General features: G+C 39.2%; 5 protein-coding genes across 6 annotated transcripts in view; 3 read left to right on the forward strand and 2 right to left on the reverse strand.

Annotated features, from left to right (window-relative positions):
- Positions 1–4,060: 4,060 nt before the first annotated feature.
- On the forward strand, positions 4,061–12,978 carry cln6a (CLN6 transmembrane ER protein a). Of its 2 annotated transcripts, none has more exons than XM_030723020.1 (7): positions 4,061–4,262; positions 5,663–5,783; positions 5,882–5,980; positions 7,337–7,525; positions 8,475–8,530; positions 10,240–10,362; positions 11,073–12,978. In XM_030723020.1, exons 1-7 carry the CDS (start codon positions 4,216–4,218, stop codon positions 11,341–11,343), a joined length of 906 nt encoding a protein of 301 aa, XP_030578880.1. In that variant the 5' UTR covers positions 4,061–4,215; the 3' UTR covers positions 11,344–12,978. The 2 variants fall into 2 exon arrangements, with proteins under 2 accessions (XP_030578880.1, XP_030578875.1); XM_030723015.1 differs by lacking the exon at positions 4,061–4,262 and adding an exon at positions 4,542–5,333.
- Positions 12,979–13,258: 280 nt separating this feature from the next.
- Positions 13,259–17,647, forward strand: calml4a (calmodulin-like 4a). Its single transcript, XM_030724454.1, has 5 exons — positions 13,259–13,343; positions 13,448–13,478; positions 13,698–13,838; positions 14,232–14,420; positions 16,754–17,647. The coding sequence occupies exons 1-5, from the start codon at positions 13,341–13,343 to the stop codon at positions 16,849–16,851; spliced, it is 462 nt and encodes a 153-aa protein (XP_030580314.1). The 5' UTR covers positions 13,259–13,340; the 3' UTR covers positions 16,852–17,647.
- A 2,207-nt stretch (positions 17,648–19,854) lies between these two features.
- Positions 19,855–91,176, reverse strand: adamts7 (a disintegrin-like and metallopeptidase (reprolysin type) with thrombospondin type 1 motif, 7). Its single transcript, XM_030726500.1, has 24 exons — positions 90,784–91,176; positions 87,151–87,518; positions 75,879–76,062; positions 72,600–72,805; positions 68,269–68,352; positions 67,355–67,479; positions 65,551–65,700; positions 63,982–64,125; positions 60,758–60,902; positions 55,546–55,638; positions 54,633–54,778; positions 52,841–53,010; positions 52,604–52,737; positions 51,636–51,756; positions 50,894–51,138; positions 50,333–50,474; positions 46,565–46,691; positions 43,820–44,033; positions 40,122–41,828; positions 39,680–39,832; positions 37,644–37,817; positions 36,459–36,605; positions 35,185–35,347; positions 19,855–23,275 (listed from the first exon to the last, which is right to left on the reverse strand). Exons 1-24 carry the CDS (start codon positions 90,908–90,910, stop codon positions 23,133–23,135), a joined length of 5,412 nt encoding a protein of 1,803 aa, XP_030582360.1. The 5' UTR covers positions 90,911–91,176; the 3' UTR covers positions 19,855–23,132.
- Positions 91,177–92,406: 1,230 nt separating this feature from the next.
- On the forward strand, positions 92,407–94,038 carry rxfp3.3a2 (relaxin family peptide receptor 3.3a2). The gene has a single exon (XM_030721587.1). The coding sequence runs from the start codon at positions 92,407–92,409 to the stop codon at positions 93,535–93,537; it is 1,131 nt and encodes a 376-aa protein (XP_030577447.1). The 3' UTR covers positions 93,538–94,038.
- Positions 94,039–99,576: 5,538 nt separating this feature from the next.
- The window catches only part of itga11a (integrin, alpha 11a), a 50,683-nt gene continuing 44,557 nt past the window's right edge, over positions 99,577–105,702 (reverse strand). The window contains exons 27-30 of the mRNA XM_030721571.1: positions 105,628–105,702; positions 105,417–105,512; positions 104,568–104,681; positions 99,577–100,881 (exon numbers count right to left, since the gene is read on the reverse strand). The exon at positions 105,628–105,702 is cut by the window's right edge and continues 36 nt beyond it. Of these exons, the coding sequence (XP_030577431.1) occupies positions 100,804–100,881; positions 104,568–104,681; positions 105,417–105,512; positions 105,628–105,702 (363 nt within the window). The 3' untranslated portion in view covers positions 99,577–100,803. The remainder of the gene's footprint in view (positions 100,882–104,567; positions 104,682–105,416; positions 105,513–105,627) is intronic.

Below are 105,702 nucleotides of genomic sequence, written 5' to 3' on the forward strand. Positions count from 1 at the left end.
TTTTTTTAAACTTGGATCTTTAATTAAAATCATTCTGCTATAAAAATGTCACTGACAATGAACTGTTATCTTTCAGTTGTATTTATTCAGGAAAAATGTAGCAATTTCTTTGCCGTCCCTTTTCTGGTGTTTTTTTCTTTTACTTGCTCTTCTGGAGTTTGATGACAGAAATAAAAACAGACAGAGCTCATTAGCATGGTACCACTGCTAGGTCATAGAATATATTAAAATCTGAAGTCATTCTTCAATCAATAATATTTTATACATGAGGTAACTTATATTATGACCTTTGACTATTCACAATATTACCAACTACATTGTTTGTTTTTTATGTTAGCACTGACCACAGACAAGCAATTCAAAACTAGTGTTAGCTCGCTAGCTTCGTAGCTAACAGTGTAAAGAAACAGCTCAGTGCAATCTAAACAAAAGAAATCAAAAGTTAAGAATTTTCCTGCCATTGGTACTTCTGTCTGTTATCAACTCATTTTTGAAATCCTCAAGCTTTAGATGTCTTGTAAACAGCTCCAGCTTACCATGAAACATTTTCTCTAGCATCTCCTCTGCTCCTTTGCTTGACATTGGGCACCAACATTGCAAAAAAGAAATAGCCTGATTGGCTCTCTTGTGAACATTTCAAGTGCCTATTGGTTCACAGATAGAACCTTATAGTACCAAGTTAAAGCTTGATTTTGCAGATAGATATTTTGTGAATAAAATGCCCAAAAACATATATATTTGAAAAAAATCTCTTACATATTGTTGATAAGTGGTCAGCAAATAAGTATATGACAATAACTCAGTTTCGTCAAAAATGTCAGAACCTTATAATTCTAAGGGGACGATTTATCTGTGTATTGGTAACATTTCTCTGTGCACTGGTAACATTTATCTGTGCATTGGTAACAATTATCTGTGCACTGGTAACATTTATCTGTGCACTGGTAACATTTCTCTGTGCACTGGTAACATTTATCTGTGCACTGGTAACAATTATCTGTGCATTGGTAACAATTATCTGTGCACTGGTAACATTTATCTGTGCACTGGTAACATTTGTCCCCTTAGAATTATAAGGTTCTATCTACATTCTGACCAGTTTTGAGATATTGAGCTTTAAAGTTTTTGCACTCTGTATAGCAAAAATTACACATGGAATAAGTCTTGTTCACTCATGATTATGAAACACACCCTATATGTATTCTAAATCAGTAATATCAAAATCCTATTAAATGTGCAAATGGGTTTTTTTTTTTTTTGAACAAGTATAATGCAGATAGAACCTTCTAATTCTAAAAACTCCTTTTTTGTTTGGAATTATAAGGTTCTATCTGCAAAATATGATAACTACTACTGATTTTCAAGGAATGAAAAATAGTTAACTTATAGTAAGTTTTAAACCATAAAATTATAGATATAATAGAGTGTCCACAAGTATGGTTAAATCAAATTTAATGAATTCTGTGACATTTTTTAAAATTTCTTCTTTCATGGTTTTTACGGACACATTTCCCTTCCCTTTACTAGAAGAAGATGATGCTCGACAAAGTTTTATCTTTGAATGTTTCAGTGCTACAACATCTCCATCCATCCATTCTCTTCCGCTTATTCTCTTCAGGGTCGTGACAGGGGGTGGGGGGTGGGGTCTGGAGCCTATCACAGCTGACATAGGGTGAGAAGCACAGTACACCCTGTATAGGTTGCCAGCCTGTTGCAGGGCTAACACAGAGAGACAGACAACCATTCACACCTATGGGCAATTTAGAGTGACCAATTAACCTAACCCCAGTAACTGCGTGGCTTTGGACTGTGGGAGGAAACCCACACAGACACGGAGAAATTGGTAACATTGGTAACATTTATCTGTTCATTGGTAACATTTGTGCATTGGTAAGTATGCACTGGTAACATTTATCTGTGAATTGGTAACATTTATCTGTGCACTGGTAACATTTATGTGTGCATTGGTAACATTTATCTGTGCACTGGTAACATTTATGTGTGCATTGGTAACATTTATCTGTGCACTGGTAACATTTATCTGTGCACTGGTAACATTTATCTGTGCACTGGTGACATTTATCTGTGAATTGGTAACATTTATCTGTGCACTGGTAACATTTATGTGTGCATTGGTAACAATTATCTGTGCACTGGTAACATTTATGTGTGCATTGGTAACATTTATCTGTGCACTGGTAACATTTATCTGTGCACTGGTAACATTTATCTGTGCATTGGTAACATTTATCTGTGCATTGGTAACTATGCACTGGTAACAGTTATCTATGCACTGGTAACATTTATCTGTGATCAAGCCAGTTTGCCCACATCCTACGATTATAAAACATATACATATATAAATTATACATGCAATCATATAAGTTTACACAACACTATTTTTCCAAGAAATGTGAAAAATAAGAAAGTAAAAGTAAAATAGCATTTTTTTTTAATGCTTTTCTCAGAGTATTTATGGATCAGTCAGGTTTCCAATATGTGTCCCCCCAATAGGAAACTCATTCCTACGCCCCTGTGTGTGAGTGACAATATAGGTGACAAACAATATAAATATATATATAATATAAATTGTGGCCATTAATCCAGTGTGTGTGATTAATATAGGTACTAATAAATTATATAGAATACCAGTGTGTGTGATTAATATAATTGGTGATTTAACAATACAAAATAGTGACAGTAAATTACCAATATCAGAGTGATAAAAATATCCAACACAAAGACCACACAGAAAGGCTCAGGCTGGATATCAACCTAAAATTTTAAATAGCTTTAGATCTTAACTTGTTTTCTGTCAGGAAAGTGGCAGGAGAGATTCGGGAAAACACGCAGGTCGGGACTCAAACCTGTGCTGTTTGCACCGCCACGTGGCATGTGTGGTTGCTCACTCAACCACTGAGCCACCCTGGCGCCCAAGAATGCTTTTAATGTTAATTCAAACTGGTATGCTCAGTGAATAACAAATACATGTAAACTGCATAAAAGATGTTTATGCATTATGTAAAGGGGAGAGATTAAAACAAAAAATCATCCTTTACTATAATGGTAGCTCCACAGAGACCACAAATCCTTTGATATGTTTGCTGACAAGATGGTTGAATCGTTATTAATGCTATCATTCCCCACAACAGGAAGTAAAGTCTCATAAGACTAATTGTACTCTCTAATTAACACCCTTCTAGTCAAAGAGTTAGCAGTCCCTAACATGGCAGCTATCAGTATACCTGAGGGGAAGTCTAATTAGCCAAAGTTACTGGAAAGACTTGTGTCCCAGATATCTCCCACTCGACTAGGATTTCCCCTCCTTTATATTTCCTGTACTGATGCCCTCTGTAGCCAGTGTGTTGTATACAGTTAGGTAATGGGTAGCTTAAGATTTTAGATTTCTAGATTAATTTTTGACTAAATTTGACTAAATTTGGGGGGACTGTGGCTCAGCAAGTAGAGCAAGTCATCTACTACTTGAAAGGTTGGTGGTTTGATCCTTGGCTGCTCCAGTCTGTGTGCCAAAGTGTCCTTGGGCAAGAGAGTGAACTCTGAGTTGTTTCTGATGTGTTCATGTTGTACAGAGTGTGAATGTTATACAGAAAGCATTCAGATTGTGCTTGTGTGAATGAAACATGTTGTATAAAGCACTTCGAGTTCTGAAGCAGAGTAGAACCGGTCCATTTACCATTTCCTTCAGTGCAGGGGTGTCATATGAAGCCTGTGGGCTAGAAATGGGCCACCGAAGTGTCAGATCTGGGCCACTTTAGGGGCTTTGCAACATGTGCTTTTTTAGAATGTGTGAATGTTTAGGCTGTGGCTATTTTTCCCTGCAGTCAGTAACAGGTGCAAAAGTATAATAACGTTGGGCTCTATGACTCAAAGACATCCAGTTTATATGTTTAGTTATTTATTTATTTTTTCAAGCTTCGCAGACTGAATCATTTCGTAGGACTCAAGCTGGTACAAATCATAACTCGGAGTGAATCGCGCCCTTTCCGGTTTCTGTTTCTTTGCTGCAGTTTGATTGGTGCATTACTTGGATGGGCGGAAACAAGGCCACAGCCCGGAAGTGGCAGCTATTGTGACCATTAACTGTACAAAAAGATGTTCGGCGTAGTTGAATCCTGTTAACTTTTCACCGTTTTGACCCGGGAGCGGCAAGAGGAGGTGCAGTTAGCAGGACCAACAGCAGCCTACACGGGAACAATGCAGACTGTACGGAAACGTCAAGGCAAGGATTTACATATGAAAAGGTTTGTGCGCTTTACATTAGGCCGTCACTGTTGCTGTCGTTTCAGCCGTCGCCCTCCTGTAAGGAAAGTAAAGCGCAGTCGGTTCGTGAACGGTGTAGCATAAAGAAATTCACGTCGTTAAAACCTACAGCTGCGCCTGCTTCCCGCTTCTTCTCCTGCATGTGTCGGGGACAGATGCTGGAGGCGGGACGCGCAAATGAAAGCGCGCATGCTCTTCTGATGGGCGTTATTTCAAGGTAAACGTTACCTTTAGATTTAAGTGCTGTTGCAACGGAAAACCGATTGACTAGATACGTTGCAGCCTGTTGTCTTGTCTTCAGACTTCCTAATAAGGTTAAAATTTGGTCTTTTTTTTGTAGCTGTTCTTATTATCACATGACAGGAGCAGCAATTAACTCTGGAAAACTGGGAAAACTGGCCGTGGAGCTGCATTCCTGGTTTGGGAATAACTAGTCTGTGTCCTCACAACAAGTTGTGAGTAAAGACTGGCCAACAAACACAGCCACGTAGGAAGAAGAAAAATAAATAAGTGCAAACAAAAGCAAGGTCAAAAGGAGCTTATTAAAAGAACAGCACCTAAAAGTACAGCACAATAACTCTAAAACCATGTGTCACTTAAACTTTGTCTTATATTTTATATCTTATGTTAGAGCCTTAGCTTAAAGGAGGAAATGGAGTTGAAGATCTAATCTGGCACAGCTTGGAGCTGAGTCAGCAGTGGCTGCTACTATGCTGAACTGAAACCAGCAGCTGGTGGCAAAAGTCCCCCAGCAACTGAGTTTTGCAAAAACAACAGAAACTGTGTGGCTTCGTTAAGGTTTGCAGTTTCATGACCAGGATGTCTGAATGGCATGAGAAAGGATTTCAGGTGGACACACATGATGACGGCACTCTTTGTAGTAAATACTGTTTTGCTGGTATTAGAAAGCAGCCTGTAATCCTCGAAGCAGGCTGAAGAGCCCACGGGGGATTCGCCTGTGTTCATCTTTTTGCTGTCCCGGTGCATATGCTGGACTATAGGGATTGTGCTCAGCCTGCTACAGGACATTGCACAGCTGCACACAATAAACAGTAGGTTGAACAGTTCAGCAGTTCCACAGCTGCTGCATAATTATTACACTGACATCAAAGAGTGGAGGATGCAGGGGGGTAATACACAGTTGTTTCCCTTTTTTATGTAAAATATAAGCAGTCAGTTTTGATTAGCTACATACATGCTATCTTTTTATACTATTGCAAGAAGCTTTATTATCTTGAATTTGAATTAAAAAGAAGCAAAGGAAACCGTGTGCTTTAACCTGAAATAGATGCAGTGACATGTCTGTTAAATGTTCACCCTCTGTGTTGCTCTTTGCTTTGGTAATCTTGCTCTATTACAGTGACTTTCTGTATGTTTTCAGCACTCCTGCTGTTTCAAAGGAAAATGTGGCACGGAAAAAAAGGCAGCACTTCCACTTTGACCTGTGGCTGTGTCTCACTCTGCAGAACTGGATATTAGACTTTGGAAGGCCTATTGTTATGGTAGGGAAAAAAATGCAAAAAAAAAGATAAATGGATGGTTACATCAAGATTTCCAAGGGCAATGAACACCAGTATTTTCTTTGTAACATATGTTTCAGATCATCCTTCCTCTGGAGTGGTTTCCGCTGAACAAGCCCAGTGCTGGAGACTATTTCCACATGGCCTACAATGTCATAACACCATTCCTAATGCTCAAGGCAAGTCTTAATGCATCAGAGCGCTTTGGTGATTGCAAAGACAGCATCAGGACGTTTGTGTTCACTCTAGCCTCTTGTACGTGAACATTTTACTTACTGAAAACTGTGGTAACTCAGATCCTATTGTGTAATAGCAATCACTTCATTATTTGAGTATTTGTGGTGTTGTGTTGCTTTACCAACGGAAATCTGTGCTTACATTTATTGTAATTTCAGTTCAGTCATAACTGCGTATAGTATGTTTTGCTCTACAAGCAAACTATATCATCGTCACGATTGTTAGTCCGAACTTTATGTGTGTAAATGATCATACCATGGCTGGTTAGAAGTAGAGCCGGACCAATTTGTCGGCGGGCCTATATGAAGTATTTGCCAATTGATCGGCATTTATAACACCCCATATATGAAAAATTCAAAAGGTCACAGAAGAAAGGGGAGAAATACCCTTCAACCATGTTATGGGGGTTGATTTTGCACAATTTGTTCACCAGAGGACACTCTGCAACTTCCCTGTTGGCAGCTTGAAACACTACAAACAAAAAGACCAGCCAGTCCAAGCAGAGTCGGGCGGAGCGTAAATGAATAACTACACATAAAAAATGTTAGGGAAACATGTTTGTTTCATGTACCTGAAAGGAAAAAAAAAAGATCAGCTGATATAGGAGAATCTCAGATTTTTAAATCACCAGATATTGGTGTTGGTTTTTAAAAAATCCTATAGTGGTCAGGCCCTAGTTAGAAGAATTACTGAGCTGGTTCACTACCTGCTGTAAGAGACTGTTATCCAACATGCCAGCATCATTTTGGTTTGATTTTGTCTCAGTTTCAGGAATCAGAATGGCTTCACTTAAAATGTTGTGTACTTTGTCATCATTTTCCATTGATACAAAGTAATCAGATAGCGACTTACCTGCATTTGGAGACAGATTAATTAGGTTCTTCCACACCACCACAAATACCTGAGAGTCAGTCCCTGAGTGGCGGTGACACAGTCTCACTTTCAGTGTACCTGAAATAAAGCAAGCTGCCTGTTTTTGTTATTGGATGGAGGTCATGTGTGAGGTTGTGTTATGAAAAAAGCTATTGTGTTATCCATTTCCTTTAAGGCAGATCTATATTTGAGAGAAAGGAGGGAACTAGGCAGCTGCATTGAGTAGATAAAGACGCAAACATACCTACATAAAGTCAACCTTCAACAGAGTATTCCAGAAAGTAAATAGAGCGTGTTATCTTGTATGCTGTTTGAAAAATGTCTGAGAAATGATGCACAGACGTTGCCGCTTTTGACGTCAGTTCTTAAAGATGTCACCAAAATAACTCTTTTAAGATATACATGTTTGTTTCTGCTCCATTCAGCTGATTGAGCGCAGTCCCCGGGTGCTGTCTCGCACAGCTGTCTACCTCTGCATCATCACCTTTGTCATGGGAGCCAGCATCCACCTGGTGGGAGACTCCATCAACCACCGGCTCATCCTGAGTGGCTATCAGCTCCACCTGTCAGTGAGGGAGAACCCCATCATCAAAGACCTTAAACCAGCTTCACTGGTAAGACGGGGAACAGTTCAGGTCCCATGGTGGGCATGCTGGGAACACTGGAACATGGAGATGGCTGCATTTTGCTGTGTGTGTTTGTGTTTGTATTTTACCTGTGGGACAACTCTGCATATATGCCCTCAGTACATGTGGTTTATATATCCTCTCACAGTGCTGTACAAAAAAAAAAAAAAAGTTTTAATAAAGCTTTTCTTGTCCGCCACAAACTAACAGATCACCAGACGAAACGCACGTCACCACAGCTGTTTGACGCAGTAGACTCTAACCTGCTGTGTGGGAGTGGAGCTTATTTTTCTCTCTGCGTCTCCACCTTCATCATCACATCTTTTTTTGTCATCCCGACTAGAAGCAGAATATCATACCTTTTGATAGTGACGTGGCTGTCAACATGATATATTGTGGGTTAATGTAGCAGCACAACAGCAGTCATGTTAAGATTTTATGCCCTGGCTTGTTTTGGTCTTAATGTATTTCCTTGCTGGTTCCTGGGGGAAGAAACCATTAGTGATCTAAAAGCAACGTTCATATTTCTGCTCCACTCGTTACCCCACAGCTATAGCAACATTGCCATATTACATGGTCAGTGTGAGGTCTAAACTGACTTATTTGCTGGAGAAAGCTGACAGCAATCAAGTAACCAAAAACATTGCAGGATGTCCTTATGTCTCCTTCAGTATCTCCTTGTAGGTGTAATACATTTAATATAATGTTTTAGTAACACCTAAATGATCCACATTCAGTCCAAACTCCAAACTTTTCATTTCCAAAACATCTGAATTGTGAGTGAATTGCACAGTAATGTTTAATGTAAAATCACCACAACTAAGGCAAGTGTTATTTTATATATTTGTATTATTTTATATACTCGAACACTAGGTGGCACTGTAGCATAACGTTATGTGAATGTTTTAATGAATTTCTTTTGGTCCCTCTTTCCCAGATTGACTCATTTGAGCTGCTGTATTATTATGATGAGCACCTGGGACACTTAATGTGGTATGTGTTTACAATAATTATGTGTGTTATTTGCATGTACACAAATGCATCCTTATGAACCCCAGTTTCCTGTTTTTTTTTTTTTTTTTGGGGGGGGGGGGGGGGGTGTAAATTTGAATGAAAGCTTATTTTTAATGGTTGATATGATTTAAAAAAACTTGCCACAGAGAGGTGAGTAAAGCCATTACAGTGCAGATTCAGAAAATTTCAGCACATAAAACTTGTAGACAGTTAGTGATGCGCTTTAATCTGCAGCCAGTTTCTGTCTGTGTAATATAAAACATAAAACAGATTTTAGGATGAGTAGGCTGAGTGACTGTGGATTAAATCAGCTGAGTGTTGCGTGGAGAGTGAATCCTATAACAGGAAAACAGACATTTTTTTTCCAGATCACTTGGTTTTATTTTGAAATCATGAAGAGTTATATCTCTCCTGCTGTTTTCTGTCATTGCACAGGCCTTTAGTTTTATGGGTTTGTTTATATTTTATTTGCCTCATAATGTCCTAGCATTGCATTTTCACTGCTGAGGTGAAGGAATTGCAGTTTTCAGTGGATGATTCTGCTGTCTGTGCCATAATGCAGATGTGGGTGTGGTTTGGGTATGCAGGGTGAGTTGGCAAAGGACATCGGTAATACGTGGAATCAGAAAAAAAATATACTGTAGTTGTCTTTTCACCCTCTTGCCCACTGATATTCCCACAGATCTCAGATGAGATGATACAATGTGTTGAGCCAGTGTTTCAGATACATGCCTGTAGATAGGCTTTCAGTAAACACCCCAAAGATAACCTCTGTTTTACAGGCATGATTGGTTTGATGAGGGGAGGTGCAGCTTAGGCTTCTGAGCCACACGCGAACCATTCAGTGCCTTGACCCCAAAATCATCAGGGTGCCTCTGATATTTATTTTTATCCAAACAAATCTTATACAAGCAAATGTGAAGAAGATAATGTTTTAAAGAGTAAAATATCAGTGAGAACACAGACGCTTCCTCAGAATTCTCAGTTGCTATTCATCATATAATACATAAATACTGATGTGTAATACACTAACAGTACTCAAAGATCGGTCTAGAATGCAGGAATACAAAAATATGGCGCCTCAGCCCAGCAGAGACGGGGTTAAACCCGTAGAGTCAGTTGGTGTACTTGCCAAGGTAGTTTGACAAATGTAATGAAAAAGCAGTTAATGGACCAAATAAGTGGTCCTGATGGGAACATGATGTGCCTTATTAAATCTTTGAGCTCATTCAGATGGAGATATCTTTTTAAAAGAGATCAAAAAATTTTGAGACCAGCTGAAAGTTTAATAGATTTAGAAGGTGTGAGGCACTGGCCAGGCACAGCATATCCCTCTAACAGTTTATTTATTTTTGTAACCAATGGTTAGATTCATTTTATTTTACAGTTGGGCTGGTTATACGCCACTTTCAGTGTAATTTAATCCTTAAAATTTTACTAAACTTTGTTAAGTTTAATAAATGACTCATTGCATTTTATCAGGTCTAAACATTTCTTGATGCTGAGAGAAAAGAAACGTTTCTTTTCTCCATCAGCTTTTTGGGGTTTGTTAAATGGTGTTTACTTCTTTTGCTGCCAGCATTGAGCTGAGCTCAGTAACGTTTTTCATCATCCATTTATAAAGACGAATTTGAACATAACGTTCATCTGATACAGAATATAAGGATCTGCCTCTTTTTTTTCCCCAGGTATATTCCTTTCTTTATCATAGTGTTCATCTACTTCAGTGGCTGCTTCTCCAATGCTGAAGAACAGAAAAAGATCCCCCTTGCCGGTTGGCTGTTGCTGGGACCCAGCGCTCTCTACTATTGGTTAGTCTGTGCTGTATACAGCTTGTGCTCCTAGAATACACACCACATAGCTTACCATACGTGCGTGGTGTAAAGAAGAGGGTTGATAAAAGGCTTCTTTGGAATGAAATGGTAAAACCTCTAAGACTTCCCAACCAGCAAGAGAAATTAAAGGACAGCAGTGATGCTTAAATGTTAAAGTAAGCCAGGAAACATTCAGGACTAAAATTGAAGTTAATAGCTTATGAACAGTCCTTCCAATTATTCTGCACCCCAGGCGATTTAAATTTTTTAGAATGACCTTTAGTATTTTGAACTTCTGCATTTTCTAACATCTTTCTAAAACCAATTTCTTTCTGACTAAACAGCCTGACAAAAATGACAAAAAAAGCAGATAAATGTTCTAACAAATTAAATTTCATACCAAAAAAAAAAAAAAAGAAGCATTTATAAATTTTATTTTTCTTGCTCTGATGTTTCCATCTTTAATGTGCAGAAGTTCTAGTTGAGAGCAGCTTTAATGACTCTCTCAAACCTGCACTTTCTGGAAAAAGCAATTACTTTTCTTATTTGAAATCTAAGTGCTAATGCAGCAGGTAAAGTGAACCATATTGTGACAGCACAGAACAGTATTCATGCTGTTTACTTCAAAACTGCAGTTTGCTGACAGTAATTTGTTGCAGATTTAGTGTTTGCTTCTCACCGATTTCTCGACTTCTTCTGTTTTGAAGGTACTTGGTCACTGAAGGACAAATCACCGAACTTTTCCTCCTCACCTTCCTTGCTATGGTTGCTATGGTGATACTTCAACGTCATAAAGGACTCGGCCCCGACAGCAACGGGCTGTTCCTGTTCTGCAGTTTCAGTGTGACTGTGCTGCTGGTGGCTCTGTGGGTGGCCTATCTGTGGAATGACCCGGTGCTACGCAACAAGTACCCCGGGCTCATTTATGTGCCAGAACCCTGGTCCTACTACACTTTGCACATAAAGAAGAGCCACTGAAAGGTGCGCCAAAGTTGTTATAAAGTTTTTATGAATGGCAGAAGCCACTCATTTTTTTATGGACTGAGACACTGGCTGTGCTCGACTCTGGCGCTCAGTAATACTCATTGATGTGCAGCAGTTTCGCTGTTAAACACAAGAATCTTCTGCCCTCAGACGTATTGAGCAGGGAATTTGTCTCCTCTGTGAATTTCTATATTGATTTGTGTGAAACCTTTTGTCATTTGTCTGATTTTAATTATGCGGTCTCATTTAGAAAAAACACTGTTTGACATGAGATATCATAAAGGAGACCAGCACTGCAAAACATACACATCTGACATTCATCAGTTTATAAGGACTAAGGGAGGTTTTGCATTTCTCATGTCATACATGTTTACTTTACTGAGGCAAATCAGAAAAGAAGAAAAAAAAATCAGTTCTGTGTTTTAAAATGTTTTGCCCAAATGGGAATGTGTTCCAGTTAAAGGTATAACCAGCACTTGGATTTATCCAATAAAGGCAACATGAGCTATGGTCAAATATAACTGTGTGATCATTACCTCGCCCACTGATGGGTGGAGAGCTAAAGTTATCGGTCGTGTGCTGTCAGTCAGTCAGTCTGTCAACTTGGAAAATTATAAATGGATTTCAATGAAAATTTTCAAATAGTTGTTAGGGGTGATACAAGGAGCACTTTATTAAAATTTATTACATTTAGGTAATGATCTGGATCATGATCTAGAAAATGTGGGGCGGATGAGCTATGTGCTCTACTGAGTGCCCTTGAAATGTATTGCTGTTACACAAGATCCTAAGATCAGGCACAAACACAGGCTTCACGATTTATTCAAATTAATTAAGTGCCACTTGAACACCCGTGGCGCATTGACATTTTGAGAATGTTTGGTAATGAATTCTTGGAAAAGTACAGGGCTGCTTCAGCTGATTTGACATGTGACAGTCCCACAAACCAGCCAGAATGAGAATGCTGACCTTGTGTAGACAAAGAGGAAAAAACTAACCTCGCATAACCTCAAAGAATCCAATCTATTAACAGCTGAATGCTGTGATATTGATCTTTAAACACCCCCAAAGAAACAAGTGTCATGGCTACACACATGCTCCTCTCTGACTGTCAAAGAAGATGAGAAGTAGTAGCTAAAGTAATATACATATATATCCCAAAAGATGTATATTGATAGCAGTTTACATGCGTGGCAAACAACAAACCTTTAATAATACAGTACTGTGTGTGTGCGTGTATGTATGCTTATAAATAAGACCAAGCACTACATGAAAAAACAGATTTTCATTCTTATGAACAGCCCACCTTCCTCTTGAAAGTAAAGGCCAGTATAGTAGAAGTCTGAGTGTAACATGACACATCAGCATTAAATAAATGAAAAGAAAAAAAAAAAATTATATATATAAATTTTTTTTAAAGATTCCATTCTCTCAGGTATTGTGAGTGAAGTTTATATTTTTATTCGTTTCACTGTAACATCTATGTGCTGTAATGTACACCATTACAGGTAACAGATGGCACTTAACTGATAAATCGCTGCTGATTTGATGTATCTGTAGATGTGTTTGCCTGTTCAGTATCTTTGTTAATTCAAAATCTGGATTTTGATAAGTTTTGTATAGTATTGCTCACTGGAAATAAAAAACTTAAAAAAAAAACACTGATTTTTCTTACTGATTATCAGATTTTTCTCTGAACTTCCCTGATTTGACTCTGAATCTAGATAGTTGAAATCTTACTTTTAACTTGGTGTATTATGTGACACTGCAGTAGCGTACGGTGGTTGTCTGGTAATAATTGGTACCTTCTTTTTATTGGATGGGTGGTACGGGGAAGGACAATGCACCGCTGTGGATCCGGTATCTGTGTTTCCACAGCAACAGATATTAAATTACGACGGGTGGTGGACTTTAAACAGAGGTGGAGGGACAGGTGACGCAGGCTACAGAAAATCGTCTTCTTCCTGAAAAGAATCGCAGCAGCCACAAACATGGTAAGAATTTCTTTCCATTGAGCCTTTTTATGTATTTTCTTACATAACAGACCATTTTTCTGTACTTATCTAACGAGTGATGTCGTATTATTGTCACCTTGCAGGCTAAATTCCTCTCACAAGCTCAGATCAATGGTAAGATTAGTGTGCAGGACTGCATGCTGTCACTATTCTGTTACTATTTACTGAAGTTTGAAGTTATTTATTTGTACATGACAGTCAAAGTCTGCTCTTCTTCAGTTTATTTGGTTCCTGTTTACTGAGGATTTACTCAGATAAAGCTCCTTACTAATTAACACAATGAGAAGAAAATTTGCACTGTCATTAAAAACTTTTTTTCTTTTCCTGTTGCAGAGTTCAAAGAGTGCTTCTCATTGTATGACAAGAAGCACAATGGCAAGATTAATGCCAAAGACCTGATCACAGTTATGCGCTGCCTGGGTACGAGCCCCACGCTTGGTGAAATCAAGAGACATCTACAAGTCCACAAAATTGGTAAACTACAACATGCAGTAAATCAAATTTATTTTTAGGCAGGGGTCTGAAAAACCCTTGTTGTCCTTGAGTAACAGCTTCTTGTGGGTTTAGGCACATAACTGTGTCATAAAGGACAAGAGGTAGAATTACATGTCTAAGAGGAGGCGTTTAAATGAGAGCAGTTTCAAATTACATTACATCCTTTATTACCACTGTTTACGCATAAACTGGTTTTGTTTGTACTCTAAAATTTGGGGTTTTTAAATATATGTATTTTTTAATTAAAAAAATTTGTCCTACCTACAGCATGACACTCTATATCCTTACAAAACACGGGGAAAACAACACAAAGTAAAATTACTAAGTACAACAACAAAGGGTATCTCCTCTTGAATCGGATTTTGTGTTTAGAAACGTCTGGTGAGGTGGACTTCTCTACATTCCTGTCAATGATGCACAGACAGATACAACAGGAGGATCCCAAGGCGGAGATCCTGGAGGCCTTGAGGATGACTGACAAGCAGAAGAATGGATACATCCCGGCATCTGAGCTGCGGGCCAAGCTCACCATGTTAGGAGAGAAACTCACAAACAAAGAAGGTAGAGTAAATACCGTTTCTAAGCAGTGAGCAAAGCTGAAAGAGAAAGCCGATAAGTTTGTGTGTTGATGCTGGCCTACAGCTAAACCTTGTAAATGGTACCTTGTAAATACAGTCAGTACTAGCTGATTACACATTGTTTAATAATCCAAAGTGAGTGAGTTTTGCTTTTGGACCATGGTCCACCTCTTCACAAATTTCCATGAAATTCATCTTGGTAGTTTAAATCCTGCTGACAAACAGACAGATGGCACTGATAAGAGACCCCCACCCCACCCCCACCTCTCAGCTTGGCAGCGAAATAACTAATGAGCCATTAGTTCAAAGAACAAAGTATGAAAACTCAGAAATTGCTAGAATCCAGCGTTGCAGTAAAAACACAGCTTACCCTAATACTTTATGACCGCATTAAATATGAATACCACAGTTTAGTTTTGTGTTTTATGAGACACGTGTCCTGCAAATTCACACAGCATAACTGTAAACCCCACACAAAATAAAGATAAGCAAGTTTGTCTTTAGAGCTGAGTTCAGTTTCTCTTTGGGAATTCTGACTAAGGTTGGTTCTTTCGTGGCATTTATCTCATGGCTCATAAAGGCCACGCCCTCCTTCCTGCCAGGAAACACATTTATCATTGTGCTGTACACTGATCAGGTGTCGATTTGTTTTCTCATCACAGACAAATGGTGTGAAATACACAGAGCTAACATTACTCAGCAGGTAGAGCAAACACAGCGTGGTAATATTTTGAACTGGTTACAGCACAGAGGAGTCCAACATTTTTCGTGATCTGCCTTCATCCTCAACTCCTCAACTCAGACTTAACTTTTTCTCTCGAAAAGCTGCTGAATATTTAATCCAAAGGGTTTTTTTTTTTGTTTCACCTAAAGCTGAAGCAAGAACTGTTTTAATTTGGAGCAAAATATTTTTGGGGAATATTTTATTGTACTGTGACTGGAGTGGAATTGATTGTAGGACAGAAATGCACTTTTATTTAAAATGTACTTATGTCCTTATTTCTTGTTGATTTCTGCCAGATTTATTCCATCACAAAGACTGAACACAGGAGGGAAGCAGGAAACCTGGCTCTGCCCAGTGGAAACAAAAGCTTCCTAACAGTACCTTTAAAGTCCAGAAATTAATTTTATTTCTGCAAAAAGCTAAAATCTAAAGAAATACCAGGCTGACTGTTTTTTCATCAGTTAACTGCCTGGGGGAAATAATTATTTGATCCCCTGCTGAATTTGCAAGTTTACTTACTTTTATGTGATGTGTGGTTTTTTTTTCTGAATTTTTGGTTGATGTTCTGCCTCTCGCCATTAAAATGAAACTACCATAAAAATTACAAACTGTTCATTTCTTTGGAAGTGAGCAAACCTACAAGTTGAGTAGGGATCATATAATTATTTCCACCACTGTGTAATGTGTTAAATTAAGAAGACTTGCCTTTTCCCCCTCTTCCAAGCTCACGTCCTGCCATTTGAGGACACAGCGAATTCTCTTTTTACTGATGTTTTGTTTCACTTCAGGGGTAAAGCTAGTGTTTTCACACAAGAGTTTTCACGGAAGGACTCCTGCAGGGATTCAGATATCTGGTTAAATCTCAAGAGCTGATTTTAGGTTTTTCAAAGCCACCTCATTCACACAGTGGTGGGTCTCAGAGCTGCATAAGATGTATTTCAAAGTCTGTGGATGGGTTCTGTATCCATAAAGCTGTTTATAGTTAAATGAAGCTCAAAAGGCTTCTCAGTGGGGAGACGTTCATAAAGTTTCTGGATTCCCAAACTGCTGAAGTAGATAGTAATGCCAATTTCCTAAAAGAACAGACAACAGACGCCTGTTTTGAGTATTCAGAACATTTCCAAAATGTCTTGAAATTCCAATCTTTAACTACACTTTTGTAATTTAACCAACATGGTACCATGAATCAAAAAGCTATAAACCCTTAGGAAACCAGCATCTACAGCTCACAGATAAATAGTGAAAGCTAATAATTGTGACTGAAATATAATGCAGTATAAAGTATTGCTTTGAATGAATATTATTTTCTGATATTATTATATATCTGATAATAGCAACACCAATAATACTAATTGTTTTTTTTTTAACTGCATTAATAGACTTTTCAACCGAGTAGTCAATAAGGTGAATGATTCCACTTTTCCTACTGATAAATCACTTTTGGCTCAGCAGAGTCACCACCTTGAAACAGCTCACAGTCAAAAGCTGCTCTAACTCTTCTGAGTAATCATGACAGAGAAACGATTTTCCAGACAGCGTTCTATCTTGTGAAGTCCACTTATGCAGCTCTTTTCTTTGTCTTCCTCATCTAGTGGATGAGCTCTTCCAGGAGGCAAAGATCAAGTCAAACGGGACTGTCAAATACGAAGAGTTCACGGAGATGGTGACACTGCCACCTGTTGATTACTGATTTTAAAAAGGAGAAAAGAAAATATGTCAAGCTTCAAACTTCAGGATGACAGCTAAGGAGGAAAACTGACTTTAAACACAGAGAACGTGACGTGGTTGTCACATTCTGCAGATAAAGTTGTGTTAAATCTGCCTGTTGGGACAGAAAAGGTTTTTTTTTTTGTTTCTTAAATGATCATTTTCTGAATATTTTATAATTAATTCTCTGCTTAATACCTGACCACCCTTCACCTAATTAAATCCTTGCCCTTGGGTATTAATATCCAGCACTGTGTATGTAACAAGCTTTTTCTTCGTGATAGTTTCCAGTTTTCACACATCAGTATTAAGCTGTGAACAGTAAGCTTGCATGTACAGTAAAAGCTGTGGAGTCTGAAAGAAAATAAAGTAAAACTAACAGTTTCACTTTCACTGTCACCTAAAGCCCTGCATGGACATTTATTAAAACTGTATTAACATATGTGACATCTTATTTGAATTTTTCTTTTTACAAGTGCTACAGCCATAAAATGTCTGTTTTAACACAGTATAGCAATAGGCAAACTTAATGATACAACACTAATTGACTAATTAAGTGAATGCGATTTTCTCCAGAACATGTCATCACTGTACAGGCTAAACTTTAATACTTCATTAAAGTTAATTTTACAGTGGTGCATTGTGGAAAGACTCTATTTAACAGGCCGACTGCTTCAAAGAATATGTTTAATGACTACTACACATCTTGTGCTTGGAAACCAACATTTTCATTGAATGTACAGAGAGGAATCTTTAAAAATGACAAAAGAAACAATCACTCGAACAAACTAAATAATAATAAAAAAAAAAAACTATGTAACTATACACGGCAGGTATGTCAATTCTATAGTTCTAGATATAAAGGATGTACATGTGTAACTACTGGATAGTTTTTGCCTTCAAAAACAACAACAATAAAGAGAATAACTGAGCAAAGGTGTTCTGTCTGTCTCAGCTGTAACAGCTGATAGCAAACGTACATTAGTGAAGTCTGAGTGTAACCTGAGTTCACCTGTGCCTTTCCCATCATGACATGTCAAAATGTCTGTTGTAAAAAGCCAAATTAAACAGTGTGTGTGCTCCCATAAACATCTATCATTAGTATGCCTGACTACTACCTAAAACAGGCCAGGCTTAATGTTTGTTACTCTGAGTTAAAAGATAAATAGCAAGGAGTAAGATACCAGTGGTATTAATTGGTCCCAGACGCTTCTATGTCAGTGCTTAGTGGTTTTGTACCATCCTTTACTAGATTCAGGCAGAATAACCAGAGATATATTTGCCAAACACCCCAGAGTCCTCATCCATTAGCCTGTTGTTTAGTAAAAATGAAACATGCTCCCTTCTACACACATCAGTGAAGTCATTTTACCTGGCAGCTAGCTGGTGTGTAAACTTTGCTGATCATAGTTGCATCTTATATTTAGCATGGCGTCACAGTGCTTGGCTCTTAGTCATTGCTGAACATCAGTACATGATCCAGACAGAGCGCCTTCCCTGCATAAACCCTTAGAAGAAAAATCATTACATCTGTAATCCAGCAGCATGCTTCAAATGTATTCTGATGTTTCCATTTTTGGTTGAAATGATAAAATGGCAGAACCAACACTTCACACAAACTGCGCCTCTCTGTGGTCTTCACCACTGAATCATACATAACGTCTGCTGTGGGCTGTGCAAATACTGAAATTACAACTCTGGGGAGAATGACGACAACAGAGGGACTGTGGAAGTGTGTATTAATGCGCAATATGCTCCTGGACAACAGATGAAAAGATTATTTCACCTGGCAAGCTTTGCTATGTGATTAATGTAAAATAGCATACAAAGTATCACAAATAGGAAATCTGGTAATTGCAAAAGTAATTAATGAATTGTCTTCAATATCCTCAGAAGCTGCTGCTTAAAACCAGAACTGGTTTCAGTAATAATATTGTGGGTAACCACACAAAACAAGAAAAAAACCTTTATGTGTTAACTCGACATCAAGTTGGTAAATCTGCCACAATATACCTGTAAACTTTATAGTACTATACAAGTCTTGAGTCATCCCTCATTTCTTTAAATTTTTGACAAGAAAATTAAAAATAGGTGAAGCAAAACATGCACACATACATGGAAATACAGTATATAAGGCAAAAACAGAGCTTGCACAATTCTTGAAAGTCAATATTTGGTGTGACCACCTTTATTCTTCATCACAGTCTGAACTCTCTGTGTCAGCTTTCTTCTCATTTCTTTAAGTAGTCTTCAGGAATAGTTCTCCAGGCTTCTTGAAGGACATTCAAATCTCCTCTTTGGATGTTGGCTGCCTTTTGTTCTGTTCTCTGTTAAGATGATCTCACACTGCTTCAGTAATGTTGAGGTCCGGACTCCGACCTCAACATCCCTGACATTGTGTGTTTTTCTATAAAGGTATACTTTTACTGTGCTGGCAGTGTGTTTGTCATGCTGAAAAATGAAGCCGTTGCCAATCTGATGCTTTCCTGATTGTAATACATGGTAGATCAAAATCTGGCAATAGTTTTCTGTGTTCATAATTCCCCCAATTTTGTTAAGATCTCCAAAACCACTGGCTGGCTGACAGAGCCTCCACCATGTTTTACCAATGGTTGGTTTACTGTTGCACCTCTCTCCTGACCTCCTGCATACCTATTTGCACCAAAAGTTTCGAATTTGAATCCATCGCTCCATCAGACCTGTGTGCCACTGATTTTCAGTCCAGTTCTTGTGTAATGTGGCATACCCCAACCCTTTCTCCCTGTTTCCCTTCCTTAAGAATGGCTTCCTGACAGCCACCCTTCCACTGAAACCATTTCTGATGAGGCTTCAGTGAACAGTAGATGAATCAGCTGAAAGGCCAGATGCATCTCTCATGTCCTGTCAGGTCTTCATTTATTTTTTTTTTCCTATTTCTTAAGAACATGACTTTCATTTGCTGTATTTTGTCCTCCACTTTTCTAGTTTCCTCAGATTTTTTGAGGACACAAAAATTTTAAAGATACAATTTAAAATTGGTTCTTTGCTAAGTTGTCCGGTATGTGTAGACACAACACTGGTTTATCTTATGATTTAGGCGCCTTTTTTATGCTTGAATGACTCCTGAACACCTGAATCTGTCAAGTGATTCAACAAACAAAAATGGTCAGGTACAAGGACTGGACTGAAAATGAGTGATAAAGCAGCCAATGACCAAATAAAGCCCTGAGAACTACTGCTCGAGACCACTTTAAAAAAAAAAGAAAAAAAAAGAAAAATCAGGAAAGTCTGGCTCCTTGGAAACAAACTATATAGAAATGAGGGGTGTCTCAAGACTTTTGCACAGTAGTGTATATACACTGCAATAAAAGTATGAACTTGCCATACGTAGCAATAAGCAATCAAAAAGGCAGGGGTGCACAATGATCACCCTTGGTCGTGCAATCATCAGACATCCTGATGATGTATGAATTTTTTGATATATCAAATATATAAAAAATTAATAAATCACATTTCTTTCTTTCAAATTATGTTTTTTCTGTTCCTTTAAAAAAAAAAAACCCAGTACAGAGAAGGCATTGCCACTCTGTTCAACTAAACTCTGCATGCAATTTGGTCCTTTCATTGAGATTCTTGATAAAAGCACATACATAGGTGGTGTTTTTTCCCCCTTTACTCCTTCTTCTACCCTGGCTTAATAGCTTTACTGAAGACATTCATGTTTAGTCATTAGACATGTAAGAGCCTGAGGAAACAAAGGACAATTTGATGGCACTGCACTGCGAAATCTGAGCTGCTGTCCAATTTCTGAAAACAGTTTTGTATGAATACGTAATGTTCCTGAATTCTGAACTCTGACAACAGAACATGGCAACAATTAAAAAACACTTAGAAAAGTTTAAAATACCACGTATGACTAATTCTTAATTCACCTTTCTGAATCTAACGTGTTATGACACAACACTATGTTATCATAATGCTCCTCTATTTCATTTAATTTATTAAGAAAAACTGAAATGCTCAATTTGACTTATATTTCAATCAAGAGGTTCATAATATAAATGACATTAAATGATGCAATACTCAAGAAGATAAGGCACTGGGCCTGCCAATACCTGATACAACATGTTTTGGCGCCTGTGCAGCCTCTAGCACCAAGTATTGACTGCAGCTTTTCTTTTCCACGTTTACATTTTACTTTTGTGGCTTAAAAAAAAAAGTCAGAAAGTAAAAGTAAAACCAAACTGTGACAAACATACAACAACAAAATGCTTTTTACAGGCTGCAGCAGACAGATAGCAGTCCAAATGACCGTTTGCTTAAACTGTCCCCCAAAGAGGGATTATAAAATCTCATATTCACAACTGCTAGAATCTCAAAATTTGAAAGACTATTTTTGTCCTCAACCATCTCAAAAATGAGCAGAAGTGGTATTAGCTAGCTTGGTTAGCACGGTATCAGCTAGCTTGGTTAGCACGATGCCTCACATACCTACTAAGTGACAGCACAAATCAAATTCAAGAATTTTATTTGTACTGTCACTTAGTAGGTACAATTAATAAAGTGATGTGCAGTTTACGACATTAACATTAATAATATTTAAATCTGACATTCAAAAACTATATGCCTTAGTTTTAAAATCCTCTCTCTCTGACATGGTTTATGCCACAATTCAGTCTAGGCCAAATGATTGGTCTGTTTGGAGAAATGAAGTATCCTGTTCAACCTTTTCAATTTGAACCAGAGCACAAGGAAACATAAAAGATATTCCTTAAAGGAGAGGATAACAGAGTGGTGCAAAATCCTTGGTGTTTGTGAGGCCACTCTAACAGAGGGGAGAGCATTTTTTTTTTTTTTTTTTTGTAAAGATCATTATAAATTATATTCCGCTACCTAATTTCAGAAACTACCATTCACTGCCACGATATAGTCCCTACTTTTTAATCAAAATCAGTTTTTATGTTCACATGTGTAAACATTAGCAGCTTGCACACATCTGCTGGCCACCATCCAGCTGCCTCTAGAGTGAGTGGCTGCATCCTCTGTTCTGGAGAACACTGAACACTGAATTGCTAGTCTGACTAAACTGGCAGGTTTGTCAGGCTCCTCAGTGATCAGGGTCATGCCTGCTGGTTTGTTTTCAATGGGAACTGCCATAATGGACGGTTTACTGCTTAGAGGGAGAACATCGAATATTACCAGTCTTTGACACTTCTCATTGATTTTTAAAATTTTAAAATCAAGGATGTTCAGACACCTCCAGGGACAAAACTGTAGGCAGAAAATACAGTTTTAGTCTTCACTTAAAACTAGCAGCATTTGCGAACTCTCTCAGTCATCTAAATGCATCAAATGCTTCAGGAGAAAAATACCAAAAACACAAGCACAGATCTTTGGGAAGCCATCTTTGTTCACGACCTTATTAGGCATTTTCCCACTCCTTTCTCTTCCTCTTATCAACAGTAAAAACTGCCAAGACTAATATGGCCTTGTTTCCTCAGCACAGTGAGGCAGGGTTTTATGCTTTGTAATCTGTGAGTAGTTAGGAATCATAATATGTGTTAAAACTTTAGGATTTCAAAACAGGGAAAATATTTCATGCATATTGAGCATGTTAATGCATATTATACAACATAATAAGGCTGCTACAACAAAGATGAGTGTGCATGAACCTGAGAGCCAAAATACCCACATTCATTTGAAATATAGCTGGTTGAAATAAACTGAAATCACACTTTAGGGGACAGGGATCAGCAAATGTCAGCTATTTGTTAATCATACTTAGCAGATATGCAACACTTATTGTTTTTCTTTACAGCGTTTGTACCACTTGATGCTGTGTGTAAAACCACAGTGAGAACTGTAATTCTGTAAGCTCTCACTTGTACAGTCTCTGTTGCCATCTAAAAAAAAAATTAAAGCACTGTACCCGCGATAAAGGTTAAATAAACGAGTGGTTTGTCTATATCTATAATGCAACATAAAGCTGGCTACATTGGTCGGAGACTCCCATGTCTAATGTAACAAAGAAACGTGTAGTTAAAAAAATGAAAAGTGCAAACAAATATTTACAGTCTCACTGTTGTGTTTGTTACATTTCCCATAAATTTCATGTCCGCACATTAATTTCATCAGCACAAATATGCAGCGTCAAGGAGTGTGTTTAATTAGTCCGTAGTTCAGAAATAGGGCTCAGATTGTTGACTGATGATTAGATTACATCACCCAGTGGCATAATCAGTGTTGCTGTTGATGAAGCTTGCGAGTGGTTTAGTCTGCTGCACCTTAGCTGCGAGACGTGCTGGAGCGGGAACGCTGGCTGCAGGTTTTACAGCACTGTGCTTGCACGTTGGGGAGGCGGCAACGGCCGAGCCACCGAAGTGTCTGACAGAAACGAAATGTCAGCCGATCGTGAAGGCAGACGGCGCCTGGGTAGGTGAGAAACGAACACAGGTCATATATACACACACAAAGGTGAGATACGGGCTTCATTCAGCACACACAAGGTCACATTTTGCATTTACTAGCAATTCAACAAGCAGATATAAGAGCGCCCAGAGAAGGGGACAAAAACAAATTAAGCGAGTCAAAGCACTGATTAGCCATTTTAATTTCCTAAGTGCTGCAAAATATAGTTTAACCTTGATTCAGACCTCAGAAGTACGAACACGAACAAGAGCTCTTTGAGAAATAAATGCAGAGATAAAATCAGCTGGCAGCGCTGCGTGATCTTGTAAATGCCTTTTTTAATTTGTCGAGTATGTGTTCAAAAACAGCATGAAAACTGCATTAAAACTAATCTTAACACTAATCTGGCAACTCAAGTAAAAGAAAGCTGTTTATACTGATGTAAATTAACTTTTTGCAGCTTTAGGTGTTATTATTGCCAAGCATTAAAAAGGAGCCTGTAAAAAGGAGCTGCTCTGTTTTCATAAGAATATTTAATACCATGGTGTGAATGAGAGCATGAATGTGAGTGTGGATGGTTGTCTGTCTCTCTGTGTTGGCCCTGCGACAGGCTGGCGACCTGTACGGGGTGTACCCTGCCTCTCGCCCTAAGTCAGCTGGGATAGGCTCCAGCCCCCCCGCGACCCTGAACAGGATAAGCGGAAGTGAATGAATGGATGGATGAATGGATGGATATTTAATAACAATGTGACTTTCAGTCATCTGAGATGTAAGCTGATAAATCAGCAATGATAAAAAAAGCAAAAAAAAACAATATAAATTTGTGGTGGTCAGTCCAAACTGGTGGTCTTTTTTATGCCATGAGGCTCTTTTATTCTCAAGGGACTCAAGTAACTCTTCATTACCACCACTTCTATTGCTCATTGTTGCTGTTGCACAGTCTGAGTGCAACCTCAACATTGTGTCTCTACTTTTTGTTGATTAATTGACTGTGTATGCTTAATCAGATTGTTACCTTAAATGTGCTGTGGCAGTATGCAGCTGAATGTGAAGCAATCTGAATGAAAGTGAGCAACCAAGCCACGATTCTCTTCCCAGGAACACAGCACCTTCGAAGTGGTTGCTCGGAAGGTGGGGACCAGGTCTGCAACCACTCACAGTTAGTTGCGGTCTTAAAAGTGACTTTGGTGCATCAAGACTGCAATGAAACACCAATAGGTTTGCTACAATAGCTCACCTGATTGATCCATATGCTGAACGGCTGCAGGTGCCTGGGTTTGAGTCCACCCAACACCATTTCCTACATATTGTTCTCCTTCACTATCGCTCCAATTTCCTGTCTATGATCACATTCAAAAAAGGCTAAAAACACCCCAAAGGAAATGCCAATAAGACCGAGACAGTGCCAAGTGCTGCTGCTTGCACAACCTCAGGGTGACTGGATGGTTGCTGCAACTACTTGCAAACAGTTGCCAAAAAAAAATTTCATTTCAATCACCCAGCAACTGTCAATTTTTGCAAGGAGGTTGCCTCAGACAGTTGCATCAATGGACGCACTGGTGTTATTTCCTATTTAAGAGCATCTGAGGAACCTGGGCAAGTAAAGCGTAATTTATGGCTCCTCAAATGTGTCCGTCTGCGTACACATTTCTGTTCGGACAGCGAGTGAAGAGGGGTTTTCAGCCACTGCAGAAGTGCTCCTGTGCAGTCCTCCAAAATCCCAACTGCATGTTGCTGGACAAGGATGACCTAAACATGTGCTGAATGCTAACTGGTTGACAAATAGGCCAGAATATGGAAGGGAGTGACAGCAGGTTCACCGGGAATCGGGAAACCATGAAACAAAACTTAGAAAAATCAATAACTATACCATGAAAAACACAGACAGTGGCTGCAGCGGACACTTTTTAACACTCGGTTTCACTTGAGCGCTTTGTATGTCAGAACTTTGCTCTTCTCCATGAGCGGCTCACAGACCAGCAACAGTAGCAACAACAGTGGCCCACAGACCTGTTGTACTACATACTTTGTACACTGCCTCCATTGACAACAGATGTTCTCTGCAGGTAGCTGAGAGCAGACTGCAACCACACCCCGTTGAACCATAAATTCCACTTTAGTTTAATCTCTGCCCTATATTTTGAAACACTATAACTTATAAGGAAGAGGGCGCCTGGGTGGCTTAGTGGTGAAGCCGACGACGATATACGTACACCGCATTACTGTGCGGGTGGCGTGGGTTTGCATCCTGGCCCGTCGCCAATGTGTCTTCCCCTGTCTCTTTCCCCCATTTCCTGTCTCTCTCCACTGTCGATAAAAGCCGCTGTGGCCAAAAATGCAAAAAAGAAATTGAAAAAACTTATAAGGAATAAGACAAAAACAAAAAACCCTATGAAATCCCAGCTGGCACATTTCAGTTTGGGTGAGTTATGTCAACATTTTGGAAGTGAGAAAGGCAACAGTTAATGGCTTAAACAGACAAAACTCTTCCACAGTTCTGTAAACCCTCCTGAACCCACCAAGATGACTGAAGATGGAAACATAGTGCAACAAACCGGCAATTCTGACTGCCAAACCCTCCAAATCAGGATTAATCTCTGATAATCACTGCCATCAGTCTGCTTTTGAAGTGCAACATTATCATTATCAGATTAGCTTATTCAAACAGTTTTTCATATAAACAGAAGTCCTAAAGCTGTGAGCGTTCCCATACAGCAGACGTTAGAAGCGAGAAAAACTGCTAACAGTTACATAAAAATCATCTGATTTACTTACTCTGTTTTTATAGATCAAGGTCTTCTTTCAAGGTAAAACTGTTACTTGAGTGAGGTGCTAGTAAAGTGGTCATCAGACTGATTAAGGTTTACTCTCTGATGAATGAATTTATTCTCCGATGAATGAATTTATTCTCTGATGAATGTTATTAGAATCTGAAACCGAGTGGCGACCTGTCCCTGCTAGGGTTTAATATTTTTCCCGAAAATGACATGAATCAAATCCCGGGAAATGACGAGCCATTTCCCGGGAATCCCGGGAAAAAGTTTATTTATTTTTTTTATTTTAATTAGGCCTTCTGTAGCCTGTGTCGGCCTTAACCTATTGTGATATTGTAGAGGTAGCTTTCCAGCTATGTCCTGTTATGCCCAGTAGGGGGCAACGTCGGCTTGATTAACGCAATAAAACCTACATCTGGACATTCGAGTGCTCGAGCTATGCGGTGTTGTGTCGTTCCTCAACACTCCCTTAACAAATATAATTCGAATATTCCTCCATTGTACATGGAATTATACCAAGCTATTTTACAACTGCTGGTGCAAAACAATACGGTTCATCTCCACAGCATTGATAAAGGCTCAGCCACGCTGTCGTGGCGACATCTGTTGCGCTATATCTCCACCAGTGGAACGCTGTAACAGTCATTGAAAAGTGAACTACCGTACTTCACTATAATATGACATAACACAGGGCCTTGAGTAATGCACTACGACTTGGTCATTGCCATTCTGGCAACAGCAAATTTATAACACCGTGTCTGAGGGTTTAAGTAGGTTCGCTGTGAATCGTCTATTGAAAAACTGGCCAATCCTTATAGCCTAAAAAATATACATTTTACTCAACTCCATTTTAAAAGCGAAATATGTTAAAGCAATCTATTTCATGATAATTTCTTCACCCATTAGGCCCGTATACTAATTCATGATTGTTAGTAAGCGGCTGCAAACGAGGAAAAGAAACACTCGAAGTTAAACAGATATTTCTTTATTGTTCAGGGCAGGCATATTTTATAGGCTATATAATGCAATATAACAATATATAATAATATAGAATTATATAATACAAAATACCTTAGGCTAAACACATTGCCTACGATTTCAACAAATTAAAGAGGAAAAAAGTACAACTGTTTAATACCTCTATTAAAACGCTTGAGATGAAGGCTGAAGCCTTAAACGGAGGCTGAGCGTGCCTGAAATGAAGAGTAATGCTTTTCGCATTAAACGAACCCTTCTCTCAATATTTACTTAAATTTAACATTCTGAAGCTTTCTTTTCTTTCTGAAAGTCAAATCGACGCGCGCGACTTTTTTCCCGGTTTCCCGTCTAACGTTTCCCGGGAAACGGGAAATGGTTATGATCGCATTTCCCGGGAATCCCGGATCCCGGGATTAAACCCTAGTCCCTGCCTCTCGCCCTGGGATAGCCTCCAGCCCCCCCCCCCCCCCCCCCCCCGCAGCCCTGAATTGAATAAGAGGAAGACAATAGATGGATGGATGGATGGATGTTGATATTACAACAGATTTCATGTAGCTCTGAATCAGTCTGATTGATGGGATCCTCCAAGTAATTAGTACAATTGAATCAATGGCTTTAACATAATATTTAATTTTGGACTATGGTGTGTCTTATGGTTTACAAAGTATTTTTATGATACCTTTCTTAACAACACACTATCCCTGTCTGTGCTCCAAACATGGTTATACTATTGAACAAGGTTTCTATTCTAATAATGTAATATTAAACCCACTGCTCTTGCTTCCCCATGATGTAAAATTACCAATGGCACTCAGTTCAGACAGCCATGACATTGAATGGGTACAGAGTTCACAACTGCAACTCAATGCACAGTATTTCCTGTTTACTCCTCCTTTTTATATTCCTCCATCTGTGAACAAGAATAAACAACAAAAGTGGGACTCTTCATTTATATGCTTTTATTTCACTGTCGGTGAATACAGGCTCGTTTGGGTGTCAGCCTGCAGTGTATGTGTCTGCACTATTTCATCTTAACCAACCCTGGACTGTTCAGCTTTGACTTAATGCAGCACTGTGTGGGCTTTTGGAGCTTTTGTCCCCTCTTCTGAAGCAGGTGCATGATCAACATTATAAGACTAGTGAAAGTGAACCAGAACACTTTAGATGCATCAGAGATGACAAACACGCTATAAAGTAATGCTGTGGGAAATTTAAGATTTGAGGTTTAACTTCCTGTAGTTTTATTATAATGAGTGACACATTCAGTATTGTAATTTTATGCATTACTAGTGCAGTGGCACATATGCTAACATTATGATGCAGTCCTGTTTATGGATACTTTACATTCTTGCACCTGCCTGAAGTCACACACCTTCTCATCAAAACACCTGCTGAGTCTGAAGCAGACCTGATGAACGGTTGATTGCTGTTCTCACTGTAACACCACTGGTCACAGACGATGTCGATGTCACAGCATAAGAGCCTTTGAGCACAATGCCTAGCAAGAGGGGTGACAGGATATAACCACTGATTGCAGTGAGTACTCGGCAACTTAGAAAAAGGTCTCCAGAATGAACTTTGGACCCCCAACTCCAGTGTAGTTTGAATTGTCCTAAGACATTGTTCTCTCATGTTAAATAAAGAAATTGAAAATGTTTCTGCTTGATCTGTGGAGTTCAATAGCAGCTGGAGAATAGTTTAATCTTTATTTTGGCCTTCAAAATCGCCTCCACTGTGAATGACATAAGCATTGCAGTAAAAAGCATGTGTCCTCTCTGAGGGACATGTGGGCTGTGGAGACCCTATCCCCACCCCCTACCCCATACATGGCATTTATCTATTGTAATGAAAAAAGAAATCTCAAAGCTATGGTATTAGTATTTTCATTTTCAGTAAAATATGATATGTATTATGAAACCAACTCACAGGCACAACAGCTTTTTTCATTTAGATCCAAAAAATATACAAAACTTCATTAGCATCCAACATTAACTTAGTGCTGTGGGAATGTTTGTCTGCAGACAGACTTTGAGACTGTATGTAGGTCATGCATCTGCTTGACCTCCCACCATTCTCCCTGTGGCCTTTCCCAGACAACATGCACAGACTGCAGACCACAGACTGCAGCACTTATGTCACAGTGTTGCTGTATTGGCCTGTAAATTCCTGCAGCCCTACCCTGAAGATATGACAATTTCCACTAGAGCAACAGTCTGATAATTACTTTAAGGACAACAGTATATGTATTCATAATTCAGCATGTTGAGATCTGACTGTTTCAGTGATGTTCACCAGGCACAGCTGTAGTCAGGAGCATTTCTTTAGACCAGAGTCTCAGAACTGACTGAGCCTCAGGTCCATTCATTTTCTTCCACTTATCCAATACAAGGTTGTGGGGAGGCTGGAGCCTATCCCAGCTGTTATAGGGTGTGTAAATTATGATCTGACTTAGGGCTTCACTCATGTTCCTAACTGCCCAAGGTTTATGTTACAACTTAAAGGTTGCTTTGATATTTTTATTTACCAAGAAGTTTTCTTGTGCAAAGCACAAGTGCAATGTGTTTCTGACAATACTGCAATCAATCAGTCAAACAATCAATCCAAGACAAGAGAAACTCTTAACCAGAACCAGTGCTGATGTGTGTTTGGGGATCACTGCTGAGGTGCAACTTGCTAAGGGGACATTTAACCAAATATCAGTGAGTCTATATGTTTTTTGACCCTGAATGGAGAAAATCCAAAATAAATGAAAACAACAAACAACAAATTCTTTTTTTTAAAAAAAACGAGTTATTCCATCTCAAATCAACTCGGGCCTTCTGCTCGACTGGCTCTGATTTTCATTAAAAATTTTATGGTACAAAGTTTGAACATATATAGTGATTGATGTGAAGTTTTAGCTTCATAAATCAAATACCTATTTTCAGACCTTCTTTTTCACACACTGAAATCTGAGGTTTGAATGTTTGAACATGAATAACTCAAAACTATTAAAGATTAAAAGCCTGAAATTTGCACTGGTCTTTCTATCAAAATGAATCAGGACCTGTAATTTAGGACAGATACATTAGAAAATGTCTCAGCTAAAATAAAGTCCCATATTTGCAGAAAAATGTTATGGTCCAAAGTTTAAACACACAGTATCTAATGATTGCTGTTAATTTTAGCTTCATATATCAAATACCTTTTTAGATATTCACCCACTTTCATGACCCACTTTCAGCCCCCCCCCCCCCCGCCGACCCTGAAGAGGATAAGCAGAAGAAAATGGAAGGATGGATGTCCCAGGAAAACATGCAGATTCCTTCTGCAGTAAGAGTTCATGATCGGGACTTCAGAGCCTGTGTTGAGGTTGTGTAAAGAGCCGTATGGCAGACTGAGCTCTTTAAAGAGCATAATTAACAAATCCAGAGAGAGAAAATGCCACATTGGTTTTGTCCCAATGAATGCATCCCTGCTTCTAAAGCACGTGTGATGTCCATGTGAAGGATGACCTCACATCAATTTCATCTTATCTTAGAAAAAGAAAACCAACCACTGCTTCCTAGTGGGATGTTAATAACATGCAGCTTTGGTATATTGTCTGGCATACTAGAGTCAAAATATATCTTGGTTTTATGCCACGCTGCACGTGCTTTTATACATTTTTTTTTTTTTTTTTTTTCCACAGCATGCAGCATTCTCAATTAAAGCCACAGATTTTGTTTCTGGAGCTTTCGCTCCACATCTCAGAGGATTTTAATTAGAGCAGCATTTGAAAAGCATCAACATGCAGCAAAGAGCAGGTTTTATTCTTGGCGACTGATTAAGACTGTCTGTTGCATCTGTTGAAATATCACAGTGGCAAACTGACACGCAACCAGATTTGATTAAATTTCAGATGACATGTTGTCCAATTCATAACTGATAAGATTCCCACACTTCTCCATCAATGAACACACAAACGCACCATGAATCTGTGGCAGGAATTTAATGATTATAATTAGCTTTAAAGAAAACTATAATTAAAATATTTGCACACATTCGCATCTCTTCCATTGCTTTACATTTCCATCACGTCTGGTCCCCAGTTAGTGAAAAATGTTTCTGATCTATGTCCAATTACAACTGCGATCTCTCTTGGTTCACTCCAGCATCTCATTGGCTCTGAATTAATATCAGTCTCTAAGCTGTGATGTGGAGCAATATTTCAAGTAATTAGACATGAAATACTGCTATAAGGTCAGATTTAACTCTGTCATAGTTTCTGAGTGTACTTTAAGAGGGCTACATTTCTGCAACCTTTCCCATTTTCTACATTACCTGTTTATGAAAGTCATGATGGTTGCTTACATGGCTTGTTCATTTTATTTTGATTCCTTATTGAGATTAATTAGTAGTCACAATAAAATGCCTCATTTGTATATATTTTTTAGTTATATATGCTATCATCATGTGCACCACTCAATAAATTCATAATATACTAATAATAAAACAGGAAAACATTATATTCCCCACTTTGCAGACTTCATGTTCCTGCTTTGAAGTCTAAATCTCTGACTGGCTCATTTGACAAGAGGGAGAAAAAAAAAAAAATTTGCCACTATCTCTTATTCCAATAAAACTAAATATACATTATTGACTGTAACAATAATAAGGGTGGCACACAAAGGTAACGTGGCCAACTGCTTTCTGCCACGTTACATAAGCCTCAAATATTTATCATTACACTTTTACTTTTCTGTGCTTTCAAAATGTCAGCAAAGATGGCATTCAGACTCCAACAGGCTGCCCTCTGAGGAACACTGTGATTTCATTTCTGATATATACAACAGAAATGCCAATGAACTGCTGTGGCCCAGATCAAAAAAATTGAAAGTAAATGTTCAACTGCTGATTGTTTAATGACAGAAGCCACACATGTAAAAAGGAGCCGCACTAGTGATGAATAGTTTTTGGACATTAGTGGCTTTTATACTGTAGTAATAACATAAAAATAGATGCATGTAACTCTGCAGTAAGAGTTAAAACCCAAAAAACACCCAATGACTGTAGTTCTGAAACCCAGCATCTAATACATTCAGTGCTATTGTCATGGCATAGCCAGCTATGCAGTGAGGAACATTTATGTTACAAAATAGCTGCTGTACTCCACTGTGCAGTAAACCTTCATCAACAGTCATCTACAATAGCGAGAGGCAAGTATATGAGACAAATCAAAAGTGAAAACATCAATCCATTAAGGATGAGTAAAGAAAAAGATGACGCGCAGCCGGTAATTTTCCTCTTGTGAATGGCTGCTTTGAATGTAAATGCCTCCGTCTTGTCTAAATTTGAAAAATAAGTTCCAGTCCATCTTGTGCATGCCTGGTTAACAAAGAAGGCCTTTCAGGGCCACTGTACTCCGTCTTTCCACTCATCTTGTGATGCGGCATCTTTAAGGAAAGGCTGGTGGTTTCTCAGTCATATCAGTGCTGCTGCTGACGGCCAAGTACAGCAAAGTGTGCTGCCTTATCAGCTGTTCTCAACTCTTTTCCTGGCCTATGCCATATTGTTGTGCTAAACTGTTTTATTTGGATTTTCCTGATAATCAGTTTGTATCTTAAGTATTTTATTATGTATAATAATTATAATAATAACAGATGAATGCTATCATTCTAACAGTATTATTAATTTCTTAGATGTTACAGAATATTTATTACAAGGATGAACTATAATTGTTATTATCACTATTAGTTCCTGAGCACAAAGTCCATGTGATGCTTAGTTGAGACAATTGGACATAAAACGAAGTCGCCGAGAGTGTTATTAAAAGAGTAAATATCCTGAGTTTCTAGCAGTGATAATGCAACTGAAACAGCTGCATGCTCCATGTGATATGTGAAAACAGCTTAAATTACTTTATGCTGATTAGTGGCTGTTTTTTTTTCCGTTTAATTTGTACCTCATGTGAGCGCACAGAAGAATTACAATCTTAATTCATGTTGAAGGTTCACGTAATTGCTTCTGTTTGCCACTTTAACCAACACCGTCACACGTCTACATAAACACTCTCTCAGGTCAACATCCCTAATGCACGTGCATGCCACACGTGCATTATCTTCAGCTCATTTCTCCTGTGATAACTTAATCAAACTCGTGCTGCAGTCTCACTCAGGATTTCAGGATGTGACACAAAGACGCAAGAAAGTTCAAGCACTGATCTAAGCACTGATCTGAGCACTGATCACGTGGGCTGCTAATAAAAACACCATGGGTCTCAGCAGGTAATGCTTGATATGGGAGCCATGCTTGTATCACATCAATTCAGTGAGTTGGTAATAGAGGCAAAATACCTCATAAAGCATGAACTCAAGAACAACTTCTTAACTTATATAACGATTATATTCAGAACAGCAAGATACAAACAAGCAGCAGGGAGGTGGGGGTTGGGGGTTGGTGTATTTAAATGTGTGTACTGCTGTAACATCACATCACATTAGAAACAGTTGAAGTAAAGTGGGTTATTTATCTGAAGTTAAAGCATTTTATTTATTTTTCGACAGGAGAAAATTATGCGGTACATATGTGTTCAGTTTCTTCAATAGGCCAAGGCTGTCAGGAAAAGTATTAATCAAGCTGTTCACAACTGTTGAAACCAGAAACAAATCTGATAAATAATTTGTTTATATTTACATCATAAAATCCACTCCGACCTCTTTTACAGTGGGGAAAATAAAATAGCATTACTAAAGCCTCACTCAATACTGCACTTAGTGAACAAGGAAGGTATGGAGCTTTACATCGCTTCACAAACACAATTATGGCTCCCTTTCAGCTGGGTAACCAAAGAAAACCCACACAAACACACAGCGAACATGCAAACTCCACACAGAAAGGCCCAGGATTCTAACTCAGACCTAGCTGTGAGGCAATGGTGCTAACCACCACACCACCATGCTATTTAAAATGTCTGGATTAGCTGGGGACTGGAGCCTATCACACTGAGAAGCAATTCAAAGGCTGCAGTAAACTCACCATAACTGCAACGTGTTTCGATCGTTCTTAGAGTTGCTATTAAAATTTTGTTAACACTGACACATAACGTTTAGCGAGCAGCATGGTGGAACAGTGGTTAGCACTGCTGCCTCACAGAATAACATCTGGAAGGCCTGGGTTTGATTCCACCTTGGCCCGAGCCTCTCTCTCTCTGTGTGGAGTTTTCATGTTGAATGGATGGATAGATGGATATAATGTTTAGGAAATAAAAACTTTCCTGTCTTAGTGAAAGCAACTAAACACGCTGCCAGCAGTGAAATGAAATCTGTTAATCCTCACAATCTTTTGAATTTAATCTTTTAAACTGAACCATCAGCAAGAGGCACACAGGCTTTAAGTGCTCTTTGTAATCATGATCATCACATTAATTCTGTTGGTCTGTTAGATAAATGAGGATTAGCTAAATAATCATTAAACAAGCATTATACAACCCCAATCCTAAAAAAGTTGGGACACTGTGTAAAATGTCAATGAAAACAGAATGCAATGATCTGAAAATCTCATAAATGTGCATTTTATTCACAATAGAATATAGAAAACATCTCAACGGCTTAAACTGTGACATTTTACCATTTCATGAAAAATAAGTTCATTTCAAATTTGATGGAAGCAACATGTTCCAAAAAAAAGTTGGAATGGGGCAACAAAAGGCTGGAAAAGCAAGAGGTACAAAAAAGAAACTGCTGAAGGAACATTTCACAACTATTTAGGTGAACAGGCCACAGGTCAGTAACATGACTGGGTTTAAAATGAGCATCTTAAAGAGGCAGAGTTTCTAAGTATTAAAGATGAGCAGAGGTTCACCAATCTGCAAAAAACAACATATCACTGATATCATCAAAAGATTCAGAAAATCTGCATCTATTATAACAGTATAACTTCATAGGAGACGAGTCCAGGTGCTGAACTGGCCTGACTACAGTCCAGACCTTTCACCAACTGAAAATATCTGGAAATCATGATATGAAAAATACAAAAAAGAAGACCCAGGACTGCTGAGCAGCTATCAGATAGATATAAAAGATTAATTAATATATTTTTAAAAATCATTGCATTCTGTTTTTATTTACATTTTACCCAGTGCCCCAACATTTGGGGAATTGGTGTTGTATTCCTATTTAACTAAATAACCATGTTTGTTTCCATTTCAGCTTACTCACCAGGTGGGGCGCTCTCACACTCCTGTGTGTTACACTTCTGGGTGCTCTCGGGCTGCGGCTCGTAGTTACACTGAGCTTGATCGACTTCTCCATCCGTCTCAGCCCTGGTGTCGACGCATTTAATAAGTCGATGCCGCACTCCACCTCCGCAAGAAGCTGAACACTGCAGTTAAAGGAAACAGACATTGTGGACTGGCTAGTTTTCCTTTAGAGTGAAAAAACGTTACATTTATTATCACTGTTTCCGAACCCTTCTCCGATTTTATGATTGAGAACGACAGGCTGCTGAGTTCAACAGGCTCAATGTGCAGTAACCAAGGCCGTTCCAGTAAAACATATAACAGCACTGAAACTTTCTTTTAGGGGTTTACTTTTAGAGTATATTTTAAGGAAATAAAAATGGACATTTATTTAATCTCCACTGCACTTTGTAGCAATATAAAATGGAGATTCTAGCTGTATTACTGGCACAAAGCATTGGTTTAAGACTCTTGGTCTACTAGGGTCAGTCAAATGTGGAAAAAGTTATTTCCAATTCCTCAACAGATTTCACACAGTAAGAAAGCAGCTTAGTAACACCTGCTTTTAGGAGCATTACACAGCTTGTCCCTATTGACACCATTCAATAGTCTGAATAAGGCTTTTTTATATGTTTTGCTATGTCCACAAAAAAACCCCCAAAAAACCTGCTGCCACTAACTCAGTGTGGCAAAAGTTAAAATATTACAGGATGCGCAGAATTTCTTCAACTGACAGAGAAAATTATAATTTTGACATTTTCAATATAAAAGGTGAAAACTCAGCTTAAGAGGCCGTACTGCCTCAGCGCCTCTGACACGCATGCTTTTACCCCCAGAGTCTACTCGATCTCTTTGTGTTGCTCATCTGGGCGTCTGATGAATTTCTCTGAAAAATTCCACAGCACAACTTTGGCTGGATCACCGATATTACATCGTGTACACTTTACAACAAACTCATTTCGAGGATTTCTTCTTTTTTTTACTCCAGGTTTAAATACCTAATGTGCACTGAGTCTTCAAATGGACTGCATTTTTTAAATACACTGTATGAAATGTCTTCGCCAGGAAAAGAGTTTGTGAGAATTAATAGCAGGATGAACATCATAAATTCTTTTATAGGCTTGGATGCAAGTTAATCAAAATGTAATTGAGATCCTTTTGTACTTCCAGCAACAATACTTCATTGATAACAGGGACGTTTTCACAACCGGTTTTTAAATTCAACTGAGCATGCTCGATTATTTCGTAGCGTACCTGTCCCCATGAGCCAGTAAGCCACTGATCACAAGGATGGCTATTACATGACTGGATGGTGCTGGGCTGATGATTCCTGTCACACTGATCCTCCTCTGGACACGTGACGATACGCTGCTGCTGACCTCCTCCACACACCTCAGAGCACTGAACGTCACAAAACACAATAGCAAACATATGGAGGCGGTAAATCTCTGTTCAGGTTGATTGATTGAATCGAAGGATAGCAGACATGAAACAAATCTAAGGGATAACATGCTAAAGTGAACAGATTTTGTATAAGGATTCAGAGATGTGCAAAAATCCACAAAACACAGCATCACATTTTAAATAAAGAACACTGATCCCCCTCCTCATCAAAAACACCTGAGCACAACAAAAATCATTTGAAGGTTTAAAGTAAAAATTGAAAATAGATTCCATAAAGACGCCCTGGCCTGACTCCCATAAGCCTCTTTGGCTTTCAGCATCTAGCTGTTTAATGACAGGCTTTTCGCAGCACAGCTGTATTATTGGCACAAGGCCCCTTCACCAAATCACCACGGCCACGTGCACACACCTTTATTATCCATGAAGTGCATTGAGGAGCAGGCCCATATTTCACAAAGAATAAAAGTTCTGTTCTTCTACTTTGAAGCATAAACTCTTGTAGCCTTGACTGAAACGACCGCTGAGCTTACACACAAGAAGAAATTTGTATTCAACAAGAGGTTTCTAAGGATAATATTCAATTATTTTTTTTTCTAAACTTCCCAAGAAGCTCAAATTTTACTGCTTTGATAAAAATTAAATTGTGGAGGAGGCTTACTCAAGACCGATAATCCACTAACTGTGACCATTTTTCTTACATAAAGCTTGTAAACTACCTAAAAGGACAAATTCTTAAGAAAACAATACATTCTTTAAGGAGTCAAAAAATGTCAACTCTGCACCCAAATCACATTTTACTTTTCGTGACAAACACAGCGAGTCAACTAGCTGGCTGCATTCCAGCTTCATATCTATTTTAACAACATACTGTAGCCTCGCTCAAATGATACATTTATTTGAAAAGACGTGGGGCACACTTTAAACATACTGATCTAAAATTTAACCCTGCATTGCTTCTATCGTATCCCTTTTATCAGCGTATACACCACTGCATTTTATCACAGTGTCACTAATCCTTTGATTTCCATTACTGACCTGACCCCAGGAGGAGGTGTACCATTCGAGACACGGCTGAAGGTTACAGGAAAGTTTTGTCTGTGGCCTGGAGGACATGGCCCGGCAGTGGAACGGCCGCAGGGGTCTTTGATCTCTCAGGTCAAAACACTGAACCTCTCGCAATTTTATGCCGCCTTCGCAGTTCTTGGAGCACTGTGGAAACAGACGGCATGACTGTTAGAGACAGTAGAGTTTCCTGGCAAAACTGGTTTGTTCACAACACAAGTTCACCTACTTGCTCCTCTGCAGAGGAGGAGACCATAGAGTCTGAAGCTCCAGTAACACTTGCAGTAAAAAGGGCAACTTTACTGTCTGGCACCTTTCAGCTTGCAGCCTTCATCAGGATGACCCATGAAAATTTCAATGCATTTTGATTGATTTCTTCCTTTGTATGGAACAAATATGTTATGGAGTTTGATCTATTACTATTGGGCAACAAACATAGCCAAATTAATATACTGGATTTCTACCTGGGGGAAAAATCCAGGTCCTATCTGGGTTAGCATGGAATTAGACAGCAGTCCAGTAATTTCTCACATTTCGTTAATGAGTTCAGCAATGCCCAGGAGGCCCACAACCTCGTATCCTTAATTCCTTAAAAATCTGGCTCTAGTTTAGGAAACATTTTCACACCAGTCAGCTATGCTTGTTTCAGGTGCTGGTTTAGCTCACTGTGTAGACCAGGCAAGCCATAAAGCTAATACAGAGGCCCTGGTTCAAATCTGCTCTAAGGCTGTTTCCTATTACTGCTTTCTCCCTGTTTTCTCTCTCCCGTCATATCACAATAAAGGCCGAAAAGACATATATAAATATATAAAAACAATACTTACTTGGTCTGCTTTTTTTTTTTTTGTAAACGGAACAAACACTCAGGTCATTTGAGGCACCGCATACAAGTTATATCACTCCAAAATCTCTTTTTTCAGATGATTATAGTACATGCATGTACATATTTAAATGTTTATGTAGTACATTGTTTACTCAAATGATAAACTTGTAAGAATATAACCTAATGTTAGCCCAGCGTGTTTTCGCTGCCATCAAAACCCAGCTAGACTGGCTCATATGTTCTGCGGTGCCAATCTCTGAACAGATCTTGTGAGAACATTTGCATTCTTGTGTAGAAGAAGTATTGTGTTGTCTCCATCTTCAGGGTCCTTTCCTTAGAGGGCACAGTTTCTGCAGCACAACCAAAGCTTTTGCTTCTTTAATGGCCTGAAGACTTTTTCTGCTGCAGTAACAATCAGACAAGCCTCTATCTTTAAATATATCTGGATTAGAGAAATGCTGTCTCTGCTGCAGTTAGAAAAACTGAGGTATTCAGACAGACCTTTTATTGGATATGTTAAAAAACTGGGGCAATCAGAATGCAACCATTGTTTGTGTTATTAGTGTATGCAACTGTGGGATAATCATAAACTGAAGGTGAGAGAGCAGCAGCCCCCCTATGTTTATCTTATTAACAACCACACTGATGCATTAAATCAGTGTGTTCTTCTCTTTCTTTCTCTCTTGCATCTATAATCTCCGGCGAGTGGGTGTGGGGAACATTTCATTGTTTTCTCTCTTATTGAAAAACAAAGTTTGAAAAAGATTGTGTGAGATATCATTGTTTATTTTAAATATTTAGAGTCTACAGGCACGTCAGAGCAGATGTGCGGCTGTGTAAGCACAACACTGAGCTAAATGCCAACAACAAAACATCAAAATGGTGACACGCCCACATTTACTGCACCACGAATGATGCTTACTATTGTCCAACTTTAAAATGTCAGACACAAATCCAGTCACAGGTGTTATATTTCAGTCTGTACCAAAGCGGTGGACCAATCACCGTTGCCTAAAATCCTGCTGTAAAATAGCTAGAAAGAGGTAATAAAAATAGTAAATACAAAAATGCACATTATTATAATTGGGTTTTTTTTAAAGGTGTATGTGAGGTGCATAAACACAAGCTCACTGAAATAATGTCTATAAACTATACAGAATTTTTGGTAGTAAACAGGTAGTCTCACCTTACTCCATTCTCCAACTTTCCATGTAGAGCACGGGCGCAGGTAACACCTCTGGGCAGGTGCGGGCCTCTTTGCGGGATCACAGTCGGCCTGTGATCCAGTACTGCAAGTTAAAGTTCTCCAGATAGCACCCAGTCCACAGGTGGTGGAGCACTGCCCACAAATACAGTAACTCATATTAGCAACACTTAGTACTGCGTTATTTGAGGGCTGGACGCACAAACAACTTCAGCATGAACCGCAAAGCTTGTGAATAAGAATGCAAAAGGTGAAATTTAAAGAGGTTTTTGGCATTAAGGGAATTTATTATGTTCATCGACCCTTGCTGTGTTAACTCTAGGTCCAATCTTGTCTCCAAAGAATGAATAATGTGAGCAAGATACTAGACGCTCTGCCTAAAAAAATAAAAGCAGGTGTAATGTGTAAGTTATTTCATACATACATCGCTCCAGTTGCCAGCAATCCAGTACGCAGCTGTAGTAACCTGTGCATAGACTGAAGTTTGGGCAGGTAGATGGGTTGGCAAAAAGGGCACAGTAGGTGTGGGTGAATCCAAATCTTGCACTGGTGCTGTGAAGCGCTGAGGAGTGGCTCCTGAGCTTGTTGAAACCTGGTATGAAGGGCCAGGATCACTGTTAATGCTCCTCACTGGGGGATCGACTATTTCACTGTAGTCAGAATTTGCTAAATCAAACAATGCAGCTTGAGATGTGGAATATATTCCAGTTGTTTCAGTGGAAGCAGAGTTTGAAGGTATCCGTTCCATTGTAGCCAGTGGAAAATCAGCTGGAGAAAACTGAGTAGGAGGTATGATTGCTGTTCCAGTTAATGATGTGGAGGCCTCTTTGTTACCTGAGATTAGCAGAGGGGATATCGGGGGAGGAATGGATTTCTCAGAGGCAGGAAGTGAGGTCGCGCTGAGGTCTAGGTCGGTATCCCAGGAATTATTCTCGGTAGTGTCATATAATATATCAAAATTAGTCTGACCCATTGTGAAGACACTTGAAAGTAATGTTGATTGACTGGGTTGAGGTATTTCTGAACCATTTTCATCCAGAAGGACTTCGGTCTTAACCTGAATTATAGTTTCTGATGTGGGGTGGCCTGAACGTTCTGGACTATCTACATCCTCTTGCTCTGCAGAGATATATTCATAATTATCGCGTGTCTGTGTTTCCTGAGCCCTCCCGGTGGTAGAGTCAAGAGAACTGGTAGCTATTTCTTGTCTTGGAGTAGAAACAGCCTGTTTTGGAGTCATGGTGACATCCTCAGTGTGATTTTCCTCCTCACTGAAACTGTCATAGTTATTTTCAGCCTCCTCTGCGTGTTGCCCCCATTTCACATCCTGTAAAGGGTGCTTTGTAGCAAAACCCAGACTGGGTACTTCACTAATGTTTTCAGGTAGCCACAGGATGCGATGCTTCTCTTTCAGTGATTGCTGAGTTGTAGACAACAGGGGAGAGTGAGTGGTAGACACAGGCAGAAGAAAATCCTCAGAAAGATAGTCATCCAAGTTTTCAGAATTTGCTTGCAAAACCTCTTTTGTGGCTGTATTTTTACTGTCCTTCATAATGTTCAGTCTTGTGTTCTGAGGATTTTCAGCCTTCAGAGTGTAGGAGATAGCCTTTATAATGGCTGAAGTAGCTGCGGGAGCTGTTGTAGTTTCCATGTGAGCAGCTACGCGAGTTGGCTCGGCCTCCTGTGAAAAACTCAAACTGTGACTGTCCTCCGAATCTGACAAGTCTGACAAGTCTTCATGAAAGTTGATAAAGTTGTAGTCATAGTAAAAATCATCCACTTGGACATAGTTGTCCTGAGAGTGATCAATATTTTCAATGTTATTGTGGTAATGAAAATCTCCCTCAACAATGTTCAGGTCATTATCAGTTCTGGGCTGATCTCTGGTGGTGCTGTACTTGGGAGGAGGTTTGACTTCGGGTATGGGGTTTATTTCATTAAGCACTTCTTTGCTGGACCAGCCACTCCCAGACCAGTCGAAACCTCCAAAATTATCTACGATCTGTGGACAGTCCTGAATGTAGCAGGTAGTGACGGATAAAGGTTTCTTCCGGGGGTCACAGTCAGCACCTGTGTTTCTAGAGCAGGTAACATTGCGGTGACGTACTCCACTTCCACAAGACAGTGAACACTGCAAGAGAAAAAAGACAAAAGTATCATAAGGGCATGCTCGGCTGGCATTTCCCTAGGTCTGAAGGTTTACAATGTGCTTAAAAAAGAAAATAAGAAACACTACAGTGTGTGGCCAAAATAAGTATAAAGGTTAAGTGGAAAATAATGTAAAAAAAAAGGTAAGTTTTAAAAATGTTTGCCAAAGATAATTGCCACCCTGCTAGCTTATGCATCTCGTGCAAGTTGCTCTAAATTTTTACAGCTTTAAGAAGTCTTGATCATCTGGACTCCAGTATGCTATTGGCTCTCTGAAGTTGTATGGTGAAATGTTGATGTTTCATATATAACGTCCGCCACGTTTAACAATTTACTGTATCTTAGCGTGCTAACATGGTTTGCCTTATATTTACAAATTAGCACAAGGCCCAAAGAACACCTGAAATAGAATAGAATGTCTTTATTGTCATTATACTGGATGTACAATGAGACTGGAGAAAATGACAGTGATATCAGCTTTAAAGGTATTTCGTTATAACCCAAAGTACTGGGCACATGAAACATTTGATCTGATGAGGGAGGGAGGTACTTTATCGATTCTTTGTGCTGCTGCTAAGAATGTGAGGTAGTGCATAAATTTTCGATACAACACTATAAAGAAACAGCAGCAGGAAGGTTTGATACAGACATTTCTGTGGAATCTTATGTCCTGACAGGCGTGTTCACCTGTCACAAAAAAGGAGAGCTGTTGTACAGTTTTAGAGAAAGGTAGGAATTATTTCCTGAAGTATTCTCTATCACAGTCTGAGGGAGAATGAGCTCTGCTGTCTCTGTAGTGTGGAATGGAGCAGGTCATCATTGATGGAGAGCAGTTGTTCACTGATCTCCCCCCTGCCTCACTGACTCAAATGCCTCCAGATTTTGCGTAATGATGCTTTCAGACTTGTGGATTAATGTGTTGATTCTGCTGGCATCTCTGGTACTGATGATGCCCCCCCGTGTAATAAATGGCACTCTCTACTACAGACTGGTAGAACGTCTCTCTGAAGGATCTGCGCTTCCTCAGAAAGTAAACTCTGCTCACCTGCTTCTTGTACATGGCATCGCTGTTGGTCCTCCAGTCCAGTCTACCATGCAAGTGAATACCCAAACACCTGTCACTGTCCACTGTGTCCACCTCCTCACCCGTTATATTAATGGGCTTAGTTACAATTTTTTTTTTCTCTTTTGTCTTGTCCTCTGACAGTCAGGAGGAGGTGATTTCTGCTGGACCACTCCACAAAGCTCCTCACCACTTCCCTGCACTCCAACTCCCACCTACCCCAAACACACCCAACCACGGCAGTGTCATCGGAAAACTCTGCAGGTGGCATGATTCACTCTTATACCGGATATCTGAGGATACAGAGTGAACAGAAATGTAGACAGGACTGTCCCCTGTAATGTCCCAGTATTACTAACCACCACATCAGACAGGGTTCCCCACAGCCATACGTGGCTGTCATCCAGGAGACAGTAGGAGTAATGGCAGCTTCTCTCGCAATGCCACCAATATCATACAGGTGAGAGTGAGAATGCTTCAGCAGGAAAACCACAGCATTATCCACCCCTACACATCCACATGCTCACATTTCAGCCCACTTAAATCTGGCTTCAATTTTAACCAACACTTTTAAGGTCATTACCTTCTTTCAAGTTGTGTCTATGTGTAACAGAGAAAGAGAGATGGTTACTAAAAAGACAAAGTTTTCTACTGGCTTTAAGCAGTCAGCAGTATCTTAAAGTATCTGTAACACTAAATGTACGTTATAACTGACTTGTATTCTAAAGAGCTTGAGCTGTGACATATGTTGCTGCCAAAATGGTAAAAAAAAAAAAAAAAGCATGAAAAACTTTCTTCACCATGATAATTCATTTTTAATGTTTACAGACATTTTCACCAAATGTGAAACTGGCTGGAAGTAATTCACATTATATGAATGAGTTACTGACAAACATGAACCTCGGACTCACCTTTGACCAGCTGCCAGTGGTCCAGTCTGCTGGGCAGGGGATGTGTGTGTTGCACGATGATAGTGACTCAGGTTTGGGGATGTGTTCACAGTTACTGGGCTCCAGGGCTTTCTGCTCCTCCGCACTTAATGCTTGAATGCAAAGAACTGTCCTTTTAGTTTGGCCTGAGCTTCCACAGCTCGCTGAGCATTTCTCCCACTCCCCAACCCACCATCTACACAAAGAGACACAAAAGATACACAGATTTCAAATGTAATAGTATGCTTGGGATAGAAAAAGATGGTATTTAATAACTGTGAAAATAAAGATGACTCTCAGTGGTTTTAGATGGCTGTGTTATACTGGTTCACTGAGTTTGGTTTTATGCTCCCAAGCACATAATGGCTACACCGTGGCTTCAGAGTGCCAAGAGGATTGCTTGTCAATACTAATATTTCAAGCTGTGCTTCACTAAATGACATTTCTGCCCAGGACTGAACACTTATTTTGATGAAGTACATTGTCACACTGTTATAATGCTTACTGTGCAAGAAGGTGAGAAAACAGTGGTTGTAGTGACCATCTGTATTATATTTGCTTTGGGTTTTAATGTCATTGTTATATTTAACTAAAAGTGGCTAAACTTCATTATAATTCTTTGCTAAAAACATATCTGAAGGTTACTAGATTTCAAAAATGCATCTCTCCACATGAATAGCAAAAAGAAGATCATTGCCACAAAGTTTGTTTTTTTGTTACTTCTTGTTGTAATACAAAAAACTTTCAACACTACAAGCACTAACTGTAATGTCCTAAGAAAGCGTGGATGGTGGACCTCCTACAGCTTCCGCAGCAAATGTCCTTTTCTGAGAAGAAACCTCCATAAGATAAAAACACAAGATAATAAGCTGTACTTTGGTGCTGTGAAAAGTGTGGAAATAAATATGCCTGCTGGCTGTTTCACTTCTCTTGTCTTCTACAATTAAAAAAAGCTAACAGGTTACACTTCTGAAAAATCAAAAACCAATTTGACTTTGAAGAAGTAAATTAGAACAAAGGGGACAGAGAAATTTGTGAGTAAAATTGTTATGACATGAAAATTTCAGCTGTAGAAAAATACTGAACTTTGGATTTGGTAGCTTCAATTTTTGATGTTTGCAGAGTTCATGGACATTTTTTTTATTGTATAATGGTTAAAATAAGCGTATCCTTCTGTTAAAGAAAGAAAAGCCCACAATGGTCACTGAAATAACTTTAAACTGACAAAACTAATAATAATAATTTAAAAAGAAATTACTGAAAATTAACTCATGAAAATCAGACTTTGCTTTTGAGTTGTGGTTCAACAGAATTATTTTAAAAAACAAACTAATGAAACTGATCTGGACAGAAACAATGGCACCCCCAGAAAAGACTTGCTTGTAATCAGTCTGTTTATTTAAAGGGTGAAAAGTAGTCACTGCTGTTTGGTATCATGGTGTGTGCCACACTGAACATGGACCACAGAAAGCTAAGCAGAGAGCTGTCTCAGGAGATGAGAGAGATAATTGTTGACAAGCATGTTAAAGGTAAAAGCTGTAAAGACCATCTCCAAGCAGTTTGATGTTCCTCTGACTACAGCTGCACATCTTATTCAGAAGTTTAAGGTCCACAGGACTGCAGCCAACCTCCCTGGACGAGGCCACAAGAGGAAAATTTATGACAAATTGAAGAGATGGTTAATATGAATGGTAACAAAAGAGCCCAGAACAACGTCCAAAGAAATCAGAGGTGAACTCCAAGGTCAAGGTACATCAGTGTCAGATTGCATCATCCATTGCTGTTTGAGCAAAAGTGGACTTAATAAAAGGTGTCCAAGGAGGGACACCACTGTAGAAAGCAAATCCTAAAATACTGAGACTGGAATTTGTCAAAATGCATATTGACGAGCCACAAAGCTTCTGTGAGAACGTCCTTTGGACGGATGAGACAAAACTGGAGCTTTTTGGCAAATCACATCAGCTCTGTGTTCAGACACAAAAATGAAGCATACAAAGAAAAGAACACTGTGCCTACTGTGAAACATGGAGGAGGCTCGAATACATGTATGTTCTGGGGCTGCTTTGCTGCATCTGGCACAGGGTGTCTTGAATCAGTGCAGAGTACAAAGAAATCTCACGACTATCAAGCTATTCTGGAGCGAAACGTGGCGCCCAGTGTCCTCCAACAGGACAGTGACCCAAAACACAGCTAAAACACCCAGGAATGACTCAGAAAACACTGAGCTATTCTGGAGTGTCCTTCTATGAGCTCTGATCTAAATCCTATTGAACATCTGTGGAAGGAGCTGAAACATGCAGTCTGGAGAAGCCACCCCTTAAACCTGGGACATTTTTGCTCATGCGGAACGGGCCAAAGATACCTGTCGACAGGTGCAGAAATCTCATTGAGAGTTCCAGAAATCACCTGTTTGCAGTGATTGCAACAAAAATATTAAGTTAAAGGTACCATCACGCCAGATTCATTTGTTTTTAAAATAATTCTGCTGTACCACAATTCAAAATGTTTTTTGTGTGTATGTGTGTGCGCATACATGTGTTTACGTGTGTGTGCGCGCCCATCTGCGTGGACACGTGAGGACATGCATGTGATCTTTCCCAAATCCCTGCAGCAAAATGCATTTCAGTGACCAATAACACAGAGTAGTGATGAGAACCCACATCAGCCCAGAAACTCCAAGTGAACGCAACCTACCAACGGTAAATAATATGTAGGAGGAAAACTCACATGGCTGGACAAGGATCCTTATTACAGCTGGTCTGATTGTTGTCAAGTCGGGTTAAGGGATCACAGAAGTGCTCCTCAACTATCCCAGTTGTCTTTTCCACACAGTAGACAATCTGCCTCTGAACACCTGAAATACCAGATAGATGAAAGAAAAGTTTCTATGACACATAGTGCACCCGTTATATGTGATTAAGACTAAAGACAAAACAAAAAAGCAGCAACATACTTATCTGTTACATGTCTCAAAAACAGAATCCACCCCCAGGGACTGTTAAAATATGTTAACAACAAACCAGCCAGGTGGTTTCATTATTCAATTAATTTTATGAACCCAGTCCAACCGCGTCATGTTGTACCACCATGCTGCGACTGACTGAAGTTGATTGAGGCAAAGTGACTGGCACACTGGATGCTGCTGCTCCCTGGCCAGCATTTAGTCCAGATATGTCTCCTGTTGAACATGCCTGGGACGTGTTGGCTCAATGTGCTCATCAGAATCATTTTGTACATGCATTTTGTTTTGACTAGTATATACTTTGACTAGTATACACTGTATGTCCAATACACAAACAATTTGCAGACCTTGGCCCTGGTTAGGCTTTTAAGAGCCATTGTTCTAACTCAAACATATGGACAGCCAATATAATAGATATAAACAAAAACACTGGAAACAGTAATTAAATCAAATAGGATAAATAATTTTAAAGTGAGTTAATTTTTCATTTTAACCTCTGGCAGCGGGGTGTTTCAGATGTGTGGGTGTTAACCATTTAATCAGTCCTCTTCAATGTGAACATTATGCTGAGTACAGTCCACACAAACAGATGGGTTTTAAACAGCATTACACAAACTGCACCTAAAAGGCTGACAACAGGTTTATCTCCTGTGATACCTCTCTCTATCATTCCTCTCACCCTCCTGAGGGGACTTTCATCCTGTCGAAGCAGAGGACAGCCCTCGCCTCACAGCGCCCTCTGCTCTGATCCTGCTGACGGCTACAATGTGCATTTGATAGCTAATTTTCTCCTTCAAAGATATGTCTTAAAGGTCAAGACAGCTATGTGAGATTGAAAGCCACATGGAGACAGAAAGAAGAAAAGAGACAATATGGGTAAAAATGCAGAGAAACACCACATACTGATGACATGATGTTTTTATGGCTACTTGGACAAATACTGTTCTGTGAGTTTGTGCCTCTGGTACACAGAATGCATTCTGAATGTGGGTAAAACAGGGACACCCAGTGAGGAAAAAAGAATCTCCAATTAACTGAGGCCAAGCTATTTATTGTACAGTTATTATTGTATAAATGTGCAAATGAATGCTAAAGCCAGTGAAGCTAAAAAATGCAATATCTGGATTTGCTGCTATTCTGTGCTTATGCAAAATATCAAACGTGCACTGAAATCTGGCCAAAAGTTCTGTTTCTGCAGGCACGTCTCACTCTTAGTGTCGCTGCTGCTGTAAAACTTCAGCCACTGATACTCGTGGCATTTGCAGAATTACGCCTCACCTCCAGATTTCTGAAGCACTCCAAAGTCTAGACAGCCCACACAATAAAATTATTTCCACCAACATAAACAGATGTTTTAGCTCTGGTGATCAGGAAGAAGCAGCTTAGTAAACAGAGGACCCTGCATCCAAATATCTTTGATGGAAAATGAATCAGGTTTGTTAGGCAGGAGTGACTGGAGCTCTGGGAAGAAATGGGAAACAAGTGTAGGGGAAACACAGAACCTCCACATAAAGAAGAACGCTGTCATGCCTGGAAGGACACATTTTTGTGCTACGGAGCAACAATATTAATCACTGAGTCACCACGCTGTCAAATCTGTAAAATCCTAGTCTTAAAAAAAAAAGAGGCTCTTCCACACTAAAGCATTATCAGTGCTGACATTTGTTATTCAAGGGACACGATGGGGTTTATGTGCAGTTTTTACTTGGATCAGGGCTCAATAGGAATTTTCTGGTGGTGGCTGCATGCTTATATTTGTGAATAGATCAATAAAAGCAGCACGAGAAACAGTCTGTGAAGCTCGTTACAGTTATAAGCATTGACACGATTAAATTCATCCAAGGCCATCGTTCTTGAAAATGCATTTGAAAGCAAAGTCACATCTTATTTTTTATTTGTCCCCCAGAACAAGACAACAGCTTCAGTGATTTATGTTCATTCTCCCTGAAACTGATCTTCAAGCACAAAACTACTGCCTCTTTTGGTTGGTTAATAGAGATCTGTGGCCAGTACACATGAATTGTGTCTACTAAAATAAAAGCCTGAAAAGACGATGAAAGCAATATCACTAAACCTAAAATATCTTAGAAACTGGTCAAAGGACAGGCTTTAGATGTCCAACTGAAAGGACTATTGGGTGAAGGTGTCAGTGAATAAATCTAAAAGGATAAATGGACTTTTCTTTATTTATTTATTTCCTCCTTACGAAATGGCATAAATCCATTTCACCACCTTTTGGTTTATTATCAGTGGGCTGTAATTTACTCTATTTCTTCTCTTTGTAACTGTCCAGTTGAATTGTATTTATATATCATGCCAGATCATATCCGTGTGATACTTTGCATTGTAACATGAAGACTTTACAACATAATTGTAAGAAGCCCAACTATTTCCTAAGAGGAAATGTGTGAAGAAAGTTAGAAAGATAAACTGCCTTTTAATGGGAAGAAATCTACTGCAGGGCACGGTTCTGGGAAGGGAGACAGAAGAGCATAGGAGGACAATAAATAGCTGACAACTGTTCAAATGAACCTCTTTAATATTAACAAGATGTTTCCATTTGAATTCCAGATGTGTAAAACAACAATAAATGCTTGTTGTTTTCTGATTGTTATATTGAGAATTTGACTGTTTTTTTTGTTTTTTTTTTACATTTTTGACCACAGCAGCATTTATCAGCAGTGGAGAAAGACAGGAAACGGGGGGAGGATACAGGGGAAGACACGCGGGCAAATTGGCGACAGGCCGAGAGTCGAACCCACCCCACCCGCACCGCAACGCGGCGTATGAATGTGGTCGCCGGCTTCACCACTAAGCCACCCGGGCGCCCATTTGACAGTTTTTTGACAATTTAAAGTCACAAAGTCTTTGACCTCTACAGTGAGGGGATGCAGCGGCTCCGTTTTGCTGACTTGGTCAGCTTTTTTTCCATAGAGAGCAGAATATCTGTAAAAACTGATCTGAATCCCCACTTTTTATCCTGTGATGAGAGATTCCCACGCTGATGGGAATGGCTTCTTCCAGGATGACAATGGCTCCATCCACAGGACATGAAGGCTCAGTCATTGGCTTATTGATTATGAAGATGAATGTGAATCACAGGTTAGGAATTCCCCTGGTCTTTACCCAATCAACCACCTACTGGAGATTTTTGTGCTGGTGTTTCAGACAGTACTCTCCAACATCATCATCAAAACACTAAATGAGGAGACATCTTTAGAAAGAATGATGCTCATTCCTCCAATAAACTCAGAGATTTGGAATATCAAGGCCAAATTGCACAGATAATCTGGTGGCACGTGATAGCTAAACACATTTTTAAAACCCTAGGTTGGGTTTTCCTTTAATTTTATGTATAATAGCTTTATTTTCAGCTTGCATTTAGGGTGCTAAGAAAGTTTGTTTTTTTGTTTTAATTCAAGGACGCTTCTGAGGATTCTGAGACAAACACACAAAAAAACTAACAGCGAGGCATTTCTCTCACACTCCCTGTATGTCTGCCCACTTATATACAGCAAAGTTGTTTCTCTTACCTGTTCCACAAGTAACACTGCATTCAGTCCATGAACCATATTTCCAGTAGAAAACTGACAGTGGGGTGTTGTTCTCGTCTGACACATTTTGATTGATGGTGTACTCGTACCTCACTCCTGGATTGGTTTCCTGAAAGAGAAGCTGTAACACACAAGAGCAGAAAAAGGAAATATTTCATGTCAAAGGAGGCTGTCGTGCAATGTAGCCTCCAAAATAGTTGCAAGTCTTAAAATTTTGCTTCCCTCACCATATCTCATCTACATGGCTGCAGACTATTTCCAAGGGCAAAAAACATTATAGTTGCTACAGTACATATGATTGTTTGTAGCCTCAAGATTTGTGTTTGACGAGTTTAAAATGTGGTAGTTACTGGGAGATTTTAAAGTCACTTATGCAGCAGAAACCAAAATTAGAGCTGTGTGTTTTTGGTTTTTTTGGGGGGGGCCCTAATGCAAGTAATCAACATGCTAAGCATTTTGTTTTTCAGCCTTTTCATATGTGAAGAAGTACTGTTTTTTAGTATGAGTTAGAAGGGGACAGGAACACGGGTTTAATCATACCTGAATCCACAGTGGCTCTGTGGTGGGCCCTGGAGACGTAAGGTTTTCAAGCTGTCCCGTCCTCTCGTAGGTGAATACTGTTCCAGCTGCTTTGTATTCTCCATTCCACTGGATCGTCCAGCCTCCATTCAGAAAATACTTGCCAGGATTGTCGCCACGCAGCGCCAAGAAATTTCCAGCGTCGGCCAACTCCTCGATGCGAATATCCCAGGAACCCTCTGGGATCAGCCCGATGTCTACATAGCCTAAAAGACGTTAAACTTTAGGTATGCTGATAAACAGTGAACAAAAAAAAAAAAAAAAAAAAAAAGGCAGTGGAGAAAAAAAAACCCCTCCCAGACACCTCAGAGTGCTTCTGGCTGATGTAAAGACATTTACACAAGAGGAGAAACAGGAGTGAGGTTGTAAAATAGTGACGCATGGATCCAAATTTGTTTTCAGTCACTGCAACAAATCTCGAGGTCAGCGTTTACACTTGGGAAGCTTCCAGGTGTTTTTAACTTAACATATCTTGTGACATTCAAAAATTTTACAACTGTACAAAACGCACTCATTTGAGAGTTCATGATCTGTATTTTTTTTTTTCTTCACAGCAGAGATTTCTCATAACAATCTGTTAAGACAACAGCAAATCAACCCTGAAACCGAAACACCAAATTTAGCCATCATCCATTTCCTTATTTACACCTGTTCTTTGTCCACTGTGATATCTCAAAATACCATCTGTGATAACACAACTCACCGAGTCCTTCGCTTTCTTCAAATGTTCTCCTCACAGTTGTACAGGTGGAGCCGTTACCATTGCACACTCCACAGCGATCCTCTACAACAGTGGAGTCAATCACGTAATCGCAGCCTATATTCTGTAAGAAACGCATCATAGTAAAAGACTTTATGCAGCGATTGTGAACCTTTGAATGGTGGCAGTTCCTGAGTGCATCACTTTATAAAAGCCAGAAAAACAACACAGACTGTCACATGTGCCTTTGACACGTTCAGAGATGGCAGATGATGCAAATGCAGATCTTAATATTGTTCTGTAGCATTTTTCTTTGGCAGGGTTCACTCGATACTGTACTGTTGCTCTTCTTCTACTATCGTAAGAGTAGAAGAAGAGAAGCCCAAAGCAGGACAAAACTGAGTCCCTCAAAGTTGCATTTATGTACAGCACTCGGGTAAATGCATGCATTTACTTTTCACCTCTGACCAAAAAGTTAAAATATACCAAACTTAGAATGGGAACACAGCACTCTGAGTCATGTTCCTAGGTTACACATGTGAATAATATGTTTGTATTAAAAATCAAAATTTTTGAATCAAAAACCACAAATTGGTCATCAAAGACAAAGAACGTGTGGGTGCCCGACAAAAATGTCACCAAATGTCATGAAGTCCGACACTGCTGTCCACTTAGTACCCGAAGAGTGTCTATTTCAATGACTGGCATTTTAGCCCAGGGTGATATGCAAGAACAAGCTGCTATCTTAAGATAAGAGCCGCCTGATTTTTTTTTTTCCTTTTTTAATCAACATACTTATTGTCAGCCAGAATGTCAAATGTACAACATTCGCCTGCAGAGAAAACAAGGCGAGGGCCGACTTCATTTAATGAGTGACAAAGCAGAAATGGAAGAGACACAGAAACAAGAGAGGAAGAAACTTCAAAACGAGCAGGGCAGTATATGCGGAATACTACGTGTTGCTTTAATACCTTACAGATGCCGTTGATGCATATATCTCGGCTTTTGTTGCCTTCATAGCAAGGCGTCCCATCAACGACAGCGTCGCGCATCTTCTCAGAAAAATGCTCGTTAAGTGGACGGCAGTGCAGTTCACAGGGGCTGACTGTTATGGGAGATAAGAGTGATGATAACGTGCTGGGATAAAAAATGGAAATATGTTGTATTGTGTTAGTTACAGCGGCTGACTGAAAGTTTAATCTGCTCGCCTGTGTTGACGACTGCCTCCCACTTGTAGAATTTGCCCTTGTATGGCTGGCTGTTGAAGTGACTACACTGGATGTCCCTGAATGAGGGCATGCTATGAAGACAAGGTGCGGTGTTACAGATCTTGTACCTCCGTCGTTCTCCCAGACAGTACTTCCCTCTGTACCTAGGACTATAGAATAGGGAACAATGTTACTGTGAATGTTTTTTTTTTTTTTACTTTTTTGAACAACCTTAGGAAGTATTTGCCTTTGAACCACATAACTAGATGCATTTAGACATGCAGTGGGTAAAATTACACAATACAAAAGCACATAAAGATGAAAAAATGTGAAAAATAACTATAATTAGTGGTATATAAAGGAAGTTTTTCCCTTTTCTATACAAGTCGGGATTGTTCCTTTGTTTCCCATTTTGGGAAAGAAGCAGTCAGAAGAGCAGCTGCATAAGAAAGCTGCCTGAATCTCTTTCAAGCTGCACTTATTTTTACTGCCAGGCTTTACTGGTATCTTTGATTGCACTTAAGCTACTGTAGCTGCTCAGATTTTTGTTGTTTGAGTTCAACATATTTCCTACTTAGACAAAAAAGTACCCCATGTATTTTTCTTACTCATACAGAACTAATCTCTGGTAAAGCCTGTGTGGGTGCTCGTCTTATCAGCGTGGTTGAAAAGTCTCCAACTTCTGGCGTGACACATGCTTTCACCTTCAGTTTAACGCTCACTCACTGCTCAAACCAATCTCAGGTAAAAAAAAACCCCCAAACAACAAAAAACAGCTCAAAGCTGTTACACAGGGGAAAGTCTTAATTTAAGAATTTTCTACATTTCAGCATCAACACAAATCCATAGACGACCTCACAGAGAGCTCAAAGGTTTTGCTCAAGCGGCACAGACTCACACAGGCCTGTCTGTAAGACAGAGACTGCCTACAGGAGCTATATGTGCATCCACAAAGAGCGAGAGTTACACGCACTTACCCATATGGCACAAAAATCTAGGTGTCCTCACATGGAGTAAATCTAAAGTAAATCTAACTGTGGGGATTATTTTTCATCAAGTTAGGATTTCTTGTTTAGTTTTTTTTTTTTAATTACTGTGTAACGTAACCATCTATAACATGTGACCTCTAATAATCTAAAGTAACTTCTGAAAATGGTGTCAGGCATCCTAGTAACAATGAAAACACACTCTGTGGTACCACACGTACACATGGACAAACTTTTTTAGCAAAAACACATTAACAAACTAACAACAACAACAAAATACTGAATAATACACAACAAGAAAAATCAGTCAAAGGAAAGAGGATATTATATTTTTCTTCTTACATATATAACAATAAATTACAACCAAACCTCTGGCTGAAATAACCAAATACACCCCAATAATAAAGGAATTTGCAATTAATTATCGCAAATATATAATATTGTAATATGCATATATATCCAGTGTGATGGTATTGTTTGCTGTTTCAAATTAGCCCACAGAAGGCTACAGGAAAAAAAAAAACATATATAAATAAAATTACTGCTGCTACTTTCATTATTTACACATCAATCAAAATACCTGGTCTTTTATTGCTCAGAAACGCCTCCACTACACTTTATTCATTACTGTCTTCTCGGTACAAACAACCATAATAATACATGACGTCACATTTTTATTACTTTTTAAAGCGTCATTTAAACTTAATCCACAGATAACACGTTTGTCTCCTTCTGAAGAAAAAGGAAAAAGTCAGATCATGCTTTGAATATTCTGCTTGCACTAATTAAATATCGAGTAGACTTACACCGGGTTATCACACTCTCTTTCAGCGCTGTGGACACCAACACCACAGGTCCTCGAACAGGCCGACCACTGGCTCCAGGATGCCCAGCCACCATTTATACTCTCGGGGTAAAATCCCACTGCTACGCACTGCCCGCTGAAACACCACTACCAAAAAAATTAAAAGAAAAAGACACCAAAGTTTCCATCATTAAATAAATGAGCACATAATCTGAGTTCTGCTGTTTTGTTCCGGGCAGGAAACTGAGATAGGATTGTTTCTAAGACCAGGAGATAGTTTGAACTCCGTGTTTTGACACTAAATACACGTCCAACATTTTTGGGCTTGTTTAGCGCATTTTTCTTCTTAAGTAATGTGAACAAAGGTAATCTCTGAAAATTAATTTTACTAACATTGTGAAAAATAAAAACACTGATCCTCAGAAACGTAGAACTACCATCGATCTATTGACTAATGTGATTTTAAATGTAATTTACATAATTTATTATGACTAATACTAATTCCTTTAACGTTAATAATTTCATTCTACTACCATGAAGCCACAATGCAAATGATCCAACAGAGTGTGTGTGTGTTACCTTTGGTTTTACATATTATAATGTATTAAATGGCACAGATCACGTCGCAACACAATTATTTACAGTCATTTCTTTAAGCAGTTGAAATTTAAACTATTTCTGGGGCTGGAGATGGACTTTCTAAGGATCCTTCAACAATCATCACGCTGCCCCGTTTCCATATGTTGACTCCAATATTCTCAAATACAGCTACAAATCAATACTGCAAACAGTGAAGGATCTCCAGATGCAAAGCGCTTCTTCTTAGTAATAAAAAGCTGATCGTTGTCAACAACAAAATAAGCATTCAAGTCACGATCCTTAATCCTGTCATGGTCATGAGACGAAAGACTCACTTTGTCCTCCCCGCAACTCGTTCCATCCACAGCCCCGTCCAGCTTTGAGCGACAGGTCGTTCCCACAGTGCACCACAGAGTGCTGCAAACATTCTGGAGGAGCAGAAAAAGATTAATGTTTCACACCCACAGCACTTTTTTTTTTTTTTTTTTACAGAGTTGCACAATACAATTTTTATACTATGTGCTGTATAAAAACAGTGAACAGGTATTTTACTGACAATCAAACAAAGCCTGTTGACTAATCTGTTAGAGGAAAATTGATCACGTGTTTGTTTGATGTTCTTCAATTAGTTAATAGAGCTGCTTGTATTTTCCTAAAATGCAGGTTTATGTATTTTTTATCTGCAGCTCAAAATAATAATATCAATGACGACAGATGATGCTGACAGCCACTCACAAACCCTAATGTTTGCTCTTGCGCTGAGTGATAAGACATGTCCTCTCTTCAGACACATGAGATCAGATAAGGATTACCGGCTGCTGCCATCCAGGATAAAGTCTGATATCATCTTTTAGAAATGCACCACAGTCTCCTATATGAAATGTAATAACCTTGGGCAGCATGAACTAAATTCTGTTTCTTTCGCTCTGTCATCCATTATGCATCACACAGTGCTGTATGAGTTTAATGGTTTTAAAGACATTTCATTTAAAATAAAAAAAGAGAGAGAGGGGGAGAGTTTTATATATAATCTATAATTGACTTATTAAGTTGTTAAAACATGTTTGTTTGACTGATGCAAAAAAATCAAGAACTTTTTTCGTCAGGCAGCTTGGCCAAGAAATCCTCAGAACCCCCAATGTTGATCAGATATAAAAATCAATCAGCGTTAGCAGTGTCTGGCTGATTAACCCTGATTTAAGCTAAGCTAAACATTCCTCATAGTGACAGCATCATATTTCTTGTACAAACATAGGAATGCGTTAATCTTCACAGCCAGGCTCTGACAAGTAAGTGTATTTCCCGCATTTATTAACTCTTCTGTTACACTGGCCACGCTGCAGGCTCTGACTGACAGCATGAAAGAAACTCTGACCTGCATTTGCAAAAATAATCAATCAAAAGACCAATACCAAGATGTTTGTTTCTTGCAGAGGTAAAAATTTACGAGTGATAACACACCAAAAGGTCAAACATATCTAGGAGGTCCCTGACTGATTGGTTCAACTGTCTCGACCCTTTCCTTTTGCTATTTCTTGACATTTGTGATGAATATGTGGAGGACATGACCATGATGTAAATTAAATTTCTGAGATGCCAAAGATTTCAGCATCTGAAACACTCAAATTCTTTCCTGGTTAATTCACAGTTAAAACCTGCGACCGAGAACAAGGAGAGAGCCCGATAAGCCTAAGAAAGGCGTGCACAATTAATTCTCAGTATAGAGATAAACTTCTAACAGAAATGGAAAGGTGAAGGCTACAGATAATCACGTTTTAGATACATTTTGAAAGACTGATATTTAAAAATACAACCTGGACTGGAAGCTTCCTGGCTTTAGACATGTTTAGCTTTAAGGACTTACTGTGGCATACATAAACCCCCAAAACAAATAAATCAATAGAAAAACTCTCAAATGATCAATCAGGCTGAATCGAGCAACTTGTGTAATCCATCAAGCAATCAACACAACACCCTCACAGTTCCAACAAATTGCAGCCTGAGCCAGTGCTTAAGACCAGAAAGCTGTTGTTAGTATTACTTAGTGTTAAAAGGTTTTTGTAAAAATTAGCACAAAATTAGTTCTGGGTGGAAAACTCAAGTGTCCAATGCCAGAACAGATTTGATATGAACTGTTCGAACAATTAAAAAAAAAAAAAAAAATCAGATCTTCATGAATGAAATACTCAAGTTGAAAAAATCTGACATATATTTTGCAGTTCATTGTGTTATACAATAAACAAAGAGGAATTTATCATAAATTTAAAAAGAAGAAGAAGAAAGAAACACTGTTGCAGATGTTGGGTGGCCCCAGATTCCTCCGCATTTACCATTTGATCAACTGAGGTCATTCCAAGAAAAATCAGTCATTCTTAAAATAACTATGCATGATTACAAAGAAACTCAGGGCACTTCGAGTGCTCTGTAAACAAGATATAAAAAAGGAAACATGACAATCAAATAATGTCATTTGTTGAATTTACATAACAGCGGGCCGTTGGCGTTGTAAATCTGTAGGCCTCCCACGGTTGTTTTTCTAGTCAGGATGATGCTTGTAAAATCCACACGTGAAAACACTTTGCTGCTGTTGCATTGCTGGTATAAAAATGCATGTGTGTGGTCCCCATCTGTCCAGTCTTTAAAATCCTGTTGCTCGGGGCTTTTTATGATTTATTTATATCTGCTCCCAGACATAACATACAGCAGCCTTGCAGAGCAGTGAGATACAAGGCTTTGAAAGAAGAGAGGATTCAATCAAACTCAAATTTATTTTGCACAAAAAAAATAAAAAAATCTCCCCATGAAGAAAAATAAATAAATAAAAAAAAAAATGCCCTGAGCAGCAAGTCTCTACTTCCCTGCTGGGCGGATCATTTCCTCTGTTCTATCTTTCGTGTTCCTCGTCTCTAAAAATAAAAGCATGAATGCAGACGACAAAATAATTTGTAATAATTTTCCTATTGAAAGTCAGGAAGGTTAGCTTTAAGAGCGTTAATGAGAGAAATAGAAAAATAGAGCATGTTCTCTGGTCATAAATTAAATGTTCAAAAAACAGAAGCATATATATATATAGTGAGGAAATTGTCTTTGCTTCTGTTTTCCATTCCTTTATATTTTGCTAGGAAAATGGGAGATAGGGACAGCAATTTACTGAAATGTGCAAACATACATGGAAATACAGAATGGTTGCCTTTTGTTCTGTTCTCTGTGAAGGTGATCCCATAATAAGACAACATAATCCTTTATTAACTTGTGGGAAATTTACAGTGCTGCAAACAGCAAAGGGACAGCAGAACACTGAGTACAAAAACAAGAATAAACAATATATAAAATCTGAGAGAATATAATACTTTAATAATGTTGAGGTTTGGGCCAATCCATGACTGATTGCTGGTCCCCTTCTGTTAATGAAAGAAAAACCCACAATGGTCACTCGAAACTGACTAAAGTAATAATAAATAAAAATTTACTGAAAATTAACTCATGAAAATCAGACTTTGTTTTGAATTGTGATTAAATAGAATTATTAAAAAAACAAACAAAAAACTAATGAAACTAACTGAGACAAAAATGAAGGTACATCCAGAAAAGACTGAAAATAAGTTGATCACATGTTAAACTACAGTGTGTCCTGTAATTAGCATCACAGGTGTCCTCTAACCTATAATCAGTCTGTTCATTTAAAGGGTGAAAAGTAGTCACTGCTGTTTGCACCACACTGAACATGGACCACAGAAAGCTAAGCAAGAGAGCTGTCTCGGGAGATGAGAGAGACAATTATTGACAAGCATGTTAAAGGTAAAGCCTTCAAGACCATCTCCAAGCAGCTTGATGTTCCTGTGAGTACAGCTGCACATCTTATTCAGAAGGTTTAGGTCCACAGGACTGCAGCCAACCTCCCTGAACGCGGCCACAAGAGGAAAATTTATGACAAATTGAAGAGACGGATAATAGGAATGCTAACAAAAGAGCTCAGAACAACTTCCAAAGAACTCAGAGGTGAACTCCAAGGTCAAGGTACATCCATTATTCATTGCTGTTTGAGCCAATGTGGACCTTAATAAAAGGCGATAGAGGAGGGACACCACTGTTGAAAGCAAATCACAAAAAAGTGAGACTGGATTTTGCCAAAACACATACTGTACTGACGAGCCACAAAGCTTCTGTGAGAATGTCCTTTGGGCAGATGAAAGCAAACTGAATCATACAAAGAAAAGAACACTGAGTTTAACTCATGAAACACGAAGGAGGTGCATTAAATCTCACGACTATTGAGCCACTCTGAAGCAAAATGTGTCACAGAGCTTTGTCTCAGTCACAGGTCCTCCAGCAGGATAATAACACACACAGCTGCCCTGGATTTTTGGTTGAGATTCTGCCTTTCTCTATTAAAATGAAACTAGCAGGGGATCAAATAATAATTTCCCCAACTGTATAAGAAATGGAAAAAGTACAAAAATAACTACTTAAAAATGTCCAAAAGTAGTCTTAAATTCTTTTAAAAGCAATTATACTGTATGAGCTTCTTCAGCACTGCACTTAAGACCACTATTAGTGATATAGTTATATTAGATTCACTTATTCAGTGAGGTTAACTCATGGTAAAATCATAATCCTACATTGGCAAAATGAGATTTAAAGGAAGACTTCCGACCAGGAAGATAGACGTCTGTTCTGCCCTGCTGAGGAACATACAGATACATATTGTACAAAATTCAGGTTATTTATTTTTTAGATCATTTATTATTGAGTGTTGAAAACACTAAAGCGTTAGTGTAACACCTTTCCTGAACCAACAAAAAATTCTGTCCCTGGACTCATAGTACATGTACATGTTGTAGACACAAATAAGATAAAAACACACACACACACACACACACACACACCCACACACACACACACACACACACACACACACACACACACACACACACACACACACACACACACACACACACACACACACACACGTAATAAATAGCCAACCGACTGACACAGTGTTGTACTGAAAGTGTTGGTTAGTCACTTTAGATTTCTTCCTCAGGATATGTTTTGTTTGGTTAATAAAAGGGTATGATGTAATGTTTGTTTGTTTTTTTTAAGTGGAATACGCCTGAATTACAATCAACATGTTTTTGTGGTTGTTGTGACGCTGGAACTGACATGCTCCTATTCCTGTGCACTCAGAGCAACAAGCTTAAAGAAAAGCAGAAACTGGTGCAGTGAAGTGAGTGTTTTGCTGTCTTTTTTCATACCATGAAGCTTACCTTGTAAAGCTACATGCTCTCCAACTTCACAGGTTTAGGTTTAGTTGATTAAACTAAGCCTGAAATGCAGACAGACCGCTCTAAGGAACGGCCAGAGGTATTGCCAAAGTCAGTTTTTGTGGGGCGATATTTCAAATTGCACTATTAAAATATTCTTCTTAAAATTTGTCAGGAACAAGACAGTAAAACCCAGGAAAAATAGTTAGTGACATGTATACAACATATACTACACAGAAAAGTAAAAGATGCCAAGAAAGAATATGACAGCAAAAGATCTTACATCCATGTCGTCGCAGAGCAGGGACGCAGATCCGTACTGTAGCCGACACTGATGGAGGGCGCTGTACAGAACACCAGGAAGCACCGTAGATAGAGACAACTTATCCTTCCCCGGGGCATCATCAAGGCACCAGCCCCAGCCACGGCTGTGAGGGAGGAAGGAGGCAGTAGTTATAGAAGAGAAACTGTATGAATTTGACACCAAGTTCTGGAATGAAAACTAAAATGACAATTAAAAGGACAAAAGTTTCACATTTGAGAAGCCTGTCTAAATGGTAAAGGCGCTGGTTCTTATATAGCTCATATTCTTATATTTCTACATGAGCACTCAAAGCACTTTATACAGCATGTCTCATTCACACACACACACACAAGCACTTTCTACCTAACATTCACACACACACAATCCCACTCTGATGAACACATCGGGAGCAACTCGGGGGTTCAGTATCTCGCCCAAGGATACTTTGGCACTCAGACTGGAGCAGCCAGGGATCGAACCACAAACCTTCCTGAGCCACAGCCACCATATCCGAATACATAACTGCAGGCACACAGGCATCTGTGGATGAGGTTTTATTTGAAAGAGCATATTTCCTTCCCACTCCAGGCAGAGCTCGACAATAAATTTGAAGTGTATGAGTGTTTAATTATGTGATTGCAGCAGTCGAGGTCCTGGGTTTGAATCCACCATGGCCCTCTGTGTATTCTCCTCGTGTTTGTGTGGGTTTTCTCTGGTTTCCTCCAGGCAGTTAGTGGGGTTAGGGTAATTGGTGATTCTAAATCCACAGGTGTGAATGTGTGTGTGAAGGGTTGTGCATCTTTCTGTACTAGTCCTGCGACAGTCTGGCAACCTGTCCAGGGTGTGTGCCCTGGACAAGTGTGTGATTGGTCAATAAGATTAGAAAAGCTCTACTAAAACACCAGTCCTTTCACCATTTTTCTATCTTTTTCCAGAGTTAGTGTCAACAATTCAGGATCCATCACAATGTTAAAAATAAGGCCAAACTCTCCTCTTCTGTTTTTGGGTTAAGATGTTGAATAATTTGAGCTTTGACCACCAAAAGAAAAACAGTTCTTCTTTGAGTGAAAGTCAGTGCTCATGCCAAATTTAACAGTGAAATGAACTGAAATAAGGATGACATGAAAGCATAATGCAAACTTCTAGCTATGTCTGTGACTGTGTAAATGTTACAGATATTAATGCTGAACCAAGTCTTGTCTATAATAAAAAAAATTATTAAAAATAATAAATGCAATTACAGGATTCACAAGATCTACTTCAATTCAGGGCTGGGTGTTTATCATTTTGTTTCACATTATTTTCTTTCTATGCTATAATTTAAAGATATAAAATATACATTTGAAAGCTAACAAAGAAGCCTTGAACATGGAGGTGGATGTTCAGGACTTAAAACGACTGATATGTCAGATTTAAAAAAATGGAAATAGCAAAAAATAATAACTGAGATGATGTCTCAATGACTATTGAATGGCAGTAATTAAAATGTTCTCCATGAGTGGCTCTGAGACTGAAAGGCAGCTCAGAGGGCAAATTAGGCTCTACTGAAGCTTTTGTTGAAGCTAGCTCGTCCTGGGAAATTATAAATCTGAATCTATAGTCATCAGAATTCATTCCTACTGTATCTATGAGCTCCTGAATAAACATGTTTATTATCTGTTTGATATCTTAGGCTTCATCTTAGTAGCCTGGAAATTAAAGGGAGGCTCTGTTTATGAGTAGCCCATCTCTGTGATTATATCAGCTCAGTGTGACCTTTCACATTCCACATAAAATGACACCTACAGATCAGACCTCTGAAGCAGCGAGCTGCGGAGGCCTTCTGGGACAAATGAAGCTGTATACAATAGAGGCTTTGTCTTGCAGTCAGTGGCAAAGACTTGGCAGAGAAAAATAGGTGTGAGATGTGCAGAGTTAAAATGTGAAAAAAAGTCTCACGTTAACCAGGATTTAATGGATTGACATGAAATTTAAGATCATTAATCAAATAATTATCTTTTTTTTTTTTTTTTTTTTACTTTTTCACCACTATCTGTCAGACACATACAAACACACACACAAACCACTGGCTTTTGTGTTGCAGACTCCCACAAGTGTAAATATCACTGTGAACTCCCACAGTGGAGTCAAGAAGACCGTGCTGTCAAGTAGCTGAACACCCACTAAATCAATTCCAGATGCTCGGAACACAGAAAGTGGGACAGCTATGGTGAAATATTCCAGACACATGTGCTGCTGAAGCACGAATCAAGTGTTTGATGGTAGCAGCTGCCTGTATAGCACAGAGACACAGGCAGACTGTAAAAATAGCCAGATGATGGAACATATGATGGGGTACACAGAAAAATACAGCAAGTTTACTGCTGACAAATGCAGCACTGAAACTACACAGTTCATCTGAAACACTGCAAAAATGATGTCACTACATGATGCACAAAGCTGGGAAAAAAGGTGACTGTAACGTCAGTGATGGAAATGTTTGTTTCAAAATTCATTCAAATCAAGATTTGTCTCAGAAAAGAAGCGCTATAACCTGAGAACTGAGGAAAAAAAATTACTTTCAATTTATCTTTTTTGTGACAACTACAGAGGACATCAGCTCTCGAGAGGATTTCAGCTTTTACTCAACTTCACTGCATATGAATCACTGACTGTCCAGTGAGCTGACAATGAAATTATAACTTACAGTTACAAGTCTTGAAGAAGGTCACTGTTTTACTGTCAGATGTGGAAGGGAGGTAGGTTAGAGGACCTCTTCTCTTCTTCTTTTTTTTAATTTCAATCATTGAAATAAGTGACCTGCATTGCCTCTGCAGCTGACCTGAATGGCATCAGCTGTGATTATACATAATTTGAAAGAACTAAGCCAACAGAGTAATCCATTCTTAGATAACATTACCACAGAACAGCAGTGAAAAACAGTCTGTCTGCTGTACCACTGTGGAAAGCCATTATTCCACTGAAAAATGATAGATTGTTAAAGGTAATTTGAAACAGAAGTATCAATGCTCTACACTGCAATTCATGTTGGTCATATTATTTATTGAATACTTAGTATTATGATCCTCTAATTTGCTGGCAAAGGACCACAACAAAAACGTGTCACCTATTCCCCTCAAAAGGTTAAGGGCACATGAAACCCCCAAACACATAAACGTGTATGTTTCACAGCAGCACCGTCATACAGAACATGTAGCACTCACTCTAGGAAGCGGGTGATGTATTGGCGACTGCAGCGTGACCACCTGGGCACGGAGGTGCCGTACAGGAGCTGTGGAGACATGACGAAAGGTCGTTTCCCGACGGGTTCACAGTCATTACCGTTGCCATCATGCTGAATCCCAAAACTGTGACATAAAAAGCACAAGGCACAAAACAGCATGTAACATGTACACCAACGCAAAGTGCCACAAGTGTAGTGTGCGGCAACAAAGAAATGCATGTGTGTGGTTTCTTTTGTTGTTGTTGTTGCATTTTGCTTATTTTTAGCATGTGAATAATGTCATGACCTTATGCTGCTACTTTATCGATTAACTGATTACAGCTAAAAACTATTATAGGCACGCTCTATATTGACAAACCTTGATTATAAATGTTGTTTGAGGTAGGTGTTCTTTATGATACTGAAACGTCCTTGCTGTACTTAAAAAGCCCACAAATAACGGCTTGTGGGTTCTGCGGGACATGCCAGCTGGATTGTAGAATTTCTTTTTGCTCTGTTTCTGTTTTATAACTAAATATTGGTAGCCCAAATCAGCTGTGCATTCAGTGACATATTCCATTCAAGTGGTGACATCTGACTTCAAGCACTCGCTCTTGCCAAAAGCCAAAAACAGCTAGTTCTGAACAGACACACTTTGAATGGGTACTATACTGTCAGAATGCAAACAGCTGCAGTCAGGCTTGAGGATTGGTGGCAAAGTAACTAAAAGTATTTTTTTCTATTTGTTTTAATGTTTAAATGCTTTGGTTAATGACCAAACAGCAAACAGAGGGCAAAAATCTAATTAAATTAAACTGAGTTTAAATTGAGCAGAAAGCACTAATGTTCTCAGCAAACTGGCTGCTTTGGAATATCAATTATGTTGCCTTCTGTTTGATTTAACCTGTTAAAATTAGTACCTTAGAAGGGTGACTTTGTTGGCGTTTGTATCAAACGGACAGAACAAAATGGTCTAATTACATAAATAATTAAACAATTTGACACATTTTGGATAACAGGCTTTGTGTTAATACCCTGACTTCAGAGCACTTCAGAGTGTGGCTTTTATTTCATGTGCTAATTTAATCCTTGTGTGTGGAGGATCATGTGCTATTATTATTTTTTATTGCCTGGTCTATTTTTAGCTCATTAGTTAAAAGTTGGTATATAAGCAACTCTTAGAAAAGTAGATTCCCACTTTCAGTGTAATAACGTCTAATGAAAGGAATAGTGAACAGAAATAATTATACACACTCAAATTATCTCATAAATATGGACATGGGTGAAAAAAAAAGTGCAGTAGCAACTACTGCATGAGCTTCCTGATTTTCATATTATTTTGTATATCCAGTGCCACAATGGATGCAAACTTAGAATATGGAAAGTAGACTCCAGGACCAGGAATTATATTTCTGAGAGAGGCCAATGAACAAAATACTGACTGAGCATCTGTACTGAGAAACATGACATGCACCCAGAGGTTAAAGTGCCTGAATGGCACCACTGACCGACCTTGCAAAGACTAGAATACCATAACAGGTGTGTTTGCACGTGTGTACCAAAACCTTACTTGTGTCCCAGCTCATGCGCTACAGTGAAAGCCAAAGGGAGGCCCGTGTCCTCACTAATACTGCAACTGCGATGCGGCTGACATATTCCCGCCACGTGGGACAGACCCAGCGTTTCACAAGGTGTGTTGATGGTTGCGCAGATGTCCTTCCTTTGAAAAGTAGAAGATAGACTTTTGGTCAAATATCAGGCAGGAGGACCTGAAGGATTGATTAACTAAAATAATAATGATGATAATAATAATTCTTCTGACTGGGAGCGTTCATTCATTCAATAAATGGGTGAATGAATATACATCACTGAATTTTACACGTGCATTATTTTCTTCTCAGGTCTTATTTTAAAACTAATTTATATCTGCAGATAACAGCTTCTTATAGCCAAAGTATGAGTAAAGATTATGTCATCATAACAATGTTATTCCTTAAGACTGGCTTCTTCACAGCCACCCTTCCACTGAGCCCATTTCTGATGAGGCTTCACTGAACAGTAGATGGATCTCAGATCCCGTGTCAGGTCTTTACTGTCCATCTGCTGTAGATTTTTTTTTTTTTTTTTTAGGTTTGTGTCTTCATCTTTTCACTTCTCAAGTTTCCTCAAATTGTCCTCAACTGAAGTATGCCAAGTTGATGATGACAATATGCTCTTTGGGAAACACCTTGATGGTGCAAAAAATACAATTTTATATCTGTCAAACTGTGTTATCTTTGGTATTTTTTTCTTTGATTGAACTAAAGAAATGGGAACAATTGTTTTTGCGACAGGCAGTTAGTAACAAAGTGCCTAAAGATGTGTAGACAACACTGATTCTTCCCTTGAGTCAGGTGCCTTTTTTATGCTTGCATGATTCAGAGGTCAGAGTTAAGTGGCTTAACAAACAACAAACACCCTCTGAAAGTGGTTAGGTACTGCTTGGAAGCGAGCTACAAACAAACGAGTGGGCACGGTGCTTTTGCACAGCACTGTAAAAGTGTCTTTTCCAAAATGTCACACTATTGCTTCTGTAGTGCGATGGTAGGGCAAGGTCATGATAACTGTGGTGGCAGATCCTTCCTGCTCCTGACCAAAAAGCAAAGTCTCAGTTTTGAAGATTTCAGTCTCGAACATAAACTAAATAATTTTAGTTTTAATTAAGAAATCAGGCATTAGTTCTCTTTTTGCCATTGCTCTGTGAGGAAACCATGATCTGATTTCCAGCTGCACAGTCTACAAGCAGCAGGGCTCAGTAAAAAGAATTCTTCTTATTCCATTACTCTGCACAATATCACAAAGGGATCCCCCTGTTGTATATTGCTGAAAATGACTGTGGTACTTTCTAGGTTCATTTTTGATAGTCACATTGCATTGGATATACAGGTGGTCTCAAGACAATCAGTTTGCAAAACTGCAAGTATATATATTTTGCATACTCTAATCAGTTGGCTTTAGGTTCTGTCACCACTGTGTAACCCCAGTTTGCCACAGGGCTTAACAGACTCATTTAAATGAAAAACATTATGATTGCCACTTGCACACCAATATTAGCATTACACGCATGGTTGGGTTTTAGGCAGTTCAAACAGTAAAAAGATAAACGTTAATACGTGCTCAACATAAAAAATTGCACAATATCAACAATATTTCATATGTTATATACGCTCCCTGCAACCGTCTACATCTATAAGTCTAATCTAACTCAAAAATTTGAAGACGATGATAAAATAAATGCATATTGACTCATTTGAGAGGTGATCGTATTTGGTTGAGAAAGAGAGAGAGAAGGAGAGAGACAGAGAGAGGTGAACTGAGTTCATAATTTGTGTTACCTCGTGAGCAGAACAGCGACGTCGTGGTGCAGCGGGTGCTCATCTCCTTTCATGTTTAGTTTCTTTTGCCACTTACAGAAGCTGTTCAAGCTGTTGTCAGCGTGGTGTGTGATCTTTAAGTCATCCTATTGGCATCACGTCACAAGAAGATGAAGAGAAGAAAACATAACAGTAAACAAATCAATCATTAGTATCTAATGCACTCTAAGTGCACAAAATTGGCGGCAATAAGTGGACAGCAAAGAGAGAAAGGCAGCTATGAACTGAGGCGCTTCAGGTTAAACTAAATTGCACCGTGACTTTCATATTTGACGAAGACTTTGTCCTAAAACAGACAAAGTTAAGGTGATAGCGTCCTGTGTCGATGTGTCGTACACGTCAGCTCTTACAGCAGTGAGTTTTGTCATTCTAACACCAATACAGTTCACACATGCTAGATTCACTTTTTACACACAGCAATCAGAAAGACTAATGAAGCAGATTATCAACTTTTTTAGCACATTTTAACTTTTTATAGTTGCTCTTCCTAATTATTTTCTGCTGTACTCTTGTACTGTAAATGTCAACTGCTGCCAAGAACCCAAAAGCAGGAACTGCTTTTGATGGAAACAATCAGAGATTTCAATCACTGCGAACGATGTTTCATTCATTAAACACCTGCTGGAAAGAAAACTGTCGTGGTTAATCTGGTTGCATTCAGAAGCAATTATTAATTTTATTTGAATTCACAAAGACTTTTACCCATTTCACAGTGGATAAGTTCAACATTCTGACCCACAGTAAAAGAAAAAAGAAGAAATGAAGTATCTTTATTTACTGTGACTTTGCAAGAGCTACTGTCACTGGGCTGTGACATTACACATATGGAAACTATTAAAAGCACACTTCATCAGCATACAGAAACATGTTTTTACCTCCTCCTTCTCCAGCAGGATGAGTCGAACAACCACAATGTTGATTGGATTTCCAATACTGGCGTCTCGGTAGAGACCTGCAACCTGAAAGAAAACTCCATTAAAGATGGTATCGAATGGCTGGAACAAAATAACAGAAAATATATAAGCTGTTACTTTTGGGAATCTTTACAAAAAAAATAAATATATAAATAAGGCATCACACTTTTCAGTTGCCTGACTGCTGGATTTTCATTAATTGGACACATTTATAAACATAACCTCAAAAAGACAGAAAAGAGTGGCTAAAGTGTCAGCGTGCATCATTTCAGTCAATAATTTGTGTTCTTCCCACTAATTATCATTGGCATTTTAGAGTTGTTGTCATTTTCAAAAAGCTGGAAATAATGACTGAATAATGACTGAAATAAAAAAAACCCTAAAAACTAAACATATTCTTTTTCAGAAACAATCTCTGCTTTGACATTTAAATTACAGCCTTTCATGTTTTTTTTAATGCATGAGTCATGATCTGAATTATTAACCCTCTTAATAGGGACCGGTAGAGCTAGCTTTTAATACTTTCAACCTACTAACTTCAAAGCTTTGAGATTTATTTATTGCAGCTACTCATATCAACTATAAAGACCTAAGTACCTGGGTATTTAATAATAAATAACTATAGCCTGTAATTATGCACATTTAAACCAAAATATGTTAGTTTCTTTTCTAGAAAGCTCTGAGTTTCTAGTTTCCACTCAGACATGAAGGATGTAAAAAGTGGGACCTTAAACTAATTTCTTCTTTTCAAATATGGTTTGTTTTCACACTTTAGTCACAAACTTAAGTCTGAAGTACCAAAATTTAAAGAACTGTTAATATAGCTGAATAACTGGTTGCATTCGAGTAAGTCTGTAGCTTTAGCAGTGATCTGTTGCCTGAGGTGGTATTTGGGGCGCCTTGGTAGTGCAGTCATTAGTACTGTCACCACTCAGCAAGAAGGCTCTGGGTTGGGGTAAAGGTCTGATGTAAATAAAGAGCTTTTAGTGCAAAGAATAAAATGCATTAGTGAATGTGGTTTGTAGCTTAAAAGAACTTTGAGAGCAACTAAAAGCTGTGTATAAATGGTAGCCCATTTTCCATTTCTTTACATGCGTTACAAAGGGTGGAAGGCAGCGTGAGGTTAATTACCGCAGAACCGGGAAGGCTCAATGGATTTGTGAAATCTGAAGTGAGAACCGTGAAAGGAACTCACCTCGGATCTTTGTTGGTCAGTTGATTTGAGAAACCAGAAATGAGAAGCGTGAAAGAAAGGACTGAGGTAGAAGGAACTCAAAGTGGTGCGATACAAAACTCTAAGCATCGTTACCGACAGAGACTGACAAAGCAACATCAGACCTTTGCCTCTGTGCTTTTTTTTTTTCTTTTTTTTTAGGAAAAGCTTGAAAAACTGCTTACAGATTTTTCACGGGTGGGGAATATTGTTTCAGCATTAAAAAAAAAAAAAGAGAAACCATGTGCTTCAGACAACATGCTTTTCAGGATCTAGTAGAAGTCTAAAACTGGGGTGCCTGAATTTGGCCACTTTTGTTCTATCTTGGCAACAGTTAACTTACACAGCGGTGAAGCAATACAGCTAACTGCAGTTATGAACGATCCCTCCAATATATACACAGTTACAGAGTTACAGAAAGAGCGTGCGATACTGGTCGCAATCCCTCCATTTTCTTGCTGTTGGGCAAAATTCCTACACACTAAGCCTTCTGTACAAATTGTAAAATGGAGCCACTTCAGACAGAAGCGCTTATAAAGGGCCTCATTCATCAAAACTATTTTTAAAACCTCACAGTCATCCTCATTCACAGATATTTTTAGTGCACATTTAAAACAAACAGCTGCAACATTTTTGTTAAATAATCTTATCATTTGTCATTTGTAACTTGTGACTGTAAACAAAGCTGTGACTTTTTAAAGCTCATGTATTTTTTTTCCCCCCCACAACAATATGCTGCTGTTGTTACGTGTTTCCTCTCAACCCACAGAGTGCGGTGCATTTGCATTTAGTCCTGAAGTGCTAATGTTTTGCTCGACCGTTAGCTCAAAGCGATACCAGTGTGACATCGTGTATCCTTGTAAACACACAATCATTTTCCATTTGATTGCCTGTGCTGTCTGTCATGTTTCTGTAATTCACTCCCCTGTGCGCACACAAACAGGCAGAACACAGTAATATGAGCCTCTTGCATGGCTGACAGTTTCAAGACATCGCCGGTGAGGAGACAATGGAGCAACTGGCGGATGAGGAAGACGATGACATTTGTTTCCCTTAAAGCTCTGCAAAGTTGTTTTTTACAAAACTGAATTGTTTGGGCCTTTAAAGTTCAAAGCTGTGTAAGCTGTTAAGTAACAGCGTGAAGAAATTAAAAAAAGAACCGGGAGGATGTGGAGAATAATGGCTGCTTCCTTCTTGTATTATTGTGTGCTGGGTCAGTATATCTGTATCTTTTTCTGTCAGTGAATTGCCTTTCCTGATATTATGTTCTCTGACAGAACTTTCAGGTGCTGCGATGGGAGCCAGCATGACTAATTTAGAAAAAACTTGCTTATGTGCTAATCAATGACAGTCAAAGAGTCAATTTACTTGACCCCTAAATGGGGTTTAGTAATAATATTGGTTGCAGACGGCTGGACTGTCATGGTTGAAAAGAAATTATACATGAGGAGAATTTAATGTGTTTATTGCAATACCTGAGAGCAACTCTGAAAGTTTCCATCCAAAACAACTGGGAAGATATTCAAACATCCTACAACTTTACATTCAAAAACATCTGGAAGGATTCTTCCTAATGTTAATTTAAATCCGGTTAACACATTCGCTGGGCGAGCGAATGGTCACTGTCCAGCTGCAGCTGCAGGGTTGTGTCATGAAGGGCATCTGCTGCTGTAAAACTCTTCCAAATCAAACATGTGGTGCTGCCCGCTGTGGTGACACCTTGTGACGAGGGAGCAGCCACAAGCAGCTTTCTGGCACATTGAAAAAAGCAATGAGATAGTTCAACATTTGCATGTATCAGCATACAGACATGCTATTCATCTACTAAATATAAAGGTACAGCAAGGAGACTGTTAGCATAGCTTTAGCATGTAGACTAAAGCAGTGTCGTCAAACTGTGCGCCGCTGGGTCATGTCAGGTGGGGCGCTGACGACCTGGGATAAAAGTCATGCAGAACAAATGTTGAACATTGGATTAATTCTCATGGCGGAACAAGGAAATGTTAGCAGGTACGTTAGCACAACGACTAGCGAAACTCTCCACTGTCACGGTCTGCTGTGTACATACAGCCGTTTTGCCGCTGGTTCACCATCAAGAACCACAAGAACCACAATTCTGTACTGTTTGCGTACAGAATTAAGATAGAGTTAATTCCTAAGTTTCTTGGAATAAATTTGAACTTCATAGATCCAGACCTGCTTTCCCCTTTTTTAACTACTCAGGAATTACAGCCATTTTATACCTAGCGCCCCCTATTCTCAGAGGATCAAAAATTAATTGGACAATTGATTGGCAAGCGATTTTATGGCCAAGTGAGGTATGTTCCCTGGTGTTGATTCCAAGTGTTGGACCTATATTTGATAACTTGAGTAGAACTCTCCAAATGAGGTCCAAAGAAATGTCAACACAAGTGAACAAGGCCATATTTAGGCTGGAACCAAAATAAATCTATTAGCAAGAGAGAGCAAAATCTTTAGATGTGGCCAAATCAATAATCTTGTACAAGGCCTGAAGGTCCACAGAAGATAGATACAGTTAACAAAAATCCCTTCACAACATCTAGCCAAGTCAGAACTCTAGCGAAGAGTCCGTAATCAATAGAACCAGTAAAACAGGGTCACTAGTGTCTATTGATCATGTGAGGACAGCCGTGAGTACCAGGATGAATTCTGCAGTTTGCAGGGCACAGGGCGCTTTTTAGATTCAGCCAAATGTGATCGAGTGGTGCTTCACAGTGAACAAAGTACACTGCAAAAGCAACCCAATAGTTTCTCAAGGCAAAGAAATGGGATATTTTTCAATTGCCAAGTCAGTCACCTGGCCTTGACCCAGTGGAGCATGCTTTTCAGTTACTGAAGTTAGAGAGACCCACAAACAAGCAGCAGCTGAGGGTGGCTACAGGAAAGGCCTGGCAGACAATCTGAATGGAGGAAACCGCACTGCCACGTGCACATTTACAAACTTAAGCCATTGCTTCAGATAAAGCCTGTTGATAAAGATATACTTCAACAGTTGATCACTTTTCTGTTGATATCTGCAAATGCTACCTTTATGGTATCATTAATATCAAAAACTTACAATATTCATGACAGCAAGGATATAGTTTTCCACAGCTTTGTGTCCATGATAGTCCACCATTTTAGGGTCAGCCACCACTAGCGTTTCCACCCACTTCTCTTTGCTGACAGAGCGTTGATGAATTCTTCTCCTCCTCTTCCTCCTCAGCTGCCTGCGCTCCCAGCGCTCCCGCTGTCTCTCAATGTCTTTAAAACTTTGATGGTAATCTGGAGAGGGGAAATATAAATAGACATTAAAATCTTTTGCACCGAGGCACAGCGTGTGCCAACAACAAACACCAACTGTGACTTTAACTTGTCACATGCAGTACACGCTGCTGTTATAAAAATCTTTATGGATAGATACACACACACACACACACACAAATTGAGGAAGCATGATCATACCCCTTTGAACATGCGTATTCTATGAGGGGTGCCCGTGCGACCTTTATAGTAACTGACTTTACAGTCCAACATAAACCAAGTTGGAACTGCAAAGGCAAAGACAAAAATGACACACAAATGAACACAAGCGAAGCAAGCTCAAAGAAAAGGTCACAGTTTGTCAGCTGCAAATAAAGTCAATGTTTCATCCTCCTCAGTATATTGTCAAAAACTTTACCATTTACATACTTGGGGGCAGGAAGCACAGTGGCCAGACCCTGATGAAATGTCAGCTTCAGAGATTAATGAGAATTACTGGACACACCTCAGTTCACAGACCGGTCCTAACACTATCAGGGCTTACAGACTTCCACCAGACTGCTCTAATGGTGCAACAAAGCACAGAGATGGGAACCGATTTTCTTACTGTCATGTAGTGGCTTCATAGCGTACTGGTTTACAGTCACCTAACAAGCAAAAGATTCCTGGTTTGATTTCAGAAGGAGCCACAGATCTCTTGGGGGTGGCATCAGGGATATCATCGAGCATAAAAACTCATAAAAAGCAATGTTAAACAGCTTCTCCTTCTACAGCACGAACCAGCAGGTAAATGCGGACACACAAGATTTTTTTTAGATGAATATAAAAACAAATTATCTCAATGATATTGATCCCCCCGTTAAACCTACTGTATATGTTGTGCAGAAAAAAAAAATCAAAGTCCCTCGTGGACAATTATTAACCATGAAAAGGTTAAACAACTAAGCTAATCAGAAAGTTTAGTGAAATAAAGATCAGCATTGTAGCATCACAAACTCTGTTATTTTCCTTGCATAAATCATGTCCGTTCAACTTACAGTACCGGTATTTAAACACATGCCTAGAGTGGATGAATTTAATGATTTGCTTGCAGAAAAATGAGAGAAGTTTTGATATTGCAGAATCCGCTTCATGTTTCCACGTTCAGACCTCATCAAGCTGTTCAGCAAGCTGAAAAACAGCAAACTAAATGTGCTTTACTAATTAAAACCATACAAACTTTGTCCTTGAAGTGTGTTTGTGCTATCATTCTTTAGAAAATGAGTAATTTACTTTGTAATTTTGAAGATGTGATAAAGTTAATGTAGTTCAAAGGGTGGGTTAAGCTTCCAAATACTTTTATCTGTCCAAATTAAAAAAAAAAAATATATATATATATATATATATTAGGGGTGGGACTTTAACGCGTTAATTTCGATTAATTAATTACGGGGAAATTAACGCGTTAAAAATTTTAACGCATTTTAATCGCACTTTGCACCGTGGGACGTTTCTCAGTGCACGAGTTCCAGGCATACAGATTATATCGACGCACAATGTCCAAATTAGGGGCCGCATCCTGCGAAGGACCCGGCCCACGTCTTTCGTAGCCCACGAAGACCACAAAGGCCGGAAGTGAGCGGCTAGCCTTCATATCAGCTGCTGTCACCTCTGCGTAGCTCATGTCGCCTAGCAACCGTGAGTGTGAAGCACAGCTGTGTAAAAGCAGCTGTTAACGGAGAACGAAATTTTTTTCCTTTTTGTGGTTTAATTTTAAGTCTTTAATTCAAATAAGCTGTTAAAACAAGCATAACACATTTCAACATCAAGGAATACAGCTGAGCGAATGATTAATTTCCAACTATAACAAGTGAGACATTAATGTTGAATAAAACTATCCAGTTATGATGCTTAACTTTAATTTCAGGAGTTTGCTTATCACAGGAGCACTTCCACCTTTCGTTGGTCTGTGTAGCAGACTGGTGGGAAAATAAACAAAATTTGAAGTTTAAGCTTATGTATATTGATTCATTCATCAACAAAACTTAAATTAATATTTCTCATGTCAAATATTGAAATGCGATTAAAATGCGATTAATTTCGATTAATTAATTACAAAGCTTGTAATTAATTCGATTAATTTTTTTAATCGAGTCCCACTCCTAATATATTATAGATATATATATATATATAGATATATATATATATAGTGAGATAGATATATATATATATATATGATTATATATATATATATATATATGTATGTATATATATATATATATAATATATATATATATATATATATATATATATATATATATATATATATATATATATGTGCTTGATTGGTCTTTTGTGTTTAAAGTAGTGCTTAGTCACAAACTTAATATGGCCCTGATATTTTGTTGTTGTTGTTGTTAATAATGTGATTCATAAATCAAAAGCTCTTGAATCCTCTAGGACATCTAGTTTTTTCCAGGGCCAATTAATTCCACTCTGAATTTTAAGCAGCTGCTTTATGAGCGTTTGTATTTATTCTTCTAACCTCTGCAGATTATTACCAAGAGACAAATGAAAGACGAGAGATTAGTTATAATCTTCATTCTCATCATTCAGTACTTCGTAGCTAATGAGTTATCACTATTTTGGCTCTTTAATTATGCAACTTCATTTAACAAGTAAGGAGAGTTAAGGCCTTAAGAAATGTAAATATAAAACTTATCTGCACTGATGTAAAAAAAAAAAAAAATCACTCTGACTTTAATCATAGTGAGAACTGCTGGCATTTTGTGGTGTTTGCATTTGCCAGAAAAAAAGGGACAAAGATGTGAACTTCTGGAGTAAACGTACCTTCAGAAACCTAAACTGCTGTCTTCAGAGCCAGAGGAGGTTTTAGTGAATGCCCCAGGGAGCTTTTAATTGTTTTCCATTTAAAATTATGCCCTGAAGCAACGTGAGGGCTTCTGATAACATTTTAGCCATAAATGTCATTTTTACAAACACTGTTTCATAAAGTTTGTATAACATATCAGCAGAGATTAGCTTTGCCTTACTATAAATAAAAATCTTTAATCATATTACATGTCATATTTTATATATAATATTTATGATTTACCTTTAATTCCACAGGTGCTGTTGAAAGCTTGTTTCCCTGAGATGGGCTGTATGACTGGACTCCAGGAGGGAGGAGATACGTGCCGTTTGTAGATGGCATGGGCCTGTGGTGCTGATGACTCATCGCTTGACGTCTCCAGAGGCTGAATAAAGAACTCTTCATCAGTCAATTTGAAGAGTCCTGTCTAAAGAAACGAAGAGCTGTAAGTCAGTTCTCCTTAAAACTACTTTCACTCTTAAACCATTTTAACTGCTGTCAAAGAAAAATCTGTTGAAATATTAAGTAACAGAAAAATATTCAATATTTCAAAAGCACTTTTAAATGAAACATTGTTCCTCAGTTGCTCCTCAAAGATACAGTACATAACAGACAAGCCATCACACAATGACATACAATAATTACTCAGTTGATCCAGGTGTTGGTCAAGAAAATTAATCAGTAAAGGTTATTTTTTAATTTTAATTTAATGTTTATTAACACTTAAACAATTTGTGAATCACCATTCATATTTACATTGCTGTTTTCAGTAAAAATAAATAAAAGAACAAAATAAAAGGAGAGGAACTGGAACAAACGTGCTTTTAAAACTGAATACATATTTGTAATACCTTCTCTTCATTGTTTAAATAATGTAAAAATAGGTCTCCATCTTCTGATAATTGAGCCTTTCTGAAGCCTTAAGGAATATTTTATTTGTTCCATCAGATAGATTACCCAAACTCTGTCCTGCCACAAATGCTGAGGTCAATAGTAATCTTAACAGATCCTGCAAGAATTAACCTGGGCAGTGCAACCTTGGGCTGTTATTTAAGATTTTGATAGAATATTTTCTTAAGCGCATCAAAGACATTATTCCAGTATATATCAAGCTTTGGACAAGTATGTGCAGATGAGTCCCGATTTACATGCCACATTTTCTCCTGCATAAATTTGGGTAACATGGGCAAATTTTTTGCCATCACTTATGCTGTTCTGAAAAATTGAATTACAACCTTCCATTTGAATTTTCTCCATCAATTTGGGGTTGTTACCAAATATGCTTTGCTACATACTTCTTCCCATTCATCTGGCAGTATTTCTGGATGTAATTCAGTGTTCCATTTCCTTTTTATATGTAATGTGGTGTTTACAGTTATGGATAAGAAAATGGGTTATAGATGACTTATGAATTTCCCACCTCCATTTTCTCTGTAGATTTTCAGCATGTACTCATCAACTTGAGTTTGGATCCATAGCTTTTTTCCACTTGTTGTCTTACTGAGAAATTTCTTCACTGTTAATGACAAAATGAGTCTGCAAAGATTTAACTCTTCTTTTAACTGTTCAAATGATTTGATGCTTTCCTTGCTATGAAGTTGGTATAATTTGACAAGCCCATATTCAGCACAATCCTACAGATTTCTAATGTAGTTCTCGTCTACTCACTCATTTGAATTTTCATCAGGGAAGTATTGAGGAATGGCAGAATAAGGGAAGGTGTTATACATAAGCTATTTTCCACATCATACCAACGTATGATGTGGAACTTGAAACACCGTTCAGCGACATCATCATAGGTTTCACTTGAGCTGCCCAAAATAATATCTAAAATGTGGAAGTTTAAATCCTCCTTGTGGTTTTCCAAGCTTTAATATTTTCAATCTGACTTTTGGGCATCTCCCTTGCCAGATAAAGTCCTTAATTGAGTGATTGTCATTGAACGGTATCCTAAATACAAAAGTATGTCATCGGCAAACAGTGATAATTTGTTGTTCCCTATTATGTTACCATCACCTGCAATAAGTTGGGCAAATGTTTCAATACTTATATCAAACAGAAGGGGAGATAAAGAACAGTCTTCACCTCTCAAGAGTTAATCAATTTCATTGGTATCTGTTTTCTTTAACAGTGATTGTGGATTTGAGTATAGAATCACTTTAATGTTTGGATGAGATATTTCAAAGAAACTTGGTCAAATGCCTTTTCAGCATTGAGAAATAGTATCATTGCTTTCATTTCCTTGACGTTTGTATGAATCATTAAATTTAGTAACCTTCTGATATTGTCACCATATTGTCTGGCCATGAACCCAGTCTGGTCAGGATGGATAATGTGTGTACGGCTTTTGCTGACATGTTTTGCCAGAATTGACGTCAGTAGGTGTAAATCTGCATTTAACAATGAGATGGGTCTATATGATTGGGATTTTGTCAGATCCTTGCCTTCCTTATGTATTACAACTATTGTTGCATCTCTCCAGACAATATGCTGCTGGTATATCTTTGAAGGTTTTATAGAATTTGTTAATATATCCATCTGAACCAGAATAGATATGGCTTGTTTTGTTTCCATTTCATTTATTGGCTTATACAGATCTTTAACCATAGGCTCAGAAAGTTCCTTCAGTTTGATATTTTTAAGAAACTGTGATAAAACATTCTCAATTTTTGCACAATAAATAGTCATTGTTTCTTGAGCTGCAGTGCTACCAATCTGCTCACCCAATTGCTGTTCTCATAGTACTTTTGATGGGCAAACCTCAAACTGCCCTTGACCTGTTCGGTTTATATCTAAATATCTGCGTGCTTGTTTTAGGGAACAAAAATTAGGAGATGGGGAGCTTTTATGTTAATAGTCTCACTCTAGCTTCGCTTCTCATTTTTCTTACGCAAGCAAATTAAATTATTCACCCTCTTATGTATGCTTTCACACAATCCCAAAGGATGAGAGGTGATATTTCAGGTAACTTATTAGTATCAAGATCATTTTTATCTTGATACGAAAGTGAATAATGTTTACAAATGTAACAAATGAACAACAAATGTAAAAAAAAAAAAAAGAGAGAGAGGGGTGTGATCAGAGATGGTTACTGGTAATATCTTGATTATATCTATTCTGTGCAAGCCTGACTGGGGGTGAAAAACATCAACTCTGGCATACGATGAGAGTCTGTGAGAATAAAAAGTGGGGAACTTGCTTCTCCATGTGGCCGCCAAAACCAGACTCCTCCACTAAGCGTTTCAGGCTATCCCAGTTTCTTACATGTCAGGATTTGTTGCTTTTCCTCATAGATAGATACTTTATTGATCCTGTGAGGGAAATTACTGAAAGAAAAAACACAAAACTACAGGAGCTGCTGCAACAGGTTGCTGTTCTCATGGCATCATTCATGATCTTACTTCAATAAACTTGCATTATCTTACACTGTTAACAACTGAAGATGTCAACTTTTGCCCATGAATATTTTGATTGGAACATTCCAAAAAAAGTGGAGACACTGTGTTTGCAAATCGTTAAAAATCTATATTTAGCCAGCAACACCTTTCAAAAACAGTTGGGGCGGGGAAATTTTTACCATGCCAAGTGTTTGGAAACTGCGATCAACTGCTACAGTTTTGAAACTGAATTGTTGTCCCTGCCTTGCTCAATATAGGATTCCAGCCGGTCCACACTTTGGGCCTTTTTTTGCACCCCCCCCTCCCTTTCATAATGCACCAAATGTTTTCAGTGGGGGAAAGGTCTGGACTGCAGGTGGGCGAAACTGTACTCTCTAACTAGGGAGTCATGCTGTTTAATGTGCTGCAAGTGTTCAAGCTAAGTCCCCAATTTTTGGGGTGGTAAAATAATACATTTGCACAGTGGTCCTGCAGTAGACTGTCTAGGGTGTACTCCACCTCTCGCCCAATGACAGCTGGGAATGGCTCCAGCCTGCAATGACCCTGAATTGGACAAAGAGTTAAGAAAATACATTTTTTGTAACTTTTTCAAAAATAATTGTTAATATTAAATATAGCACTGAAGACTAGCGAATAAAAATGTACAGGCTTACACAACACCATCAGCAGTGCCAGCAGCACATGAAAACAAACAGAATAAGCTCCCAGTGAAACAGTTTAAACAGCCCCAAGTCATAATCATAATTTCTGTAGTCATCCAGTGTACGACTGAGGCGGGGGAGAGATCAAATGTCTTTTAAGCAACTGCATGGTAAATCATGCAGGCTCTATGCCAAAACTGAATTCCCCTAGCCCTGCTGTTGACCATCACCAACTTATATTTAATTCTTATCCACCCTCTGGTCTCGTTAATCCCCTTTTCATCTTTCACAGAGTCCAAGTGGAGCTCAGGCAGGAGGACTGGCTGTAATATCTGAGGCTTACATACTGAATGTATTACATGGAGAAAGCTGAGAAGCAAAAAGTTTTTAACCCATCTCTAATACATACAGTAGCAAAGATATACTGGCTTCAAAGAGCAGCTGTTGTGCATTACATGTGTCATGACAGACTGAGACTTAAAGACAGGCACACATCATCAGAGGTACACAACAGAGAAGCTGCTCCTTTTGCTATACATGCATTACTATTACTGTCATGGGTCCTTTCACTGCAGAACTGCAGCACACAAGTGAATAAATAAAGTGCAGGAAAGTGAATAATTGACGCATAAAAATAAACAGTGGCACTGCCATTTTCCAAAATGCTGTGTCATTTCAGTTCAGACTCAAGTGTGTTGAATCAGATAAAAGGTCGAGTAGATAACACAGAAGCTTCAAATGTAAAATAAGCCATTAACATGTCAGTTCATCTAACACGTTCTTGTTAATTTGTCTCTTGTCTTTGTAAATGCAACCGCAGCTCAGCGGACAGCAATTTCAGTACTCACTGGATCAGTGCAGTAAATCAGGGGTGAAATGAAATCCAATCACTAAAGTCTTTTTTCGACTGTAACTGAGTTTCATTTGGAAATCTGCACAGTTTTTGAATATCTGTATAACATCACATATACGAGCAGCCTCATGCAGATCTGTGTTTTTTACATGGCATTACCTCAGATTTTAGAATTAATACAAAGGAACAATGAAACAAGATGCCACCTTTACTATCATGTTATAATCACACTATCTTTTAAATCCTAATTTCTGTAATGCAGATTGATATTTTTTTTAGCCCTAGTTAGATTAATGTTTAATGCTGCCTTCCATTAAACAAATTCATCCTTACACTCTGTTTGTCAGTGCAGTCAGCCTGTGTAAATGCTGCCTCTGCACCACTGTTGTAAACAAACCTCTGCAATATTTATTTTACATGTGTCTCTGGATGAAGTTCTTAGGTTATGATAAATTTACCCTGACCCACAGTTTGTAGGAAACTGGCATCTTAGCTCGTCACTGATTTATTTTCCCATTGAGATCTGATGTGTTTTCAAAGTGTTCCTTGAATTTTTTTTCCCAACAGTGCATAAATACCACAACGGGAATAATATTTTTTGATTATATTGGTCCTGACTGCTCTGTATTTTGGAGGGAACACTGTTTACATACAACACTGTAATATATTTCACTATGAAAGGGAAACATGTTCATTTGAAGTTTTGAGTAATTTGGGAAGTGTTTGCGTATTCTGTCAATGTGATGGTGTCACAACCACAGGAAGAAACAGTCCTGAAACTGAAGGTTAAATTCTTGGCTGTGATTTGAAACATGAGGACTAAGTGCTCATGGCATAATTTAATAATGACTACTGGGTACTTATGTCAAAATGATGCTGGGCATCTTGGCTTGGCGTGAATGTCGGAAAGCTGAACGTAAATGGAAAAAAGACAGATTACAGGTGTCTTTTCAAATGTTAAGGGACTGTTGGCGTCACTACCAGGTAGTTGTGAAACATGCCAAATGAGAGCACCTGTCAAGGATAATCTTGTCAAATTGCCACAAGCCTCGTATTTTATTTAATACTATTGATAAAGTTTTAAATGCCCCCAGAATACAGGTATTGAGCCTTCACCTGAGGTATGCGAGGAATAATATAAGTTCTTTGTGGATAAAGTAAACAATGTTAGGGCCCTCATATCACCTCCAACCTTTGACCCTTCAGTCTCTGTTCCTTGCTCGACTGCCTTGTACCAGTTTGAGCCGATTACGTTGTCTTTGCTGTATGAGACTGTTAGTCATATGAAGCCCTCAGGATCTCCTAAAGATACCATTCCACCCCGACTTTTTAAAGAGGCTATTGCTGCCTTAGGCCCTCTAGTCCTGGCTCTTATCAACAGTAGTTTATCCTTAGGCATTGTTCCTAAATCTTTTAAACATGCCTCAATTCAACTACTGATCAAAAAACCTGGATTGGACCCCACTGTGTTATCTAATTTTAGGCCTGTTTCTAAACTCCCTTTTTTATCTAAAATACTTGAGAAAGTTGTCTATAACCAGTTGAAAGCCTTTTTAGATGAAAATAATATTCTCGAGATCTTTTAATCTGGTTTTAAACCTCTCCACAGTACAGAATCTGTATTGTTGAGGGTGTTTAATGACATTCTTTTGACTACAGATACAGGAGATCATGTGGTTTTAATGCTTTTAGATTTAACAGCTGCTTTTGACACAGTGGACCGTGATATTTTAATTTCTCATTTAGAGCATTGTGCTGGTTTTCATGGCACTGTTTTGAAATGGCTTAAGTCTTACTTGACCCAAAGGTCTTTCTGCGTAATTCTAAATGAGTTTGAATCATCCCCTGTTCCGTTAACATGTGGAGTACCACAGGGTTCAATTTTAGGACCTCTGTTATTTTCATTGTATCTGCTCCCCCTCGGAAGCATTCTCAGAAAGCATAAAATTGCTTTCCATTGCTATGCTGATGATACTCAGATTTATATGCCTTTGAAACTCAAGGAAGCCAACTCTTTACAGACCCTGATTGAGTGTCTTGATGATATTAAAGCATGGATGGCTCTAAATTTCTTGAATTTTAATGAGAAAAAGACAGAGGTGATTGTCTTTGGCCCTAGCGTCCCGGGTGGATCTTCCCCCGTGGACGTGGGGGCATTATCACAATATGTAAAGCCATCTGTCACAAATTTGGGGTTTATTATGGACGAGAATTTTAAATTGGAGGATCAGATCAGTGCAGTGGTGAGATCTAGCTTCTTTCGTAAAAATAAAAAATATACTATCGAAGAAGCATTTTGAAGTTGTGATCCATGCTTTTATTACCACTAGACTGGATTACTGCAATGCTTTATATGTTGGTGTTAGCCAGTCTGCTCTAGCCCGTCTGCAACTGGTTCAAACTGCTGCTGCGCGCCTATTGACGGGATCGCTAAAGAGAGAGCATATTACCCCTGTTCTATCCTCACTGCATTGGCTGCCCGTGTATTTTAGAGTTCATTTTAAAATTCTTTTATTTGTTTTTAAGTCACTTCATGGCCTTGCCCCACCTTATCTTTCCGAGTTGCTGCACGTATATACTCCTTCCCGGTCACTCAGATCAGCTGATCGGCTTTTCCTGGATGCGCCGAGGACGCAGCGGAGGCTCAGAGGAGACAGAGCCTTTGCTGTGGCAGCTCCAAAACTTTGGAACGCTTTGCCATTAGAGATTAAACAGGCCTCTTCATTGGCCATGTTTAAGTCTGCTCTTAAGACCCACTTATTTCGTTTGGCCTTTGATTATTGGCGCGGCTGTCTATTGAAATTTGTAATTTATTTATTTCTAGGATAAATTATGCTTTTATTATTGGTTTTATTTGTGTGTATATTATTGATTTATTGTTAGGATAAATTATGCATTTTATAGTTGTTTATTTGTAGTTGTTTATTTGTGTGTAATTTTTAAATCTTTTATCTTTGTAAATTTTAATTTTCTCTTGTCCAAATGTGTTTTATGTACAGCACTTTGGTCAGTGGTTGCTGTTTTTAAAGTGCTTTATAAATAAACTGGATTGGCTTGTGGGACTCCTTTGCAAGATGCTCTTTAGTTCAGCATGCCCTGTGAATGTGAAGAACAAACTGCAGACATTTAAAGCAGGTGAGATACTTAGAACTACTGTACATTCATAATACTCGACTCTATAAACATTGTTAAAAAATCTGTAATTGGATTTTTTTTTTATCAAATTACTTTTAAGTGGGAAATGCTTAGAGAATGTTTACAGAAATTAAAACTTTCTTCCTCTATAATAATCATTTTTGAGGGACAAGGATCAGGTTGGAAGCCTCTTTTACTTTTATCAGTATCGTCTGTTCCTATACAGCAAAGTGTCTATAATAATTGCATTCAATATTCAAAGCACTCTTTATCTTCTCATTGGCAGAAGCGACTTTTCTATCTGTGCTTTAGCAAAAGCAGATAGGCTGAGCTCTGCCAAGTAAACCAACTTGAGCCGTTGGCAGAAAAATGAGGAACAACTTTGCAAACGTGCATCCATGCTGTTTTGTGCTTCAGCACAATAATTAGTTGCCTGCATAGACTGTGTACTTCTGAACTGAACTGCCAGCAGTGAGCAGCTCCTCTGGCCGCAAAGAGAAGTCCGGTTGTATAGAAGTCTATTAGAAAACCACAGTAAACACTTTCCAGATTAAGTTATGGCCTCAGTCATTGGCTTAAACTTTTACTGATTACAACATGGATGCTCATGTTGTAAATTATGGTCCTCATTTGTTTCAGAAAACACAATAAACAGGGTTTACTTTCGGACAGGCCAACCTCGTAACTTACAAGTCGCTATCGTATGAGTGCGCAGTGTCGCTTGTTTTTTCAGTCACATCCACCAGATGTGACATCTGGTTTCAAACAAGACTTCACACACTAATGTCTGACATCACTTTGACTCTGTTAATCTTTTAAATATGGTCTTTATGTATTCAAGTTAGGTAAGAAAAAAAAAACATGGGCAGAAAATGTTAAAAAAAAAAAAGTTAGATTTTACTGACTGTATAGAAATTAGTTTCTTTATCTTTGTATTTGAGAGAATGTCTACACGGCACAATCAGAACAAAAAACTGAATATACTGTCATACGCTCCCTTTAATTTCTCATGTTTTCCTGAAAGAAAGTTATTTTCCCTTGCAATTTTGAGAGCATTTGTGAGGAACATCCTCAATCAAATGAGCTGTATAATTTTTGGACTGAAATGCAATCAAGAAGTCTTTCAAGAACACACGGCAGGATGATCCCAATCCAGCTGATCGTGTGTTTTACTCGCTGTAAATCAGACAGGCAAAAAAAACCCTAAGCATGCATGGAGTGAAGCAGTACCCTGGCAGAACACCAGCAATGTGGATACCATATGTCTGCTGATGTGTTTGGGTTGCAGACTTAAGAAAGCGGATGTCTGAAAAGAATCGACTATTAATTATTAAATGTCAGTCAGTTAATTTTTTTTCTCCACACTAATTAAATTTCATTATACCATATAAATGAGTTTTTGGCCTGCAACACTGCTGCAAAGCACTGACTTATTCATCTGTGTTGCAAAATACCCAGAACTGGCAAAGAATAAAGAAGGAGAAGAAGAAAACTTGAACTCTTTGAGAGGAACCGGTGCATAATGTATTGCATGTTATCCATGTAACATTAGATCGTAGCTCTGTCAATTATATAAACTGTAGTCTGCGTGGGATCACTGCTTTTGTGAATTCTGATAAATGGGAACACACTCACTATCCACTTCATTAGTCACATCTGTTCAACTGTTTGTTAATCCAAATATCTGATCAGCCAATCAAATGGCAACAACTAAATGCATTTAGACATGTAGACATGGTTGAGATGAGCTGTTGAGCATCTGAATGGGAAAGAAAGGTCATTTAAGTGACTCTGAATGTGGTTGCTGGTGCCAGACAGGGTTGTCTGAGTATTTCAGAAACTGTTGATCTACTGGGCTTTTCCCACACAAACCATCTGTAGGGTTTACAGAGAATGATCTGAAAAAGAGACTCAGCGGTTCTCTGGGAGAAATCCCTTGTTGATGCCAGATGTCAGAGGAAAACAGCCAGACTGCTTCGAGCTGATAGGAAGGCAACAGCAAGTCTAACAACCACTCAATGCAACCAAGCTATGCTGAAGAGCATCTCTGAACGCACAGCGAGACCACACCAGGTGTCACTCCTCTCTGCTAAGAACAGAAAACCGAGGATACGATTCACACAGGCTCAATGAAACAGGACAACAGAAGACTGCAACAATGTTGCCAGGTCTGATGAGTCTCGATTTCAGCTGCAAGAAGTGGTGTAAACAATATGAAGGCATGTTTCCATCCTGCCTTATATCAACAGTTGAGGCTGCTGGTGGTGCTGTAATTGTGTGGTGGATATTTTCTTGACACAGTTTGTGCCCCTTTAGTACCAACTGAGCATGGTTTAAACATTGCTGACCACGTCCATCCCTTTATGACCACAGTGTATCCATCTTCTGATGGCTGCACTTTGACGAGAACATAGAATTCTGCATCAATTTTAATACATTATTTCCAAACTGTTCCTCATCAGTCTGGCAGTGTTATAGGCTTACAGTGTTACCTTTTAAGTGTCACAGCTCTCTTGATGATTTTTGTTTCAAAACATGCATTGCAGACTTAGTCACCAGGCTAAACTGGTTCGGACTCATCCCTTAAAAAAAAAAAAAACATGATGATGTGATTGATGTGAATAACATCTCCATTTCAGATGAATAAAAGAGAGGTGGTGAGTAAGTACCTTTGAAAGCTCTGCTCCGGAATATGGAGAAATATGACTGCAGCATTGTGATAATTCTGTGTCCAGAATCTAATTGATATGAATGCAAATGATCTCCAGCATAACCATTTGTGGTCTAAATAATGTCTCTTTTATGAGCAGACATCTGTTACAGACACACTGGAGAAAATAAATCACTGGTTTCATTTCGAACAAACTGGGAGAGAGAGCCGGATGTGGACAGTCGGATTGCTTCTGTAATTTTGAAAATGCACTCATGGGAGTGACACTTCTTCAGTGACAGAGGGGCAAAAATGGAAGTGCGATATACATTTATTGCAAAACATAAAAGGTGAGCTCCATTGCTCCCTACTACAAAAGAAAGTGCATCAGACACAATTTTCCATCTGATGGAATATGCTCCCGAGAGAACGTCTGCAAATCAGTGTACTGTTGCATCTTTAATGTGTGTGCAATGCAAAGCTCTAAAAATGTTACAATCACTATACTTCTGTATATTCTATATGTGGCTCGGTCATCCCATATTTACTAGGCCTGTAGGTGTGTTAATGCGGGAATAGATGTGGTTTCAACGTGGCAAGCTGTGTATGTCTTCTGGGCTGATTAACACACTTCAGTTTCAAGTCTGAGTAGCACAGATAGTTAAATTTTCTGAAAAATCCAACCAGGGTGTGTTACTGTGTAAATGACCCTTCAGTAAAAATCAGTTTGCACAGTTTTGAAAATGTATTGCACACAGTTCACCCAGCTCTGACGACAGCTTTCTGGTCACCTTGTGCACTTTTCAAACAATTCTGAATAGTTTGCTTATCCACTCACCAATCCATCACAGGTACTTATAGATGCGCTTCCTTTCACAGTGGCCTCACCCCACACTTCACCCAAGAAATGGCACTGGGAGGATCCAGCAGGTTTGATCTGTGCCCCCTTCAGGCCGCCAAACCTCCTCTCTGTCAAGAAGCCCGGAGCCAGCAGGTGAGGATTAAGAGTGAGGTTGAAGTGCAAGCAGTGGCCGCCATGCCAAAACTGGTAGAATATGCGATCTAGTTCTGCTGGTTCCACAGATGCGTCCCTGCGCTGTAAACGGCGAGCATGGTGAGACAGGAAATTGGACAGGAAGTGACCCTTGGCATCCACTCTAGTGGGGTGAACCACCTCATACAAAGGGAAGTCATCCTGAAATCTCTCTGTAAAAGCATTGGTGGGAAGAAGATAAGAGAGAAGATTGGTTATTAAATCGCAGGAAAGAGGATTGTAATTAAATAATTAAATGGCTGCAAAGCCTCAAACAAAACTGGGGAAAATCTAAACAAACCCACATGATTATCTAATCTGTCATTTTTATGTTTGAATACAACCTTAGCGTATGCAGTGCTTCTTAAAAATTATTCTTTCACATTTTACTCTCATGTGGGGCAAATACTGTAGTTTCTGAAAGTCATTCTTCCAGTGATGATACAAACCATAATTTCCTCAGATCTGGAACAGCTGTATCTACAGCATGGAGAGCAGTGGGACAAAGGGTAAAGTAACTGTGCCTTAGGAAGCTGGATGAACAGTCCAGTTTTTATTTCTATCCATATAATTGCATTGTGGCCAGCTGAAGGAACAACTGAGTCTTACTAAAGAGTGTCCATTTTATCAGTTCAGTTTATGATCCTCTGTAATCACTGTGTATGTGTAGTATCCACCAACAGCACACTCACCACAGCTGCTGTGCTTTTAACCACATACAGAAAAAAGAAAGTTTCACAGGACCGTGCAGTCCTGTGAAAAACCAAGTATACACCACGATTCAGGCGTTTGTTGAACCATTTTTAGCAGCAATAACTTGAAGTAACAGTTTTCTGTATGACTTTATCAGTTTCTCACATTGTTGTGGAGGAATTTTAGCCCACTGTTCTTTACAGCGTTGCTTCAGTTCATTGAGGTTTGCGGACATTCGTTTATGCACATCTCCCTGAAGGTCCTGCCACAGCATTTCAATCAGGTTGAGGTCTGGCTCTGAGTGGGCCGCTGCGACACCTTGATTCCTTTCAGTTTCAGCCATTCTATTAGAGACTTGCTGCTGTGCTTGGGATCAATTAGGGCCAAGCTTTATCTGGACAGATGGCCTCACATTTGACTTTCATGGTTCATGGTCGACTCAATGACTGCTACGTGCCCAGGTCCTGTGGCTGCAAAACAAGCCCAAATCCTCACCCCTCCACCACTGTCCCTGACAGCTGATTTGAGGTGTTTGTGCTGATATGCTGTGTTTGGTTTTTGCCAAATGTGCCAAAACCAAAACAGGTGATGCTTTAGGTGTGCTTTATGGACAAACATCTTCACTTTGGTCTCATCTCTCTAAAGGACATTGTTCCAGAAGTCTTGTGGCCTGTGGCGAGGCACCTTTGCAGACCTTAAGCCATGCTGCTATATTCTTTTTGATGAGAAGAAGCTTTCTCCTGGCAACCCTTTCAAACAACCCATATAAGTTCAGTCTTTTTCTAATTGTAATGTCATAAATTAAACATTTAACATGCTAAAGAAAGCCTGTAGAGTCTGAGATGTAGCTTTTGGCTCTTTTACAGTCTCCCTGAGCATGCCACAGTCTGCCTTTCAAGTCAATTTGTTGGGACATCCATTCCTGGGAAGATTGTGACATTCTGTTAATGCACACCTGAATGCACCAGATGGCCAAAACCTCTCCTTTTATAGAGGTGCTGACATTTGCTGATGATCAATTATTCAAATGCATTTGATTAGCAGCACTTGGCTGCTACTGACCCTCTTAATTCCTATAGAGGCAGTAGTACTTAGTTATTCACAAGACTGCACAGAGTCCTGTGAAAACTTTTCGCATGACTGCATGTATTTATGTTTGAATGCATAAGGAGAGGTCAAAAAAGTTGCACGTATAAATTATTTTAATCTGTCATTTTTGAGGTGATGTTTTAGATATTTAGACTAAGGTTTTGTCATAAATTGATCATAACAATATTTTTCCCAGTGACAAGAGTTTTACTCCTAAAAATACTGCGACACATTCATGTTTCTCACTTATTCTGTGCACTTCAAAGTACAAATAAGGCCCTTGTGTGCAAACCCTCACACTATCATTACTGGCTTTACCTCATTCAAGGGAAATGAAGGAGTGATTTCACACAGCCTTGCTCACTGGAGGTCTTGCCTCAGTCTGCATTGCACAGGATTATCTGCACAAATATTTTCAAGCATACATCAGCGCTTGTAGATGTTTTGGACAACTACTTGACATGTCTGACTGAATGAGGAGTTTTTACCCTTTTATCGCCTCTTTTATGCTATATGCTTATTTTATTGAATTCTGACCTTACCACATGCCTCAGTGTTGCAGCTACACACTCCTTTAATTCACACTTTGCTTTAATTTATGAAGTGTTTAACCATCCACAAAATCCAAATAATCCTGTGTGGCTGTGAATTAATGTAAAACACAGGACTGCCTTAAGCGATCAGCATCAATGTCTTTTATTATGTGCATTATTGATGTAGAGCTTTAAGAGATTTTCAAAATCAAAATATTTACTTGAGAAAACTTCTTAAGGCCACAAGAAAATATAAATATCTTCTTCTGGCCTTAACAAAAGGTATGAATGAATCACAGATGTAATTGCTACTTTTGTGGTAGGAAGTCCCATCCCTATTCTTACAAGCAGGTAAGAATTTAAAAATTGTCTTTAAACATCTTATTCCTGTGCAAACATCACTATTTGACAGGTTCCTCCCTCAATGAGTTATCCTTGCCTAGAATGCCAAACAGTAGTTATTTTTCCTCTCAAGAGGACACAGCTGATTTGTACAGGATGAATGAGAGTGCATCCACACGTCTTGATCTGTTTGTTTGCCTAATCTCAGGAGAGCCCGGGAAGTCTGAGTGGATGAAAGTGGATGGAGTGGAGGTTGGGGGGGTTGCTTCCTACCAGACATGAGGGGGATTAATTCTCTGATGTGATGATATCCACTGGAACAGCTAGTACACTTTCTGTGGAAACTGGGTGCATTAACAGAATAACAATAACGCATCCTGCTTATTCCCTAAGTGAAACTCTGTTTCCTGCCCTCGACCACTGAAGTCAGAGGTCAGTGTCAGTCACGAACCAGCAGGACTGCACTGGGATTCTGTGCTTTGATCAAGGGCACTATAGCAAGGGCGGATTAGACTTCAGCCTCTGATGATTCATTCAGAAACAGCTCTCTCTACCACACTAGGTTACAAAAGTTTGGGCATAATTGCTATGGCTATCCCAAAGCTTTGTAAACAAAGGTTCCAGCTGGCTTCTCATCAGCGAGCAGCGCGGGCTGGATTGCGCCTTTATCGGGCTGAATTAGATTCACTCATGGAGCAAACGTGCACAACAAAAGCATGATGGTATTCTATGTCGACGAATTTAAAATGTATTAAATACTTTTGTTTTCAGGCTCACTAACCTGGTTCGTGTGAAAATCCCAATCCCAAAGTTTTGCAGTTTTCCAGGACCACCAGAAGCGCGATGAAGAAGTGAATGGGAGACGCTCTTTGTCCGAAAGCGTGAAGCCCGCAGTGCAAACGGGTCATTTTGTCAGGACGGTAATCTATATTTTCGGAACATTTAATGCCTTTTCTAACACCGCGTCGACTGTCAATTCAAATAGTTTCCATCTGATGCGCTTTTCGCTTGGTTGCGCTCGTGCACTTACGCAGTGACAGTAACAACAAACTTCTTCACTTCAGGCCTGAGCATTGTCTGCCTCCGCGGGGGGCTTTTGTTGCATCTTTTTTGTTTTATGTCGGTGTAAATGTTTGCTTACAAGTTGCTGGTCCCTCTGTTCTCCATCAGCCTCCTCCCGACAGCCAGTGACAGCTTGAAACTTTGCTGTGAAAACTTTCGGAGAGCCACCCCCACAGATGGGTGGACTTAAGACAATGGGCTCAAAAGGGCTGGAGGCTTAAAGGGGAATGCTACTCCAAGAAATCGGATATAGTGATACAGTCCAATTGGCAGTTGCTCGAGGTGATTCGGGTTCTCAGTGGGTCAGATGAGGACCAGCTTTGCATTCTGTTGCATTCACTTGGAGTCAGAGAAGTGACGACATATTGGGGCGCTGCGCTCTGTGCGTTTTGGCCAGAGTTTTAAACATAAAAACACAAGTGTTTTCCAGTGGGAAATCAGGGGAGGAAAAAACCTCTATAAAGTCTTGAAAAAACAAACAAACAAAAAAAATCCGTTTGACTGCATGGAGTTCAGAAGATTCCTGATCTAAAAAAAACACCTGGAAAACCCGGATCTCTTTCAGGCTCGTCTCCAACTTTTTAACACCATAAACCAAACTGAAAAATGATGAACAATGAGGGAAAACACGTGGTAATCAAACTCTCTGTTCCTGTTCGACTGTTATTGGTCATCTCTCCAAACTAAGCGCTCCCTCTAGTGGAAGAAAAAAGGCACAATAATGATTCTACCTACTAAAGTTTTACATTTTGGACATCAGTTCTGATATATAGCATTCCTGCAGTTATACTCATAATGAAAGCATCTTAGTAGTGCACTGACACTCTTAAACGCACACCGATCTTGGTTATTGTGTTTGCAGAGACAGCAAACAACAAGTCAGAATCAGGTGTACTGGGTGAGGCAGGAACAGATGAACTTATAGATGCATTTTTTATTCATTTGAATTGTCTGGTTTACAAGAAGCTTTCCAAAAAAAATTATATACAATTCCTGTGTGAAGTGAATTCCTTCAGAAAACTTTAGCTGGTGGATAAATATCGAGACCAAAAATAAATTTAACCTGTTCTTTTTTTATAACCGCTCATTCAGGATGTTTTCTGCTCATTTCTATGACTGAGACTGCAATCTTCTCTGTCACGTCTCACTTGACCAATCCTGGCTCAGCAAAGGAGCGACACACCTGTATAAAAGCAGGCTCCAGGTCAGCTGTCATTCAGAGAGGTGTGATGAAAACGGTTTTGCACTCAATGGAGATAAAAAGCTAAGACTTTTTTTTTTTTGTTTTTCCCATGGGGTGCATCGGAAAAAAAGGTGTTGTGAGTCCAGATTTATAATTTTAATGATGGAGGAAATATTTAACCACAGCGGAGCGCTCAACCGAAGTTCAGCGCTCGAAGATATCGATGTAACCGCGGATGGCTCCCCCATCCTGAGGATACTCATATCCGTGGTGTACTCTGTAGTTTGCGCGGTGGGTCTGGTGGGTAATCTCCTAGTCTTTTTTCTTATGAGATTACGACAAGGTCGAAAGAGGTCCACTATCAATGTTTTCATCATTAACTTGGCATTGACGGACTTCCAGTTTGTTCTCACTCTGCCCTTCTGGGCCGTGGACACCGCGCTGGACTTCAGCTGGCCGTTTGGAGACGCCATGTGCAAAATCGTTCTCTCGGTCACTGTGATGAACATGTACGCCAGCGTGTTTTTCCTCACTGCCATGAGCGTGACCCGCTACCTGGCCGTCGCCTCGGCTCTAAAGAAAAAAGCGCACAGCAGATCACGGTGTGTGAAGTGGGTGTGCGCGGTGCTATGGGTGGCGGCAACAGTTGCCACTGCTCCAACAGCTATATTCTCCGCCGTGACTGTGGTGGCTGGAGAAAAACTCTGCCTCCTCAAGTTTCCTGAAGGACACGACTGGCTCGCCCTCTATCACATCCAGAAAATATTGATAGCCTTCATTATCCCCATGCTAATTGTCTCTGTTAATTACTTGATGCTGCTGCGCTTCGTCAGGCGGAGGAGCATGGACAGCAGCAACCCTAAACGGAGATCTAGAGTCACCAAATCTGTCGCTGTAGTAGTTTTGTCTTTCTTCTGCTGCTGGATGCCAAATCATGCCATCACCTTCTGGGGTGTCTTGGTCAAGTTTAACGCAGCCAACTGGGATACGTCGTATTACATGGTGCACACCTATGTGTTCCCGGTCACCGTGTGCTTGGCGCACGCAAACAGCTGCTTAAACCCGGTACTTTACTGCCTGATGAGGCCGGAGATCAGGAAAATGCTGAGCGGATTGTTTTGGAAAGCCTCCACTCCATCCTCCACAAAAGGCTGCGCGACGCGCTCTGTTACACAGGGAGAAACCCAGGGAGCCGTGCCTCTCCAGATTATGGACAACGCAGAGTATACGCTGTCCATCATAGACCGTAAGGGTTTATCAGCCTCTAAAATAATCCCCTATTCTCGTTAACTTTAGTCTCGTGAAAAATAAGCCGCCACTTTTTTGTCCACCTGTAGCTGTCATTATTACGCACTCTCTGCTCTCGCTGCTGTCCCGGTCAGGATGTTTTAAGGGTTTGCATCGCAGATTCACACAGTATGTGCTTTTCATCGTGATATAGACTGCATGAGAAGTGCAGAGTGGCATTTGTTTCACTGCTACACCAAAAGTACCCACACACACAGTTTTAAGGGAAATTTTCGTTGTCGTTATTGTTAAGAACAGCAAGACTTAACGAGATGAGAGAAACTGGAACGGCGGAGAAAACGTCCTAGACGGAAATCCAGCTGAGGACATCAGGAGATGCAGCGTTCCCAGCAAAATGTGGGACCTTGAAAATGACCTGAATGAATGCATTTTTATTTTATGGTTAAAGTTGTGGTGTTTTCCATAATGCCCTAGCTGTTAACCGTGTCTGTAAATAAGTAGCTTTTTCTATCGGAGGTAGCAAGTGGTTGATTTTTACTTTCAAAGGTGTGCTTGTGTTTGCCTCCATGCTTTGATTCCCCAAATTATGCTTTGTTCCTCAGTTCCGAGACATCTCTTAAAGGACTGACATGTACTGTAAAGTAGGCCTGCAGTCTGTATTGTGAACAACAAAATAAACGTGTTCTAAAAGTGTATGTACAAAGGAGAGTGCATTGTGTGTTTTCCCACATAAACCATTTTAACAGTGAAGGTTTCTCTCCAGTCAGCAGAAACTGTGAGAACAGTTTGGTGTCCTGTCAGATCACACAGATGCTTTTCTTTCTTTTTTTTAAACTCCCAATAATAAAAAAAGAAATCCCGTATCTCTGACATGTGTCAGTCAGGGAATGGTTAAATGTCCACAATGAAACAAACAAACAAACAAACAAAAAAAGTCATTCTAAATCCACCTCAGCCCCTCCAAGCTGCTTCTCATCATATGCAGCTCTTCTGTTATAAATGGTGTTTTCATATTCAGAATTGGCACAAGTCAAAAACATGAGCTCTCACAGGTAGCTGAGGGAGAAGCTGACAATGGCTGCAGAGGCTCCAGCAGTCGCTTGGCAGTTGTTGTGATGCAGATCCTCCTCAGACGATTCAACAGACAGAATGCTGGCCAGCTCGTGGCTGAGGGAGCCTGTTGGCTGCAGGCAACAGGGAGCGCTGCCAGGTTTGTGTGCTAATGATTTACTGTCCTTCCTTCATCCTCCGTCCACCCTGCAGCCTCTTTCTTTTCAGTGATTCTGCAGGGAAGCTGCCTGATTCCAAACTGTCCAACTTTTCTGTAGTGAGTGTTGGGAATCTGTTTGATATTTAATGTTGGTCTCCGCAATGTAATTAGATCAAAATGAATTTATGCAGTCTAAAATTGCAAACCAACCACATCCTGTGTAACATATGATATCTTATTTACTAGGACTGTGAAGCTCTAATGAAGGGCTGGTATAATAATGAATTTTGACCTATTTGCACTTTTTTGGGGGGGAATAAAGCAAGATTTCAGCAAAATGTTTAAACTGAGCCTGTGTACTGCAATTTTCCTTTCACGATCACTGTAAAAAAGGTTAGTTGTGGTTGTTGGGCGGACAAAAAGGAAGAAACCCCAATTAGTACATTTTGTACTTGACTGAATAAAAATGACCATTTAAATCTCCTGTTCAGACTTTCATGTCTACTAATTACTGCAGTCTGTAGACATGCAACTATTATTCACATGGTAATATATTCTACAGCTTCCCTTGAGCTGTGTTGTTTGTGTGACTGTTTTCTCTTTGCTCCCACCATCCCCGCTCCTTTTTTTGTATATCTTATCGGATATTGCAGCTGGAACAATCTACTTCCCCTCCTCAGGGATCAATATGCTTTCGTGGTAGTACTCCTGGTGGCAGATTGTTTGCATGTATCAGATGGTTGAATCAAACATGTAACATAAACAACTTCATTTAATCAAAACGCTGGACGTGCGCATGCTTTAAATTTAGTCTGTTTTTTTTTTTTTAAGTCCATGAAAACCACTTCAAGTGATTCTCATTACCTTGTAGATTCAAATTTATTTTGATTTAATTGACAGCAGCTAAGCCTGGGCAGAGCCTGGAGATTTTAAATTGATCTGATCAACAGGTGGCGATGCAGGTTTGTGGATGTGGACGTGACCCAGTTTACAAAACAGTTACTTTGATTCTTTACCAAGATACGCTTATGGCTTTAAACTGCAAAAACACTTAAACATTTACAGTAAATATGTGGCAAAAAAGTTACAAAATAAAGTAAATAAAATATTGCAAAAACTGCAAATCTAAATGATTGACGGGCAGCTTGTTAGTGGCATTCTGGACACCTGTGTTAAATATTAAATAATTAGTTAAATGTAAATTTTGTATCTATCTCTCTCTCTCTCTGTGTGTGTGTGTGTGTGTGTGTGTGTGTGTGTGTGTGTGTGTGTGCGTATGTTTATAATACCTTGTGGGGACAATTTTCCTGACATATACTACGTTGTGGGGACCAATTGCTCCTTGTGGGGACTGGAACCTTGTCCCCACAAGGGGAAACCCTGTTTTTGGGTCAGGGGTCAGAGTTAGGGCTAAGGTATGAATTGAGTTTAGGTTAGGGTTAGGGTTAGGTATGTGATGGTTAGGGTTAGGAAAAGGGTAAAGTTAAGGTTTAGGCTGTAGAAATGAATGGAAGTCAATGGAAATTCCCCACAAAGATAGCAAAACACACTTGTGTGTGTGTGTGTGTGTGTGTTATAAGCTACACTCACTGACCACTATATTAGGTACATCTTGCTAGTTGTGAGTTGTATCCCCTTTTGCCTTCAACTGCCTTAATTCTTCATAGATTCAACTCAAGGTTCTGGAAACATTCCTCACAGATTTTGCTCCACAGTGACACGATAGCATCACATAGTTGCTGCAGAGTTGTTAGCTGCACATCCATGATGTGAATCTCTCATGACATGATGCATTATCCTTCTGGAATCAGCCATCAGAAGATGGATACAGTGTAATCATTAGGGGATGGACTTGGTCAGAAGCAATACTCTGGTACAAAGGGGTCCAAAGTATGCCACGAAAACATCCCCCACACCATTACAGCAGTACCAGCAGAAATGTCACAGCAGAAATCAAGACTCAGTGTCCTGTTCTTAGCAGAGCGGCGCGGCACTGGATGTGGTCTTCTGCTGGTGTAGAGCATCTGCTTCAAGGTTCAATGTGTTGCACATTCAGAGATGCTCTTCTGCATACCTTGCTTGTATTCAGTGATTATTGGAGTTACAGTTGCCTTCCTATCAACTTGAAGCAGCCTGAACTCTCTTAAGCAGCTTTTTTTGTTATACCTTTAAGTAGTCTTCAGGAATAGTTCTCCAGGCTTCTCGAAGGGCATTCAAAGATCCTCCCTGGATGTTGGCTGCTTTTGTTCTGTTCTGTTAATATGATGCCACACTGCTTCAACAATGTTGAGGTTCAGGGTCCGTGGAGGCTGACCTTTTTGCCCTGTTTCCCTTCCTTAAGAATGGCTTCTTGACAGCCACCCTTCCACTGAGACCATTTCTGATGAGGCTTCAGTGAACAGTAGATGGATCAGAGATGCATCTCTCAGGTCCTGTGTCGGGTCTTTGATGGATTTTTCCCCCTTCCTTTCTCTTAAGGGCATAATTTTCAGATACTGTTCACCTGCTGTAGACTTTTTTCTTTTTAAGGCCACACTGCACAACATACTGAGATATACCAAGTTTTAACAACTATAGGGAATCACCTGGTTGGTGCAAAAATACAAATTTTATGGCTGTCAAACTGTTATCTTTAACATTTTTCATTGATTCAGCTAAAGAAATGGGAACAATTGTGTTTTTTGCAACAGGCTGCTAGTAACAAAGTGCCTAATGATACAATATAAAATGGGTTCTTTGCTAAGTTGTCTGTTTTGTGTAGACTGGTTTATAGATCAGCGTTAACTAACAAAAAACAAAACAAAACAAAAATCCCCCTAAAATGGTTGGGTAGAAGGACAGGACTGAAAATGAGTGGAAAAAGCAGCCAAATGTCTAAAGAAACACTTTGAAGGACCTTCAGAAAGCCTGGAGGATTTTTGCTCGAAACCACTTAAAAAAATTACAAGACAGTCTGGCTCCTTGGAAGCGAAATATAAAGAAATGAGATAGCTCAAGACTTTTGCACAGTACTGTGTGATTAAAAAAATGTAATTTTGCATTGGACTTTAGTGAGACTTCACTATATACAGAGATGCTGGAAAATGAACTAGCTAACAGCTATTCAGTTGATTCTCTAACCTGTGATAGTCAGACTGTGAAAATGTGTAATTACAGGCAGCAAGCTGGAAGTCTTTATAACGGAAAAATGCTACCAATGTTTTAATATTCATGTTCCAGCATCAGAGTCCATAAAAGCAAGCAAAAATTAATTATACTAAGCAATTATACCCTCATCAATGGCCTCGGTAAAGTTTCCATCTAGCCATAAAAAACATTTACAGGCATTAAACACTTGGTGGTGCAGTTGCTACGTTGTTGTTGAGCTCATCTATCTTATTAATCTATAGCCATTACGTCTAAATCATAGTGACAGGTTAAACAATGTCCATCACTACTTTAATACAGGGATCATGTTTAAAATGTGTGTGACTTTGTTTCCATCAGTAAAACTGAAGCTAACAAGTCGTGTTTTAAAGCACATCAAATGAGCCTGGCAAACATTTCATCCATTGATTACAAGGCTCATAAATAAGACTTTTTAATACCAGGCTTGTCAGGGTGATTTACCTTTCACTGTGATGCTCAGATCTATTGGCACCCCTTCCAGTGTTTACCATGACTTTTGCCCTATGACAACTGTGATATGCTCCTGCAACCCTGAACTGGATAAGCAGAAGAAAATGAACAGATGGCCAGATAACTATTCACACTATATTTGCTAAAGTATTCACTCAAATCACTGTGGCCAAATCATTGAATTCAGCTGCTTCAATCAGTTCCATGACCACAGGTGTATAAACCAAGCACCTAGGCATGCAGACTGCTTCTACAAACATCTGTGAACAAATAGGTCATTCTCAGGAGCTCAGTGAACCTCCAGCATGGTACCGTGACAGGATGGCACCTGTGCAACAAGTCCAGTTGTGAAATTTCCTTGCCACTAAATAATCCAGTAAGCTGTTAGTGGTGTTTTAACAAAGTGGAAGTGATTGGGAACGACATGAGGTGGTAGGCCACATAAAATCAGAGTGGGGTCAGCAGAGGTCACCACATTTCTGCAGAGTCAATTGCTACAGACCTCCAAACTTCATGTTGCCTTCAGGTTAGCTCAAGAACAGTGCGTAGGGAACTTCGTGGAATGGGTTTCCATGGCTGCATCCAAGCCTTACATTGCCAAGTCCAACGCAGCGAGTCGGATGCAGTGGTGTAAAGCACACCGCCACTGGACTCTGGAGTGGTGGAGACACTGTCTCACTGAATCACGCTTCTCCATCTGGCAATCTGATGGATGAGTCTGGGTTTGGTGGTTGCCAGGAGAACGGTACTTGTCTGACTGCATTGTGTCAAGTGTGATGGTGTAGGGTTGTTTTTCAGGAGTTTGGCTTTGTTCCAGTGAAAGGAATTAGAATTGAAGCAAGTGAATTAGAGCAGAGATTGTGAGCCAAGCCTTCTTGTCCAACATCAGTGTCTGATGTCACAAATGTGCTTCTGGAAGAATGGTCAAAAATTCCCATAAACACTCCTAAACCTTGTGAAATGCCTTCCCAGAAGAGTTGAAGCTGTTGAAGGGTGGGCAACATCATGTTAAACCCTGTGGATTAAGAATGGGAAGTCACTCAAGTTAATATGTGTGTGAAGACAGATGAGCAACATAGTGTACATTTATCCTTCTCTTATTAGTTAGTCACGACTCCTGTTCTCCCACTCTCTGTATTTGAAGAACTGGAATCACACAGGCAGCAACTCTCACCTGTTACAGCCTATTTTTATACAGTTGAAACCCCTCAGATACATGTTAAAAAGACACTCATAGACATATATTGTTTTATTTGTAGGCATATTACAGCTCTTCACACCTCTTCAAAAAGAAGACAACTCCAGAAGTTGTACATTCACTGGACTCATGTTTATGGCTTCTGCTTATCATTTACTTACAGTTCCATTTAGAATTATTTCAAATGTCCAAAAACTGCCAGCAACATTATAAACACACCCTTTGCTCTGATGCAGTGCATGTTAAAAGGCATGCAGCCGTCTCCTATTGTAACAGGTTCAGTGAAACAAAGCTGATTTAAGGTATTGAACTTGCCTTGCCACTTAAGTTATAAAATAATGCCATGAACCACACTGAACTGTCAGAAAACCATTATTATTATACTGAAAGGATATAAAAAAAAAAGATAATTGTCTATTTACAAAATTCAAGTTAATTTTGTACAAAGTAAAAAGTGCATCAAATGTTTAAAGACCGCCCTGTGTGATTCCCAGGATGTAAATATTAAAATGAGTGAACTCTGATGATGATGATATGATGCATTCAGAAGATTCTTCTCCAAGGATTAAGAAAAGTCTCTAAAAGTTAAACATCATGAATCTTCTTTGTTCTCTAGTGACTTTGATTTTTTGTTTTGTTTCATCATAAATTATTATGCAAATTGACTGAATGTATTGCAAATAAAAAATTTTAAAGAATGAATTTAATATACAGTATAAGGACTTTACATTTGTGGTAGCTTTCGGGTGGAAAAACACCCTTGAGGTTTTTTCATGTATTTTAACCAAAGCAGTTAAATAAATAGCCTACACATCAGGAAAAGACAAAAAGAATGACTGGCTAACATTTGCCTCAAATGCAAATAGTGGCCTGAAAATCTTGAAACAGATTGACTGAATGTGGCTCTTTTCTTCTGTAGAAAACAGCCGGAAAAAGCACCAGAGCTCCAGCCTGAAAACAACACAATTAGAGCTCCAAGATCTCTGAGGAGATGACATCCAGAGCAGTGGAATACATAGACAAAGAAGGCCCTAAATAACAGTCACAACAGTGCAGGAATGCTAAGTGAGTGTGACAGTGCTGACTCTTGGGGTCAGGGGTTGTGGCGCAGGACAGATCCAGTGCACTGAAAAAGCCTTTCTTCAGCAATAATAATAAGGTGGAGCTGTGTATGCGGTGCCACTGTGGTGGTGGTGGTAGGGAGCGGGGGAGGTGGACTGGTCCCTGAGTGTCGGGTCCCCTGTGGTAAGGGTGTCTGTCTGCTGGGGGCCCTCAGCCTGCGTTATCGTTCTTCTGCCACTTTACCGTTGGCCTCCTGTTCATCCTCTTCCCTTCGCTTCTGCCTCCGGAAGAATCCAAGCTGGATGGGAGAGCAGAGAGAAATTAGACAAGAAGTAATGCTTCAAACACAAATGTGGTACTGGGATTGTTTGTACTTATGCAGCACACAGATGGAATAATTTGCTTGCGACAGCAGATGCACCCCAAATATTACAAACTGAAACTTAAAATAAAATGTTTTAGAAGGCTGTGAGGCTACAGTGGTCTTTTATTTCCAGCCACCATGCTGACATACTGATGCTAACATGTAAAATGTTGACTATGTTCCTACTCTTCCAATAAGCTGCTAATAATTACTATGTGGCACAAAGCTGCTAAAAATGTAAAGTCATTAGTTATTACCCTCTAAGGATAATAAGTAAGGAGAGTAAGTAAAAATTTATACAGCATCTTTCAAGATACAGTAAATATCAACAAAAATGCTAGAACATCAAAACAGAAAGTTACCCAAAAGCAAGTTTAAAAAGATGTGATTTTAGCTGCTTTTTGAAAGAGAGAGAGTTCGAGTATGGGGGCCACTGTTGCAAAAGCTCCGTCTTTTCATTCTGAACTTTGTATGATGCGCAGCCGGTGGGCCCTGATCACATGACCTCAGGGACCTGCTGGGGATGTGTGGATGTAAAAGTTCACTGACGTACACTGGTGCTCGTCCATGCAGAGCTCTAAAAGTGAAAACCAGAATCTTAAAGTGGATTCTGAGGTTAATGGGTAACCAGGGCAACTGAATTAGCAACAGTGTGACGTGAGAGTACTTCAACCTGAAGTTTGTTCAGGTCTTAAAGTGGTTTTGTTAAGACAAGCGATGAAATAAAATCACAAAATAACAACTGCCAATTCAGAGTGTGACACAAAAAAACTTAACTGGGCAATACTTCTTAAGTGATCAAAGCGAACCAGAGATTTAATGTGAGCATCCAGACTGAAAACTGAGTCAAAAGCTGCTCCGAGGTTCCTGATTAATCAAATGTGGCAAAGGGACCCAGAGTTTCGATTACCTCAGGCACAAATCTGTCAGGGGCACAAACAAGAACTTCTATTTTCACTTCAGTTGGAGAAAAATGTCAGCCACCCAACTTTTGATAGAGTCTTTAGAGCACCTATGCAAGTTCTGTAGCTTAGAAACATCTTGGGGCTTAAAAGAGATATAACTGAATGTCACGGCAGTGATAAGAAATGTCCTTAAAAGTGCTCAAAATGTGCTGAAGAAAGAGCAGATATAACAGAAACAGTACAGGCACATCAGTGTGGCACACCGTAGGCAGGAGAAGTGGAAGAGGACCCGGCTTTAGACGCAGTCGCAGAAAAGGATCGTTCAGACAGATATGAGGAGAACCACTCCAAAGCATAACCCGATACACTCACCCAACATCTCAGCCTATTGAACATAATGCGACGGTCACCAGTAACAAAGGCAGAGGTCAAATCTGACATCAGTAAAACTGAATATTGTCCTGCATCACTTCACATCAAGAGGTCACTGGAGACTCTGGAGAGATCTGTTTCAGTGAACTTGGTCTGTCGCTGCTAAGAGAAGAATCAAGCTTGTTTTGTTTTTGTTTTTTTTTTCTAAAAATGTGGGTGGATGGCATTCTTAAAATAAGCAGGGACTTGACCAGATACCAGTGAAGTGCTGATTATAGAACAAAAATGAACAAAGATGCAGGTAAAATGTTGAGAGCAGGACCTGCTCAGGTAAAAATCAAAATAAAAAAAACATAAAAAGAGGAAGAAAAAGGAACAGACTGCAAAGAAGCATCAGGAGAAATATTACTTCCCACAATACTGATTTCTTTTTTTTTTTTTTTTTTCCTACGAGGAAAATAAGGAATGTTTTCACAATCTTCATTTGAAAAAATTGGGACAGCTGGAGCAGGAGTAACAATATCACTAATGGTGTCTAATAACAGCCTGGAATTACCTCTGCTCTATGAAGTCAGGTTTGAAAAATAGGCAGCCTTCACATCTCTTACTGAAGTGTTAAAAAAAAACTAAAAGATCCTCGTAATGAAGGAGGTGAACCTGTGAATGAGTTGATCTCCACAAGTGCTCAACGTTTTGACAAGAATGCTTTAAACAGCAAATGCTGTCATTTATCCAAGGAGAGGAGTGTGAAACAGGAGCTAATCTTGTTTCAACAGGCCAGACTTATCTAAAATGGAAAGACATTTATCACTAAATAGATCCAGTGAGAGTTCAACATCACTAATTAAAAGCATCATAAAATTTATTGGGCAGCACGGTGGTGCAGTGATTAGCACTGTCTCATAGCAAGAAGCCACCATCTGGCTGGGGCCTTTCTGTGTGGAGTTTGCATGGGCTCTCTCCAGGTACTCTGGCTTCCTCCTTCAATTAGTGCTGTTATTGGGGTTAAGTTAATTGGGGATTCTAAATTGCCCATAGGTGTGAATGGTTGTCTCTCTCTCTCAGTGACAGGCTGGCGACCTGTCCAGCATGTACCCTGCCTCTTGCCCTGTGATGGCTGGGATAGGCTCCAGCTCCTCCACGACCCTGAATTGGATAAGTGGGTGGATGGATTGATGAACGAAGAAAAATGATCAGCAATAAAGGAATTTAAGATGCCACAGCTAAATGCACTTTGAACAGGCTAGAGAGGCACATGAAAACACAACTTAAAAGGAATACAGTGACGATCAGTAATAAAAATGTAAGGTAAAGTGTGTGTCCTTTGGTATGTTTGGGGTCAGACACATGCTGGGTAAGAATCTGTAATGCTGATAAAACCAATTTGAGTCATTATCAATGTACATATTGGAATCCACAGCTATAACCAACCTGGACAGCTTAAAACCAAATGTCTCAATTCATTAAATCCTTAAGATATTTACTAAAAATCAGATGCTGTGGTGACTCATCAGAGATTCAGAGAAATCAGGACATGCTTTTAAAAGGTACATTTTTATAATACATTATGAGAGGCCACCAGCTTGTAAACCTCCACCCCAGACATGCAAAACAAAAAGCACAACTACTCATATTCAGACAGATTCTGTGTTTCTGTCAGTGGATCCCGTACTGAGCATAAAGACGAGGCTGTCTTTATTGCTGTCTTGACCTTTACTTGACGATAAAAGGTCTAGACTATGGATAATATGCAACTGTACCATTATTTCAGCAGAAATAAGAAATAAATATAACTAAACAGCTTTACTCTGTCATAGGGATATTTGTTTAGACTACAGGCAGCTTTGGTACATACAATATTTTTTTCAGACTGTTATTCAAAGACTCTTTTATTCTCTGCCACATGATGGCAGTCTAACCCTACACTACAATAATCATCTGACTATTGCTTACATTTACAGAGCGTAAGACAACTTCTGATACTGTAAGACATCCTGATCAGTCTGGTAGCAGAAAGATGTGCTGCTGTTTTTGCAGATATACAGACAAGACTCTGTGCTGTGGAGGAATTCTGCTGGCATGGTTTTCTTCCATTTGCCCCCCTAGATAAAGGATTTCTTCAAGTCAACTCAAAGTTGTTCACTTTTGTACACTAACGACATTAATGTACATTCCATTATCCTGAAAATGATGGGAATCATATGCTAAAGCCACTGAGGTTATAAAACAATTTTCCCCACTAATTTTTCACCTGTGACCAACAGTAGGTCCTCAGGTAAATATCTGTAATAACTTAAAAGCTTTCATTCAGCTAACTAAAAACTGCACACCCCAACAACTTACCTTCCATAGAGCGAGGCTGAGCAGGGCTAACAATAAGAGTCCTCCCAGCGTGCTCCCAATGATAATCCAAGTAGGGATTCTGTAATCTCCCTCCTTCCTGATCTCCAATATTATCTGTTGGCAAAAATGAGAAGGCACAATTTCTTTTATCTTAAGAACACAGACTGAACTCAGTGTTAGCCACGCTGTGCTGGTAACAGTAATATTATTCATCTTGTGGGGGCAGGTAAGCCACTTCTACCAATAGATAAAACTGTATTTTAAGCTGAGATATTTGCAACTGCTATTAAAAATCGACCTTTGTGAGCTACGTAGAATAAGATAATGGCCATTCATGAGTTTTCACATAGGGCTGAAAACATTAGAGGAATTAGTTTTGAATTAAAACAGTAGCACCACAGACCCATCAAGTAAATCCATCCACCTTTTACATCAATAAATGTGACGACACAGTCTGGCAGTTTGTAATGGCCAACAGATGGCAGCAAAGAGTAGTGTTTGAGTCCTGACTCGTACACGTTGTGCCGCTGGTCCTTTCGGTCCCTGAGCACCACACAGCATGTGCGCTCCAATACCAACATATACAGCGTGATTATTCACTGCTTCACTTCTGCACTGGTGAGCTCAGCTGTAGCAGAAACTATGGAGTTTCTTTTAATAGAAAGAGGTGCCTGTTGAAGAATTCTTAGTTTTACATGAATGGTAACATTGCACGTGATATACTATTAGAATACTTTAACTCCATTGCACCAAATTTTAACAGCTGATCTTAAGAACAGAGCATGTGGTAAGGCTTAAAAACCAGACCAGGACAGAGGCAATTTATAGCACTAGTTGTTGTCGACTCACATGTCTAACAGGCCTCTCTTCATGTAAAAACATGGGGCTGGAGGAGGGGAGCTCCACTGACGCACTGGTCACCAGCTCCAGGATTTTAAACTTCAGCTGGAGAGGAAATCAAAACAAGCACGTGACACAGCTGAAATCACTGCAGAGCCAAAGAGGTGTAAAAGTAAGATAAATAAGATTGCATGCAGCTTCATATGTGATTTAAACTCACTGCGTGTAAGGTATCTATTCTAAGTGCTCCAGTGATTCTAAAGGCCACTTCTCTGTAGTAAGCCACATTGACCGT

This window comes from Archocentrus centrarchus, chromosome 3 (assembly GCF_007364275.1).
Source record: "Archocentrus centrarchus isolate MPI-CPG fArcCen1 chromosome 3, fArcCen1, whole genome shotgun sequence".
Classification (NCBI taxonomy): domain Eukaryota; kingdom Metazoa; phylum Chordata; class Actinopteri; order Cichliformes; family Cichlidae; genus Archocentrus; species Archocentrus centrarchus.

Coding starts and splice junctions, on each gene's coding strand:
- adamts7 (XM_030726500.1), bottom strand. CDS start 90,910: ATGACCCGTTTGCACTGCGGGCTTCACGCTTTCGGACAAAGAGCGTCT. Junction 76,063..87,150: donor TAAGTACCTGTGATGGATTG/GTGAGTGGATAA, acceptor TCGTTTCTTTAG/ACAGGACTCTTCAAATTGAC. Junction 36,606..37,643: donor ACACCTCCTCCTGGGGTCAG/GTCAGTAATGGA, acceptor TGTGACGTTCAG/TGCTCTGAGGTGTGTGGAGG.
- rxfp3.3a2 (XM_030721587.1), top strand. CDS start 92,407: ATGATGGAGGAAATATTTAACCACAGCGGAGCGCTCAACCGAAGTTCA.
- cln6a (XM_030723015.1), top strand. CDS start 5,269: ATGCTGGACTATAGGGATTGTGCTCAGCCTGCTACAGGACATTGCACA. Junction 5,334..5,662: donor ACAGCTGCACACAATAAACA/GTAGGTTGAACA, acceptor GTATGTTTTCAG/CACTCCTGCTGTTTCAAAGG. Junction 7,526..8,474: donor ACCTTAAACCAGCTTCACTG/GTAAGACGGGGA, acceptor CCTCTTTCCCAG/ATTGACTCATTTGAGCTGCT.
- calml4a (XM_030724454.1), top strand. Junction 13,479..13,697: donor CTCACAAGCTCAGATCAATG/GTAAGATTAGTG, acceptor TTCCTGTTGCAG/AGTTCAAAGAGTGCTTCTCA. Junction 14,421..16,753: donor GAAACTCACAAACAAAGAAG/GTAGAGTAAATA, acceptor TTCCTCATCTAG/TGGATGAGCTCTTCCAGGAG.